General features: G+C 43.7%; 10 protein-coding genes across 21 annotated transcripts; 3 read left to right on the top strand and 7 right to left on the bottom strand.

Annotated features, from left to right (window-relative positions):
• The first annotated feature begins 4449 nt into the window (after positions 1–4449).
• On the top strand, positions 4450–14503 carry LOC109910193 (potassium channel subfamily K member 2-like). Of its 2 annotated transcripts, XM_031797414.1 has the most exons (8): positions 4450–5088; positions 6413–6492; positions 10188–10463; positions 11632–11749; positions 11954–12114; positions 12505–12691; positions 12920–13056; positions 13276–14503. In XM_031797414.1, the coding sequence occupies exons 3-8, from the start codon at positions 10275–10277 to the stop codon at positions 14236–14238; spliced, it is 1755 nt and encodes a 584-aa protein (XP_031653274.1). In that variant the 5' UTR covers positions 4450–5088; positions 6413–6492; positions 10188–10274; the 3' UTR covers positions 14239–14503. The 2 variants fall into 2 exon arrangements, with proteins under 2 accessions (XP_031653274.1, XP_020364918.1); XM_020509329.2 differs by lacking the exon at positions 4450–5088 and having other exon boundaries at positions 5438–6492.
• Positions 14504–16911: 2408 nt separating this feature from the next.
• tgfb5 (transforming growth factor, beta 5) lies at positions 16912–23669 on the bottom strand. Its single transcript, XM_020509510.2, has 7 exons — positions 22349–23669; positions 21225–21388; positions 20185–20317; positions 19869–19979; positions 19456–19633; positions 19019–19172; positions 16912–17399 (listed from the first exon to the last, which is right to left on the bottom strand). The coding sequence occupies exons 1-7, from the start codon at positions 22740–22742 to the stop codon at positions 17241–17243; spliced, it is 1293 nt and encodes a 430-aa protein (XP_020365099.1). The 5' UTR covers positions 22743–23669; the 3' UTR covers positions 16912–17240.
• Positions 23670–27783: 4114 nt separating this feature from the next.
• Positions 27784–29439, bottom strand: trmt112 (tRNA methyltransferase activator subunit 11-2). Its single transcript, XM_020509362.2, has 4 exons — positions 29187–29439; positions 28967–29068; positions 28644–28736; positions 27784–28391 (listed from the first exon to the last, which is right to left on the bottom strand). The coding sequence occupies exons 1-4, from the start codon at positions 29259–29261 to the stop codon at positions 28290–28292; spliced, it is 372 nt and encodes a 123-aa protein (XP_020364951.1). The 5' UTR covers positions 29262–29439; the 3' UTR covers positions 27784–28289.
• Positions 29440–31483: 2044 nt separating this feature from the next.
• On the bottom strand, positions 31484–57569 carry atg2a (autophagy related 2A). Its single transcript, XM_031797407.1, has 39 exons — positions 57044–57569; positions 56462–56624; positions 56009–56158; positions 55614–55716; positions 55199–55337; positions 54600–54878; positions 54372–54471; positions 53999–54169; positions 53563–53745; positions 53239–53482; positions 52920–53061; positions 52701–52799; positions 52409–52567; positions 50775–51048; positions 50607–50679; positions 50269–50437; positions 49969–50105; positions 49737–49861; positions 49357–49514; positions 48997–49147; positions 48622–48806; positions 48415–48495; positions 48191–48297; positions 47933–48096; positions 47537–47613; positions 47268–47438; positions 44746–44872; positions 44162–44388; positions 43802–44031; positions 39170–39305; positions 38699–38929; positions 34633–34819; positions 33307–33472; positions 33160–33229; positions 32971–33053; positions 32764–32885; positions 32417–32571; positions 31922–32077; positions 31484–31825 (listed from the first exon to the last, which is right to left on the bottom strand). The coding sequence occupies exons 1-39, from the start codon at positions 57212–57214 to the stop codon at positions 31589–31591; spliced, it is 6102 nt and encodes a 2033-aa protein (XP_031653267.1). The 5' UTR covers positions 57215–57569; the 3' UTR covers positions 31484–31588.
• Positions 57570–57872: 303 nt separating this feature from the next.
• LOC109864984 (nuclear RNA export factor 1) lies at positions 57873–78535 on the bottom strand. 6 transcript variants are annotated; one of them, XM_031797410.1, is made up of 21 exons: positions 78123–78535; positions 77293–77349; positions 76296–76527; positions 76023–76167; positions 75853–75936; positions 75300–75404; positions 74193–74273; positions 74022–74091; positions 73844–73932; positions 73645–73752; positions 73329–73438; positions 73083–73119; positions 72929–72997; positions 72774–72829; positions 68136–68240; positions 67993–68051; positions 67766–67881; positions 67541–67656; positions 67142–67324; positions 58312–58372; positions 57873–58201 (listed from the first exon to the last, which is right to left on the bottom strand). In XM_031797410.1, the coding sequence occupies exons 1-21, from the start codon at positions 78181–78183 to the stop codon at positions 58163–58165; spliced, it is 1983 nt and encodes a 660-aa protein (XP_031653270.1). In that variant the 5' UTR covers positions 78184–78535; the 3' UTR covers positions 57873–58162. The 6 variants fall into 6 exon arrangements, with proteins under 6 accessions (XP_031653270.1, XP_031653272.1, XP_031653268.1 ...); XM_031797412.1 differs by lacking the exon at positions 78123–78535 and adding an exon at positions 77414–77698; XM_031797408.1 differs by having other exon boundaries at positions 67993–68240.
• A 350-nt stretch (positions 78536–78885) lies between these two features.
• On the bottom strand, positions 78886–84067 carry LOC109864352 (inositol-trisphosphate 3-kinase B). Of its 2 annotated transcripts, XM_020452084.2 has the most exons (7): positions 83756–84059; positions 82406–83472; positions 81395–81922; positions 80880–81084; positions 79742–79843; positions 79545–79616; positions 78886–79437 (listed from the first exon to the last, which is right to left on the bottom strand). In XM_020452084.2, exons 3-7 carry the CDS (start codon positions 81616–81618, stop codon positions 79051–79053), a joined length of 990 nt encoding a protein of 329 aa, XP_020307673.1. In that variant the 5' UTR covers positions 81619–81922; positions 82406–83472; positions 83756–84059; the 3' UTR covers positions 78886–79050. The 2 variants fall into 2 exon arrangements, with proteins under 2 accessions (XP_020307673.1, XP_020307672.1); XM_020452083.2 differs by lacking the exons at positions 78886–79437; positions 79545–79616; positions 79742–79843; positions 80880–81084 and having other exon boundaries at positions 81625–81922; positions 83756–84067.
• Positions 84068–87067: 3000 nt separating this feature from the next.
• Positions 87068–93956, bottom strand: LOC109864986 (seipin). Of its 2 annotated transcripts, XM_020453090.2 has the most exons (10): positions 93481–93956; positions 92505–92826; positions 90434–90515; positions 90154–90297; positions 89909–89938; positions 89263–89397; positions 89091–89188; positions 88240–88369; positions 87946–88039; positions 87068–87850 (listed from the first exon to the last, which is right to left on the bottom strand). In XM_020453090.2, the coding sequence occupies exons 2-10, from the start codon at positions 92756–92758 to the stop codon at positions 87564–87566; spliced, it is 1254 nt and encodes a 417-aa protein (XP_020308679.1). In that variant the 5' UTR covers positions 92759–92826; positions 93481–93956; the 3' UTR covers positions 87068–87563. The 2 variants fall into 2 exon arrangements, with proteins under 2 accessions (XP_020308679.1, XP_020308680.1); XM_020453091.2 differs by lacking the exon at positions 89909–89938.
• A 271-nt stretch (positions 93957–94227) lies between these two features.
• LOC109864985 (cathepsin F-like) lies at positions 94228–106205 on the top strand. 3 transcript variants are annotated; one of them, XM_020453089.2, is made up of 14 exons: positions 94228–94465; positions 96172–96414; positions 98253–98363; positions 99784–99865; positions 99987–100054; positions 100166–100247; positions 100367–100480; positions 100786–100934; positions 102797–102893; positions 103002–103202; positions 103360–103424; positions 104934–105024; positions 105119–105177; positions 105359–106205. In XM_020453089.2, the coding sequence occupies exons 2-14, from the start codon at positions 96181–96183 to the stop codon at positions 105431–105433; spliced, it is 1428 nt and encodes a 475-aa protein (XP_020308678.1). In that variant the 5' UTR covers positions 94228–94465; positions 96172–96180; the 3' UTR covers positions 105434–106205. The 3 variants fall into 3 exon arrangements, with proteins under 3 accessions (XP_020308678.1, XP_031653084.1, XP_031653085.1); XM_031797224.1 differs by having other exon boundaries at positions 94237–94469; XM_031797225.1 differs by lacking the exon at positions 96172–96414 and having other exon boundaries at positions 94239–94465.
• A 98-nt stretch (positions 106206–106303) lies between these two features.
• On the top strand, positions 106304–113650 carry eif1ad (eukaryotic translation initiation factor 1A domain containing). 2 transcript variants are annotated; one of them, XM_020453093.2, is made up of 5 exons: positions 106304–106528; positions 108887–108992; positions 109276–109384; positions 110901–111009; positions 112938–113650. In XM_020453093.2, exons 1-5 carry the CDS (start codon positions 106458–106460, stop codon positions 113176–113178), a joined length of 636 nt encoding a protein of 211 aa, XP_020308682.1. In that variant the 5' UTR covers positions 106304–106457; the 3' UTR covers positions 113179–113650. The 2 variants fall into 2 exon arrangements, with proteins under 2 accessions (XP_020308682.1, XP_020308684.1); XM_020453095.2 differs by having other exon boundaries at positions 106326–106439; positions 112938–113540.
• A 95-nt stretch (positions 113651–113745) lies between these two features.
• On the bottom strand, positions 113746–118075 carry LOC109864987 (N-acetyllactosaminide beta-1,3-N-acetylglucosaminyltransferase 2-like). The gene is made up of 2 exons (XM_020453092.2): positions 117827–118075; positions 113746–116062 (listed from the first exon to the last, which is right to left on the bottom strand). Exon 2 carries the CDS (start codon positions 116056–116058, stop codon positions 114565–114567), a length of 1494 nt encoding a protein of 497 aa, XP_020308681.2. The 5' UTR covers positions 116059–116062; positions 117827–118075; the 3' UTR covers positions 113746–114564.
• Between the last annotated feature and the right edge of the window lie 5495 nt (positions 118076–123570).

Here is a 123570-nt window from a genome sequence, read left to right as displayed (position 1 = left end):
ATGTGTGTGTGTGTGTGTGTATATGAATAGAAAAGGTGTGTACAGCAGTAGTTATATAGGATGAGCCTTGACTAGAATACAGTATGTAAACAAAGTGACCCGTATTAAATGACTATGTACAGTACATAGGGCAGCAGTGTAAGGTTCAGAGCGCTGTACTGAATTACCAGGCTAGTGGTAATTGTTTAACAGTCCGATAGCCTGGAGATGGAAGCTGTTTATCAGTCTCGGTCCCAGCTTTGATGCACCTGTACTGTCTCCACCTTCTAGCGGGGTGAACAGGCTGTGGCTTGGGTGGCGGAGGTCTTTGATATTTTTGGCCTTCCTGTGACACCGGGTGCTTTAGATGTTCTGAAGGGCAGGCATTGTGCCCCCGGTGATGCGTTGGGCTGACCGCACCACCCTCTGGAGAGCCCTGCGGTTGCCGTACCATGAGGTAATACAGCCCGACAGAATGCTCTCGAGGGTGTATCTGTAGAAGTACGGGAGGGTCTTAGGGGCCAAGCCAAATTTCTTCAGCTTCCTGAAGTTGAAGAGGTGCTGTCAGTGTGAAGGGACCTTTTCAGGTCCCGTGATGTTACACACTGAGGAACTTGAAGAGTTTGACCCTCTCCACTACAGCTCCGTCACCACCTCCCTGTAGGCTCTCATCGCTGTTGGTAATCAGGCCTACCAATGTTGATTGAGTTGGAGACGTGTTTAGCCATGCAGTTATGGATGAACAGGGAGTACAGGAGGGCGCTGAGCACGCAAACCCATGCAAGTGTCTTCACTGACATTTTAAACCTCTCCCTGTCCTAGTCTGTGCCCAAGAACACCAAGGTAACCTGCCTAAATGACTACCGACATGTAACACTCACGTCAGTAGCCATGAAATGCTTTGAAAGACTGGCCATGGCTCACATCAACACCATTATCCCAGAAACCCTAGACCCACTCCAATTTGCATACCGCCCCAACAGATCCACAGATGATGCCATCTCTATTACACTCCACACTGCCCTTTCCCACCTGGACAAAAGGAACACCTATGTGAGAATGCTATTCATTGACTACAGTTCAGCACCATAGTGCCCTCAAAGCTCATCACTAAGCTAAGGACCCTGGGACTAAACACCTCCCTCTGCAACTGGATCTTGGACTTCCTGACGGGCCGCCCCCAGGTGGTAAGGATAGGGAACAACACATCTGCCACGCTGATCCTCAATACTGGGTCCCCTCAGGGATGCGTGCTCAGTCCCCTCCTGTACCCCCTGTTCCCTCATGACTGCACGCCCAGACACGACTCCAACACCATTAAGTTTGTCGATGACACAACAGTGGTGTAGGCCTGATCAACGACGAGAGAGCCCATAGGGAGGAGGTCAAAGACCTGGCCGTGTGTTGCCAGGACAACAACCTCTCCCTCACCGTGATCAAGACAAAGGAGAGGATTGTGGACTACAGGAAAAGGAGGGCCGAGCACACCCCCATTCTCATCGACAGGGCTGTAATGGGCCGGTTGAGAGCTTCAAGCTCCTTGGTGTCCACATCACCAACAAACTATCATGGTCCAAACACACCAAGAAAGTCGTGAAGATGGCACGACAACGCCTATTCCTCCTCAGGAGACTGAAAGGATTTGGCATGGGTCCTCAAAACGTTCTACAGCTGCACCATTGAGAGCATCACTGGTTGCATCACCGCCTGGTATGGAAACTGTTCGGCCTCCAAACTATTTGCATTGACCCCCCTCCTTTTTACGCTGCTGCTACTCGCTGTTTATCATCTATGCATAGTCACTTTACCGCTATCTACATATTACCTCAATTACCTTGACTAACCTGTACCCCTGCACATTGACTCGGGGCCGAGCATGCCCGCATTCTCATCGACGGGGCTGTAGTGGAGCAGGTTGAGAGCTTCAAGTTCCTTGGTGTCCACATCAACAAACTAACATGGTCCAAGCACACCAAGACAGTCGTGAAGAGGGCACGACAAAACCTATTCCCCCTCAGGAGACTAAAAAGATTTGGCATGGGTCCTCAGATACTCAAAAGGTTCTACAGATGCACCATTGAGAGCATCCTGACTGGTTGCATCACTGCCTGGTATGGCAAATGCTCAGCCTCTGACCGCAAGGCACTACAGAGGGTAGTGTGTACGGCCGAGTACATTACTGGGGCCAAGCTTTCTGCCATCCAGGACCTCTGTACCAGGCTGTGTCAGAGGAAGGCCCTAAAAATGGTTAAAGACTCGAGCCACCCTAGTCATAGACTGTTCTCTCTGCTACCGCACGGCAAGAGGTACCGGAGCGCCAAGTCTAGGTCCAAGAGGCTTCTAAACAGTTCTACCTCCAAGCCTTAAGACTCCTGAACATCTAATCAAATTGCTACCCAGACTATTTGCATTGCCCCCACCCCCTATTTTACACCGCTGCTACTCTGTTATCTATGCATTATCACTTTAACTCTACCTACATGTACATATTACCTCTATTACCTTGACTAACCGGTGACCCCGCACATTGACTTTACCAGTACCCCCTGTATATAGTCTCGCTATTGTTATTTTTACTGCTGCTCTTTAATTACTTGTTCCTTTTATTTCTTATTTGTATTTTTTAAACTGTATTGTTGGTTAGGGGCTTGTAAGTAAGCATTTCACTGTAAGGTCTACACCTGTTGTATTCGGTGCATGTGACTAATACAATTTGATTTGTGTTGAGGATCAGCACGTCGGAAATGTTGTCTTCCAAGATACTGGATATAATGATGAGATGCTTGTCTCCACCCTAACAATGCATTTCGTTGTCCACAGAGTGGAACGGCGGGCTGTCAACCTCCCACCTATGTATCTCTTTCGATTGGTGGATACATCTTGTTATCTGAACACATTTCAATATTCGATGAGGGGTGTTGATGTCAACCACCTGTATTCAATGGAGAGTGAGATGCTATGCTGGCTCATGAATATGCATAGACCGGCTCAAATATCAACAGGGACAACTCCGATTTAGTGTTTTTTTTCTTTCAGGAAGTCAGCATCACACTTATCAGTACACACGTAGCCGATATGCATTACGAAACTTCTATTCGATCAAATAAGCCGCATGTATCAAAATAGCCATACTTTTTTATCTTGACTAAATTCGACACTATTTGCCCCCCTACACAAAAACTCCTCACCTGCTTAATACACTGAACAAAAATATAAACACAACATCTAAAGTGTTGGTCCCATGTTTCATCGGCTGAAATAAAAGATCCCAGAAATGTTCCATACTCACAAAAAAAACTATTAATCTCAGCTTTTGTGCACAAATTTGTTTACATCTCTGTTAGTGAGTATTCTCCTTTCCAAGATAATTCATCCCCCAGTCAGGGATGGCATATCAAGAAGCTGATTAAACAGCATGATCATTACACAGGTGCACCTTATGCTTCGGACAATAAAAGACCTCTCTAACATGTGCAGTTTGTCACACAACACAATGCGGCAAATGTCTCAGGAATGTCCATCAGAGCGGTTGCCAGATAATTGGACGTTAATTTCTCTGCCATAAGCCGCTTGCATCGTCATTTTAGAGAATTTGGCAGTACGTTCAACTGGGCCTCAACCGCAGACCACGCATATGGCGTTGTGTGGGGGAGCGGTTTGCTGATGTCAACGTTGTGAACAGAGTACCTCGTGGTGGGGTTAGGGTTTGGGTAGGCATAAGCTACGCACAACAAACACAATTGCATTTTATCGATGGCAATTTGAATGCACAGAAATAATGCGACAAGATCGAGGCCCATTTTTAAAAAATGTATCTGTGACCAACAGATGCATATCTGTTTCCTCAGTCGTGAAATCTATAGATTAGGGCCTAATGAATTTATTTCAATTGATTGATTTCCTCATATGAACTGTAATCCTTGAAATTGTTGCGTTTGTGGGCCTCTTGAGTGCTAGCTGTGCCACGAGAGATTCTGGGTTCGAGTCCAGGCTCTGTCGCAGCCAGCCGCACCGGGAGACCCATGGGGCAGCGCACAATTGGCCCAGCGTTGTGCGGGTTAAGAGAGGGTTTGGCCGGCAGGGATGTCCTTGTCTCATCGCGCACAAGCGACTCTTGTGGCGGGCCGGGTGCAGTGCATGCTGACATTGTTGCCAGGTGCACGGTGTTTCCTCCGACACATTGATTCGGCTGGCTTCAGGGTTAAGTGGGCATTGTGTCAATAAGCAGTGCGGCTTGGTTGGGTTGTGTTTCGGAGGACACACGGCGCTCGACCTTCGTCTCACCCGAGTCCGTACGGGAGTTGCAGCGATGAGACAAGACTGGGCCTACCACTTGGATACACCGAAAATGGGCTAAAAAAAATATAATAAATAAATAAATAGAAATGGTTGCGTTTATATTTTTGTTCAGTATAAATAATGATATACTAATAACGTGGACATATTTTGGGTGACGAAAACCCTCTCACTTCGCCTTTTCCTAAACCAGGGGTGGTGTAATTCTGCATATCTTAATCCCACAAACCCTGTATTTAGCAGGGAATAATATTTGCTCAATATCAGCTCAAGCTGAGCAAATTGAGGTGTAGAATTACTGATCTACAAATTATATTCCCTGCTAAATAATAGGTTTTGTGCGATTTAAGATTTGCTGAACTTCACCTCCCCTGGTTTTGGCAATCCCTCTGCCAAACACATACGCACAACCAGACATTGATTGATTGATGGATTGGAGAAAGCATGTGTCAATTACAGAACATTTCCTAGAGTTTCCTACCTGCAGCAACACCAGTGGACAGTGCTGGAATTACTGGAAAAAAGCAGTGTCTTAACTCCTGGCCCTATGAGAGACAAAAACACACACACACACACACACTTCCTAGAATCCCTCTTCTCCTCCATCACAGTGATGTAGAGTCCTGAGCATGGGGAAACACCTTTCCCACTGCCAGGAACACACACACACTTAGTGGACACACACTTCTCCTCTGTGAGCTTTTGGACATACACACATCTACTCACAGAGCGTTTGATGGTGAGAAGAGCCTGGACACCAAGAAGCACATACCATACTGGTTCTTCAGACTTCATTGTTTCTCCTGAACTCAGGTAGGATTTAAAGTCAGTTGCTTTGTTCAGATTGGTTTATTTTCTCACCTATTAGTAATATACAGTATTTGTTGTCTGAGAAGACATTTATGTACTTGTTTGTGGTGTATGGATTGCAAGGGGCGAACTAACCGGCATCATCGTATGTATAACGTGTTTCTGTGTTCAAGTGTAGGCTTTGGTTCTGGTGGGGTCATCAGTTTTTTTTATAGACAATATTTTAGCACATCATTTTATTTAACTAGGCGAGTCAGTTAAGAACAAATGATTATTTACAATGACTGCCTAGGAGGAGAGAGAACTCTCATCATCAGTTAACTGCCTTGTTCAGGGGCAGAACGACAGATTTTTTACCTTGTCAGCTCAGGGATTTGATCTAGCAACCTTTCGGTTACTGGCCTAACGCTCTAACCAATAGGCTACCTGCCGCCCTCAAATGTATCTGGGGACATTATCTGTTTTTGACATTTCATTGAATGATTTACTTACTTGCATGACTGTCAATTGTTTTTCTCCTCAAAAACAGTTTCATAGCTTTCAGTCAGTGATTTGGGTAACAAAACTGTCCTTCCAAAGAACATTGGCCATATCAAATGCCGAGGGAAATGTTGGAAACATTCTTTATGATGTATCTTTAAGCTCTCAATATAAATGACTGATACAATAAAATGTAATGCTATGACAAATGTACCCTAAAATATGAATCATTAGACAAATAACCTGCTGTTTTACATCCATCTCATGAGCTAGGTGGAGACTGGCGCCAAAGCCTCTTCCCTCCTTGGCAGTTCTGCACTCCTTTTTGTTTTTAACTGCAATACATTGGAAACATGATGATTTATCACAATTTATGCCACGCTGTTTGAGCTGGGATATTTCACAACACATCAAACACACATATCTTACAAAGATCTAAAAATATGCCAGGATAGGTCTAGACAACGATAACAAATAATACATTTTCAGCCAATGCATAGACGTCCATACAAACCAATGCGTTCCATTAGATCAGAATGCTAACAGAACTCCGGGAAATATCAGAAAGTTGACGCAGTTCTTTGAAACACCATGGCCATCTTCTGGTTCTGGAGGTGAATATCATTTAAAGAAAACAAACTGTTTAAACTAGATAAAGATAAGCATCCTGAACATACTTAGATTAACAGCGAGATGTATGTTTAGCAGGTTGGCAGAGGCTAATCGTTTAAAAATGTTGGCCAGTTGATATCCGGGACAGTCTGGTGAGTGTCAGTGTGTGTTGTTATGACAGGGGCACTAACGTAGACGCTGGTCTGAACCCTCCTACTATTATTCCCCCTTTCAGCCCTGGGCCTAGTAGAGAGGAGAGAGAGAGGAGAGAGAACTCTCATCACCAGATCTTCAGGATGGATAAAACGTGGACAAGTGAGTTATTTAGAGCGGGATGTCTTAACGGTAGTAAAGTCACACTTTCCTCTTTGGGTAAATCCAGTTGAATTCAATCACTTTTTGACAGCACCACTTTTGATTTGAATGAAATCATATATACATATTTGCCTAAAGTGACTTTTGGACATGAATGCCGAATCATTCAAGAGATGGCACTTATTTGGTACTCCTTGTGTATATGTCCTTATTGTTATTTTATTGTTACTATTTCCTTTTAAACTCTGCGTTGTTGGGAAATGTCTCGTAAGTAAGTGTTTCACAGTAATGTCTACACCGGTTGCATGTGAGATAAAATTGTATTTTATTTAAAATTTGACCTTTTTGCATACCCCACCATACCTATTTTATAATAAATTTAAAAAAGTAAAGTAATTTCCAACATTCACTCAATGCGTTCTGGGTTTTTACGAAGTGCAGGACAAGCTATTCCATCAGAACGTGTTATCGGACAGCTAGATGATACCTACTTATATTTTGGAAGTTAATATATTCCATTTAGATAAAATATAAGGCATAATAACCGTCATCAGAAGATACTATTAACACATAAATATTATTTGCCACATAAATAATAGCAGAAGAATAATGCTCTCATTGAAAACTGTACACCCGATGTTGTCTTCTCACACTATTCAAACTCCACAATCGAATAAATAGCCTTTGAAGCTCTCTTAGCCAATAGATCACATATTGAAAACAAATCATCTGAACTGAACTAGAAACATATTTTGGAATTTCTGTGCCTCCTTGACAAACACAAATCAATATCCAAAAACAGCATGTATATTTTTTTCCGCGAACCTGTGTAACCGGAGTGAAATGGTTAGCGGGGTGCGCGCTAATAGCGTTTTAGTCGGTGACGTCACTCGCTCTGAGACCTTGAAGTAGTTGTTCAACTTGCCCTGCAAAGGCCGCGTCTTTTGTGGGGCTATAACGATGCTTCGAGGGTGTCAGTTGTTGTGTGCCGAGGGTCCCTAGTTCGAGCCCAGGGTGGGGCAAGGAGAGGGACGGAAGCAAAATTGTTACACCTGCACATCATCATCTCCTCTCATTTGTAGCAACAATGTGAAGGTTTATGGCAGGTGGAAACGGTGTTGCAGTAGTCTAGTGTGAGGGGTTATGGCAGGGGAAACGGTGTTTCAGTAGTCTAGTGTGAGGGGTTATGGCAGGGGAAACGGTGTTGCAGTAGTCTAGTGTGAGGGTTTATGGCAGGGGAAACAGTGTTTCAGTAGTCTAGAGTGAGGGGTTATGGCAGGGGAAACGGTGTTGCAGTAGTCTAGTGTGAGGGTTTATGGCTGGGGAAACGGTGTTGCAGTAGTCTAGTGTGAGGGGTTATGGCAGGGGAAACGGTGTTGCAGTAGTCTAGTGTGTGGGTTTATGGCAGGGGAAACGGTGTTGCAGTAGTCTAGTGTGAGGGGTTATAGCAGGGGAAACGGTGTTGCAGTAGTCTAGTGTGTGGGTTTATGGCAGGGGAAACGGTGTTGCAGTAGTCTAGTGTGTGGGTTTATGACAGGGGAAACGGTGTTGCAGTAGTCTAGTGTGAGGGTTTATGGCAGGGGAAACGGTGTTGCAGTAGTCTAGTGTGTGGGTTTATGACAGGGGAAACGGTGTTGCAGTAGTCTAGTGTGAGGGGTTATGGCAGGGGAAACGGTGTTGCAGTAGTCTAGTGTGTGGGTTTATGACAGGGGAAACGGTGTTGCAGTAGTCTAGTGTGTGGGTTTATGACAGGGGAAACGGTGTTGCAGTAGTCTAGTGTGTGGGTTTATGGCAGGGGAAACGGTGTTGCAGTAGTCTAGTGTGAGGGGTTATAGCAGGGGAAACGGTGTTGCAGTAGTCTAGTGTGTGGGTTTATGGCAGGGGAAACGGTGTTGCAGTAGTCTAGTGTGTGGGTTTATGACAGGGGAAACGGTGTTGCAGTAGTCTAGTGTGAGGGTTTATGGCAGGGGAAACGGTGTTGCAGTAGTCTAGTGTGTGGGTTTATGACAGGGGAAACGGTGTTGCAGTAGTCTAGTGTGAGGGGTTATGGCAGGGGAAACGGTGTTGCAGTAGTCTAGTGTGTGGGTTTATGACAGGGGAAACGGTGTTGCAGTAGTCTAGTGTGTGGGTTTATGACAGGGGAAACGGTGTTGCAGTAGTCTAGTGTGTGGGTTTATGGCAGGGGAAACGGTGTTGCAGTAGTCTGTGCGGGAATAATGACAAGTGAACCTGGGGAGCTGTGTGTTCACATTGCCGGAACCGGACTCCAATCACCTCTGGAGATGCTTTCAGTTCGGTTCGCTTCTGAGGCTCTTTTGAGAAGTCTGAGTTTCTTTGGAGTGTTCACACTGCAAAAAAAAATTAAGCGAACCGCACTCAATTCACAAAGAATGTCTGAAAGGTACCACGTGTGAAAACACCCATAGATCCTATTTTACAACATCAGACGTTTTTGTGTTGTACCCCGTTGAGACAAAACATGCTCTTGAATACAGGGTTGTTGTCATGTTTTGGCTGTTAATTGTACTTAAACGGCAATTAAATTGAAATGTCAACTTTCAAATGCTACCACAAAGATGGTAGAGAATGTTGACTTGAATGGGAATATCTTTTGTTTTAAATTATACTGTCAATCCTCCATAGGAAACTTATTGAAATTATAGAAATCTAGACAATGGAATGGACATGACCATTTAATTTGACATTCAACACAGGTGGACCGGCGGCCATCTTTGTGGTATTAATTAGAAGTAAACATTTCAATGGTGTTCCAGTTCATTTACAGTGGTCTGAATCGTTAGGTCCATTCTATTAATTAGATTTCTATGATAGAAATGACACCCACCCTGTATCCAGGAGCATGCTGTGTCTCAACCAATGGTGGGCACAACACAAAAACCTCAGATAATGTAAAGTTGGTTAAAGTAAGTTAAAACATATGCTAATATGAAAAAATTCATAGTTTAGGCATTTTTAGGTAATTGATGTTGAAGGTTAAATTACATTTTTATTTAATTTCTTTAAAAAAGTTGATCAAGTAGTTTCACAACCCTGTTTGTAAGCATTTAAAATATTTTTTTCCAGTGGGGAAGATATGTATGTCTCATGGTGTGCCGGGTTCTGCAAAACGGGTTAACTTTGAGCACCATTTATCTCCTGAATGTTCTGGCATTCAGGTCCAAAAAGTCACTTTCTGACCACTTCTTCCACGGGAAAACATGTTGGAGAATGTTGTTTCAATCAGAAGGGACGATGTCAAAAAGTTAATGAATTCAAATGGATTTAAACTTCATATCTTGTCTCACACTTTCATGTTCTGAAAATGACCAGAGAACCACCCTGCTCTGTGTTGTTTTTTCCTTGATATAGCTCCTCAAATAATCCCCATTATCAAGTTGTTCCTGATCTTATATTTCCAGAAAGAGATCATCATCATCATTGAACACACACACTCAAAATCCTATTTTCCCTAACCCTTAACCTAACCTAAACCCCTAACTATAAATGTAACCCTAATCTTAATCCTAGTTGTAAACCTAACCCCTAAACCTAAAATGGCCTTTTTTCCCTTGTGGGGGCCAACAATTTTTTCCCCTTGTTTTACTATCCTTGTGGAAAACAGAGGACTTCTGTTTCCCACAAGGATAGTAAAACCAAACTAAAAATGGTGTGTGTGTTTGTGTGTGTGCATGCAGCTGTGCCACCGTGTGTATCGTGGAAGAGGCCGTAGAACAGACCCTGGCGAAACCTGACTCCTGTGGTGGGGGGGTGTGCTCGGGGCGATGCGGTGCCCCACCCTGCTGGCCCTGCTGGCAGGGGTCATGCTATACCTGGTGATAGGGGCGCTGGTGTTCCGGACCCTGGAAAGCCCCCAGGAGAGCAAGGAGCACGAGAAGCTGCTCCGTACCACACGTGACTTCCTCCAAAACCACTCCTGTGTCACCGCACAGAACCTCAGCGATCTCATCATGGTACACATACACCAGAGCACACACATTTGAGCTGAGAAATAGACACACACACCAGAGCACACACATTTGAGCAGAGAAATAGACACACACACCAGAGCACACACATTTGAGCAGAGAAATAGACACACACACCAGAGCACACACATTTGAGCAGAGAAATAGACACACACACCATAGAGCACACACATTTGAGCAGAGAGATAGACACACACACACACCAGAGCACACACATTTGAGCAGAGAAATAGACACACACACCATAGAGCACACACATTTGAGCAGAGAGATAGACACACACACCATAGAGCACACACATTTGAGCAGAGAGATAGACACACACACACACCAGAGCACACACATTTGAGCAGAGAAATAGACACACACACCATAGAGCACACACATTTGAGCAGAGAGATAGACACACACACACCAGAGCACACACATTTGAGCAGAGAAATAGACACACACACCATAGAGCACACACATTTGAGCAGAGAGATAGACACACACACCATAGAGCACACACATTTGAGCAGAGAGATAGACACACACACCATAGAGCACACACATTTGAGCAGAGAGATAGACACACACACCATAGAGCACACACATTTGAGCAGAGAGATAGACACACACACCATAGAGCACACACATTTGAGCAGAGAGATAGACACGCTCACACCAGAGCAAGCAGACATAAACACACATAATATACACCTTGGCAGGAATAACTTCAGAGAGTGAAAGCATACACTTGAACAGACAGACGAGTTAAAACACATCTGAGAAGAACCTCACCTAAACAAAGTCCCATGTAGAACCCCCACTGAGAAGGTGTAGCCCAGGGGTAGGCAACTACATTCAGCCATGGGATGATTTATGTCAGTGTGGATGGTCGGTCGGGGGGCCGGAACATAATTAGAATAATTTATAAATGAATCACAACTAGGCACCAAAAGGGCTTTGAAATGAAAATGACATTGAGACATGATCACGTCTTTTATTGATTTATTATATATACTTGGAAACAGATTTCCTAAATTAAACACATTTTTAGCTGAATTCCTGGTAATTTTATATTTATTTATTTACTAAAACCTAAAATCCTAAAAAGAACACAGACCCCAGATGTAGCCCTAGTCTGTCTGTTCTGTCTCTGTACTGTCAGAGTGTGGTGAAGGCAGTGGAGGCGGGCCTGGATGTCAAACACAGCTCCACCAACTTCACTAGCAGGTGGGACCTGGCCAGCGCCTTCTTCTTCTGCGGTACCATCATCACCACCATCGGTGAGCCTTTGTTCATTTTTCCCTCCTGCAAACCATTTGGTAATAACTTAGTCAGCCAGATGTGTATTTTGAATTTGACAGAAAATGAATGATCCAATCTCAGAAATACAATGAACCTCAATAGACATGCTGGTGAATTGAATCATTTTTAAATGATATAGATTAACATATAGGTGAATGTATATGGTCTCCCTCTGTCCGCAGGGTTTGGCAACCTGTCTCCCAGGACCAAATGGGGCCAGCTGTTCTGCGTGTGTTATGCCCTGGTAGGGATCCCTATGTTTGGTTTCCTGCTGGCTGGTGTCGGGGACCACATGGGGACGGGGCTGAGGAAGGCCGTGTGGAAGATGGAGACACTCTTCCTGGTTAGACTGTCTTGTCTCAGTGGCTGCTTCATTTACAGGATGTCATCTCATTGTTCTCGCCTGTCTCAGGGGCTGCTTAAGTGATGTCACTGTGCTGTAAACAGAAGAGGCCATCTTGGAGTCTCTAGCACTTGAAACATGTTACACACAAGTAGAACAGAAGCCGGCTTAAACATTCAGTCAGTCATTAGATACTTCCCAATGTAACTTTGCAGTACTAAAAAAAACAAAAAATGATTGTTTCTGTTTATCAAAGAAAAGGCACATTATTTGATCATCTTGAGGATGATCTTACCCTCTCCATCCTTTTTCCCTCATCTCTCCATCTTTTAATTCTTCAGTCTTTCCCTTCTTATTTTGTGTCCCCTTCTCTCTCTGCCCCTCTCTCAGAAGCGGCGGGTCAGTCCCACTTATGTGCGGGTCATGTCTGCTGTTCTGTCCATCCTGATTGGCTGTCTGATCTTCCTCGCCGTGCCAACGCTGGTGTTTAAGGAAGTGGAGGACTGGTCCTTTCTGGAGGCGCTCTACTTTGTGGTCATCACCCTGACCACGGTCGGCTTCGGAGACTATGTAGCAGGTACGAAGTGAACACTTGTTACATGAAAGACACTGTACACACTTTGGACAGTACAGACTCTGGAGAGTACACACACTACACATTTCTATCAGTATACACACTGTGAAAGATACACTTGATATTTCATAGGGATATGGACCTGTCTAAGCCCTTTTGTTTGTGTGTATGTGCATGCTTGTGCTCCTTCGAGTCCATGCGATTCCAATGCGTCAATGTCCTTGTGCGTAGGTGCTAACCGGCGGGACGGAGATCTGTTTAAGCCCCTGGTGTGGCTCTGGATAGTGTTTGGCCTGGCTTACTTTGCTTCCATACTCACCATGATCGGGAACTGGCTGCGGGTTCTGTCCAAGAAAACACGTGCTGAGGTGAGTGGTAGTGAGTGGGACACAAACCAAGTGATTGGAAGGGCTGGTGAAAGGGTCCATATGACAAGATCTGGACAAAGATTTTACTGAAAGGCAATTTGGATTTGTACTGTCAATATTTACTTATCCTCTGTCTCTCTGGCTTTCTCTGGGTCTCTGGGACACCTCTCTCTTTCTTTCTCTGACTCTTTCCCTCTCCCTCCCCTTTCTCTCTCTCAGATGGAGGAGTTGAGGGCCCATGCTACAGACTGGACACAGAACATCCAGAACATGTCCATGGACTTCCGGATCCCCAACCCTCTGGAACTCAACGACCCCTTCCTGCTGCAGCGGCGCCGCTGGAGACGCAGCACCCGGCAACGGGTCCGCAGGGGGGCGCTGGGGCACCGTGGCAGGCAGGGCGCCACAGGGGAGAACGGATATCTGCCCAATAGGTGGGTCACACGCTCCATGACCCGTCTGGAGGTCGTGAGGTTAGGGGGGGGTGAGGTTAGGACTGAAGGGGTGAGGTTAGGACCAGGGATGGGGCTAGGGGTAGGTTTGAGGGCAGATTGCAGGGTCAATGCGAGGTCAGAGGGGCGGACGGTTGCGAGGTCACTGTCAATGCCTTCGGCGCGCTCCGTGATGGAGTTAGACTATGACCCTGATCCTGTTGCGATAATGATGATGCCATGGGAGTCGGGCTCTGTGTCCGAGTCTCCAGAGTCTGACTCCAGATCAGTTGTCTCCTCCTCTGACTCTCACACCTCTGACATGTGTATGCCAGTGCGGAGGATGCCTTTTGCTAGTTTTGACCCCAGTGGGTCTCTCTGTACTGAACAGAGGGGACGCCATGGAGGATCCAGGCTGGTATATTTCAGGGAGGACGTCCGGTTCCCTGTGCCTCTCCATCAACTCCCCAAGTCACCCAACTCCACCATGCCGCTCCCCATGCCGCTCCCCATGCCCCCTTTGCCCACCCCGCCAGGCTGCAAGATGCTAGATTTCTTCGGGGAGAACTTGGCCTACATCGACGAGTCGTCGGACACGCTAAGTGACCGGAACCAGACGGTTGAGGGAGGTGTCAGTCCTCGTACCCGGATACACCGCATGAGGAGGCAGCTGAAGGAGAGGAGGGACAGCGACATGCAGCCCCCCTCTAACCCGCCGACTCCTCCCCCTCTTTCCCATCTCAGAGACTGACACCGTGACATGCAGTCCCCTCCTCTAACCCCCCCACCCCTCCCCCATCTCAGAGACTGACACCGTGACATGCAGTCCCCTCCTTTAACCCCCCCACCCCTCCCCCATCTCAGAGACTGACACCGTGACATGCAGTCCCCTCCACTAACCCCCCACCCCTCCCCCATCTCAGAGGCTGACACCGTGACATGCAGTCCCCTCCACTGACACCCCACCCCTCCCCCATCTCAGAGACTGACACCGTGACATGCAGTCCCCTCCACTAACCCCCCACCCCTCCCCCATCTCAGAGACTGACACCGTGACATGCAGTCCCCTCCACTAACCCCCCCACCCCTCCCCCATCTCAGAGACTGACACCGTGACATGCAGTCCCTTCCACTAACCCCCCCACCCCTCCCCCATCTCAGAGACTGACACAGTGACATGCAGTCCCCTCCACTAACCCCCCACCCCTCCCCCATCTCAGAGACTGACACCGTGACATGCAGTCCCCTCCACTAACCCCCCACCCCTCCCCCATCTCAGAGACTGACACCGTGACATGCAGTCCCCTCCACTAACCCCCCACCCCTCCCCCATCTCAGAGACTGAACAAACTGACAGACACAGGTCCTGAAGGGGGATACTAAGGCTGGTCTTTATTACTAGTGTTCAAAGGAGAAGCAGACCTTAAAGCTCAATGTGGGATCAATGGATCAAAGGGATCAATGTGGACCAGGCCAACAATTTATTAGATCTCACTGACTGAGGACCACAGTCACCATTGAGAAATATTTGTATGAAAACCAATGAATGTATTCAGCAGCACAGGTATAGAATATATAAACTGTCTCAGCTCAGTGAAGTCAGACTCACTGGGTTGAGAAATAGTACCAAGTGTAGTACAACAGCTCCTCTGCATAGGTGTAGAGGCTGCTGTCCTGCTACTGGAGCTCAGCCCAAACCTCAGACACCGTTTTTAAATGACACTAAAGTGGATGGACTTTTTTTAATAACCATTTAGATCTGGTGTCAGAGATCCATGTCCCTGTATATCCAGTGTCCTTCAGCATGTGGGATATTCAATACTCTGCTTGTATAACTTGTTTGTTTTGACGCTGTTCTGTTGCCCTGAATGTGTATGTGCAAAACTGGTATTTCAAATAGAATTGTGCTTTTCTAAATAAAGAAAAGTCCTATACAAACCTACAATACTGTATGTTTGATAGACTGATGAGATAACAACATGATATACTGTGTAGAGAGGCCTTGGGGAGGGGTGTGGGTGGGGCTAGAAGGGATGTCAGATTGTATGTGCACATACTACACACACAAGCACGCACACACACAAGCACCGTCTCAAAGTCACTCACCCAGACACACACACTCAGACACCCAGAGGAGTGTTACTTTGGGATAAGTGCAGGTTGAATATAGTAAGGGGTGGTTAGGTGGAAAGGACTAACAGATGCTGGGCTGGTTTACAGCCGGGGACGGAGGGGTGGGACCTCACCACACCTCCATCCTGCAGCCTGCCAGCCACTCAGGGGTCTACCCCCCTCATGTCCTCTCACCCCTCCTTCCCCTTTACAGAGAGGCCAAACCTCCTTTTCCCAGAGAGGCTGGACAGGGACGGGCGGGGCCCCAGAAAGGCTCACAGGGACTGGGGGAGGAGGAGAGGGTTAATGGGGGTACAGTCTGGTTACTATGTCCGACTCTCTAGGCACTATCTATTTTTCATCACCTTTCTGTGTTTGGCGCATAAAGCAGACCGACTTGGCAGCCGAACAGACCCCACTCTGTTTCTCTCTAGGTTCAGTGTCAACCACAGCAGTACACAGAGCCTAGAGATAAACATACAGAACACTGCAGTCTCTCTCTCAAACCACTGAAATACCAGAAGGCCTAAATATAATTTGAGTTCCAGGGTGGATGTATTTTGAGTTTTTATGCATCTTATCAAAAGTGGTTAACGTGGCCAAACTTTGATTTGTGTGACTGGATCAATGTTATCAATATGACCATAACATTTTATACAAACAGCAATCAAGTAAGAAGTAAATGACAAATAAATAAAAAGTGTGGTTATAGCTGTGCAAAGCCCTACCATGCCAGACCTAATAGTTACAAATTTGCTAAGGCTACAAAATGGCTACCACCGTCCAATGTGGATGTGTTCCAAATTGGGCCTATCAGCCCATGTCTCTCCTTTGAAAACCTCCTTTCTGTTTCATTCCTCCTCTCCTCTCACCACAAACCCTGAACGGGTTTAAATCTGGCATTCCGTGAGTGGTCGCTCTGGAAATCTTTCACATCCTGTTTACGCCAGCAGATTTCAGCCCTTACCGCAGAGAGCTGGCTAGAGGCCTCTACTGCCTGGACACACAACCTCACTCTATCCTTTATTTTGCTTCCCGTCTCATATTTCTCGCTCTTTCTCCTTCTCTGTCCTCTGCTCACTCCCCTCTCTCGCGCTGTCATTTTCTCTTCTCTCTCTCAGCCTCTTTCTCTTCTATCCTCTCTCAGCCTCTTTCTCTCTCCATCTCCTTCTCTCCCTCTAGCAGCCCAAAGGAAAACTAGCTCACATCAACAGTTCACATCCAAATCGTCTCCCTTTAGGAAATGCACACAGATCTCTGCCTAAAGCTACTTGGTGGAGTTCACATAATCTTATGCAACAAGCACACATTGTATTTCCAACCAAAACACTTTAATATCAGATTTTGAAAATGTGAAATAAAGTTTAATAAAGCTATTTCAATTAATAAGATATTTACAGTATTTTTGACCTTATGAAAGTGGGGAAAAGACCCACAATTGAAGACAATTTCTCAGTTTCATACTTGTGAGATTTGGAAAAAAACAGCCTGTGCCAGACTCCGACTGTGTAAGTGAAATGAAGGGTTGAATATATAGACAGAGAGGGTCAGTCTGTCCTTTTTGCTTGAGGAGCACAAGTAGTCGTTGTTTTGTCAAGCTCTTTTCCTCCTCCTTCCCCCTCCCGTCGCTGGGCTCCTGCGTCAGCGGCACTTGCAGGACCTGACCACCATGTTGGAGAGCTGCTCTACCTTGGGCGTTCGGCCCATGAAGTACACGATGGTCAGAGGCTCCAGGTCCTGAGGTACGCAGCACGGAGATGCCGACGCCTCAGGGTTCAGCTTGTTATACAGTGGCAGGATCTGTGTGTGTGTGAGAGAGAGAACATGAAATATCCCAAAAACACTACTTAAAGAGAGAGTTCAACCAAATTACAAAATGACACATTGGTGTCCTTACATTGAACAGGTATGAAAGTGATCCATGCTTTGGTTTAGTTTCCCTGGCACTGTTTCCTTTTGTGGCACATATTCCATTCAAGTCATGGGACCGATATTATAATTTTTTGCACGTCATATCCAAACCATCCGAAAGTATCTAAAATTGACTGACTGTGAAGTTCAACAAAGTCACTTATAGATGATTTGAACGTTATGAGTGAAAAATTTTAACGGTTGCGTGACTTGAATGGGATTTGTGCCACAAATGCTAAAACGTTAGCATGTGGAAACAGTAGCAGGGAAACTAAACCAAAGCATTGATTGCTTTCATAACTTGTCCATATTTGTATTTGGTATTTGTCTTTATTATGGATCCCCATGCAGCTCCTCTTCCTGGGGTTTATTATGGATCCCCATTAGCTGTTGCCAAGGCAGCAGCTCCTCTTCCTGGGGTTTATTATGGATCCCCATTAGCTGTTGCCAAGGCAGCAGCTAAACAATACATCATATAACTCTGTCACACCACCACATATCCACGACTGCTTACAGGGAAGGAAACTAATTGGAGTCGGTTTGGGCGCACTAACCCTTTAAGTACTTCCATCTAACCTTACTACTGTGTTGAACAATATGGTTCTTTAGGAGCACTGGGATGTGTAACCAACGGACTGTGCAGGGTGCTGAGATGACAGGACATTTCAGCTACTTGTATAGCCATGCTGTAAAAGTGAGTGTATGGTAATAAAGCCATAAGACCTGACTGTGACTGAGGTGATAGAACATTTATGCCACTGTAGTGGTTGGGGGTTAACTAACCATGTTGTGGTGGTTGGGGGTTAACTAACCATGTTGTAGTGGTTGGGGGTTAACTAACCATGTTGAAGTGGTTGGGGGTTAACTAACCATGTTGTAGTGGTTGGGGGTTAACTAACCATGTTGAAGTGGTTGGGGGTTAACTAACCATGTTGTAGTGGTTGGGGGTTAACTAACCATGTTGTAGTGGTTGGGGGTTAACTAACCATGTTGTAGTGGTTGGGGGTTAACTAACCATGTTGTAGTGGTTGGGGGTTAACTAACCATGTTGTGGTGGTTGGGGGTTAACTAACCATGTTGTGGTGGTTGGGGGTTAACTAACCATGTTGTAGTGGTTGGGGGTTAACTAACCATGTTGTAGTGGTTGGGGGTTAACTAACCATGTTGTGGTGGTTGGGGGTTAACTAACCATGTTGTGGTGGTTGGGGGTTAACTAACCATGTTGTAGTGGTTGGGGGTTAACTAACCATGTTGTGGTGGTTGGGGGTTAACTAACCATGTTGTGGTGGTTGGGGGTTAACTAACCATGTTGAGGTGGTTGGGGGTTAACTAACCATGTTGAAGTGGTTGGGGGTTAACTAACCTTGTTGTAGTGGTTGGGGGTTAACTAACCATGTTGTAGTGGTTGGGGGTTAACTAACCATGTTGTAGTGGTTGGGGGTTAACTAACCATGTTGTAGTGGTTGGGGGTTAACTAACCATGTTGAAGTGGTTGGGGGTTAACTAACCATGTTGTAGTGGTTGTCAGCGCTCCAGAGGTATGGGCAGCTGCCAGAGCAGAAATTGGCCTTGTAGCCCTTCGGCTCGTGGATCCACTTCCAGTTCAGGTCCCGGCGGAAGTCGATGTAGAGAGATCGCAGACAGCAGCCCGCGCCTGAATTCCTACAACAGGTAGGAGAGATGGACAGAAAACACTCTTTCATTCTGATCCACACAGAATATATGCTACTTAATAAGTTTCAGGACAGCAAGCCTAGCAGACTCCCTATTAGCCTCCAATAGATTCATAACAACAATAAAACAATCATCAATAATGTGTCTATGAACAAATATGCAGTGATTCTGTATATCAAAGACCAAAATAAAGAGATAGCGCTGATAAGTATATTCTATGGTTGTAGATAACAATGTAGGTTTTTGGCTTCTGGATCAGTGTTTCCCCTACCTGGAGCAGGTGGTGGTGTCTGCAGCAGCCCTCCTCTTGCGGGTCTTTTTGCCCGGGTTGTCTACCCTGTCACTGGGCAGCAGGGTGAGGATGAGGTGGGGGGTCTTAGTACTAAACTCTACCTGGCCCTTAGCCCCCGGCTTCCGCACCTGCTGCTGAAGCAGCTCATCATCCAGACCTTGGGAAGAGGAGGAGGAAGAGAGGGGGAGGGAGAGGAAAATGAGGGAGAGGGGTGAAGGAGGAGCGAGAGAAAGGGTTGGTGTGGAGTGATCTCATGGAGACATACTGTAATGGGAACATTTGTCAGCCAGAATGCTGTGTGTAAGTGAATTGAGAAGCTCAATCATTAAAAAAAGAGCCATGTGTTACGTGTCTATGTTACTTAACATAAACAAGTTCTACAACAAGCAGACCTGCGAAGCGTGTCTCCAGCTCCTCACTCTTATTGAACACAATGCTGTTGGTGGAGGGAACGAAGGTGCAGCATGGACAGTGAACACCCAGCTTCAAACCCAGGTTCCTCTCTGAAAGAGTGATATGGAGGATGAGAGGATAAAGTACAGGTAGAGAGATGGTAAGAGGAGAAAACAGATATATACCTCTAAATGCGTGTGCAATAACCACTAACTTAACAACATTCAAGGTGTCAAGGAACATTTTACGTGACACCTTGAATGTTGTTAAGTAGATAAAGGAGTATAGAGCCATGTGATATGCTTGTCAACGTACCCTTATGAGCCAGCCAGTCCTTCACAGTGTCAGTGACATCCACAGAGAGCCACGCCCCCTTGGTCCGTGGGCGAACAGTTCTGGAATCGATGTATCTCTGCGAGGGTCCTGTTGGCTCTTCTGGCTCTATCACCTGACAGAGACATAGAGGGAGAAACAAAGAGAACCAGAGGATAGCGTGTAACCCTCTGTAGATGTGCTCTTGAACATCAGTCCACAGCTGGCACAAGGGAGCGTTTACAATGAAAGTGACTCCAAAATGACACTACATTATTTACCATTCATTTCTATTGGGCACAAAATCATCTGAAACACAACCAAACTGAACTGCAAATGTATCCAACACGTTTGTAGAGTCACAAACTAGGAATAAGGGATCAAATACTAAACGTTTGACTACTTTATTTATAAGAATCTGAGTGGTGTCAATGATTTCAACCCCTACCTTTCTGAGAGAAACAAATGATTACTTGTTAAACAAAATCTCTTTCTCTGAGCAATAGTATTATTATAAAATAATATAATTTCCCAAAACATTTTTGCATACAATATAGCTCTGTATTATTAATTTTATACAATCGTTATTGCTCATTTTTATGAAGGGTGTCAATCATTTCAGACTCCACTGTATTGCAGTTGCAGTTCTAGGATATTGTGACACCTGGAGTGGGTATATGGTATTGTGACACCTGGAGTGGGTATATGGTATTGTGACACCTGGAGTGGGTATATGGTATTGTGACACCTGGAGTGGGTATATGGTATTGTGACACCTGGAGTGGGTATATGGTATTGTGACACCTGGAGTGGGTATATGGTATTGTGACACCTGGAGTGGGTATATGGTATTGTGACACCTGGAGTGGGTATATGGTATTGTGACACCTGGAGTGGGTATATGGTATTGTGACACCTGGAGTGGGTATATGGTATTGTGACACCTGGAGTGGGTATATGGTATTGTGACACCTGGAGTGGGTATATGGTATTGTGATGGGTCTACCTGGTGCGGGTAAGTGATGGTGTAATGTTGTCAGTACCTGATAGATCTCTACTCTCTGCTCTGAGGTGCGGGCCTGGGGGTTGGGTGCTCTGTAGATTCTGAACTCAGCTTTGACCAGGGTGCTGGAGTTCCTGTCCACACCACTCACATCGAATCCCACCACTCTGTAATATGGGCTGGGGACTGGAGGGTTCACTGCATCTATGGGAGTGGTAAGAGATATTGGACTTATTGGAAATACTAATACCTGGACATCAATTCATTAATAAATATGCAATCTTCACCTCAACCTGTATGCACAAATTACCTCGACTACCAAGTACCACCTGTATTATAGCCTCGTTATTGTTATTTTATTGGTACTTGTTATTCTTTTTTTACTTTAGTTTATTTGGTAAATATTTGGTAAACTCTTCTTGAACTGCACTGTTGGTTAAGGGCTTGTAAGTAAGCATTTCACGGTAAGGTCTACACTTGTTGTATTCGGTGCATGTGACAAATAAAGTTTGATTTGAATCTACAATATAAGCTAAATATTGTATAGCCTATCCGAGCGTCTCACACACATATCCTAAATCATCGAGGTATCTGACAAATGGTTGACAACTTGGCAAGGGTGGTAGGAAGGGTTGAGTTGGGTACTTTCTAAACGTAATCGGTTACAGTTACAACCTGTCCAAAATTGTAATTAGCAACGTAATTTTTGGATTACCCTAACTCAGTAACACAATCGGATTACTTGGTTACTTTTGGATTACTTTCCCGTTACGAGGCATTAGAAGAAGACAAAAAGGATCCATCAAAAGCGTTTGGTGTGTCATCATGGTGGTCTCTGACCTGTGGTCAGACACTCAGGTGGAACGCATTTTTTCAGTGCTGAATTGAATGTCATTGATAAAACAAAAATATGTCATCATGTATTTTTTTCCGCGAACATCCTTTCTGAATGTAAAAGTAATCCAATAAGTAATCACGTAGTTTTTCAAAAGTATCTGTAAAAAATATATTTTTTGTAATCAGATTGGTGGTTGGAAATCATTACGCATATGCGTTATAGTGCTGTACAAAGTTTTTTTATATATATAAATCACTTACATAAAAAGGGACCACGATTGATTTGCGACATATATTGAAAATATAATTGTGGAAAGCGCCACTCACTGATGTCTGTGCGCTGCGGAAGCATGTCTATGCGCTGAACCTCTTTTGCATAATAATCCTCCTCGCTGCTCTCCCGGTCGCACGCGGACTCGGCCTGGCGCGCACGCTCCTTCAGCAGCTCCCGAGTGCTGTTGTAGAGCAGCATCACCTCAGCGGGCACAGTCTCGGGCTGAGGGCTCGGTGCGGGGGGCTCCGGTGGGCTCCGGTAGCGGAGCTTGCTGAGGATCTGACCACGAACGGCCTCGATGCGCTTGGACTTCTGATCATCCAGGCTGAATGACTGGCAGGTGGAGAGCCCCTCCGCGGACACCGCCAGCCGGAGCAGCAGCAAGGCGAGGTGGGTCAGCCACATAGTCCGGTGGTCAGATTGGTGAACGGACTCACTCGGCTCCATATGAAATCTTCAGGAATCTTTCAGTCTGTGTCTGTCCGGTGCAGTCCAATGCGCACTGAGGACCTGTGTGGAATCCAATGCGCACTGGCGAATGTTTTAGCAACTCCCAGAGTGTAAACTTTATTAACAGGGAATTTACGTTTGAAAAACTTCTAACACGTAAAAACCCCGAAAACAATCTGCCAAATAAGTGAAAAAAGAATTCTTACAATTTAAGAATGCTAAATGACAAACATGTAATGTAAATTTAAGAGTTCAGCCCATGTCTTACATTGCAAAGTTCTATCAAATAATTTGGAAAGTGTATGTTTGTTCATGTTCCTCTCTGACAGCCTCTGAGCAAATGAAAGAAAAAATCACTATTATTTGTATTTTTTATTATCGGAACTGAATGCTATGGATTCCTGCTATAAGGGTGACTTCACTGATTAAATAAATTATAGTCATGGGCTATGAATTTACAAACATTTTGAGAAAATGTTGATGTAAACCAATCAGCATGGTTGGCTCGTCAAATTATTTCACACTACATACAAGTTAGAATATGATTAAATCCTCCATGGAAGAAATATTTGTACTCCCGAAAAAAAAAACTCCTCCAGAAAAATTTAAATACATTATAGAGCTTAGGGTAAGCGTTGGTACAGTCCCATCCTTAGAAAATTAAGAACAATCTAACCCTCTTGATTCTTCTGATGTGGATATCAGAGGGGGAAAAACGATCCACTACAGCAAAAAGGTCTGATGCCACTCTTTCATTTCTTGGCAAGAAAAATAAATCATCCAGAGCTGTGGGACAGTAACTTCAGTGTGCAATGCAAGGTGTGTGTGAAAGAGAGAGACAGACAGACAAAGCAACAGACAGAACGAGAGACAGAGAAACACAGTGGGTGATGGGTATGTGTCATTATGTAGGTATCTCCCTCTCATCAATTCAGAGCACACACACACACACACACACACACACACACACACACACACACACACACACACACACACACACACACACACACACACACACACACACACACACACAAATTGCAGATATATTTTTGGAAAATCTCCACACCACAAAAAGGGTTTGCACAGGCCTCCCTTCTATCCTCAGGTAAGTATCTTGTTGAAACATGTCAAAACCACCACTTGATAAGTAGCCAGGCCTAAAATCTGTCCATGATTTGTCCATGTTACCCAGTCTCCATTGCAAAGCAAAAAAGTTATAGATGGAGTTTGCTAATTCCTTGGCTTGTCATATTTGACTGATCATGGTCTCATTCGTCTTCCCTCTAGTTATTTCCATAACTGTGACATGTCTCCTAAGTGTGTCCTACATAAATGTAGGCCACTTGTCCCATATCTAGTATTTATTTCAATCTTTTAATTTTCAGTTATAATAAATGAGTAGCCCAGTTATTCAGTCCCACCCTGTCTCTTTCTTTCTCTCTCTCTCCCCCTCCTTCCCTCTCTCTTACTCTTCTTCCCAGTCTCATTGTTAATTACAGTTCAGAAGCCCGGGACTGTTAATCTGTCAAAGGAGGCTTTTATTGCAGCTCTCTCCCCATCCCATTATACTGTTATTATAGTTTCGGCTCCAAGGCTGTAATTGCAGTAAGTAGAAGGGGTAGGTACTACAAAGAGAAAGAGAGTAAGAGACGTAAGCAGCCCAAAGGCTTGTGGCAGGCTTTTTTCTCTCCTTGCAAGGTTTCTAAAAATGATAACACTACAGGGGAAGTTTGGGAACAAACACATTCTTGTTTCAACATGCTGTGCCCCAGAGCCTCAGACGGTGCACCCCCATGGCTGCTCAGAGCAAATTTAGCCTACGTGGATCTAGGGATGTTTGGCAACAGCCAGTGTTACTGTCGGACCTGGGGTTAATGGATCAAAGGGGCCTAGTGGTTAGTTGTAGAATTGCAATGTGTGGGTATAAAAATACTTCCTCAAAAACAACTTATCCCTGGCTGGAGCTTTTTCGCTTTTCCTCAGTCCAAATATAGTCATGACTCGCCACGTCATCTATCCCCTAGCTGTTCTCCTGCCTGCGACAACAAACTCAAGGATATGGTTCTCTCTCTCTCTCTCTCGCTCGCTCGCTCGCACACACAAACACTGCTGTCCCATGTTATAGAGACATTGAACCACTGGTCACTCCCGTTTCACACTGTGTATTTAAATACTGTATCCCGACATAGCTCATTCTAATATTTCTACTACTGTACATTGTATTTTAGTTACAGTGTTTATACACACCACATTTGTATTTATATACTGGATACTTGACATAGCTCACTCTAATATACAGTACATGACCAAAACTATGTGGACACCTGCTAGTCGAACATCTAATTCCAAAATTGTGGGCATTAATATGGAGTTGGTCCCCTGTTTGGAGGCTGTTAGAGCAGCACTCTTCTGGGAAGGCTTTCCACTAGATGGTGGAACATTGCTGCGTGGACTTGCTTCCATTCAGCCACAAGAGCATTAGTGAGATTGGGTGCTGATGTTGGGCGATTATCTAGAATCATATAGAATGTCATTATAAGCTGTAGCGTTACAATTTTCCCTCTCTGGAACTAAGGGGCCACGCCAGAACCATGAACAACAGCCCCAGACCATTATTACTCCTCCACCAAACTTTACAGTTGGCACTATGCATTCGGGCAGGTAGCGGTCTCCGCACATCTGCCACACCCAGATTCGTCCGTTGGACTGCCAGATGGTGAAGTGTGATTCATCACACCAGAGAACATATTTCCACTTCTCCAGAATCCAATGGCGTCAAGCTTTACACCACTCCAGCTGACACTTGGCGATCTTAGGCTTGTGTGTGGCCGCTCAGCCATGAAAACCCATTTCATGAAGCTCCAGACGAACAGTTCTTGTGCTGACGTTGCTTCCAGAGGCAGTTTGTAACTCACTAGTGAGTGTTGCAACCGAGAACAGACGATTTTTATGTGCTACGAGCTTCAGCACTCGGCTATCCCGTTCTGTGAGCTTGTTTGGCATACCACTTTGCAGCTGAGCCATTGTTGCTCCTAGACGTTTCCACTTCACAATAACAGCACTTTCAGTTGACTGGGGCAGCTCTAGCAAGGGAGACATTTGACAAACTGACTTGTTGGAATGGTTGCATCGTATGATAGTGCCACGTTGGTTCCAATGTTTGTCTATGGAGATTGCATGGCGGTGTGCTCGATTTTATATACCTGTCAGCAACAGGTGTGGCTGAAATAACCAAATCAACTAATTTGAATGTGTGGCCACATACTTTTATATATAGTTTATCTACTGCTGTACATATCATTCTTAGTCTAGGTTGTGTAAATTCCCCCGGTGTACATATGTAGATTGCATTTTGATACTGCTAGAGTGCTATTTGGGTTGTTAATTGGATTCGTTGTTAATTGGATTAATTGGATTCGTCCCGCCATCCTTAATTTCTTTCCTTTCTTTTTTTGTGTATTTTTCTGCATATTTTAGCTGTTTGACATTTGACTGCATTGTTAGGAGCTAGTAACATAAGCATTTTGCTGCACCGCTATAACACAGGCTAAACCGTGTACGTGACCAATACACTTTGATTTAATGATTTACAGTTGAAGTCGGAAGTTTACATACACCTTAGCCAAATTCATTTCAACTCAGTTTTCCACAATTTCTGACATTTAATCCTAGATAAAATCCCATTTTAGGTCAGTTAGGATCACCACTTCATTTTAAGAATGTGACATAGTTGAGAGAATGATTTATTTCAGCCTTTATTTATTTTATCACATTCCCATTTGTTCAGAACTTTACAAACACTCAATTAGAATTTGGTAGCATTGCCTTTAAATTGTTTAACTTGGGTGAAACATTTTGGGTCGCCTTCCACAAGCTTCTCACAATTAGTTGGGTGAATTTTGGCCCATTCCTCCTGACAGAGCTGGTGTGAGTCAGGTTTGTAGGCCTCCTTGCTCGCACATGCTTTTTCAGTTCTGCCAACAAATTGTCTATGGGATTGAGGTCAGGGCTTTGTGATGGCCACTCCAATACCTTGACTTTGTTGTCCTTAAGCCATCTTGCCACAACTTTGGAAGTATGATTGGGGCCATTATACATTTGGAAGACCCATTTGCGACCTAGCTTTAACTTCATGACTGATGTCTTGAGATGTTGCTTCAATATATCCACATCATTTTCTTTCCTCATGATGCCATCTATTTTGTGAAGTGCACCAGTCCCTCCTGTAGCAAACACCCCCACAACATGATGCTGCCACCCCCGTGCTTCATGGTTGGGATGGTGTTCTTCGGCTTGCAAGCATCCCTTTTTCCTCCAAACATAACGATGGTCATTATGGCCAAACAGTTCTATATTTGTTTAATCAGACCAGAGGACAGTTCTCCAAAAAGTATGATCTTTGTCCCCATGTAGTCTGGCTTTTTAATGGCGGTTTTGGAGCAGTGGCTTCTTCCTTGCTGAGCGGCCTTTCAGGTCATGTCGATATAGATACTTTTGTACCTGTTTCTTCCACCATCTTCACAAGGTCCTTTGCTGTGGTTCAGGGATTGATTTGCACCAAAGTATGTTCATCTTCAGGAGACAGAACTCGTCTCCTTCCTGAGCGGTATGACGGCTGCGTGGTCCCAGTGGTGTTTATAGTTGCATACTATTGTTTGTACAGATGAACGAGGTACCTTCAGGTGTTTGGAAATTGCTCCCGGCGATGAACCAGACTTGTGGAGATCTACATTTTTTTTTGTGATGTCTTAGCTGATTTCTTTTGATTTTCTCATGTCAAGCAAAGAGGCACTGAGTTTGAAGGTACACCTCCAATTTACTCAAATGATGTCAATTAGCCTATCAGAAGCTTCTAAAGCCATGACATTTGGAATTTTCCAAGCTGTTTAAAGGCACAGTCAACTTGTGTATGTAAATGTAATGTATGTAAACCAAATTGTGATAGATTATTTCACTTATAATTCACTGTCTGTAAACAATTGTTGGAAAAATGTCTCGTGTCATGCAAAACTATAATTTGTTAACAAGAAATTTGTGGAGTGGTTGAAAAACGAGTTTTAATGGCTCCAACCTAATTGTATGTAAACCGCCGACTTTAACTATCACAGTTTAACATACTTTACCTTTCAAGCATGACTAAATATAGTATTGATATGTTGTTGTTTTTTTACATTATGTAGTTGATGTGTACCAGTATTTATTTATCTGTGTAAATTAATTACAAGGGAAAGCAGGGTACCAAGGAAACCAAGGAGTTGTACTTCTACGGCAAAAAATCCACCGAAACATTTCTATAAAAATAAATAAAACAAAATCAGCTCACAGATATTGGACAGCATTCAGATCCGTTCTGTGGTTTTCTTGGGGCAGCAGTGTGTTCACATTTCATTGCCCAAGGTACTATACTATATAACCAATTCAACAGTGTGGTATTTCTTCCTATCCACTCAAACAAGAGTCCAGTTTTCCCCTCACTTCTAATGCCAGCAGTCCCATACAATGAACGGTTGGGGTGGAGGGTGGGTTAGCGTATAACCCCCTCCTCTATGCCTCGTCCTCATTCAGCAGCATGTTGGGGACCCCCCGAGAGATGGGGAACTCACGGCCAGACTCTGGGCACTGCAGACACCCTTCCAGCACCTCCACCTGGACAGAGACAGATAAACGTCACATGACCTGTAGTTACTCTGCGTGTGTGTGAAAATAGGGTTAAACCTACAATCACGTTTTATCAAGCAGAATGAAAGTGCCAAGAGGGAACATGACGGAGACTCTACCTAACCACTAGATGTCCTCATATTCCCATAATAAATGTATTATGCTTCTTTCTATTGACCAAAATAGTCGTTGATAGAACTAAGTAATGAACAACAACAGGTTATTTATGGTGAACCTCACCTCCAGCAGAACCCGGTGTACTTTACGCAGGAAGTCTTCATTATTCTCATAGTCCGTGACGAGCTCTGCAGGTAAATCTTGGAGATGACCCAGCTGGAGAAAAGACCACAGTTAGGAATTAGGATATGCAGGAAGACAGTGATATTGCCATACAACCACAATCACTTTAACAATATTTTAGGTAAAGCCTTTCTGTATCAGACCCAAGTATAGTTAGTGTACATGTCATCTAGCTGTTGGCCTAGCTAACTATTCTACCTCTGTTGGATACAGTAGCTTGAAATGACTTTGTACAAGTGTGTTAGTCAGACAGACGGACTAACCCCATCAGCCGCCTGAACCAGGGCGCTCCACTCCAATTTGGGGATCATTCGACTCACGAAATTGGGATTAAACTCCACCTCACTCACTTTCACCTCCGTCGCCTGGGATCCGCACAAACGGGATGAAAATAAACACATATTAGCTAGCTAAATACGTGGTGCATTTAACACATTGCAAGTTGCCGCAACACTACAAGTAGTTTTGAGCAGACTTCCTTACCTTGATGAGGAGAGGGTATCCTTTGGTTACCCCTTTCACGTGAGAGGTCAACATGTTGTGTGTCAGTAGTTTCATGCTTACAGTCTATGAATGTCGCTTATATAATCAAAGAAAGTGGGAGAACCAGTAACTTTGTCAATATATATTATATCTACAGTAACTATAATACTCTACCGTGCAAACTAAAAACAATGAGTTTACATGTGGACCGGAAATGTCGAAATTGCAACAGTGAACAGTTTCCCCCAAACACAGACCATCCTAAAAACAGGTTCCTAGCAGTACAAACGGTTTCCGGAAAACATAATTTATATTGTATATAATTTATATTATATATTTTTAACTAGGCAAGTCAGTTAAGAACAAATTCTTATTTGGTCGTCCTGCGGGGACAGGAGTTGAGATTAAAGATAAAAAAATATAGGACAAAACACACATGATAAGAGAGACACCACAACACTACATAAAGAGAGACCCAAGGCAACATAGCATGGCACAATCTTTTATTTTGTCAACTGTAAAAAAAAATATATATATAAAAAAATTAAAAAGCACAAAACCATGTTAAGTTTTTTATATTCATGTTTTATTTTTTGTATTAATATGTGTACTCATTGTCTTGATATTATACAAGTCATTCTTACAGATATGATATAGTAAATACACAAGAGGTTAGCAGGCAGGTCCAAACCGCTTGTTTACAGCTGCACTAGGGTCGGACAGCATTCCTCTGTAAATTAGGACAACGCGGTGCCGGCGGGAGATATGGCTCGGAATACGCACCTCAATGCAGGGATGAGAAATGAGTTCTACTCCAAATTGTCCCATTATCCCTACTGTTACACCAAGAAGATTGAACGACTTCTTAGGATAATGGGACAATTTGTAGTACCAAAACATTTCTCATCCCTGGATTGAGGCATGTTTTCCTAGCCATATCTTGCCCCTGGCTCCACGATGTCTTAATATACAAAGGTATGCTGTCAGGCCCTAGTGCAGCTGTAAGCAAGCGGGTTGGATCTGCCCGCTAACACAGAGGTGTGACCAATATAACCAAAGGGTCACCCTCACAAGAAACCACTAACCCACCCACACACACACACAAACTCCATTTTATGCACAGACATACCTAAACATATATCCCTTAAAAGTATTGAACAAAAGATAAAAATGTAAAACGATTGACCACAAACCCCCTTTCCCCCCCATGTCTTAACCCCTCAGACATCCCACCAACACTGTTATTTTGAAAATGAATATGCTAATTAATACTAGTGTTTTAACATAATTAGAAAAATACAAATAAAAAAACGCAGGAAGGCAACTAACGAGACAAACAAGACAATTTTCTGTTGAGAGGAAGGAACCAGACTTGTGATAAGGTTCAATGCCCTGAGGGGGACATCTTGCTCTGACAGAAACAAAACAGTTAACAAAGTACAAAGTACAAATTGGATGACCAAACGCTGGCAAGCATTAAAAGCAAGGAAAGCCATTTGACATAGAGAGGAAAGGACATATCCCTAGTTTGTTCAGTTCATCATCCATATTCTCCCATGACTGCATTTAGTTAATACAACCAGGCCATTGTGTCCATTGGTCAAGTATGAACAAGTAAGGTTCAGGAAGGCAATAAAAGTAGACATTGATTTAAAACCAAAAGGGGGAGAGGCCAGGGAACTCAGCATTGAAAAAGCTTATGGCACAAACACTGGGGTGGGGATGTGTACAGGCTAGGATAGAATAATCACAGAGTTGCATTTTGAGTTGAGGAACTATGACATTCCTAACCTTGGTAAGGATCTCAGCAAAGGCCACTATAATAGTTTCTTCAGTCTCCTCCATCCATATCTCAAAGGAATAGAGGATGTTACCCTCCAATAGAATGAGTTCCCGGACTCAGATTAAGCCTAATCCTAAAATGCATGCTCAATTAAGGATCGCCATTCAAGGTGCTTTTCAGTCAAGGAATAGGTTTAATCTCAATCTGGGAAACCGGCCCATAGTCTGATCAACAGAAGACTGGGAGAGCTACTGATTAACACATTTAATCCCACCTACTACAGACCTTATACTAGAATAGAGCCCTGTATGCCCGTTGACAGCTAAACAAGAAGTCAACCCAGAATGACAGTGATATGTTTACGTACTAATATAAGGTAGAGTATCTGCATCATGTACATACTGCTGCAAGAAGAGTGAACTGAACTCTATTTGATTGCGTTGAAGAAAACAAAAAATGTATCTCGATCCATCTGGAGCCACATCAAATACTGGGTGTCAATCACTCCGCAGTAGTTTTTTTGCATTAAAAACTCTCACACATTCACTCCCTTCATCGGTTCAGCCACATAACTTCACCACCATATTCTTAACCTTTAACCCAGCCACCACCAGAATCATCACTCTTGGCCTTCGTCGGAGCGCCATTTTAAGAAGTCCTCCTTCCGTGCATCTGGCTTGATCTGGTTCCGCATGCCCCCCAGTAGGTTGGACGTTGCCTCGGATGCCACTATTAAAGGACGGACGACGGTGGGCGGGATCTGCCGCAGGACTCCGCCCACAGCACCAGGCAGACCTTTCTGCTCATGCCCGCGAGACGCCACGTCACATAGCGTTTGAGCTGTGTCCATCATACCCTGGGAAACAGACAGAAAACAGAGTGTTAGTGAGAGTGCTAGGCCTTTTATTGTCATTCTAAAATGGTTGATTAAAATACATTTATTTATCAGTACCTCTCTGACAGTGTCATAGGCCTTAGCCACGCCCTCTCTGAGGTCGGCAGGCTGGTGGGGTCGGCGGGGCTGGTTGGAAGGCGGTCGGCCCTCTGTGATGTAACGGTTCAGGGGGGGCGTTGGGGACAGGATGTCATACACAGTCTCCGCTGTGGCCTTGAGGAGAAAGAGCAGGATTATTACAACTCTGTAAGAGAGTGAAGCACATCAAAGCAATGGAGGAATCTGTATTACTGGTCCCAGTGGCTTCCACCTGTATGGTTGCTTCTAGTCTTTCAGTTCTTCCTACATGGTTTAGGTATGCGAACCCTTTAGCCACAATCTATGATACATGACTGTAAGAATAGTGTTATTAACATGTATGGTGTGTAGTACATGGGATGCATTGTTTCAACCTATATGTCTATGTGAGCTGCACGTATGATTGGTATTCTACCGCTGTGTGGCCTGTTGCCTGCTAATAGTCTGTGGTTAGAGGTCAGAGGTCAGTAGTACCTGTATGGCCTGCACCAGTCTGTTGCTGAGCTCCAGAGCAGCAGAGGCAGTGGAGGTACCGAAGGACGCTGCCCCCCGCTGGAGACCCCGGATAATGCGGCCGTCCCGCCTGTACTGCTCTATGGGCATCCAGAACAAGTCCCTGACTCCATGGACTAGAGAGAGAGAAAGTCACACACAAAAAACCTATTGAGACCAACACTAAATGAGGTTGTGAAAGTAGGCTAACTATAACCACACTGCAAGAGAACAATTCTATTACTATGGTTATAACTCAGGGACCACTAAAGGGACAACGGCAAAGAAACAAAGAACACCATACACGTGACGTCACTTCCCGTACTTACACAGCTGAACTACAGAGTGCATGGGGCCTACACCTCCCAGAATGCCCGGCAGCTGGTTCTTTCGGATGTCTGTCAGCCACTCAGTGACAGCGTACTGAATCACCTTATCTACACCTAGAAGTCTGGGAGGAAGAGATAGAGAAAAGTGTTATGAAAAAGACACTTGCTTCAGACGCCACAGAAACCCCACAGTTAGTGTTGTTGTACCCGTGTCGGCAGCAAAGTCTCTTCAGCTTCAGTTCAGAGCAATTCAGCTGGGCCAAACCAATAAGAATCCCTGCAAACGTTCCCTAGGGAAAAAATCACAGTGCAAAGGTCAAGTGTGTGACATAACATAACCACAGAGATGAGTTCACTGACAAAGCATCACAGTTAAAATGTCCTTTGTCCTTTCACCTGCTCAATGACCACATGCTTGCCCTGGTAGTCCAGCCAGATGGGGACTTCAGAGGTGAAACGGAACTCCCTTAGAAAGGAAAGACAATGAATAAATAATTGACGCATTGGAAATAGACTTTTTGGGAGGATTAAGTTAGTAATTACCGGAAGTAGATTGGCTGATCAGTGGAAGAGGTGGAGCCAGAGGACGAGGAGCTCTGCTCACTATAGGTGGTTTCTACAGAAGCAGTGAGGTCAGGACCCAGACCAGAAGTGGTCTCCGTGCCAATGACCCCATCTTCAGTGGGCTTCTGAGAAGGGTCTGTCTTCACTGTGAGAGGACAGAGAGAAAATGAAGAAAATAGGAGAAAGTATTGAGTGGTTGAGGAGGACATATACACTGGGAACGTACCCCAGGCTGTAGTGATGCCGCAACACTGTGTTGCAGTGCTTTAGACCGCTGCGCCACTCAGGAAGCTCGACAAACCATTTCTGTATGGACCTCACTTTGTGCCCAGGGACATTAACATGCTGAAACAGGAAAGGGCCTCACAAATTTGTGCCAACAGTTTGGGAAAGCACAGAATTGTCTAGAATGTCATTGTATGCTGTAGAGTTAAGTTTTCCCTTCACTGGAAATAAGGGGCCTAGACCGAACCATGAAAAACAGCCCGAGACCATTATTCCTCCTCTACCAAACTTTACAGTTGGCGCTGCATTTGGGCAGGTCGAATTCTTCATGGCATCTGCCAAACCCAGATTTGTCCGTTGGACTGCCAGATGATGAAACGCGATTCATCACTTCAGAGAACGCGTTTCCACTGCTCCAGGAGTCTAATAGCATTAAGCTTTACACCACTCTAGCCGATGCTTGGCATTGCACATGGTGATCTTAGGCTTGTATGCGGCTGCTTGACCATGGAAACCCATTTAATAAAGCTCCCAACTAACATTTATTGTGCTGGTGTTGCTTCCAGAGGCATTTTGGAACTTGTTAGTGAGTGTTGCAACCAAGGACAGATGATTTTTACATGCTATACCCTACAGCACTTGGCAGTAACGTTCTGTGAGCCTGTGTGGTCTACCACTTCGTGGCTGAGCCGTTGTCGCTCCTAGATGTTTCCACTTCACAATAACAGCACCTAGTTGACTGGGGCAGCTCTAGCAGGGCAGAAATAAGACGAACTGACTTGTTGGAAAGGTGGCATCCTATGACAGTGCCACGTTGAATGTCACTGAGCCATTTTACTAAGACTGTCTATGGAGATTGCATGGCTGTGTGCTCGATTTTATACACCTGTCAGCAACGGGTATGGCTGAAATAACCTAATCCACTAATTTGAAGGGGTGTTCACATACTTTTGTATATATAGTGTATGATACAGAGCACCACAAATGAATGCTATGTATGACTGTTTTCCTGATCCATGTGACCTGAGCAGTCAAAAAGCTTTTTTGTAGAGTACAAAAAAACACAGTGATGGTGCTCACCCTCAGCTGCAGGATCCATAGGCAGGTAGGGGTTAACTCCAGCAGCCAGACTACTGAAGAAATCCTTCAGGAAAAACAAGGCATCCTGGTCGATGTTGAGTCGGAGGGGGAGGAGGCTGATTCTTAAACAACACTCTGGACCACCTACACCTGAGTCTGGACACACCTGCAGGGCCTTCACTGTTAACTGGGACACACAAACATAGAAGACTTAATTTTTTTTAAATGTCACCTTTATTTAACCAGGTAGACCAGTTGAGAGCAAGTTCTCATTTACAACTGCGACCTGGCCAACATAAAGCAAAGCAGTGCGACAAAAAACAACAGTTACACATAGGCCAAACAAAAGTACAATCAATAACACAATAGAAAAATCTATATACAGTGTGTGCAAATGGAGTGAGGAGGTAAGGCAATAAATAGGCCAATAGTAGCAAAGTAATTACAATTTAGAAAATTAACACAGGAGTGATAGATGTGCAGATGATGACGTGCAAGTAGAAATACTGGTGTGCAAAAGAGCAAAAAACAATATGGGGGATGAGGTAGGTAGTTGGGTGGGCTATTTACAGATGGGCTGTGTACAGCTGCAGCAATCGGTAAGCTGCTCAGATAGCTGATGCTGAAAGTTAGTGAGGGAGATATAGGTCTCCAACTTCAGCAATTTTTGCAATTAGTTCCAGTCATTGGCAGCAGAGAACTGGAAGGAAAGGCGGCCAAAGTGGGTGTTAGCTTTGGGGATGACCAGTGAGATATACCTGCTGGAGCACATGCTACGGGTGGGTGTTGTTATGGTGAACAGTGAGCTGAGATAAGGCGGAGCTTTACCTAGCAAAGACTTATACAGTATATCACAAAAGTGAGTACACCCCTCCCATTTTTGTAAATATTTGAGTATATCTTTTCATGTGACAACACTGAAGAAATGACACTTTGCTACAATGTAAAGTAGTGAGTGTACAGCTTGTATAACAGTGTAGATTTGCTGTCCTTTCAAAATAACTCAACACACAGCCATTCATGTCTAAACCGCTGGCAACAAAAGTGAGTACACCCCTAAGTGAAAATGTCCAAATTGGGCCCAATTAGCCATTTCCCTCCCCGGTGTCATGTGACTCATTAGTGTTACAAGGTCTCAGGTGTGAATGGGGAGCAGGTGTTTGAAATTTGGTGTCATCGCTCTCACACTCCCTCATACTGACTGGTCATTGGAAGTTCAACATGGCACCTCATGGCAAAGAACTCTCTGAGGATCTGAAAAAAATAATTGTTGCTCTACATAAAGATGGCCTGGGCAATAAGAAGATTGCCAAGACCCTGAAACTGAGCTGCAGCACGGTGGCCAAGACCATACAGCGGTTTAACTGGACAGGTTCCACTCAGAACAGGCCTCGCCATGGTCGACCAAAGAAGTTGAGTGCACATGCTCAGCGTCATATCCAGAGGTTGTCTTTGAGAAATAGACGTATGAGTGCTGCCAGCATGGCTGCAGAGGTTGAAGGTGTGGGGGGTCAGCCTGTCAGTGCTCAGACCATACGCCGTACACTGCATCAAATTGGTCTGCATGGCTGTCGTCCCAGAAGGAAGCCTCTTCTAAAGATGATGCACAAGAAAGCCCACAAACAGTTTGCTGAAGACAAGCAGACTAAGGACATGGATTACTGGAACCATGTCCTGTGGTCTGATGAGACCAAGATAAACTTATTTGGTTCAGATGGTGTCAAGCGTGTGTGGCGGCAATGAGGTGAGGAGTACAAAGACAAGCATGGTGGTGGGAGTGTCATGGTCTGGGGCTGCATGAGTGCTGCCGGCACTGGGGAGCTACAGTTCATTGAGGGAACCATGAATGCCAACATGTACTGTGACATACTGAAGTAGAGCATGATCCCCTCCCTTCGGAGACTGGGCCACAGGGCAGTATTCCAACATGATAACGACCCCAAACACACCTCCAAGATGACCACTGCCTTGCTAAAGAAGCTGAGGGTAAAGGTGATGGACTGGCAAAGCATGTCTCCAGACCTAAACCCTATTGAGCATCTGTGGGGCATCCTCAAACAGAAGGTGGAGGAGTGCAAGGTCTCTAACATCCACCAGCTCTGTGATGTTGTCATGGAGGAGTGGAAGAGGACTCCAATGGCAACCTGTGAAGCTCTGGTGAACTCCATGCCCAAGAGGGTTAAGGCAGTGCTGGAAAATTATGGTGGCCACACAAAATATTGACACTTTGGGCCCAATTTGGACATTTTCACCTAGGGGTGTACTCACTTTTGTTGCCAGCGGTTTAGACATTAATGGCTGTGTGTTGAGTTATTTTGAAAGGACAGCAAATGTACACTCACCACTTTACATTGTAGCAAAGTGTCATTTCTTCAGTGTTGTCACAAAGATATACTCATATTTACAAAAATGTGAGGGGTGTACTCACTTTTGTGATATACTGTAGATGACCTGGAGCCGGTGCGTCTGACAACGAATATGTAGCGAGGGCCAGCCGACGAGAGCATACAGGTCGCAGTGGTGGGTGGTATATGGGGCTTTGGTTACAAAATGGATGGCACTGTGATAGACTGCATCCAGTTTGCTGAGCAGAGTGTTGGAGGCTATTTTGTAAATGACATCGCCAAAAGTCGAGGATCGTTAGGATAGTATGTTTGGCAGCGTGAGTGAAGGAGGCTTTGTTGTGAAATAGGCAGCCGATTCTAGATTTAATTTTGGATTGGAGATGCATAATATGGAGTCTGGAAGGAGAGTTTACAGTCTAGCCAGACACCTATGTATTTGTAGTTGTCCACATTTTCTAAGTCAGAACCGTCAAGAGTAGTGATGCTAGTTGGGCGGGTAGCGATCGGTTGAAGAGCATGCATTTAGTTTTACTAGTATTTAAGAGCAGTTGAAGGCCACGGAAGGAGTGTTGTACGGCATTGAAGCTCGTTTGGAGGTTTGTTAACACAGTGTCCAAAGAAGGGCCAGATGTATACAGAACGGTGTCGTCTGCGTAGAGTTGGATCAAGGAATCACCCGCAACAAGAGCGACATCATTGATGTATACAGAGAAAATAGTCGGCCCGCGAATAGAACCCTGTGGCACCCCCATAGAGACTGCCAGAGGTCCGGACAACAGATTTGACACACTGAACTCTGTCTGAGAAGTAGTTGGTGAACCAGATGAGGCAGTCATTTGAGAAACCAAGGCTGTTGAGTCTGCTGATAAGAATACGGTGATTGACAGAGTCAAAAGTCTTGGCCAGGTCGATGAAGATGGCTGCACAGTACCGTCTTTTATCAATGGTGGTTATGATATCGTTAAGTACCTTGAGCGTGGCTGAGGTGCACCCATGACCAGCTCAGAAACCAGATAGCACAGCGGAGAAGGTACGGTGGGATTCGAAATGGTCAGTGATCTGTTTGTTAACTTGGCTTTCGAAGACTTTAGAAAGGCAGGGCAGGATGGATATAGGTCTGTAACAGTTTGGGTCTAGAGTGTCTCCCCCTTTGAAGAGGGGGATGACCGAAGCAGCTTTCCAACCTTTAGGAATCTCGGAGGATACGAAAGAGGTTGAACAGACTAGTAATAGTGGTTGCAACAATGGCGGCAGATAATTTTAGAAAGAGAGGGTCCAGATTGTCTAGCCCAGCTGATTTGTACGGGTCCAGGTTTTGCAGCTCTTTCAGAACATATGCTATCTGGATTTGGGTGAAGGAGAAGCTGGGGAGGCTTGGGCAAGTAGCTGTGGGGGGTGCGGAGCTGCTGGCCGGGGTTGGGGTAGCCAGGAGGAAAGCATGGCCAGCCGTAGAGAAATGCTTATTGAAATTCTAGATTATCGTGGATTTATCGGTGGTGACAGTGTTTCCTAGCCTCAGTGCAGTAGGCAGCTGGGAGGAGGTGCTCTTATTCTCCATGGACTTTAGTGTCCCAGAACTTTTTGGAGTTAGAACTACAGGATGCAAATTTCTGTTTGAAAAAGCTTATAATTCCACTGTAAATTAAAATCATAGTTATAAACCGATTTTCACAACAAAAAGTAAATAATGATAAATGGCTATAAAAAGCCTCTTCTCTCACCATGTTGGAGTGTGCTCTGCGGGGCATGCTCTCGCTTGTGTACAGGTAGAGGAACTTGTTGAGCTGGGACGAGGCCAGGCGGTCGCGTATCTCCAGCTCCTGAACGATGAACACCTGGCGGGACAGAGGCTGCTCGCCCACCGCGCCAACCCCCACCCCAGGCATCCTTCCCTCCTGACACGGCCCAGCCGCAGACACCACCACCGGATACGACTCGTGCTGGAAGCTCACCTGGAATAGGAATGGCACATTTAACTAATAGTACCAGTTGTAGCTTTTTGCTGTCTCCACGTTAACAAAAGCATCGGTTGACATTTATACTACACTCCAACTGAACATATCCTTACGATGGGGGAAAAAATTAATTAACTTTCCATTTTGTACAGAGAAAAAAAATCTAAAGGCAAACAATATCTTTAGAGTACTGTATGGACACACCTTGTGCACACACAGTACATACAGTCTCACTACCTTGGTGAGCTGGATCTCCATGAGCAGGTTGTGTTGTCGTCCACCACCTCCAGCCCAACGCCAAGAATTCTGTGGCCGTGACGGAGCAGCGGAGCGGGACGGGGACCCACGCATCCCAGAGGGGGCAGAGCGACCCCTAGAGAGAGAGGGGGGAAGGAGGTAGAAAGGAGCTTGATGATCATTAAGAGAGAAATCTTACAAATTCAAGTGCCTGTTGCTGGGTTGTGTGTGCAAAGAATACAAATTTAAGAAAAGATTAACTTAATAAATTAGAATTTAAAAAATCTAATCAAAAAGTAACATAACAATAACGACTCTATATACAGCGTGTACTGGTACAGAGTCAATGTGAGGGGGTACAGGTTAGTCGAGGTAATTTATAAAGTGACTATGCATAGATAATAAACAGCGAGTAGCAGCAGTGTAAAGACAGAGTGGGTTGGGGGAATTTGATTAATTGTTCAGCAGTCTTATGGCTTCGGGGTAGAAGCTGTTAAGGAGCCTCTTGGTCCTAGACTTGGTGCTCCGGCACCGCTTGCCATGCGGTAGCAGAGAGAAGAGTCTATGACTTGCGTGACAGGAGTCTCACAATTTTTTGGGCCTTCCTCTGACACCGCCTAGTATATAGGTCCTGGATGGCAGGAAGCTTGGCCCCAATGTACTGGTGTACTGGGCCGTACGCACTACCCTCTGTAGCACCTTACGGTCAGATGCCGAGCAGTTGCCATACCAGGCGGTGATGCAACCGGTCAGGATGCTCTCGACGGTGCAGCTGTAAAACCTTATGAAGATCTGAGGACCCATGCCAAATCTATTCAGTCTGAGGGGGGAAAGGTGTTGTCATGCCCTCTTCACATCTGTCTTGGTGTGTTTGGACCATGATAGTTTGTTGGTGATGTGGACACCAAGGAACTTGAAACTCTCGACCCGCTCCACTTCAGCCCCACCGATGTTAAATGGGGGCCTGTTCGACCCTCCTTATCCTATAGTCCACGATCAGCTCCTTTATCTTGCTCACATTGAGGGAGAGGTTGTTGTCCTGGCACCACACTGCCAGGTCTCTGACCTCCTCCCTATAGGCTTGTCATCGTTGTCGGTGATCAGGCCTACACAGATGTTGTCGTCAGCAAACTTAATGATGGTGTTTGGCCTTGCAGTCGTGGGTGAACAGAGAGTACAGGAGGAGACTAAGCACACACACCTGAGGGGCCCCAGTGTTGAGGATCAGCGTGGCAGATGTGTTGTTGCCTACCCTTACCACCTGGGGGTGGCCCGTCAGGAAGTCCAGGATCCAGTTGCAGAGGGAGGTGTTTAGTCCCAGGGTCCTTAGCTTAGTAATGAGCTTTGTTGGCAATATGGTGTTGAACGCTGAGCTATAGTCGATGAACAGCATTCTCACATAGGTGTTCCTTTTGTCCAGATGGGAAAGGGCAGTGTGGAGTGCGATAGAGATTGCGTCATCTGTGGTTTGTTTGGGCGGTATGCGAATTGGAGTGGGTCTAGGGTTTCCATCATGATAGTGTTGATGTGCGCCATGACCAGCCTTGCAAAGTACTTCATGGCTACCGACGTGAGTGCTACGGGTCGGTAAACTTTTTGTCAGGTTACCTTTGCTTTCTTGGGCACAGAGACTATGGTGGTCTGTTTGAAACATGTAGGTATTACAGACTTGGTCAGGGAGAGGTTGAAAATGTCTGAAGACACTTGCCAATTGGTCCGTGCATGCTTTGAGTACACGTCCTGGTAATCCGTCTGGCCCCGTGGCTTTGTGAATGTTGACCTGTTTAAAAGGTCTTGCTCACATTGGCTATGGAGAGCGAGATCACACAGTCGCCCAGAACAGCTGGTGCGCTCATGCATGCTTCAGTGTTTCTTGCCTCAAAGTGAGCATAAAAAAGGCATGTAGCTCGTCTGGTAGGCTCACATCACGGCAGATCGCGGCTGAGATTCCCTTTGTAGTATGTAATATTTTTCGAGCCCTGCCACATGTTTATTAGCATTCAATCTTAGTCCTGTATTGACGCTTTGCCTGTTTGATGGTTGGTCGGAGGGTATATCGGGATTTCTTATAAACGTACGGATTAGTGTCCTGCTCCTTGAAAGCGGCAGCTCTAGCCTTTAGGTCGGTGCGAATGTTGCCTGTAATCCATAGCGTATGGTTGGGAAATCGATGCACTTATTGATGAAGCCGGTGACTGAGGTGGTATACTCCTCAATGCCATCGGATGAATCCCGGAACATATTCCAGTCTGTACTAGCAAAACAGTCCTGTAGTTTAGCATCCGCTTCATCCGACCACTTCCGTATTGAGCGAGTCACTGGTACAGGAGGATAGAATTATGGTCAGATTTGCCAAATGGAGGGCGAGGGAGAGCTTTGTATGAGTCTCTGTGTGCGGAGTAAAGGTGGTCTAGAGCTTTTTCCTCTGGTTGCACATGTGACATGCTTGTAGAAATGAGGTAAAACAGATTTAAGTTCGTCTGCATTAAAATCCACGGCAACTAGGAGCGCCGCTTCTGGATGAGCATTTTCTTGTTTGCTTATGGCCTTACACCGGTCGTTGAGTGCGGTCTTCGTGTCGGCATCGGTTTGTGGTGGTAAATAGACGGCTACGAATAATATAGATGTGAACTCTCTCGGTAGATAGTGTGCTCTACAGCTTATAATGAGGTATTCTACCTCAGGCGAGTAATACCTCAAGACTTCTTTAATATTAAACATTGTGCACCAGCAGTTGACAAATAGACACACAACCCGTTGGTAGGATAGTCTTAATTGTAGATCGTCCAGTTTGTTTCCCAATTATTGGCCAACGTACAATCATATGGAGGGTAGTGGTGGTTTCCCTACTTGTCTCCGAATTCTTACAAGGCACCCCGCCCTCCTCTCCATTTTCTTCACGCTGTTAACAGAGATTTGGGCCCTGTCTTGACAAAGTAGTATATCCTTCACGTCGGACTCATTAAAGAAAAAAATTATCTTTGTTCAGTTCGAGGTGCGTAATCACTGTTCTGATGTCCAGAAGATATAAGAGATGGTAGTAGCAACACTATGTACAAATTGTACAAAATGAGTGTTGTGTCTGTGACTATCATTACATGTGAAGACTTATTTTATCAAATCAATTCTCTAGGTTTAATTATTACGTGATTAAACTAATCATGTAAACATGAATTAACTAGGAAGTTGGGTCACCAAGGAAAATGTTGATTGAAGTTATAATTTTTTGAATATAACTAGATATTTTAATATCTGATCAATTATTAATCTATTAATGAATTATTAATTTTCATTAGTCTCATTCCAAACGTCTTAAAATTCTTGGTTATCTGCACGAACCCTAGTTTCCATAATGAATCAGCAATATATAAATTGGCTAAATGATTTATTTACTAACTAACTAATCACAGAAATACATCAAACAAACAGTAGATATTGGTTACTAACAATGATGGAAAATCCCTAGTGGGCTAAGTTGATAGACGGCTTGGTAGACAAAGGAAATGGGTGGGGCCTGAGAGAGCGGGAAAGACTAAATGGATTCACAACACACAGTCTATAATTATATTATTTGAAATGCTAATCCTTTGCACATGAATGGCCACTCATTCTGAAAGAAATTGCAATGTACATATTTACACTTAGACGTCGTTGCTGTCTCTCCTGTTGAGTTCATCAGAGTCTCTGGTTAACTTTCCCAGAAGTCACAATCTTTTGTGGTTGTCGGTGTTTAGAATGGATACTTCAGAGTACCATTCGGAAAGGTTGTCATAGATAGATGCTTCGGCGGTTGTTGGTATTCTCGTTCTAGACTTACGTCATTTCTAGCTGCAGACTAGTAATTATACGTCTAAGATTTGCTCCTATTCTGTAGTGATCTATAGTCTGAGTTTAACCACTTCCAGCCGTGTAGCCAAACTACAGCTGTATGGTCTCTGATGGCCTATAGAATTGTAGCCATTCCAACGTGGGAACTCCGTCCCGGTGTTCTCTGACTTCTTAACCATTCGAGACGTCCTGCTTATGGTGGGTTTCTTTGGCATGAAATGTACATTTGGTCACGGGTGGTTTTATACACTTCAGAGAAAAGGGCTGTCCATGACACCTAATGTGATGTCTGGGTTCATGGGGGTGTGGCCACTGACTAGTTAATCTTTACATGAAAATCCATACTCTCATTTAGAAGGTTAACATCACATTACATCTTTTCACAAATAGTTTCATGTTTAATCACATATGTTTCACAATATTTAGATTTAAAACTGACATCTGGGAAATGTACACTTTAAGAGATACAGTTGTGTGTTTCCTGTCCTTCACGAGATCACAAAATGAAACGCACTTGTCATAACTGTCCCTTAAGCCAGTCCAACATTCTCAAAAATATAGAAATATTGTTTATTTCTGCCATTTTGGGGATTAGGAATTTTGAACAAAATAAGTTATTTGTTCTGGTAGACTCTCTCAATACTGCATGGCAGTTTCTACCAGGTATTTATAACCTGTCGTAAAGTCATAAATATATGTAGAGTGAGAGAATTGGGGGAGGGCTAAAAAAACTAAATATCACTGTTGGTTAGGAGCCCGTAAAATGTGCACTGTGCATTTGTCTGTATACGTGTGTATGGGCACCTGTTTCCATGCTGCGTGTGTGTAGACAAGGCCTTGCCCCCGAAATCTCTCCCGCCGTACAGATGCCAGACAACAGACACCTCTCGTAGCACCACCCTGCTCTGGGGGACAGGGAAGTGGCTGGGGGCCCGCAGCAGGTCAGAGCTGCCCCGCGGTCGGGAGAAGTGGCCCTCCCTCACCCTGATAGGACCCTCAGTTAGCACCGTCACCATGGGCTCCCCGTCTCTGGGCTGAGGGTGAATTGACGAACATGGACACCAGAATAGGTTTAGTACTTCATGTCGCATAATTAAATTCCCTGTGAACTACGAATAAGTAGTATGGCTAGATGAGGGGGATGAAGATGAAATAGAGACGCACAGGTATACCCATCCCAGGAGCCTCTAGGATGCAGAAGTCCTCGTTGTCCTCTGAACACTCAGAGCCCTCCTCTGACATCATATCTGCCTGCACCTCAGTGGCTGTCGCCACCAGTCCGTCAAGCTCTGACTCCTCCCCATCAATGATAACAGGTGGGGGGAGCTTGGGAGCCTCCCCGGGGAACAGGTAGACAGAGACAGGTGAGCCCCGCGGGACTGTGGGAGAACCTGGAAACACACAAGGAAATATTCCACATACCCAGGAGTGATCACCATCCTCTATTTAATATCTATTATATGTATATAGAGGACTGTAAGCCGCTCTGGGTAAGAGCATCCGCTAAATCAGTGTTTCCCAACTACAGTCCCCCCAACAGAAGCCGTTTTTTATGTAGACCCAGACAAACTCGAGGGCTCGATGATTAGTTGATTCAGGTGTGCTTGTCCGGGGCTACATAAAACATGTGCTCTGGTTTGGGTATTGGAGAACCTGAGTTGGGAAACACTGATCTAAATGACGAAAACGTAAAATGTTATATCTAGAGAGATGCTGAACTACACTGTCACTTAAAAAGCCCGTTTTACCCGAGTCCATATCCTCATCTGGATGGCTCCTCTCGGTGTCAATCAAAGCATCAAGGAGATCGCACTGGTTGATCTCAGCAGTCTCAGCTGGAGGGCAGGGTGGCAAGGAGGCGGGACTTTCTGACAACTAACACGACACGTAAACACAGACAACAGATCAGGGATGGACAACTCCAGTCCTCAGGGGTTGAGATTCAAATAACTGCATTCTGAAACTGAAGATCACGATTAGTTGATAATTGGAGTCTGGTGTGTTAGCTGGGGCAAAAGTGTGACACCAATCAGGCCCTTGAGGACTGAAGTTGCTCGTCCCTGCAATAGAAAGTTTACGCTAGTGGAGTCAGTCTCCTATTCTGCCGCTCCAGAAGTTTCAATCTCTTCAGTTGTAGTATATACTTGTCTAATGTATATTAACAGTACAGGAATGAAACCATCAACATGTATTGATCACATCTTTACTAATGCTGCAGAAATGTGCTTTAAAGCAGTATCCAGATCCATAGGATGCAGTGATCACAATATAGTAGCCATATCTAGGAAAACCAAAGTTCCAAAGGCTGAGCCTAATATACTGTACAAGAGGTCATTCAATAGGTTTTGTAGTGATTCCTATTTTGTTGTTGTAAAGAATATTTGTTGGTCCGTGGTGTGTAATGAGGAGCAAGCAGACATTGCTTATCCCAGTTACTAATAAGCATGCACCCATTATAAAAATGACTGTAAAAACTGTTAAATCTCTGTGGAATTGTATGGTTGAGAGGGATGAGGAAAAAGGAATGGCATATAAGTCTGGCTACACAACCAATTGGCAAACATACTGCAAATTGAGAAATCATGTGAATATATGGAATTAAAAGAAGAAACTACACTATGAAACAAAGAAAAATTACAAAGAATGACAGTAAAAAGCTTCAGAGAGCCTTCAATTATATTTATGGGAAAAAAGAAAACTCAGCTCCGTCATTCATTGAATCAGATGTGGCTCATTCATCACAAAACTGACTGTTATTGCTAACTACTTTAATGTTTTTTTTCATTGGCACGATTAGCAAACTTAGGCATGACAGCAACAAACGCTGACACTACACATCCAAGTATATCTGACCAAATTATGAAAGACAAGAATTGTAATTTTGAAACCCATAAAGTGAGTGTGGAAGAGGTGAAAAAATGATTGTTGTCTATCAACAATGACAAGCCACCGGGGTCTGACAACTTGGATGGAGAATTACTGAGGATAATAGCGAACGATATTGCCACTCCTATTTGCCATATCTTTAATCTAAGCCTACTAGAGAGCGTGTGACCTCAGGCCAGGAGGGAAGCAAGTCATTCCGCTACCCAAGAACAGTAAACAAATTGACAACATACTTTCAACACGCTTATAGGGAAGGACATTAAACAAACACAGCACTTACACAAATGACTGATGATTGGCTGAGAGAAATTGATGATCAAGAAATTGTGGGGGCTGTTTTGTTAGACTTCAGCGCGGCTTTAAACATTATCGGTCATAGTCTGCAGCTGGAAAAAGTAAAGCCAGTGTGTGTATTTATGTGGATGACTCAACACTATACACATCAGCTAATACAGCTCCTGAAATGACTAACACTTAAAGTGCTACAATTAGTTTCAGAATGGGTGGCAAGGAATAAGTTAGTCCTAAATATTTCAAAATACTAAAAGCATTGATTTGTCCAAAATATATTCACTAAACCCTAAACCCCTGAAATAAATATTGTAATGAATAATGTGGAAATTGAGCAAGTTGAGGAGACTAAACTGCTTGGAGTAACCCTGGGTTGTAAACTATCATGGTTAAAACAGATTGATACAACAGTAGCTAGGATGGGGAGAAGTCTGTCCATAATAAAGTGATGCTCTGCATTAACAACACTATCAACAAGGCAGGTCCTACAGGGCCTAGTTTTGTCTAGTTTTGTCTCTAACATTAATAATATGCATGTCAATCTCTCCTGGCTCAAAGTAGATTAGAGATTGACTTCATCACTACTTGTGTTTGTGAGAGGTATTGGCATGTTGAATGCACTGAGCTGTCTGTCTAAACTACTGGCACACAGCTCAGACACCCATGCCCCACAAGACATGCCACCAGAGATCTCTTCACAGTCCCAAAGTCCAGAACAGACTATGGGAGGCACACAGTGCTACATGGAACTCTATTCCACATCAGGTAACAGATGCAAGAAGTAGAATCAGATTTAAAAAGCAGGTAAAAATACACCTTCTGGAACAGTGAGGACTGTGAAGACACAACAAACATAGGCACAGACACATGCATACACACACACACGATAACATACACACTATACACACACGTATAGATGGATTTTGTGTTGTAAATATGTGGTAGTGGAGTAGGGGCCTGAGAGCACACAGTGTGTTACGAAATCTGTCATGAATTCATTGTAATGTTTTAAAACTGTAAAACTGCCTTCATTTTGCCAGATCCAAGGAAGAGTAATGGGGATCCATAATAAATACTGGTCTGTCTGTCTTACCGGCAGTTTCTGTCCCGCAATCTCAGTGGGTGATGTTTGTCGGGGGGGCGGGTGCAGGTCTCCCTGGGAAACCAGGTACTGCAGCATGTTGACCAGGGCAGCACAGGAGTCAGCACAGGTGTGGAGGTGGACTACGTTGTTGGAGCAACGCAGTTCAAACAGAGGCTGGGACTGGGAGAGAGAGGAGGGGATTGGAGCAGAGGAGAAAGGAAAGGAAGAATTTGAGAAAGATATATAAATCACACAAAATTGGCAGGCTAAGAACTTACCAGTTTCCCTTTATCACTGCCTTTCCATGTGGTAATGGCCAGCTCCAGCAGATCAATGTCCAGAACACACACATAGTCTGAGGGGGGGAGAGAGAGAGAGACAGAGAGAGAGAGACAGAGACAGAGAGACAGAGAGAGAGAGACAGAGAGAGAGAGACAGAGAGAGAGAGCGTGGGGGGGGGGAGAGAGACAGAGACAGAGAGAGAGAGAGCGCGTGGGGGGGGGGAGAGACAGAGCGTGGGGGGGGGGGGAGAGACCGAGACAGAGAGCGGGGGGGGGGGGGGGGGGAGAGACCGAGACAGAGAGCGGGGGGGGAAGAGACAGAGAAGGCGTTAGAATTTAACACACACTCAGATGCAGATGTACACACGCCGTACAGATAATCGTGTGGCATACCTCGCCTCAGGTCCACAACATCACTTTCACATTTATCAGAGAGATACAGTGCAGAGTCATCCAGGATAAACCTGAGGTGAAAGGTGGCCGTGTCTACGATGATGTTACTCGACAGAGAGAAGGATTCTGCTGTGAACAACACCCTCAATGGAAGATACAAGGGCCTGAGAGACAGAGACACGAGAGAAGTGAAAAATCATTATTATGTTCATTTATTATCTGCCTTTGTCCACATATGTAGATCTGGTGTGTGTGTACCTGTAGTCCACGGCACAGGTGGCCAGGTGTGTGTGTAGGACGGTAATAACTGCAGGAGATGTATAGCCCAGGATCGGGTCATCAATGACATCCAGAAAATCAACCAGCTGTCATGAAGAAACACAGCCTCACTAACCAAACACACCCCACGCAGTCAAATCATCATATGTGCCTGAAGCTTCTCTGCTTTGGTATGTATTAGGATCCCCCCATTTCCCCCATACCTGTTCGTGCCAGCTGTGATTGGTCTGTGCCATCTGATGTCGCATAGTGGCGCCATGGAGACGAAGGGCAACCAGGAACTCCTGTGAAACACACACAAACACAGAATTAAGTAAGTGATATTTCTCTCCACATCACAAGCACAGATAACTTACAAGCGCAATCAAACGGTGATATTCAAAAAATACATGAGAAGATATGAATGTTACCTTGACGTTCCTCTGAGGGTCCAGGGTTATTTTGAAAGCTGTGGATAACATGTGGACCTCAGTCTCCCTGCCACTCACACTGCTCACCCCCACCTCTGTGGGGTAAATGGTAGGGTCCAGATGCCCTGGGGGAGTGAAGCTGGGCATTTCTAACCGTCTGGGGACGGGGGAGTCTTTCACTACAGCTGCGAGGGGGAGGAAAAGGGTGAGTGACCAGAAAGGAAAGAGGTAAGGGCTGTCAGTCATTTAGAAGAGATTAGCTCATGGCTAAAAACAATCTACATGAAAACACATAGATTGTCACACTACTACATGTGATTAGGAAGGTACTATCAGAGCTAGCAAACCCTGATATCACAGAGCCATTCCACTCACCTTTGTGGTAAAGCTCCACCCTCCTGCTCTCCAAGCACAGGAAGCTGAGATGGGGGTTGTTCTGATGCTGCGCCACACTGAACATCTTTCCCCCTTCCAGGTCCAACATGAGCTCTCCGTGACACCGGTCCTCCTGACTTCCTGTCTCTCCCTGAAGGAGGCGAAACAGGAAACAGAAAACGATTTATTTATGCGTCTTCCTTAGAAGAATCATAGTACACACATACATTCAATTTGTGTAATAATATCGTTCCTTCAGGCTGTAAGGTCCAGTCAGGATTTGAACCAGGAACCAAAATCTCTCCAGTCTATATACCTAGCTAACCATTGTAAGATGTAGCTGGTTCATTATTTGCTCACCTTGCTGTCCGTCATAGCTTGGAGGCGGCCCTTCCCTATGACGACGGTGAGGGAGAGCAAGCTGAGGTTGTGGTTAGGGCGGGGCTCCGACTGCCCGCATCTGGCTGATACACTGGCTGTGTAGAACTGAGCATCTTCCTCCTCCTCCTCCTCAGAGTCTGAGGGACCAGAAACGTCACAGTTATAGAACTGCTGAGCAACAACACATTGGTCTACAGGGGTGCTGACTAAAGAGTTGCTCAACACATACCACTTGGCAAGCCAGTTTAAAATCAGAGCTTTAAATAGACTAAAGACATTAACAAGTTGCTACACAGAGATGACCCAATTCTGTCTGACCAGTTTGAAGTGGTTTACAAGTCTCAGTATGGGGGTCTCACCTAGTTTGAAGGCAGACTTGCAAAGATGGAAATAGTCATTGTCTTGGCGACGGTGTTGGGGGCTGTGGTCGCTCTTAGGGTCTGAGGGGGGAGAGGCTTCCCACATCAACAGGTCATTATTGATCCTACAGGGATGGAAAGGGAGAGAGGAGGACAAAGGGAAAGAACAGAAAGAAAGCGATGTAAAATGGTGTCAACAAATAAACAACCGAGCAGAAAAAGAGAGACACACCTGTTGTAGACACTCTGGAAGGCCTGTTTGCTGGGCAGGAAGATGTAGGCCAGGGGCAGAGAGACTTCTACTACACACTGAGACACACACTGAGACTGGAACTGTTGCATCTCCTCTGGGTCTGCTGGGATCACCATCTGAGAGGAGGAGAGAGGGGCAATGAGGAAAGGTTAGACTGAAACGGAAGTGATTGTGTGAGAGAAACTGAAAACTGGTCCAGAGAGGGACGGCCGGGGGCGAGAGAGGGACGGCCGGGGGTGAGAGAGGAGTCTAGGTGTTTGTGATGGGATGGTGTGGTACCTCCTCAGTCTCGAACATGGTGCGGTTGGAGGAGAAGGGAGAGCTGGTCTTCTCTCGGAGTTCACAGGGGTTCTCAAACGACATGGATCCCAGGTCCCTCATCAGACCCACCCCTACCCCCCCTAACCCTGACCCCAGACCCTCTCCTCCACTCACACGCACTGACAGCCTGGAGAGAGGGAGGGAGAGATAGATAGATAGAAGAAAGAGACAGATGTAAACTATACAGTAGGTTGATGTGCAACGTTGACTTCTGAAACACATTAAATCTACACAGCCAAGTGACACAGCAAGTGAAACAAACTCCCCTAAAATACATGTTCCGGAAACACACTCACTTGGCCATGGAGTCTTGACTCTTCTTGACTCTGATACAGGGGAAGGAACCTCCCTCCCAGCCCTCGTACGTTCCTGAGAGACAATGAACAAACAATTGCTCAAAATGTGAGTGTTACTTTTGTTGTTGTTTGTGTGTATATTTGACTGTGTGTGTGTTTGTTCCTCACCGTGCATGTCACTGAAGCTGGCCTCCAGTAGCTGTGTGAGGGAGCCATGGGAGGGGCCAGGGGGTGCATGGGGATCCGGCTGTAGGTCAGGGCCCTCCTGGGAGCGGATATCCAGGTCACACAGCTCTAGCACCAGGTTCTCTTGCCGCACGGACCTCTGGGAAGGCGGGCGTCGGAGGGGGTACGGCCGGAGGTCCGGGATGGGGAAGCGGAGCTTGAGGATGGCGTGGGGCGAGAGGAGGGAGAGAGAGGAGTGCAGCTCACTGCTCTGGGTCTGAGAGACGGAGAGGAGAATGTTCAAAGATAAACAATCGTAAACATAAAGCAAACCTGAAATTTGACTTCAACTGTGAGGCAGGCATATCAAAAACCTTATCAAATGGCGCCTCTTAGTGGCTGGTGGCTTGCTAAGTGTTTACCCGTGTGTGGACGGGTCCTCTTAGTGGCTGGCTAAGTGTTTACCCGTGTGTGGACGGGTCCTCTTAGTGGCTGGTGGCTTGCTAAGTGTTTACCCATGTGTGGACGGGTCCTCTTAGTGGCTGGTGGCTTGCTAAGTGTTTACCCGTGTGTGGACAGGTCCTCTTAGTGGCTGGCTAAGTGTTTACCCGTGTGTGGACGGGTCCTCTTAGTGGCTTGCTAAGTGTTTACCCGTGTGTGGACGGGTCCTCTTAGTGGCCGATGGCTTGCTAAGTGTTTACCCGTGTGTGGACAGGTCCTCTTACTGGCTGGTGGCTTGCTAAGTGTTTACCCGTGTGTGGACGGGTCCTCTTAGTGGCTGATGGCTTGCTAAGTGTTTACCCGTGTGTGGACGGGTCCTCTTAGTGGCCGATGGCTTGCTAAGTGTTTACCCGTGTGTGGACGGGTCCTCTTAGTGGCCGATGGCTTGCTAAGTGTTTACCCGTGTGTGGACGGGTCCTCTTAGTGGCCGATGGCTTGCTAAGTGTTTACCCGTGTGTGGACGGGTCCTCTTAGTGACCGGTGGCTGGCTAAGTGTTTACCCGTGTGTGGACGGGTCCTCTTAGTGGCTGGTGGCCTGCTAAGTGTTTACCTGTGTGTGGACGGATCCTCTTAGTGGCTGGTGGCTTGCTAAGTGTTTACCCGTGTGTGGACGGGTCCTCTTAGTGGCTGGTGGCTTGCTAAGTGTTTACCCGTGTGTGGACGGGTCCTCTTAGTGGCTTGCTAAGTGTTTACCCGTGTGTGGACGGGTCCTCTTAGTGGCCGATGGCTTGCCAAGTGTTTACCCATGTGTGGACGGGTCCTCTTAGTGGCTGATGGCTTGCTAAGTGTTTACCCGTGTGTGGACTGGTCCTCTTAGTGGCTTGCTAAGTGTTTACCCGTGTGTGGACGGGTCCTCTTAGTGGCCGATGGCTTGGTAAGTGTTTACCCGTGTGTGGACGGGTCCTCTTAGTGGCTGGTGGCTTGCTAAGTGTTTACCCGTGTGTGGACGGGTCCTCTTAGTGGCTGGTGGCTTGCTAAGTGTTTACCTGTGTGTGGACGGGTCCTCTTAGTGGCTGGTGGCTTGCTAAGTGTTTACCTGTGTGTGGACGGGTCCTCTTAGTGGCTGGTGGCTTGCTAAGTGTTTACCTGTGTGTGGACGGGTCCTCTTAGTGGCTGGTGGCCTGCTAAGTGTTTACCTGTGTGTGGACGGGTCCTCCTCCGGTCTGTGTGGGACAGTGGCTGCAGGCTCTGCTCAGAGACTCCAGTCGACTTAGTATGTCCAGGTCCAACTCAGCACTCAGCTCTCCCAACTCTACCCTCACTACACTGTCTCTACGCAGAACACGCTGCCTCCCCTGCAATACAGTCATTGACATGTCAGGAGGAGGGGGTAGCAGGTTAACAGAGGCGACCAAAACAGACTGAAACAATTACATATTAGCTTTTGAACATGTTCAACTGACACAAACACACACTGTCCTGGTTTACCTTGCGCAGGTGTTTCTCTGTGAGACTGTAGTGTAGCTGTGCACAGGGTCTGGCTGTAGCTCCCACTGTGAACATTCCAGCACGCTGGAAGTGGAGCAACTAGAGAAGGTGGGAAGAGTTATATCATGGGCAATGCTAGCCCATGCTGCAGCACACTGTATCATGTGGAATGTTGTGTTGAAGCCCTCAGATCATCTCAAATAACAGCCCCTTTCCTACCTCAGTGTATTGGGGCTTTCCTGGCTCCCAGAGACACTCAAGCAACTCTAGCCTACTGAAGGACAGGTCAGAGGTCACAGCACGAGAGTGGCGACCTGCACTGCGCATCTCACACGCCACCTGTACCGCTGCTCCAGTCATCCTGAGAGGAGAGAGAGAAAAGGGGACAGAGATGGAGAGCGAGAAAAGGGGACAGAGATGGAGAGTGAGATATGAGAGAGAGAGCAAAATAAGGATTATTTATTGATATGTAGGGCAGATCTGTTGATTTATCTGAGGAGTGATGGCCAATGTTGAAGAGGCTATTGTGTGTTTGTACCTGAGGTGTGAGTGGGGGCAGGCTTTAGCGAAGCTAGCCCTGAGGTGGTGGAAGTCTCTCTCGCTGAACATGCTGTCTTTGAAGAAGGCCAGCTCCCGGAAGAAAACCTGAGACACCTGGGCCAATGAGGAAGCTGCGTCCGGCCCGGGGGGCGGGTCCTGCTCCAGTAGGGTTAGGGTGAGCCCGCCAAGCGAGAGGCGGAGCAACACCTCTGGCTTCAGTGGCTCTGATTGGCTACTTCGCCCTGGAGGAGGAGGGGTTAATAAGATAAGTTGTATAGTTTTTGTTATCTGTAAAATGTGTACAAGACAGTGTGAGTGTTACCTGGTATTCTGCTACACTGTGGCAGGCTGGATAGTGATCCTGGTACAGGATAATGCCTGGGACCCTGTGGTAGGCCCTGGGCGTAGCTAGCCTGGCTGTGTGTAGACGACGCCATGCTGTCGGAGAGAGAGCGCGCGGACGTCACACTGCTAGTCATACCAGGACCCATGGAGAAGAACATATCTGAGAGAGAGAATGAGAGAGGGAGGAGAAAGAGAGCAAGAGACCGAGACAGCAAGTGAGTAAACAGAGAGAAGGAGCACTATGCTTCACATGTCAAGTTCAACCAAGCTCTCACAGAACATGATGCAGCAGCAGACTACTGTACACGTGTCCTGCAGAATGTGGGTCACCACAAAGCTAATACAACCCCTGTCACCGCAACCTTCACTAGCCTCCATATTGCATTCCAACTCTTTAGCTACCCTACACGTACCCCCGTTCTCCAGACCGGTGAGGTAAGGCTCCATGTCAGGCTCTTCGTCCCAGTCCAGATCTCCGTCTCCGGGGCTGGAGCTCAACTGTTTGCTCAAGTCCTCCTCTATCAGACGCAGGTCCTCAGAGTCCAGGGGACGGCTGTGAACCCCAGCACCACTGGGCTTAGGCTCTGGTAGGATAGACAGGGAGGAATTCATACAGGGTCAGCAGTACACAGTGTGGATGAAGATGTGCATGGTTAAAAGACACTGAAATGTGGATCCAAACAAAGTGTGTTCAGTTAAGAGTTTTGTTCTACTGTCAATGACATGAGGAACTAAGACATGTGGAATGCAGGTGGGGAGAAACAGGTAACCAGTTTCCTTACTCACCTGTGCCGATGCAGAGGGCAGACAGAAGGTCGGTCAGGTGAGTGATCTGGTCTGGGGAGAGCAGCAGGTGGAGGCAACCCACCTTCCCATCCAGCTCCAACTGAAAGATAAGGAGAGACAAGTGGCTGTAAAAACAGTGACAGAACAAAAGGACCAAAGCAAAACAGAGGTTCTTAAAAACTTAAGTAAACACAGGAAGGAACTGAACAAATCCACAAACACACACACCTTAGGTCCAGGCAACATCTCGTTCTGTTTGATCTTGACCGTGGTCTCCATGAAGCCAGAGCAGCTGCCGATGAGGAGGGGCTGCTGGACGGCTGGAGGGTCATCTTCCTCCTCCTCCTCAACACCCTCCTCCTCCTCCTCCTCAACACCCTCCTCCTCCTCCTCCTCAACACCCTCCTCCTCCTCCTCCTCAACACCCTCCTCCTCCTCCTCCTCAACACCCTCCTCCTCCTCCTCGCTGGCTGAGGCTGAGCCAGTGGTGTCCGCTCTGAAAGGACCCTGTGAGGGAGAGGATGATTACCATAGTTAACCGCTTAAAGGACCCTGTGAAGGAGAGGATTATTACCATAGTTAACCGCTTAAAGGACCCTGTGAAGGAGAGGAACATTACCAGCACTACTGGTTGGTAGTCTGTCAGCTAGCCACTAGGGGGAGTGTGAGAGGAAATATGAGTTTATGTGAGTATCTATAAGTGGATATTTCATTTCTAAAAGATGTGTGTGTTATATTGGGATCAAACTTGAGTATATGCAGGTGAGAGTGTGTGTACATGAGTGGGTTTATAAGTGCCGTGGTCAATTTAAAACTGTGCGTGTTACCTGGGGCCCTCCGGTGGTCTCGTACAGCAGTTGAACAGAGCTGAGCTGGAGGATCTTGTGCAGGAAGGCAGGCGGCTGGTGGATGTCTACAGGCACCGTCTGGCTGGGGTCCCTCACCGCCTCGTCACAGTACTCCAGCCTGCAGCGCAGCACACCACACAGCCACCGGGGGCAGAGCACTCAGCACAATAACACTATATTACCTTCAACTTCAGCCAAAACACCCACCACACACACAAGCTCTACTGAAGATAGTGAAGCTTCTCCGAGATTCAGATGTTCTCTTTAGATCTACAGACAAATCGTGAGACAGAAGTGTTTCCTCATCGCCTGTCCTTCCTGACTTCTAAACTGGTCAGGTGGACAGACCAACACAGGCAGTGTAAGAATGTCAGTGTGGTGAGAACCAACATACCGTTTGATGTGCACCTCTAAGGCAATGCCCGTCTCCATGTCCAGGGGCTGGTGCTCGATTCGGACGATGGTGTCCAGGAGGGTGACTTTGATCCGACGCAGGACTGCAACATAACACAAACAAGGACATCCGTTATCACTAAGCATATTGGTCACAAAGAAACCAGAAGGGACACCAGTGATATGATATCAGTCCTTATCTCACAAGTTTGGAATTGACAGTACATTACTTTGACTGCACAGTTTGAAAATTACAAGAAAAGTTGTTATCTTCAGAAGAAGGCACTAACCAACCACTGGGAACTGGGTACAGGAACAATAATGATAACTTTAAAATAGTCTCTGCCCCCCCCCCCCACACACACACACACAAACAAGGCCTACCCAGTGACTCACCTGTCTCAATAGTTTGTGCAAACATCTCCAGGCCCTCCAGTGGAGCGGGCGGCTCCTCTGACGCCTCAGGGGGGTCCTTTAGACACTCCTGGGCCAGCTGCATGCTGGAGGTCATGCATGTGGACCAGCCCTGGGAGTCCAACCCCCCACCTACAATTAAACAAAAACAAGGCATGATTCAGCTGGCTCTGAGAAATGTTGAGCATGGGATAGTGTAAGATGTCTTCTCTTGAGCTCAGGCATTTACAACAAATGGTTAGCTAGTACTAGACATTACTATATTTGTCTTTGTTGACAATTCCATTCTAAAAGGTTGCTAATCAATGGTTACCACAACTTCCTTCCTGAACCTGACAGGCCTGCGGCAGTGACAGGAACACTAGCTGATACAATAACATGGTAATAACAAAGATCTCATTAGTCAGGTAGACTGGCTGTCAGGCTGAGACTTACTGCTCCTGTACTTGGGTCTGCATGTTATCTGAAGGCCTGAGATGATGAGGGTGCAGTGGTCGGTGACAAGAGCTGACCAGGGAATTGTCACCTCTATGCTGCTCACAAACCCATCCACAATCTCAAATGGAGCCCCAAGAGACTCCAAGTGTTCGTTGACCGCCTGGGGGAGAGGGAAGGAGGTGTGATGAGAAATTAAGAGATGACTGGAAGATGTTGGAAAAAGAAACGTGTCCTACAATAAACAGCTGGTGGAAATGGCTTAGGGCAATGGGTTTGTCTGTTCTGCTGATTGAAAGTGAGTGCGTTTGCAAGACCTAAGTATAACTTGGTCATATATATTTCAACTGAACTGCAGCGACACTGGATGAGGTGAGTTATTTTCCAATTAGATGCTGACAAAAATATCTCGGAACGGCTGTTCCTTGAACTCACGAGAAGCGAGGATATGACGTTGATTGTTGTTATGTTCAGGTCTTGAAATTGCGAAATAAGTTAGTTGAGGGCCAGGGTGCATGGGAACACACAAAAGCAACCAGTTGTTCCGACAGTTAAACGACCGTACTACTTTCACTAACTTACCCAAACGTCGATGTTGATTTCTTTGACGACACCACTACCATTGTACAGGTCCAAACTTAACTGTTCCAAACTCAGTCGTTCTTGCAAGAAGTGACCGAGGTAATGCTGTAAGAGGTACCGACAGGCCCGCTTCTTGATTGAGCCTGACCAGGGGAAAAGCCAGCGAGACATAGGGCCAGCAAGTTCAGGGTGAGGGAGCGAAGAGATGGAGGAAAACGAATGCGAAAACAGTCCTCTGGCAACTGCATAACAAAGAAAGCAAAGTGTACTAACGAAGAACGAGCTACATGGCTAGCTAGAAGGGGCTAAGGGAAAGCCGTCTCTCGGAAATCCTTTGTGTCAGGACCGATGAGTCCAACGTCGTTTTACAGAATGTTCAACTCGTCTATGGTTGTTCCAGTTAATCTTTTAGCTGTATTTCTGTCGAAACTGGACGACAGATCTTCTTGCATATCTCCCGTTTCTCAGGGTTGTTTATTGTTTTCATACTTGAACTGAATGTATGGTGGGGACGGCGCTGCGTCATTGCGTCATCAGTCGCAAAAGCCGTAAAGTAGATTGATGTACGCCATCTTTGGAAGGTCAAAACAAAACGGTGTGCGCGTTCCTATTGTATACCTCTACCCAGGCGTTGCTGATACATGCCAGATCTTACATCTGAATAGTTATTTTACGTATTAGCTGACTACACAGCAATTGGTTGATGCATGCAACGTTTGAGCGGCTGAACGCGACCGGTATCTGTCATCCAGTGATAATCATACAATTTATTTTCAGAGTATGTGTGAATTTGATAGCCAATTTTATAACAAACAATCTTGAAAACAGGTTGAACACAAATTCAAAACCAATTGCTTTTTATTTCACTGTATTACAATGAAAACATGACTTTAAACTAAGGTTAAAATAACCAAGATTTTATCATAACATCAGTCATCAAGTCAAACAACCTTGACACTGTTACTAAAACAATGGAGCAGAAAGTCAACGTTGTGGACATTATCTTTCTACTTCAGTAAAAGGATAAAACCAAAACCCATAAAATATATACAATTCTATTCTAGTTATTCATAACAGAAAATCTCATATTCAGTATCAACAGCATGTATTCTTCCAACTTCACTTTATAAAAGCGACATCTGGAATCTTGCCTTCAATCTGAGGGAGACGTTGGGGAGAAAAACAACATTTAGTTGGACAAAGTGAAACTCAGAATATGCATGTATTTAATCAAACTTTTATTAGACAGTTGATTCATGATACTTTACTTTTAATTGTGTGAAGATCTGTGCAGCTTTGTTGAAATCCCACTCATTGTCCTGAAGACACCTGACACAGAGAGAAGGAGAGAAGGTCACAGTGAATGTTTCTGCACCAAACATCGACCTTTAGAATTTGACCTTTAACATTGACCCTCTGTCAAACAAGTACACACAAGGTGTGTTCGAGCAGTAATAACGCTAACGCAGCCGACTGTAGAGGAAAGTCGACGAGTGACGATGGGGGAGGTGCATTTATGACAGCCGAATGTCGGACACTGTTGTGGTTTACCTACAGCAAGGCTCCATGCAACATGTTGCCATTTTTTACAAAAGTTTATCTTTGTAATGTCAAAATAAACATGTCTCCAACCTTTCAATTTTCAAGCCGTGATACAATTGAGACATGGATTGTGTATGTGTGCCATTCAGAGGGTGAAGGGGCAAGACAAAATACTGAAGTGCCTTTGAGGTATGGTAGTAAGTGCCAGGCGTGTGTCAAGAACTACAACGCTGCTGGGTTTTTCACTCAACATTTTCCCGTATGTATCAATAAATGGTCCACCACCCAAAGAACATCCAGCCAACTTGATACAACTGTGGGAAGCATTGGAGTCAACATGGGCCAGCACCCGTAGAATGCTTGACACCTTGTAGAGTCCATGCCGCAATGAATTGAGGCTGTTGAGGGTAAAAGGGGGTGCAACTCAATACTAGGAGGGTGTTCCTAATGAATCGTACACTCCGTGTATTCATGGGTTGCACCTCCGTCGCATCATGCCATTGTTATGAATGTTCTCAAGCCGCCCTCTATCGGCGGCGCCATAGTGGTGCCCTAAAGTGGTGATAAGCCCAGTCATTCTGGACGGAGGCTAACTACTGTTGTCCAAATTACACTATAGTGCCTGGAAATACAATAACATTGCTAAAGTTGTGAAATATTTGGTAGGAAACAACTTTGCCAGGATTATAATGTCATCAAATTTACTTTAGACAGATGGCAATGTTGTCATTAGCTAGCAAAATTTGTCAAAAATAGCTAGCAGTGCTAACGCTAGCTAGCTAAAATCCAGTGGCCTCCCCTCAATCTTAGCTAACGTTATACCACAGATAGAACAATGAGACATATTTCACTGGATGTATAAATGTGAAGCATCCACTTGGCGTTTCCACTCACTACCAAATATGGTAGAGGAAGCCCACTGGCGGGCTGTGGGAGAAGATGGAACGAGGTAGATTTTGGCTGACATTCGGCATATTTTCTCATGTATGAAACATTTGATCTCAATACAGTTTTCTGTTCCCCAAAGTTGAATCTGTTATGAACAGAGTGGACTAAAGTTTGTAGACTTGACCCTTTGCAAAACATTTTTTTTTTTCAATCGCATTGTTTAGGAGTGCAAAGGCGAATTGTGTTACTGCACAAGCACACTTCAGAGTAGGCGTTCCCTAATGAAAATATGCAGATGATGCTAGAATGCGCCAATAGGATCTCACTAGCTCGTGCCTGGCCCTGCCCCCTCCTTGCTTGTTCTGCCCACTATGGCTCATTTGTTCTCATTGGAAACAGACTGTGGTTTATCTTGGATTAGTTATAAAAATCTTTGGTTATAGTGCATCTAAAGTCAATCTGGTGAAATCAAAATCATGACAAAAGGTTTTCCTACCAATTGTTTGCCTCCTTTCGAATGTCATTGTATTTCCAAGCCACTGAAATGCACTTTTGATAATCTTCATCAGCGCTCATTGATGATGCTCAGTCAGGCATCAGTTCAAAACAAACATTCAAAACAATAGTGACAGCATGCAACCCATGAATATGGAGTAGAAAATACAATGGCAGAAGTACAAGTTAATTGAGGTAGGGGTCAAGTGACTAGGCAACAGGACAGACAAGACAGTAACAGAAGCGTATGTGTGTGTGTGGCGTCAGTTTGCATGGGTGTGGGCGTATGTAGTGTGTATGTTGGAGTGTCAGTCTATGTATATAAGAGCGTGTGAGCAGAGTCCAGTGTGTGTGCATAGAGTCAGTTCAAGAGAGGGTAAATGCAGGTAGTCCGAGTAGACATTTGATTAGCTAATTAGCGGTCTTGTTTTGAAGTTTCATGGCTTGGGGGTAAAAGGTGCTTAGGGTTGTTCACCGCTTGCTGTGTGGTAGCAGAGAGAACAGTCTGTGGCTGGAGTCAGATGTTTTGGGGGCTTTCCTGACACCGCCTGGTATAGAGGTCCTGGAGCAGCAGGGAGCTCGGCCTCAGTGATGTACTGGGCCGTACGCACTACCCACTGTAACTCTGTAGATGCTAAGAGGCTGACTACACCGCAAATCAATTTAGAAATCTATGTTATTCAATTATTGCACCCACACTGCTTGCGTGCACCAACGAGCATCTGCGTTGCCAAGGGCTAAAATAGAAGTCAGTTCTATTTCTGACGCAGATCGCACTGCAAGTCCTGCCTCTCCCATTTCCTCATTGGTTTATAGAAGCAGGTACCCACTTGCCATCTCCTCATTGGTTATACCCACGTGGGTGACTGAAAGACAAACAAGGTCAGTGACGGTAATGCACCTAATTTATGAAAGTTGCCAATCGCAATATAAAGTCAAGAGAAGAAAAAGCCTAGGAGAGATGACTAGAAACGATTCGGGTTGACCGTTTTATGTGTGTATTAATTGTCGGAATAGAGGACCTTGTGCATTTCAGGTGAAATAACAACTCAATGTTTATATCCCAGGACAAATTAGCTAGCAACAGCAAGCTAGCTAAATAGGACAAATTAACTAGCAAGTGCAAGATAGCTGTGGTGAATCACCAAGTGGTGATTGAGCCAGTCAAGATGCTCTCAATGTTGCAGCTGTATACCTTTGAGGATCCGAGGGCCCAGGCCAAATCTTTTCAGCCTCCTGAGGGAGAAGAGGCATTGTTGTGCCCTCTAAGATGACTGTTGGTGTGTTTGGACTAGGGATGCACAATACATCGGTGAACATATCGGCTGATATTAGCTACAAATGCCAACATCAGTATCAGCCGATGTCTAGTTTAACGCACAATGTGCAAAACTGATGTCAAAGCTGACGTGCATACTGATATAACAAAGGTACATGACGTGATGACGCCACATAAAATGTTGCGCTATACGTGCAACACAGCATTCCTAAACTAGCCCACAATGTCTGCTGTGTGGATCGAGCAGTCAACAAGTCAAGCAGTCATTTGAAAGAGTAACAACATGTCAGCGAGACAAGCCAAGCCAAGATGATGGAATTCATTGTCCTTGACAATCAACCATTCTCTGTCCTGGTGATGTTGGCTTTCGCCGACTGGTTGAGCACCGGTTAACACTACCAAGTGCACTATTTTTCCGATGTTGCCCTACTGGAGTTACACAGTAATAGCTTCACGACATGCATACTATGGAATGCCGTTTGGGTCTTTGCGTGTCAAAAAATAAACAGTAGCACTGTCAAATCTGTACAAAAAAGTCAGCAAGCAAGCAAACACCAGCCACGAACGATGCGTTTACAATACCGCGTTGGTAATAAAGCATCATTTGTCCCCCCGTAACTCTGGGGTAGCTAGCTTTAGCTTGGTACCTAGCTAGCACCAATACAACCAGCCTGAAAACAATGACCAGTAAAAACTGAGGTCATTTTCATTATTCTTTGCAATGATTACAGAATCCTTGTGAGTAAGTATTAGCTAGGCTGCCAATTGTTGTTAGACTATTGAAATTGAACTTCAGCTCATAAATATAAATAGCTACCCAGCTACTTAACCCTGTTGCCCAAAGCGAACGTTATAAGCAGCTGGCAAGTGAGGTTCGACCGGACCGGGTTATGTGTAAGGATTAGGCACAATAGTGGATTTTGCGTATGTCATTGACAGTGACGCAAAAGAATACAAATAGTAGAATTATGCCATACTTTTATTTTAAAGGCTAACCGCAAAGTCCACTATTGAGGCTAATCCTTATTGTGGCTAGTTTCACATAGATGAGTCCGACCACGATTAATCAAACAAGAACTGTCTTATAAAATCAGGGTTATTTTAGATGATGACACCTGGCTATATAGTTAATTAGCTAACTATATAGCTACTGAAACAGATGTCGTTTTGCTATGTTTTTGGTGAAGAACATTGCTTGCATCCATGAGCTAGCTAGCTTTTTTTATGACCAGTACTGTAGGAGCGCAAGACAACTTTACCAGCATCATAGCATATGCATCGATGAATCGTTGTGACATATGAAATATGAGTGAGTGTAATAACTACGTAAAAAATGTATGAACACGTTAAATTATTATGTGACGTGCAGTCATATTCATGTCCTGATTGGTCAACAAGCTTATTTGACACGTCAAATAGTGTTAAATAGTATATTTTTTGACATGCAAAGACCCAAACGGCGTTCTATAGAAATCCTGGTTAAGAATGAAACTGAACAAATTAAAACGAAACAGCACAGCAAGTAAGTGAAAGAAATAAGTTTGATTATGTTTTACTGGTAATGGGGACATACGTAAATGCCAACAAAATAACTTTTTGGTCAGTGTGGTGTGTGTGTGTAACCTTTATTTAACAAGGCAAGTCAGTTAAGAACAAATTACTTTTTACAATGACGGCCTACCCCCTTCCAAACCCGGACTATGCTGGGCCAGTTGTGCACCGCCCTATGAGACGTTGAATCATGGCCGGATGTGATACAGCCTGGATTCGAACCAGGGACTGTAGTACGGCGATGCAGTACCTTAGACCGCTGCGTCCGTGTGTGTGTTAACTATTTAGCTATACTAGAATACTTAAAGTGCCGCTAAAATGTTTAATATTGGTTATCGGTATCCTTTTTTGGGGCAAGTAGAATATTGGATATCGGTCACAAATGTCATATCAATGCATCACTAATTTGGACCATGATAGATCTTTAGTGATGTGGACACAGAGGAACTTGAAGCACTCAAACCACTCCACTACAGCCCCGTCACGTGCTCGACCCTCCGCATCCTGTAGTCTGCGATCAGCTCCTTTGTTTTACTGCCGTTGTTGTCCTGCCACCACACTGCCAGGTCACTGACCTCTTCCCTATAAGCTGTCTCATCATCGTCGCTGATCAGGCCTTAATGATGTTGTTGGAGTCGTGCGTGGGTGAATAGAGTACAGGAGGGGACAAAGCACGCACCCCTGAGGGGCCCCCGTGTTGTGGGTCAGCGTGGCGGATGTGTTGCTGCCTATGTGTTGCTGCCTCACCACCTTGTGGCGGCCTGTCAGGAAGTCCAGGATCCAGTTGCAGAGGAAGTGTTTAGAACCAGGAACCTTAGCTTAGTGATGAGCATTGAGGGCACTATGGTGTTGAACACTGAGCTGTAGTCAATGAACAGCATTCTCACGAAGGTGTTCCTTTTGTCCAGGTGGGAGAGGGCAGTGTGGAATGTAGTAGAGATTGTGTTATCTGTGGATCTGTTAGGACGGTATGCAAATTGGAGAGGTTCCAGGGGGTCTGGGATGATGGTGTTGATGTGAGCCATAACCAGCCTTTCAAAGTATTTCATGGCTAGATATTTGAGTGCTACGGGGTGATAGTCATTTGACAGGTTACCGTGGCGTTCTTGGGCACAGAGACTATGGTGGACTGCTTGAAACATGAACAGTGCCTTCAAAGTATTCATACCCCTTGACTTATTCCACATTTTGTTGTGTTACAGCCTGAATTCAAAATGGATTAAAAAATATATATATTCTCACCCATCTACACACAAGACCCCATAATGACAGTGAAATTGTTTTTAGAAATGTTTGCAAATGTATTAAATTCAAAAATCTAATTTACATAAGTATTCACACCCAAATCAATACTTGTAGAAGAACCTTTGGCAGCGATTACAGCTGCGAGTCTTTTTGGGTAAGTCTCTAAGAGCTTTGCACAACTGGATTGTACAATATTTGCCCATTATTCTTAAAAAATATTCAAGCTCTGTCAAGTTGATTATTGCTAGACAGCCATTTTAAAAAGGCTTGCCCTATTTTAAGACAATTTAAGTCAAAACTAACTAGACAACTCAAGAAGATTCAGTGTTGTCTTAGAAAGCAACTCCAGTGTATATTTGGCCCTGTGTTTTAGGTTATTGTCCTGCTAAAAGGTGAATGTCTCCCAGTCTGTTGGAAAACAGGCTGAACCAGGTTTTCCTCTAGGATTTTGCTTTTGCTTATAGCTGTATTCCATTTATTTTTATCCTAAAAAACTCCCTAGTCCTTGCAGATGGCATACCTATAACACGATGCAGCCACCATCATACTTGAAAATATAAAGAGAGTGATACTCAGTGATGCATTCTGTTGGATTTGCCCCAAACATAACGCTTTGTGTTCAGGACAAAAAGTTCATTTCTTTGCCACATATTTTTGCAGTATTACTTAAGTGCTTTGTTGCAAACAGGATGCATGTTTTGGAATATTTTTTATTCGGTGCAGGCTTCTTTATTTTCACTCTGTCATTTAGGTTAGTATTGTGGAGTAACTACAATGTTGTTGATCCATCCTCAGTTATCATATCACAACCATTAAACTCTGTTTTAAAATCCCCAGTGGCCTCATGGTGAAATCCCTGAGGAGTTTCCGTCTTCTCTGGCAACTGAGTTATGAAGACGCCTGTATCTTTGTAGTGACTGGGTGTATTGATACGCCATCCAATTTTGTATTTTTACCCATCTACCAATAGGTGCCCTTCTTTGCGAGACATTGGAAAACCGCTCTGGTCTTTGTGGTTGAATCTGTGTTTGAAATTGAAAAGTTGAAAATTGAAGTGAATTTCTAAATAAAAATGTACAACCCTGTTAGTGAATATTTCTACTTTGCCAAGATAATCCATCCACCTGACAGGTGTGGCAAATCAAGCAGCATGATCATTACACAGGTGAACCTTGTGCTGGAGACAATAAAAGGCCACTAAAATGTGCAGTTGTCATCACACAACACAAAGTCTCATGTTTCCGGGAGCATGCAATTGGCATGCTGACTGCAGGAATGTCCACCAGAGCTGTTGCCAGATAAATAAATGTTAATTTCTCTACCATAAGCCGCCTAAAACACATTTTTCTGAGAGAGAGAATTTGGCAATATGTCCAACCGGCCTCACAACCGCAGACCACGTGTATGGATAATGTGGATGAGCGGTTTTCTGATAAACCTTGTGAACAGAGTGGTATAGGTATGGGCAGGCATTAGCTACGAACACAATTGCATTTTATCAATGGCAATTTGCATGCACAGAGATTCCGTAACGAGATCCTCATTGTGTCATTCATCCGCCGCCTACCCTTCATGTTTCAGCATGATAATGCATGGTCCCACGTCGCAAGGATCTGTACACAATTCCTGGAAGCTGAAAATGGCCCAGTTCATTCATGGCCTGCATACTCACCAGACATGTCACCCATTGAGCATGTTTGAGATACTCTGGATTGACGTGTAAGACAGTGTGTTCCAGTTCCCACCAATATCCAGCAACTTTGCACAGCCATTGAAGAAGAGTGGGACAACATTCCACAGGCCACAATCAACAGCCTGATCAACTCTATGAGAAGGAGATGTGTCGCGCTGCATGAGAAAAATGGTGGTCACCCCAGATACTGACTGGTTTTCTGATCCATGAACCTACTGTTTTTAAGGTAACTCTGACCAACAGATGCATATCTGTATTCCCAGTCATGTGAAATCCCTAGTTTAGGGCCTAATGAATTATATTTCAATTGACTGATTTCCTTATATGAACTGTAACTCAGTAAAATCTTTGAAAATGTTGCATGTTACTGCACTGTTGGTTAAAGGCTTGTAAAGTAAGCATTTCACGATAAGGTCTACACTTGCTGTATTCGGCACATATGACAAATAAAGTTGGATTTGATGTTGCATTTATATTTTTGTATAGTATATTTAGGCTTGCCATAAAAGGGGTTGAATACTTATTGACTCAAGGCAGTTCAGCTTTTCATTTAGAATTCATTTTTAAAAATGTCCAAAAACATAACTATACTTTAACATTATGGGGTATTGTGTGTAGGCCAGTGACAAAAAAAAACTATATTTAATCCATTTTAAATTCACAACACAACAAAATGTTGAAAAAGTCAAGTGGTGCGAATACTTTCTGAAGGCACTAGGGACGATGTCGTCGATGCACTTATTAATGAAGCCAGTGACTGATGTGGTAAACTCCTCAATGACATCGGATGAATCACGGAACATATTCTAGTCTATGCTAGCAAAACAGTCCTGTAGCTTAGCATCCGCTTCATTGGACCATTTCAGAATTGAGCGTGTCACTGATACTTCCTGTTTTTGCTTGTAAGAAGGAATCAGGAGGATCATTTGTCAGATTTGCCAAATGGAGGGGGAGGGAGCGCTTTGTATGAGTCTGTGTGTTGAGTAAAGGTGATCTAGATTTAATTTACTCTCCTCCGTAGTTTCATCAGGAGAGCGCCTCAAAATATCACAATCTGTACATAATAACGTTTGAATTGTGGAAAAGTTGGTTCCTGTTTCCGTCACATCTCGGGTATTGTTCGCATGGGTCAAACAAAAACACCCTAATGATTGGTTGACAAATAGTACCTCCCAGTCGCCAGGCGATGGCTGCATGGTGCAATCGGTCAGAAGCAACTGCAGCGACTTGAAGGCGACTTTATAAAAAAACTGCATGACCTTTGATCACGTTTTTTATAAAGGTCATGTAGTCGACATGTAGACACAAGTCGGACAATTTTTATCCCCATAATGCAACACACTTTGAAAGGCGGTGACCAATGACTTAGCAAAATTGATCCGCTTGAACATGCCCACAAACTTACTTCTGCGACCACTCAAGGTTCATGCCAGACTTGAGGGAGAAGGCGGAGAGCATCTCCTGCTGGGGGGCGGTGAGGGTGGGCACTGGACTGCTGGAGGGAGTGGGGGCGGTAGCAGCGAACGCATGCTGGATCTCCTCCGTTGTAGCGATGCGCACAAATAGCTCATCATTCACTATGCATAGACTGGAGAAGGAGAAATGGAAGACAAATAGTTTGAAACTGTCTTTCAATTAACCCCCCCCCCCACCCGATTTCTTTAATATAGGACCATTTATTAATATTCGTTGACCATTGTTTTCGTATATCATATAAGATATCATTTTAGCATTCTTCAGCACAGACAGTCTTATAAGAGATTTTTAAAACCAAGATCAGGTGAACGAGGAACCTCAGAATTACCCAGAAATTCCTGCAGGAACTGCGATGAAGACCCGAGAGAAGGCCCTAACCGCGTCTTGAGATTTACCATCAACTTCTTTGAACATGCCGCTGACCGTAAAGGACAGTAACGTGGTCTAAAAAAAGAGAAAATTCAAGGTTTTGATAAATAAAACCACCATGAACAGAAGAACTGATGATAGTATTGAGAATGCTACACTAACTATCAATCAGATATTGCCTAACCGTGTAAGTGTTGACGTCTACATTGAAGGAGGCAGAGTCATGCTGAGTTTTAGGCAGCTCGTTGAGCAACGCCACCACGTTTAGCCGTGTGTGCTTCAGTAGGCGGAACCGTGTTGCTGTGGGGAGCAGATTCCAGAGGGAAGATGCCACATATTATTACAGAAATACAACAGACAAATCTGTTGATGACATACTTGTTAATTGTCTTAAATATTTGGAAGACTCACATGGATCTTTGAGTCGCTTTATGTTACGGCTGTCTTTATGGTACTCTCTCAAACTACACCTATGATGAAAAATATACAAATAAATATGTAATTCCGAACTCCCACGAGCCAGACATTCAGATGGAGAAATGTGTGTGTGAGACCTGTTTGGGTTTTGACTGGAGGGCAAGCTGAGTGAGAAGGAGGCACCATCATGGTAGGCATCTAGAAGAGGCTGTCTGTTCCCAGAGTCATATACACTGTAGTACCTGTAATAGAAAAGTTATAACACTGTAGTACCTGTAATAGAAAAGTTATAACACTAATATCTGCCATAGAGGTCATAACACTATAATAGCTGCAGAGGTCATACACACTGGGTGTTTCTCAATATGCATACTACCGTGCTCCACACACTCATGCATTCGAGTGCATTCTCCAACCACGTTCTCTTGAGTACGTTCTTATGAGGACGAGTGTGGTGAATGCATAAAACATTACATTTGAGAAGAACTCGCACTCCCCCTACTGTATTACCTCCCGCGTCACCTCCCCATTCACTGAACAGGATAATGGCAACAAGAGACGAAACAAGATATACACAAAGCAAACGTTTTACTTCAGAATGATCAGCTAGATATGAATCTTAACAATCTAGCTAGCCAGCTAGTTTGTATTTATTTGAATTTATGTATGTAGTTATACATTTAAATATTACAATATATTCATAACAGATTTCACAACATATTAAGTGTGTGGCCTTACACGGAACTCAAACCGGCTGCGTACGTGTGTGCCATCGTGCATAAATGTATTTTGTCCCCCCACACCAAACGCGATCACGACACGCAAGTTAAAATATCAAAACAGAATTAAAATAGAAGTCAGTTCTATTTGTGACACATGCATACAAACACACGATAACATACGCACTATACACATGGATGTTGTCTTATAGATATGTGGTGGTAGAGTAGAGGTGTAGTCAGCCTGTTAGACCTCTACTCTGAACCAATTAATTAATTTGGGGACAGGTCGAAAAGCATTAAACATGTATGGCAATTTAGCTAGCTAGCTTGCACTTGCTAGCTAATTTGTCCTATTTAGCTAGCTTGCTGTTGCTAGCTAATTTGTCCTGGGATATAAACATTGAGTTGTTATTTCACCTGAAATGCACAAGGTCCTCTACTGCGACAATTAATACACACATAAAACGGTCAAACGAATCGTTTCTAGTCATCTCTCCTCCTTCTAGGCCTTTTCTTCTCGACTTTATATTGTGAATGGCAACTTTCATAAATTAGGTGCATTACCGCCACTGACCTCGTTCGTCTTTCAGTCACCCATGTGAGTATAACCAATGAGGAGATGGCACGTGGGTACCTGCTTCTATAAACCAATGAGGAGATGGGAGAGGCAGGACATCACAAATAGAACTGACTTCTATTTTAGCCCTTGGCAACGCAGATGCTCGTTGGCGCATGCGAGCAGTGTGGGTGCAATGATTGAATAATATAGATTTCTAAATGTATTTTGCAACGCTCGCGGTGTAGTCAGCCTGTTAGGCCTCTACTCTACCACCACATATCTATAAGACAACATCCATGTGTACATGTGTGTATAGTGCGTATGTTATCGTGTGTTTGTATGCATGTGTCTATGTTTGTGTTGCTTCACAGTCCCCACTGTTCCATAAGGTTTATTTCTGTTTTTATATCAAATTTTACTGCTTGCATGAGTTACTTGATGTGGAATAGAGTTCCATGTAGTCGTGGCTCTATGTAGTACTTTGCGCCTCCCATAGTCTGTTCTGGACTTGGGGACTGTGAAGAGATCTCTGGTGGCATGTCTTGTGGGGTATGCATGAGTTTCCGAGCTGTGTTCCAGTAGTTCAAACAGACAGCTCGGTGCATTCAACATGTCAATACCTCTCACAAATACAAGTAGTGATGAAATCAATCTACTTTGAGCCAGGAGAGATTGACATGCATATTATTAATGTTAGCTCTCTTTGTATATCCAAGGGCCAGCCGAGCTGCCCTGTTCTGAGCCAATTGCAATTTTCCTGAGTCCCTCTTTGTGGCACCTGACCATACGACTGAACAGTAGTCCAGGTGCGACAAAACTAGGGCCTGTAGGACCTGCCTTATTGATAGTGCTGTTAAGAATGCAGAGCAGCGCTTATTATAGAGAGAGACTTCTCCCCATCCTAGCTACTGTTGAATCAATATGTTTTAACCATGACAGTTTACAACCCAGGGTTACTCCAAGCAGTTTAGTCTCCACATTATCCACATTATTCAATTTCCACATTATTCATTACAATATTTATTTCAGGGGTTCAGGGGTTTATGCTTTTATTTTTTGAAATATTTAGGACTAACTTATTCCTTGCCACCCATTCTGAAACTAACTGCAGCTCTTTGTTAAGTGTTGCTGTCATTTCAGTTGCTGACATGTAGTGTTGAGTCATCCGCATACATAGACACGCTGGCTTTACTCAAAGCCAGTGGCATGTCGTTAGTCAAGATTGAAAAAAGTAAAAGGGGCCTAGACAGCTGTCCTGGGGAATTCCTCAATCCACCTGGATTTTGTTGGAGAGGCTTCCATTAAAGAACACCCTCTGTGTTCTATTAGACAGAACTCTTTATCCACAATATAGCAGGGGGTGTAAAGCCATAATGTATACGTTTTCCAGCAACAGACTATGATCGATAATGTCAAAAGCCGCACTGAATTTGAACAAAACAGCCCCCAAATTTATTTTGAGCATTTTCTCTCAGCCAATCAGTCATTTGTGTAAGTGCTGTTCTTGCTGAATGTCCTTCCCTATAAGTGTGCTGAAAAATAGCATTGTATCTGGTCAAACACAATTTTTTCCAAAAGTTTACTAAGGGTTGGTAACAGGCTGATTGGTAGGCTATTTGAGCCATTAAAGGGGCTTTACTATTTTAGGTAGGGGAATGACTTTTGTTTCCCTCCAGGCCTGAGGACACACACTTCTAGTAGTCTTAAATTGAAGATATGGTAAATAGCAGTGGCAATATTGTCCTCTATTATCCTCAGTAATTTTCCATCCAAGTTGTCAGACCCCGGTTACTTGTCATTGTTGATAGACAACAATAGATTGTTCACTTCTTCCACACTCACTTTACGGAATTCAAAATTACAATGCTTGTCTTTCATAATTTGGTCAGATATACATGTCATGCCTAAATTTGCTAATCTTGCCATTGAAAAAAACATCAAAGTAGTTTGCAATATCAGTGGGTTTTGTGACGAATGAGCCATCTGAATGATGGAGCAGAGTTTGCCTTTTTGCTCAAGATTTCATTTAAGGTGCTCCAAAGCTTTTTACTATTTTCATCTTTGTTTCATGGTGTAGATTCTTCTTTTTTTAATTCAGTTTAGCCACATGATTTTTCAATTTGCAGTACGTTTGCCAAATTGGTTGTACAGACCTATTTGCCACCTCTTTTGCCTCCTTCCTCTCAACCATACATTTCTTTAATTCCTCGTCAATCCACGGGGATTTAACAGTTTTTACAGTCATTTTCTTAATGGGTGCGTGCTTATCAGTAACTGGGATAAGCAATTTCATAAATATGTCAAGTGCAGCGTCTGGTTGCTCGTCGTTACACACCATGGACCAACAAATTCTTCACATCAACATAGGAATCACTACAAAACTTATTGTATGACCTCTTATACACAATATTAGGCCCAGCCTTTGGAACTGTGGTTTTCCTAGATATGGCTTCTATATTGTGATCACTATATCCGAGGTATTTGGATACTGCTTTCAAACAAATTTCTGCAGCATACGTAAAGATATGATCAATACATGTTGATGATTTCATTCCTATACTGTTTTTAACTAGCCTGGTAGGTTGATTGATAACCTGAACCAGGTTGCACGCACAAGTTACAGTTTGAAGCTTTCTCTTGAGTGGGCAGCCTGATGACAGCCAGTCAATATTTAAAGCAATTAGATAAAAAAATGTGTTAAACAGGCAAAAATTATTTGAAACTAATGTTATACGTGGTAGTGGTACATTTTTCTTGGGTAGCTACCAATTCTGTGTGGCTAGTTGGCTAGCCATATTGACTTACTATGGACTTACCCATTCACTGAACCGTCTTCCAGCCATGACAATGGCAATAAAGACGAAACAACACATACACAAAGCAACCATTTTACTTCTTAACTATCAGCTAGCTATATGTGAATTGTAATAATGTATCTAACTAGATAGTTTAACAAGCAAAATGACCTCAAACAAATATTATGCAAGATAGATGTCAATTCTTCGTGGCTAGCTAACAGTAGTAGCTAGCCAGTTAGCCCTATTGACTTATTATGGGCTTGCGATCTATGGTACGTAGGCAGGTAAACATGCCGAAATGAAACACCATGTATTTATTAACGTATCAAGATCAAATATTGTAGTCAGGCAACATGTGATTTGTGAATAGGCAACATTTTCTCTCGCTTCTGCTCAAATAATGGTTGCCATTGATTTCAATAAATTTTGCGCACTTTTTTGAGATGATCAGGTCATTTCTTTGCATAATTTCCGTTAAAGCTTGCGTCGATGCATGCTTCAAAATATGCACGTATGGAGTACACCTTCGAGATGTGCCCTCCATGCTTCGTTTCGCATACTTTGATTTGGACTGCTTTGCTCGGAATTATGCATTTTGACAAGCACCCACTGTGTTACCTGTCTTAGAGGTGACAAATATATCCTTTCTGAAGGAATATACTTGAATCTTGACAAAAGATATGTGAATACACTTACTGTTGCAGGAAATGCATGATGAGGACCTTGATTTCTTCTGAACCGAAGTAGCTACCCTGGATTGGTCAAAGAAAAGAGCATGTCAGAATCAACCAAGCGAATAAAATGAATCAAGTGCACCTTTTTGTTATTTTGTGAACGAAAACGGACCAGACCTTGCAGGGGGGGGTAGTGGTGGGTGATACCACTTCAAACACTATCGGCGGGGGGAGGTCATGACCATCCTACAGAACAACAACAGGAAATAAACAAGCAAATCAAATGCAGTCAAAGATGGAGAGGATCAGAGAAGAAAAGAGAACATCTTACCAGTTTGAGTAGCCGGGGAAACCTCTCCCTGATAGCACTGGTGGCCATGTTCACAATGGAGAGGGAACAAGAACAGAGAAGTCACATCCCACCTCACACACCCACTCAACGTAATGGAGTCAACAGGGTCACGACATCCACTGGACTGCGGCATCTACCGGACTATGTCAGTGCTCCCATCTACCTACTAAATAACACACACAGCCTAACCCCCACACAGCCTATCACCCAGGCTCAGAGACTGACCTGATGTAGGTGAGCTGGTCCTTGAACTGGTCACACAGTGGGTTACGGTCCAACCACAGCTCAACCAGCTTCAAGCCCTTCAACCTATCCAGCTCCTTCTCTGACTTCAACTGGGAGGAAGATGGAGAAAGAAAAAAGAGGATTGAGTGGGAAAAGGTTAAGTGAGTGAGCAGATTTAGGAGCAAATCCTAATTTGTAATCTCCCATTGATATTAATGCATGACGTAGTAAACATGTGATGTGAAAGTTAGGATTCGCCCCCAAAATGAATAGACAAGGTTAGAGATTAGGGTTAAGGGTCAGTCTCTTCTCTCACCTCATTGTGGGAGAGGTTGAGGATCTTCAGGTGTGGGGCCTTGCTTATCAGATCTGCCACATCTTCCAGTTTATACAGCTTGTTATTGCTCAAGTTCAGACACACCAGCTGAGATAAAAGAAGAGGACAAGAGAGCTACACATTTTAGCACCACACACTGAAACTGTATGGGTATAGATTGGTATTATTATACTATTACCTCAGGGATGTTTTCCTCAATGATCTTGACCACAGCATCCATAAAGGTCTTTCTGCTCAAGATCGCCCTGATGTTCTGAGACACCAAGTCTGTAACAGAGGTACATACATTTTAGACCAGGACAGAGGAAGATAGAAACAGTGGTTAGTTTGAATCTCCAGGTAGTATGGGGTGCTACCTGGGTCAGTACGGATGTTGTTCAGGTCCAGTGCTCGCTGGGACCCATCAAAACGCTTGGCCATGCATTGCTGAGAGAGATATTACAGAAGTTACTCATATTCATCTGTAAATATCCATCCTTATTATTTTCCAACTTTCTCCATCGCTGCCCCCTCCCTCCATCTCTCACCTTTAAGTGCTCTATGTCTTCAGGCTTCAGTTGGGTGTTGAGGATAGCGGGAGGAGGACAGGGGTTCATCAGCACTATCACCTAGAGAGGAGGAGGGGGGGGGGGGGGTGTAGAGGAAGCATAAACATTATTATAAGTAGTAACGTCAAAGAAAATCTACTGTACAAAAATCTTTACGCAACATGCAACAATTTTAATGAGTGTCAGTTCATATCAATCAATAGAAATTAATAAATGAATTAGGCCCAAATCTATGGGTTTCACATGACTGGGCAGGGGCACAGCCATGGGGGGGTCTGGGAGGGCATAGGCCTACCCACTTGGGAGCCAGGCCCACCCACTGGGGAGCCAGGGCCCAGTCAATCAGAATGAGTTTCTCCACAAAAGGGCTTTATTACAGACAAAAATACTCCTCAGCACCCCCCCCTCAGACGATCCCGCAGGTGAAGAAGCCGGATGTGGAGGTCCTGGGCTGGCGTGGTTACACGTGGTCTGCAGTTGAGGCCGGTTGGACGTACTCCCTAATTCTCTAAAATTACATTGGAGGCGACTTATGGTAGAGAAATTAACATCCAATTATCTGGCAACAGCTCTGGTGGACATTCCTGCAGTTAGCATACCAATTGCATGCTCCCTCAAAACTTGAGACATACAGTATGTAGCATTGTGTCGTGTGACAAAACTGCACATTTTAGAGTGGCCTTTTATTGTCTCCAGCACAAGGTGCACCTGTGTAAAGATCATGCTGTTTAATCAGCTTCTAGATATGCCATACCTGTCAGGTGGACGGATTATCCTGGCAAAGGAGAAATGCTCACTAACAGGGATGTAAACAAATTTGTGCACAACATTTGAGGGAAATAAGCTTTTTGTGTGGGTATGGAACATTTCTGGGATATTTTATTTCAGCTCATGAAACATGGGACCAACACTTGGTCCCAACACTTACATGTTACGTTTATATTTTTGTTCAGTGTATATTAACATTCAATCTGCAGCTCTTATCAAATAACATTAAATTGGGAGATCATGGTTTGAGGAATAGAAGGGATACACTACACTTATAGCCAGGAGTATAGCCAACGGTTAGTGAGAAGGCTGCTGTACCTTGTAGCCCTCAGTGTCTGTGATTTGGCGAGAGACTCTGCACAGTGCGTTGGCTGTGCAGGCATCCTCGAGGTAGAACTGGGCTTTATGGCCTTCAATCTGGTACTGAAAGGGATGGATGTGTGTGTGTGGGGGGGGGGGGGGGGGGGGGGGGGGGGCAAGAGAGAGAGAAACAATACTAATACTTAAATGCACTTGTAAATATCCTGAACATTTACTTCTATATATATATATTTTTTTTACCTTTATTTAACTGGGCAAGTCAGTTAAGAAAAAATCTAGGCCTAGGAACAGTGGGTTAACTGCCTTGTTCAGGGGCAGAACAACATATTTTTACCTTGTCAGCTCGGGGATTCGATCTTGCAACCTTTCGGTTACAAGTCCAATGCTCTAACCACTAGGCAACCTGCCGCCCCGGTTTAATAGACAGACATACATGTACTTGTATTGGTTTCAAAGCATTAGACTCCTCTATCCCAGTGATCAGAAAAACAACATTTAACCCATCAGTCAAGTCCTATGATAATGGCTGGGCTGTCTGCCAGCAACTTACCTGAACAGGTGTGAAGGGTACAGAGCACAGGTTCTGTAAAGCCGTCAGCAGCCATTTCTTGTCATATTTCCTCCCATAGGGAATCTGCCAGAGAGAGCAATTAGTTGACTATAAAATAGTTTACCATAATGAAATAGATACTTGTCATGCTCTTCGTTAAAGATACTCACAATCATCTTGTACCAACTGCTCTTGTCTTTTCCTCCTCCGCCTCCTTCTCTTCCTCCTCCACCTTCTCCTCTGTAGCCCCCAGCTCCTCTTCTGTCTCGGTCAAATTGTCCATCGCCTCTCCGATTCGGCCACCTGTACGGGTTGCTAAGGGGGTCAGAGTGCACAGTGTTACCTGACAAAGAATCATCTCACAAAACATATGTTTATTTATAGACAGTAACAGAAAATCTTATCGCTGCCATGTAACAGTTGTAGTATGCAATCTCACTCACAATCTGCGGTGAGAGCTGCCATCCTGTGGGCTCCCGCTGTTCATAGTTACATCTACATAGTTATCTTCGAACCGGACCCGAGGTCCCGGTCCAGGGCCCCTGAACCCACCCATTTGGCCCCCTCGAGGCCTCTGCTGCCTGGCCGGACCGTCGTAGTAGATTGGTCCCCTAAAGGGGCCCCGACTCATACGCCCCCCCCGGAACTGAGGGCCCGCGACTCTGTTGTCATGCTCTGGGGGAGGGAGAGAGAGGATGGATCATCATAAACAACCTCGTACGGGCAATCTTCTGGTATGAATATCTATTTATGCATATACATTATCATGTTGTAGACACAGTTGTAGATGATTCATCACATAACTGCATATTTAAAAAGGTGACTAAAGTAGCTCCAAATATTTTGTGATAAATGGCACAAATACTTCTGAATCTGCATTTAAAATATTGAGCATGCCTCAGTCTGGTCAACTGACCAACGGTCACCAGTGTTGCAAAATTTGTCCCTATATTTAGCAAGTTTTCAGACCCCTACAGATACTTTTATTTGTAAAGGCTAGCAACAAATTCAGCAACTATTCAGACTGCCTTTGGTGAATTTTGACACTAATGATTTCTATGGTTTTCATAGCATTTAGCGAATTTTCTGACTTAATTTAGCACCAAACGAGATTGGTTCAAGTTGTCTGTGCAACAGCAGTCACAGCAATGGTGCACACACAGGCAGAGAAGCTCAAAGGGGGGGGGGGGGGGTGAAGAAATGTCTTGCTGCAGCAAGGCAGGGGGCAAAACATAATCTACTGACAACTCAGGGAGCCAATCGCGATTCTCATTAAAAAATAATTGCCAACACTGTATTGGTAGCCAGGTGTGCTTGGGATTGTTCCTGAATCGGGATGTGGCCTAAAATTCCTGTGTCACACTTCGGTCACAGAAAACGTAAACGACTGTCCTGTCCCCATATGCGCCTCACTTATTTGTTTACACTTCGGCGTTTTACCTCCTAGTAGCTTGCCTTTGCGCGTGACATCTCTCTGGACGACAACTCCCTCCTGATCTAGGCAGAGGAGGAAAACAACTGTTTAGAAGCAGATTTTAAGCTTTGTTCCAGGGTAACTTACCACTGTAGAACCGGCCACCGTCCGCCATACTCCACTGTCAGTGTCAGATACAAAACACAACCCCGGGTGACAGACAGTACATCACAAGCGCTGCGACTATAGGCTACTTCTGACGAACATAAATCAAAACGAGTGAAAAATAGATATTTAAAAATATAGAACTCTGTTCCAAAACGTGAAGGTAATGTGGTTATAAATGGTCTCCCAGTGCATTACTCTATGGAAATCTAGCTACTGTTCTGCACTTTAACAGAGACGTAAACACTGCGGTTTAGAACTACATATACCATGGTCACTAGCTTCCGGGACGCGCGCAATTGCCAGCGCAGAGCCCACCGCAGTGGTACGAGTGTCATGGCTAGAAGGGATCCCGATTTTGTCAAATTAACGTCAAATGTACAACAACAACAAAAAAGCATTTGACCGAACTATAATCATAGCCCTTCTCTTATCTGCAGCGTAAATTATCCTAACCTGCTACGAAACGTCAAATAAGACGTCACTAGTAATTTGACAACAGCGGAATCCCATGACCTGGTACGAGTGGAATCCATTTGAAGGGAGCTGTTTTCAACTTAACAGTTCAGGCAAACGTAATAAACATTTATTTAAATACCCATTACATTGGTTGACTAAACTATTAAACAAAGAAGTTGCCTTAAAAATACTTGCTAGTGAAAGCTAACGTTAGCTAGCTAATTAGCCATACCTTGGTCAAATCGGACACGTGCGACCACAGCCAGGTTGGGGTACCATTTTCGAAAGGTCATCTTGAGTCTCGTAGTTACCGAGTACTGTCACCAAATTATCTGAACAAATGCAATTTATTTTATAGACATGGGTTGCTGGTTTACTTCACTTGTGCAGTTTAAAAGTTCGCTAGCTAACAAATTGGAGAAACGTCAACGTTTCTCTGGTGATGCCTCATTTTGCAGTGCAAATCTAATTGACCACATCTAAACAATGCTTGATCAAAACTAAATATTAGTCAAAGTGTTTAGTTTTAGCAATATAAGTTGTGACGATGAAAATAAATGGCGACTACAATATCAAATTTGCGATAGGGACTAAATTGATAGTGCCCTGTCCGCAGACGGACCCTCCTAATAACTTTAAACAATGCCCCCTTGTGAGTGGTTTGAGCATGCGCGCTACCTTCAAGGTAAGATAACTCAGGGACATCCACTGAGCAGTAAAGACAATTCCTGGCATGCGAAACAGATGTAATGCTGCAAACGTGTAATTAAATGAAAGACCCTGTTTTTGTTGGCTGCCTCTGTTGATGTTGGGTGCTAGCCTCCCTCACCTGTCCTGCAGTGATGGTTCAGGAGATAACCACCACCACAAAGCCTGAAGTATCGACTGTGGCTATTCAAATTAAAATTCCTCAATGGCACATTCAAATGAGACGAACCAGACATTTGAGTTAGAACACATTGATAACTGTCAATATGATGTCTATAGATGAGGCATTTGTACAATAGGTCGTTTTTATTGTAAAAAATGAAAAAATATTGTCCATAAACACCTTATTCAACTCAACTCACCCTGTATTCTGTCTAAACAGTTGAGACTTCTGTCCATTAATACTGTCTATTGCAATGCCGCAAATCATCCACAAACATAATCCATGTAAATTAGAGAACACATTCCTGTGAGTATTGTCCTGATGTGGTCTCTCTTGTTCCATCAGAAGTACCTTCATTCTGTGCTGCCTCGCCCTGACCACCCTGACTTTTAGTCTGTGTGTGTTCCTGTTCCTGCAGGGTGTGTGTGACACTGCCCATCTCCTCTCCATGGTTCTCTTCCTTTCTGCAGGCTGCCTGGCTGATGGCCTGACCCACGAAAGAGGTGAGGGCGGCCAGCCCGATCAGGTACCCGTCCTCCCGATTCCCCTCTGCCCAAGGGACGTCGTGCCTCAGCTGCACACTGCTGGGCGATGGGGTGGTCTTCCCAAAGTCTATCATCCAGATGCTTGCCTGACTGGTCCGGTCGTGGACAAAGAGGAGCGAGCTGCCAATCACCTGTCAGGTGAACCCAAAACATTACTGTATGACCAGTTCTGAGACTAAATATTTTATTATTAAGTAGAGGGAGAGTTGACATGTTTAAGTGGTAAATATGAGCTGACCTCGTGGGCTTTGAAAAATGGGGATTCCTTCAGTGCTTCATCCAGAGCCTGAAGTCTGGAATGGTAGGCCTTCTACGGGTGAGAAACCGGAAGGGAGAGTGCAGGGGGAAAAGGATGAATATTTTAGCTATATTATTAGAGGTATGTGAAACCTTATTTGTACATAACATAGGTGATGTTGATGGCAAATGACTGACCAGGATGTGTAGCTGACTCTTGGTGAAGGAGAGGAGGGCCTCGGTGACCTGAGCTGGGGTTAGCATCTTCTTAAAGTCCCGCTGTACGCTGCCATTCTCCATCTAACATGGACACACAGGGACAAACACAGACTTAGGCCTAGATTCAATCAGATAAAGTATTAACAAGCGATAGTCGACACCCGCATTGCTGATGTTTTGGCGGTATCGGCGGTGGAACTGCATTGGAGCTGTTGGAGATATTAAATCGGTGAGCAGCTGCTCTTGTGATCATTATCACAAAGCCTAACCCGCCCACTCGCGTTAGAAGTTAAGAATGAGAAAGTGTACGCCAGGGTGGTTTTATTTGGTCCACCAAGTTTAATGAGAGAAAAAACAAGTTTGCTGTACATAATAGAGTGTAAAAACACCAGGAAATCAGCTTAAAGTGATTTTAATATAAGACATGTATTACCAAGTATTCCCACACTTAATAAAGAGACATGTGATCGTATAGAAATATAAGCAAGGCTTGAAATTATTATGTTTTGGTCAAACATATCTGTTTGGACTTCTTGTGGTCAATTTGCAGTCTATGTTCCGGGCCCGCAGCTGAAAATAGTTGATGATTCCTGGTGTAGGCTATATAGAAATAATGACGCTCAAATTGAAAATAATTTAACTAAATAGTGAGGATTTCTTACATTCTAGTGTTTTAACTTAAACAAAGCTGCATGGGATTTCTCTTAATGCGACTCCATGCAGCCAATGGCAATGCTTAAGGTGTAATCCGGGAGTTGCTTGTGAATTTGACAGCTCTAAAGCAGTTTCACCTCTGACTATACAAATATACGGATGTTGGCTAAAGCGGATGTAATTGAATTGGGCTCTAAAACCCTGGCACTATTGTAGACCACCAACAGTATACATAACCCCAGTATACATAATCCAGGGAAGTTAGTAGACCCTACCCTGAGAGACAGAGAGGTCGAGAACAGTCAGGACTTTTGAAACATCAATGATAAAGTCAATAAATGAAGACTTTGGCACAAAATAATATTTTTTATCTTGATCTTGATTGTGATGTTTATTTCCTTCTGTTATAATTTAGCCAATCAGCGGACAGCAGAGGTTTGGGTGTCAGAGCTGTGTCTCTTACCATGATGCACTCGATCCTGAAGCCTAATGTGGCAGTTGAGCTGGTGTTATCCCTCCACTGCAGGTAGCGCCACTTTGTCACACCTCGCTGCTCATGTTCCTCCACTGTGGGAGCCGTCGGATCAACTTTTACCATCTTCTGGTACATATCAGTCCGCAGGGTGGGTTTAGTGTGTGCTTTGGTTAACTCCTCCTCCTGGTATGTCCTAAGAGCAACAGTAGCTTAATTACAGACACACGCACGCACATACACACACACACACACACACACACACACACACACACACACACACACACACACACACACACACACACCAGTGGTGGCTGGTGGCACTTTTAATAGGGAGAACGGGCTCATAGTAGTGGCTGTAACAGATTAAATGAAATGTCTGGAATCAAATGCATCAAACTCCTGGTTTTCCATCTTTGATTCCATTCCATTCCATTCATTCCTTTCCATCCATTATAATGAGCCATCCTCCCCTCACCAGCCTCCTCTGACACACACACACGTACCTCACGCCCATCTTGCAGTCCATGATGACAGGGTTCTTCAGGCCACTCAGTAAGTCCTTCAGGCGGATGTAACTCTCGCCCCCCTTGGTGACCGAGCCATGATACTGCGGTACAAATGGACGCAGGGGGTCGGCCATGAGGGCCTGAAGACACACAGCCTCCACCTCACTGAAACGCTTCAGCACCTCACCCCCCTCACTCAGCTGGAAGTTACCTAGCAACATATAGGCAGGGGCAAGGGGAGTGTGGGTGTAGTCAATATTTAACTTTAACTTTAACTACACCAATGTATCTGCAGTTTCCTCAATGCTCACATTGTAACAGAATGAGTGAATGATTTGGAGAGCTGATGTGTGAGTAAATGGTGAGATGTGATACAGTGAGTTATACAGTACATATAAAGTGCTATATTGATGTGTTTGTGTTGTTAAATGGACACATGCCTTGATGTCCTGCTAGCTGGACCCATGAGCTCTGCCGACGCACTGACCACTGCATCACGGTTAGGAAGGTCCTCCAGGAGCGACACTGGAGTAAAGAAAATGTCCATTGTCATATGCACTTAAAATAGCCTACTTTCTATTTCAATTATCTCTCTCTTTAGCATCATAATGGGAAATGTGGAATAACTTGAGTCAAAATACTGTAGGCCCACACTAAGGGGAGTGGGAAAGCACTGGTGGAACACCCATCACCCTCCTCTCCGGTCTCCCCTATCTCCATCAGTAGGACCCATGCAAATCCTATTCAAATTTGCCCGTGTCAAGGCTCAAGGCTCGCTTTCAAACTCATGCAAATCGCAGACAGCAGTTAGACAGAGAGGAGTTGAGAAGGGGATGGAAATTACAGACACTCTGTCATGGAGAATAAAGGCATCAACAGAAACAGCCTACAGGGGATATAAAACCAGTGACTTATTGTTGTTGTCTATTTGAAATATGATCTCCTAAAGTATGGTGTATCTAGTAGCTCTACACTCTCTCTCTTTTCACGTTCAGTTCTCAATCTCACCCTCCTCATGGTGCTCCTTTTGCTGGCTGCGTCCTCTCCTTCGCTGAAGACATCATCGCTTTCCGCTGAGGAGCAGTTGAAGGAGGAAGAGGAGGATGAGACGGAGGAGTGCATGTGCATCCTGGAGAAGATGGGATGGGGGGAAGGAGACCAGCTCCCTTCAGAGCTCAGGCTGCTGGCACCCTCCTTCTCTCTATCCCTGACACTCTCTCCTTCCATCTTTCTGTCCCCTGCACTTCCTACTTCCATCTCGCTATCCCCTGTGCCGTCTCTGTCTATCTCTCTATCCCCTATCCTCTCTGTCTCTTTATCACCTATCTCCTCTGCGCTCTTCCTCTCCTCGCTCCTCTCATTCAGCACACCTCCATCTTGCATCCCCTCTTCCTCTTCCATTTTTCTCATCCTCCTTGACTCACTCCATCTCTCTCTTTTCTCCATCTTTTCCCATCCCTCTGTCTTTACTGCTGGCATGCTCCCTCCCAACCTCTCCCTCTTCCTCAGTCTCCATCTCTCCTTCGCACTCCTTCTGTTAATCCTTGAATCCTTTACTCTCTCACTCTCTGACCACTCCTTCTCTTCTACATGTACTTTTCCCCTCTCTTCTCCCCTCTCCCACACTCCACTGTCACATCTTTGAATATCAACCAAAAGGCCCTGAGTCACATGCATGTCAGAGGCTGGTTCTGTATCTTCCAGATGCCTTGGTCTCTCTTCTGGTCCTCTTTTATGGCCTTGTAGTTCCAGACTGTTAGAGGGTGAGTCCGGGCTAGAGAGAAGTTTGGTTTGTGGTTTCACCGTACCAAACACACTGGGTGGATGTTGGTCCATATCATTCAGGGGTCCAAGAAATCCATCATCATTGTCATCGTCATGTTCTCCATTCTCCAACTCTCCTTCTACCGTCTCCTTTTCTTTCTCAACATCCTTCATTTCCTCCAGAGCTGGGGGTGTTGTGTTGTCCATCATTCCCAGGTGAAAGGGTGATATTCCAGGGGATGTAGTTATCCTGATAACTTCACTCCAATGTTAGTAGGCCTAATCCTCTTTGTGAGTGAAAGATGAGTCTCCTGAGTAGAGATTATATGTTCCAATGTTAATTTTTTTTTTTTTTTATCATATAAAGCACAAAACACACAAGCAAATTAAGGTATTTGAATATGTAGTTAAGGATAAAATAGGAATGAAACAAAGTGTAAATTCATTCACTAACAAGAGACACAAGAATAAGCTATAGCTACAACACATTTTTTTAAACAGGTAATGGTCTGACAATGAAATTACAAAGTCTATTTAGGTGTTGCAATAAGGATGCTAAAATACTGATAATAAAAGTTGTTAGCAGTAGCCTACCTTGTGCATTGAACAGCCTCCCCTTGATAAATCTATGTAACACTTTATGGACCCTAGGGGTTAATTTAGTCCGTAGAAATGACACCTGTACAGTCGGTGGACTGCAGTAGGATAGGATAGACTCTAGCTCTGTCTCCCTGCGTTATCCCTGATGTGGCATTATTTTGCATGCTGTGACGCAACAAAGTTTCCAAACATTCTGGTGAGTGAGTGACTGTAACTGACAGCATGGCATTGAACTGCAGGTTGACAGGAGTCTCTCTTGTTTGTGTGTTATCTAGGAAATACATCTGCGTCATCTGCATCAATGTCACATGAATAGGCCATAGGGTACTCTGTCAGAGGAGGCTGGTGGGAGGAGCTATAGGAGGAAGGGCTCATTGTAATAGCTGGAATGGAATTTTTGTAACGGTATCAAACATATGGAAAATATATATTGGACTCTGTTAAATTCGTTCCATTCTGGCCATTACAATGAGCCCGTCCTCCCATATATCCTCCCACTAGCCTCCTCTGTTCCCGGTCTAGTATCCAAATAGAGGTGTCATAATACCCATAAAACCTGGCGGTCAAACAGGGAAATGGTTCCAATCATTTTTAGAATAACTTAAAATAAGGGCTGTGTTTTGTGTAGGCTTACCCTGGCTTGACATTTTGATAACCATGTAAAACTCTCTCGGACAAGGTGACTTTTATTAATATATTTTACTCTCATATTCGAAAATGCTAATTAGCATCAAAGTAGACATCATGCAAGACTACAAATCCCTGCAAGCTCCTGCACGGCATCTCTAGCTGAAACTTTTACTAAGCAGTTATTGTGTCAATTTAAAACATTCACAATACAGTTTTTTTAATTAATTTTTTTACCTTTATTTAACTAGGCAAGTCAGTTAAGAACAAATATTTATTTTCAATGACGGCCTAGGAACGGTGGGTTAACTGCCTGTTCAGGGGCAGAACGACAGATTTTGTACCTTGTCACCTTCCGGTTACTAGTCCAACACTCTAACCACTAGGCTACCCTGCCTAGTTCACAGAATTGTCAATTTAAAGCAATTTTGCCAATTTACTCATTACTACATTTAGTTAACATTATATAGTTAATCCAGAGATTCTTACTTTTGCCTCGATTAGGCAGTCTCGTCCAGATCACCAATGGTATTTGTTGGTCTTTATGATAATCACAATAGCAGCTAATTAGCATTTCATTTTTTTACAGGTAAATACAGGCAAATATATTGATGAAAGTCACCATGTCCTAGAGAAATTTACATGGTTATGAAAATGTCACGCCAGGGCAAGCCTACATGAAACACAGCCCTTGTTTTAAGTGTTTCTATAATCTCCTATGGGAAAATTGTATGGTAGAAAAAATTATTGGAACGTTTCCCTGTTTGACATCTAGGTTTTATGGGTATTATGACACATGTGGTACTCTATACAGAATGTTTTACTAACGGGCCTAACTACTATATGATATTTAAAAAGAATCTTAGGTGACTTGATTAATGTCACAAATAAATAAATAAGAATACACTGCTTTTTGGGGGGGACAGATTGTGCTGTGAACATGTTTTTGGACAGAATGTGAAATGTAGGATGTAAATGCATAAATGCTATACAAACACCAGTAAAATAATGTATAATATTTGTTAAATGAAAATGCTGAGGGGAACATGGGAGACATAACAATGTTTGTTACTAGCTAGGTTTAGATCGCATTGGGGACAGATTTTCATGCCAATATTCTAAAATATTAAAATAAATAATAAATAATAAATAATATGTGCATTTTCCCACCATTTATATGTTTCCATTAAATTTACTTCATTGTTGCAGGTAAAAGGCTGTGCACACGTTACACATAAATATACATTTTGCGGTTAAATTCCCATGTTCCGAATAGAAAATACAAGCTAAATGGGTTTCCGTCGCATTTTTAACTCCACTGATGGTTGTATCACAAAATCATTTTGGGTTATACAGGGTATTGGCACATGCGCTCTATCTAACATAACGATCTGCTCGCTGTTGGCTAGTGCACGTATTGCCTATATGACGAGGTCATTATTATGGACAAATTAGCGAGATACTTTTTATTTGTCAAATGGCAGCCAAACAGTCATTATCATGTCACCAGAATAAGACCCTCAATATTTATTGGAAAGCAGCATCAAGCTCATTTACTTGCACTTTCACCACCCTATAGCCTATAGTAAACTTCATGCCATCGCGTTTCCACTGACATCTCTCGCATAATTAATTTTACTGACACAAAACGATCCCACCTTGTCAAAATACCTTGAGTATTTTGTTGTCTCAACATTTGAAAAGTTTACAGAAAAAGTTATGTTTCTGTATCGACATTTACGATACTTTACTTGCTTGCATAAAAAGGTTGGATATAATTCTGGTTACTAATCACTTTTCCATCCACCGTTTTTATGCAAGCAAAGTCATGCCTTGTAAAAAAAATGACAGCTGTGAAGTTTAGGTACAATTTTATGAATGCCAACGGATCATTTGTTCGTTCGACATGGTGGGATCTTTTTGTTTCGGTAAAAATAACTATGTGAGAAATTGCGGTGTAAACGCCTTTATGCGCAAATATTGACATAACTATCATATCGAAGTAAACTTGGGAGTCAGTAATAACTATCATATCGAAGCGATGATATGGTGTGTGGTTCTCCCACTACCACTCGGGAAGTCATACAGTTTATTAGGCGACAGATGATGTAAATTATGAACTTCACACGGTGATGAGGTTGATGCTAATTTCGATGAATATCGAGGGGTCTTATTCTGGTCACATGATGATCGATGCTTGTCTGCCGTTTGACAAAAAAAAATGATATACTCGCTCTTATCCATAATAATCTCATCATGTAAACTAGTCTAGCTACACAGCCTGGTCTTCACTAGTTACCACATTTACAAAGTCGTAAACCCCGCCCATTTCTACAATTTATCCTAAAATGTGATTTTAAACCGAACCTTAACCCTAACATTAACCACACTGCTAACCTTATGCAAACCCCTAACCTTAAATTAAGACCAAACAGCAAATATTTGTTTTCATGAAGTTTTACAATAAAGCCAATTTTGACTTCGTGGCTGTGGTAACTAGTGGTAACCGCACAGCCTATCCTCACTTTATATGCGAGCTATTGGCTGGAGAGCATGTGAGGAGACCAGAGTAGGCACATTTGCTATTTAACGCAACAGTTTGTGACAAAACTATCTGTTCGGCAGGCCTACATGAAAACTTACATTTTGTGTGCACTACATCATCACGCAACAAGTACGTTTGTTGGAAACCATTTGTGGAAAAATGTTCATATTTTTTTAATGTGGATTTTAGAATATTCACATGAACATTTGTTGCCAATTGGATGGAAAACTATCTGGTAACATGCAAACATATTAAAATGAGGAAGGCACTTTGTGTTGTCATCCACCCTGAATGTTTCATAATACTGAGGTCATCTGATATAACCCTTACTCCATTTGTGCAATACTGTAGGCTACAGTAAAATGGTAACCTTAGCTGGAGGCCTATGGTCAAATATTTCAACATTGTCTGGTTTTTGCATGAATCATCACACAACTTCAAATAAACTAAATAAAAGAGGACACAAAAATTTATATATTCACACAGCTTTAAACATATAAGGTTTTTAAACTTAACAAATCTTCAAATTGTTTTACAGTAACAAAGTACAAGAGGGCCCCCTTTAAAGATAATACTTTGGCGCCCAACTATTTGGTCATTGAGCCACTGTGCATCCATTGGAGCTCTCCATCAGGATATCACACAGGTTGAGGTTCCAGTCAGTCTGCTGGGGATGCTGTCTGGCTGCTTTTCTGTCTCAAATGACCCTTCCAACTCTGGGTCAAGAGACATGCCCATATTCTCCCCCTCTTCCTCAGCAATGATCTCTTCTTCGTCTATCTCACTCTGAAACCTTCCATGTCTGATGTCCATCTCCCCCCCATCTGCTTTGAGAATGGACTCTTCCTTCTGGTTCAGATGGGTTGCTGTAATCTGATGTGCCTCCAGTAGTGCATCCGATGAAGAATTCTTGATTCCTGAGTGAAAAGCACACCCAACATAACATCTTGATATAGGAAACAAACAACACATGATACATCTCACACAGGTGTGTGTACAAGTGTGTACTTACCTGTAGTGTCATCCTGGTAATCTTGTAGGTGTTCAGTGTCCTCGCTCTCGTCGCTCCCGGCTAGCCTCTGATGAAGATTAAGCCTATCTCTCACCTCATACACACACGCCCAGACACACACACATACATGAACACATGCAGAATATACTAGAACGTACTGGGACTACTGTCTCTGAAGAAATGTTTTGGACAGGTACGAGAACAGTATACACAGGTTATAAAAAGATCCACTACACCGTCTCACTATGTGAATCATACCATGTTCTCCTGTTCTAGGGGAGATTCCACTCTCACCTTTTGGGGGTTGATAAATCGGCCCCAGATGAGCCTCAGGTAGCTGAAGAGGAGGAGGACACTGAGGAAGGACAAGTTACTGGCCACACCCATTACTGCTGACAGTGTCGGGAAGTTGTACAGGAAGTACCTGATGAGGGGAGAGAGGAGCAGTGGTGTAAAGTACTTCAGTAAAAATACTTTAACATACTAATTAAGTAGATATTTGACAACTGTTACTTTTTCTTCACAAAATTCCTAAAGAAAATAATGTACTTTTTTACATTAATTGGAAATGTACACTTTTACTTTTGATACTTACACTACCGGTCAAAAGTTTTAGAACACCTACTCATTTAAGGGTATTTCTTTATTTTTACTATTTTCTACATTGTGGAATAATAGTGAAGACATCATAACTATGAAATAACACATATGGAATCACGTAGTAAGTAACCAAAAAAGTGTTAAACAAATCAAAATATATTTTATATTTGAGATTCTTCAAATAGCTACCCTTTGCCTTGATGACAGCTTTGCACACGCATTTGCATTCTCTCAACCATAAAATAGTAAAAATAAATAAAAACCCTTGAATGAGTAGGTGTTCTAAAACTTTTGACTGGTAGTGTAAGTATATTTAAAACCAAATACCCAAGTAGTATTTTACTGGGTGACTTTCACCTCTACTTAAGTCATTTTCTATTAAGGTATCTTTACTTTTACTCAAGTATGACATTCGGTACTTTTTTCACCACTGGAGAGGAGGTGGGGGGGGGGGGGGTTAGGTCATACTTTCAAGTAAATGTGTTACTTTAAGTAAATCAAAATGTTTCATACTTGTTAAAGATTTAATATGAGGTAAAGCTAACCTTATGCCAGTGAAGTGAGCGTGAATGTAGAGATTTGCTGAGTAGATCTGCACCCTTTGAGACTGGATTTCAATGATGGCTCCTATAGAGGGGGCATACTATATAGAGAGAGAGGGGTTAGCCCTGTACATACACACACACATACACACACACTGGGCGGCAAGATACTCACAGAATCCTCTCTGTATTCGGAGAAGAGCTCCACCTCTACCAACTGTTTCTGGTCAGCCGTTCCAGACAGGAAGAACGGGATGAGAAACAGTGTTCCCAGAGTCTGGAGCAGGCCGGAGCGATACCGCAGCATTGTCTAATAGAAACAGGACATGGAGCAGGACACCCTATGGCCAATGTATACAGTTTCTAATGCATATTTTAGTTTATTGTCCATTGCCACATTCCTCTGACATACTGTACCTCTGTCATAAAGCTTATTACATTGTAAAAAACACTACATAAGAGATATCATAAGCAGTTCTATAGTTATATTTAACTATATAAGAGATGCCATAAGCAGTTCTATAGTTATATTTAACTATATAAGAGATGCCATAAGCAGTTCTATAGTTATATTTAACTATATAAGAGATGCCATAAGCAGTTCTATAGTTATATTTAACTATATAAGAGATGTCATAAGCAGTTCTATACTTATGTTTAACTATATAAGAGATGTCATAAGCAGTAATATACTTATGTTAACTATATAAGAGATGTCATAAGCAGTTCTATATTTAACTATATAAGAGATGTCATAAGCAGTCATAGTATGCGGTATGACAGCTGCGTGGGAGGTCAGTGTGGGGCAGCGGCGTACTCACAAAGCGAGAGCTGGAGCTGAGCTGCCTTACCTGAGACAGCGAGGCAGACCAACATGGTGTTCAATTTACCAATACAGGACAATCAGAATATTTAAATGTGCAGCTGATTTGTTCAGATTCAGAAGATATAGATTGTTCCCCATTGCTGGTCAATTTGGTTGCAGCAATATACAAAATACACCACACCAATACAGATCAAAACAGATTAACACAATACTTGGTATTGCCAACACTGGTCAACTCACAGATCGTGCTGAAGAGGTCACAGTTTGCCCCTGTCTGGAGTAACAGAACATCTTGACCATGAACATTCCTAACTCCTGATTGGCTGGTGACTCGGGCATCTCCAGCTCCAGAGAGATCCGATAGGGCTGGCCGTATGTCATCACCTTCAGAGGGAGGGTTCAAATGAGTTCAAACATCATAGTGAAAACCTCCCAATTAATTCTGTGAATTTGGAAAACGTTTCAAATCGTTACATAGGCTAATAAAGGTGGATGGATAAACAGTGTATATAAGGATCACCTGGTTCTTGCCATTCCTCAGGAGAGATACGTTGGCGGTGGGGAAGGAGCAGAGAAGAGAAGCTGAGGAGTCACAGTCCGTCCTGCAGAAGGAAAGGGAGTCAAAAACGTAATGAATTCCAATTATTGTAAAAGTATGTATGCACACACACACACACACAGAGAGACAGAGACAGAGACAGAGAGAGAGAGGGAGAGAGAGGACCTGCACCAAACCTACACCTAGACCACAGCATCACCAGCCACACCCCAACCAGCTAAGATCACCGCAAGCAAACCCTGGCCACACCCTATATAGGCCCTCCCATATCAGACCTATGCCCCTTCTGCCCCCTATGCCCCCCGCCCCTAAGGCAAGGACCTCAACATGTGATGTGATCTGAGTGGGCATTCTATGTTGGATGTCTAGTTTGTCTGTTTCTGTGTTTGGCCTGATATGGTTCTCAATCAGAGGCAGGTGTTAGTCATTGTCTCTGATTGGGAGCCATAGTTAGGTAGCCTGTTTTGTCATTTTGGGTTGTGGGTGATTGTCTATGTTTGTTGCTTGTGTCAGCACAGTTCTCACTATAGCTTCACGGTCGTTATTCGTTTATTGTTTTGTATTCAGTGTTTTAATTAAAAACTGAATCATGAACACATACCACGCTGCATTTTGGTCTGTTCCTTGCAATGATTATGATACCCCTAGACACAACTACGACAACAACCAAAATGGGTCACAACTCCTGAAGCTCTGTCGGATGCTGGGTATGTACATAGTCAATGGTAGGCTTAGAGGGGACTCCTTTGGTAGGTACACCTATAGCTCATCTCTTGGCAGTAGTACTGTAGACTACTTTATCACTGACCTCAACCCAGAGTCTCTTAGAGCGTTCACAGCAGTCCATTGACACCCCTATCAGATCACAGCAAAATCACACTCTACTTGAACAGAGCTATGCTCAATCGTAAGGCATCAAAGCCAAAGGAACTGAATAATATTTAGAAATGCTATAGATGGAAGGAAAGTAGTGTGGAAATCTAACAAAAAAAACAATTAGATGACAAATTCAATCCCTTCTAGAGAATTTCCTGGACAAAATGTTTAAGTTTTACAAACAATTTGACATTTTGACATTTGATAGCTTCCCTATCAAATCTAAAAATGTCAACCTAAGAAAATTAACAATGACAAATGGTTTGATGAAGAATGCAAAAACCAAGGAAAGAAATTGAGAAACCTGTCCAACCAAAAACAGAGACCCAGAAAACCTGATACTATGGTGAATCACTAAAATAATACATAAATACACTACGGAAAAAGAAGGAACAGCAAGTCAGTAATCAGCTTCAACGTTATTGAATAATCCATAGTTTCACGTTTACTCCCGCTCCCACTCGCTCGACGTCGCCAGTTTACTCACTATTACGCAAACCTGCCACCATCGTTACGCGCACCTGCGCCTCATGACACACTCCTGCATTCCATCACCTTCCTGACTACCTCTCCTATATCTTACACTTCTCTTGGGTCTTTCCTCAGGCGTTATTGTTTCTGTTTCATGTCTGTACGCTACTCTTGTTTTGTTCCATCTTCATTTATTTATTAAATTCACTCCCTGTACTTGCTGTCCGATTATTAGCGTACACGTTACACATAGAATCTAACCACTTCGGGGAAATTGTAAAAATCTATACAAACAACGACACGAAGAGTCATCTATCCAAAACGGAGATGAATGGATAAACCACTTCTCCAATTTGTTTGTCTCTATAACAACGAACAAACAGTAAAAACATAGACATGATCAAATACAGATCTTAGAATAAACTATTAAAGACTACTAGAACCTACTGGATTCTCCAATTACAGTGAATGAACTACAGGACAAAATACAAACCCTCCAACCCAAAAGGGCCTGTGGGGTTTGAAAGAGAGACAGACAACATATGAGAGAGAGAGAGAGACAGTGTGTGAGAGTGAGTGAGACTGTGTGTGTGTATGAGAGAGCGAGAGACAGAGGGAGAGACAGCGCGCGTGTGTGTGTGTGTGAGAGAGTGAGTGAGTGTGTCTGTATGTGTGTAAAACACACCTGTAGTAGTAGTGGACAGGTGTACTGTAGGTAGCTAGGGGCATGTAGGAGTAGTAGAAGCTCCCGTAGAGGAAGATGGCGGTCCATAGTAACAGTCCCAGAGCACACAGTAACAACGCTCCCTGTAACACCCTCTGACGCGCCTGCAGTGTTACCGTGGTAACAGTGTCCTGGAGCCAGAGCAGCGCCGGTCCAACTGGATCACCTGACCCATGATGACCTCCGGTGCCCATAGGTTCAGTTCCTGTGTCCATCTCTGGAGTGTGGATGATTTATTCTGATGCTTGATAGAACTTCTCTGTTTAAGCTATCCGGTCAGGTTCTCATAAAAAAATATATATATATTTTATTATCACATAAACGGGATAGGTGCAGTGAAATGTGTTGTTTTACAGGGTCAGCCATAGTAGTACAACACCCCTGTAGCAAAGTAGGGTTGCTCACAGGCACATCAACAGATTTTTCACCTTGTCGGCTTGGGTATTTGACCAGCAACCTTTCAGTTTCTGGCCCAATGCTCTAACTTCTAGCGTTTGATCTATTATATGAACAGAGCGAAAGACAGACCTATATCTGAGGGCTAATGAGAAGAGACTATTGAGGCCTGTGTGCCACAGGACAGAGGGTTGAAGGCACAGACAGTGATCGCAGTGATGATTTTGAGTGGTATGAAACCACTGGGTCTAATTTCACAAGTCACAAGTGTAACCAAACTACATCAGATGACTAGATGAGATGAGTGAAGTTTGTCAAGATCGAAAGGGTAGCTATTGAAGAATACAGAATATTCCTAAAAAATTATTTATAAAGGAACTAACAATGGACACTCAATTTACCTAAATATACCAGCAGTAACAATTAATACACGTTTAATCTTGTCCTCCAATGATAAAACTGTGGGAAAAGATATAGTCCCATATTAATAAACTCTCTGTTACTGACACAGAGAGCACACTGCCAAAGTATTAAAACTCACCTCCAAATGTCTCAATGACCTCGGATATTGGTGCCGAGATAAAATAAAATGGTGTTATTGTTTCAATAACTTATTTGATAACGAGCAGTGAAAGTTGTCCCCCTTCTCCCAACTTCTTCTCTAAGAGCATGTATTGCAGCACAGACAAAAATATATAAAAACATGCTCTCACTGCCTTTATAGACAAGCTCTCCAATAGGCTACTGAGATAGAAAAATAAAAACACTGGATTGGTCGCGTCGCTCACGTAGGGTTACAATAACCAAAACAAGAAGACAGGGAGTTATTTTGCAAACAGAACATTCAACTGATATCAGTATCACCCATACCAGCACAAGTCATTTCTCATTTATTTGCATAAGGAATTGCTCTTCACAGACTTCAGATGTGTTGTTGAGTCATATTTTGGATGTTGAAATATCCCAATATTTGGTACCAAGTCGGATCCAGTTTCTTCACGATAGGATATTAAACAATTTCCTGTCTCTGGAATGGATATGAATTCAAATATAACAATATTTTATATATATGTTATTATTATGCATTATTATTATGCATATTTTCTCTATTAGCTTGCAGTGAAGTGCATGCATTACTTAGCCTACAACAAACTTGAACAACTTGAGATCAAGAATGCAGCGCCAAGGCTTGTTGAACAAAACCCGAAACTAAAGTACAGTCCCTGTAGCTCCGCCCACGGTCCGCCCACGGTTCGCCCACGGTTCCATCGTTGTTTCTGGCAACATTGTATCCATTGTGTAACTATTTGGGGCCTTCTGCTGCAGTGTTGCCGTGTTCGTAGTTTTCCAGCAAATCAAGCTACTTTGAAAACGTTGTCGCGGCTGAAAATGTATTGGTCGCGGGTTGCGGGTTTTTGGGTTATGTCTATGTTGCACCGCGGCCGCCAAGGCATACTGCTCATAAAAATATATATTTCACTGTGACCTGCTCCTGACTGTCATGCAGTGAGAAAGGCTGTTGCTGGGTGGGTGAGTGAGTGAGCAGTTGTGAGTGTGTGTGTGTGTGTGTTGAGATCACTACAGTTATTGGCTGAGACAACTTTTTGGGTAGATATGTAGGCTATTTACATTGTCATTATGGAGAAACCTTTTTCCATAAAACATATTAATACTCTAGAACTGATGCACATCAATAAATAATGGTGACAAAGCACTGGAGAAATACTTTGGGCGCACTAGAGTGCATTACATAAATCCGCTCGGAGGTATTTGAAACCGTATTCAAATTATAACTTTTAAATAAAACGGTATTAAACGAAGTGCTTTAAGCGTGCTCAGTTCTTTGGTCTCTGGGGCAGCCGGAGTGGACATTTAAAATGGAAGTTATGGAACTCCCTCGCATGATTCTTTTTATGGGGAAAAATCCTCAATGAAACGGACACGAGGCTAAATGTATATAATTAAAAATGTGCCTCTGTTGGCCATCAAGTAGCCTATTAATGTATATGCCATTGTAGGCTACCATTTGATACAATAAATATGTTGAAATTACGATATCATTGGAGTCACTGCAAATCAATGTCTGCCACTTGTGAAGCCTACCGGGAGCTGGCAAAACTATTTAATAAATCGCCTACAACTTCAGTTTATTGTTGTTGTAGACTTGTGTTATTATGAACACATTAGATTGACTGTAACAGTAGTCATATTATGCTACAGGTAAAACAAATTTAAAAAAAGAAACACTGGCAGCTGTTGACAAGCATATTCAGTTCATATACATATGATTAATATTTAATTCAGTGATTGAAAGCATGACCTCATCCTCAGTAGCCTATTCCAGCAGGCTATTGGGGGAAAAAAGCACTTATTGCGAAATGTCCTCGCTATTCATGTTGAATAAATTAGTCTGTTAATTTGAACTAAGCAAGCTGCTAAATCGTTGTCTATGCTACTGTAAACTATCTGAAATGAGATGTAGACCTATCGGGTGCTATAGGCTATCTGTCTTTATCTAAGCAAACTATGGCTAAACGTAATTAGAATCATAAACCCAGATTTGTGTCTGTAGTCTATGCCTATTGAAATGACAAGTCATTCTCGCAAACGGGCCATTTATAACGACTTAGTCTTAACTTAGTCTTAACATCTGGAACATAATAACAGCACAATTGCCAGAAAATAGCCTAACATTAGTTTATAATAGCACCCCAGGGTGCCTTAAACTGTATCCAGGCACTCTGCGTTGCATCTGCTTAAGAATAGCCCGTAGCCGTGCTATATTGGCCATATACCATACCCCGTGTGTCTTATTGCTTAATAATAGCAGTCAAGTGAGTTAATAAGGGCGAATTATCTTTTCTCTTGTCACATATTAACATTCCTTTATTATGTCATAGATTGATTTGATTTTGAAATACCCGATCTTTTTCTTCTAACGTCATTACAAGTTACTATGATATTCCTTCTTAATTGTGTCGATAACATTATGGAAAGTGGGTTTATTGTATAGATATGGCAACTCCTCTTGCTGTCAATTTGTGTGTGTGTGCTAGATTTCAGGCCTTTTGGCGGGTTTTGAGTGGTCATTTACTAGAAATTCTCGCTTTACCTGGCAACCCTGGTCTGCTGATTTCTTGTCGCATTGTCGGATGACAGTTAACTGGGAAAACAAACATCCAGTTTTATAATCTTACCGTCCACTGTCCCTTTGACTTTTTCTGCTCTACAGACAGACAGGATGGATTTCGGATTTCGCTGCCCCGTTATCCTTTGCCTAACCCTGGCGGTTTTGGCCTCGGTTCTGGCCGATTTGGATGACACTTTAATGGGGGCACCCGGGTCTTCTGTCCGTTTGTCGGAAAACGACCCAGGTTTGAAGAAGGCACTGAAGTTTGCAGAGGACCGCTATAACATGGGGTCCAATACGATGCACGTTCGTAGAGTTAGCAAGATCCTCTCTGCCAGTAAACAGGTAGACTATACCAGTGTTGTGAAAATGTTATTTGTTTATATATATAGAATTTTTTTAAATCTCATAATAGCCTAAAATCAAGTTACTGTCCATTGTGGTTGTAGGTCATAATACTGTATCGTGGGCTGTTCGAGGGTGCTCTCGAGCGGCTACTCTAGATGTTCTTTACCATCCAGCCATCATATTTGCCACCAATGCCCCTTATTAGACACATCACTGCACTCTATACTACTCTGTAAACTGGTTATCTACCCGTCGCAAGATCCACTGGTTGATGCTTTTTTATAAAACCCTCTTAGGTCTCATTCCCCCCTATCTGATATACCTACTGTAGCCCTCATCCTCCACATACAACAACCGTTCTCACAGTCACTGCTCCCGAGTGGCACAGCAGTCCAAGGCACTGCATCTCATTGCAGTCGCTAACGTTATATAGCTGCAGCGAACTGAAAAGAGGAGCAACCCACGGATGCGTGTGCTTTGGGGACCTTTAACAGAATTAACTACAGTCCCTGGTTTGAATCCAGGCGGTGACAGTCCCTGGTTTGAATCCAGGCTGTGATTGGGAGTCCCATGGGTGGCGCACAATTGGCCCAGCGTCGTTAGTGGTTTGGCCGGGGTAAGCGGTCATTGTAAATAAGAATTTGTTCTTAACTGACTTTCCACAGTTAAACAAAGGTTAACAAAACATTCTAATTCTGTTAAAGGTCCCCAAAGCACACGCATCCCTGGGTTGCTCCTATTTTTAGTTCGCTGCAGCTATATAACGTTAGCGACTGGAATGAGCTGCAAAAAACACAAAAACTGGACCATTTTATCTCCATCTCTTCATTCAAAGACTCAATCAAAGACTCAATCTGTTTCGCGTGATGCATTGTCTATATTTTCATGCCCTTTGTGCTGTTGTCTGTGCTCAATAATGTTTATACCGTGTTGTGTTGCTGCCATGTTGTGTTGCTACCATGTTGTTGTCATCTTGTGTTGCCACCATGCTGTGTTTTCATGTGCTACGGTACTGGATCTCTGAATTTCTACTGTCTTTCTTTCTCTACTGGAGCAGTTGTGTTCGGCTCTGCACGGGCCCTTCAGGACAAGTCCGTCCAAATTAAACATACCTGAGACCCGTGACAATCATATCAGATCTGACCCAGTTAATGACTTCTTCTTTTTGTGCCATGTAGCGGTGTAGCTTACTACAGGAACTACATACTACTTTTTTTTAGCTAAAATAAAATATGGGTGAAGTAGGCAAGAATCTCCTTCTCAGTGTCTGACCTGCCTAATTCTTACTTGAAACATAGTTATTGTGTTTAATAGGCTAAATTACACATTCTGTTAACATATGAACCCAAAGTCATCTGTCTTGCAATTTGTACCCTGACATTTCAGATTTACAAGTAGTTTGGATGTAGTGAACTACTTTTTCAGATTAACTTTAGTGAAGTCAACTATATGTTTCTTAATGGTAGCTTTAGTGTAGATTAACTTCTTCCAGTGTGAAGTAATTGGTAGCTTGGTAAACTATCTTTTTAGAATAGCTTCCCCAACACTGCCCTTAAAAAACCCATTGTCTCAGCTAGACTAGCCAGTTAGTGCTCTGCTGAATAACATACCTGTAATTTCCAGCATAATCAGCCCCTTTAGCTAGGCCTATAAATGCCATATATTGGTCTTGAAAGTGACGTTAGAGCTAAATTGTAAGCTGGATGGCAAAACAAGAACCGCAGAGTTGATTTTGTTTATTTTTCATAGAGGCTGACCTTCACTGTGCATTGACTCTGTGTGTTGTCTCTGTGTGTTGTCTCTGTGTGTTGTCTCTGCGTGTGTCTGTCTTGTAGCTGGTGAAGGGAATCCGATACAACATCATGGTGGAGCTAAGTAACACCCAGTGTAAGAAGGCTGCCAGACTGATGACCTGTGACTTCTACCCAGAGGAACACAACCTGAAGGTGAGGCCTGTGTGTGTTTGTTTTTCTGTCTTGGGATGATAACAGTGTGGGTTGTTGGAGGGAGATAGTGTTACAGGGAAGGTACAGCAAAACTAATGTCAGTCCTCCTCATCAAATCAAAAACCCTACGTTTTACAATATTGAATATTGGCAAAACCTAAACCACAAATGTAAATAAACTGTCAACACAGAAGTGGCCAGTATCAAGGCCATTGTGCGTATCTGGGTCTATTTTAGGTTATTATTCTATCTGTCTGTTCTACCTTCCCCTAGTCATGTGACCAGGACCTTGTGATAAATAACTTGTCATGAATTTTACACACTGTTATCCCCTGCTGCAGCTATGTGCACAAGCAGTCAGCTACCCCTTATTTGTTCCGCCTGCTGTATTTGTTTTCATGACATAGCAGAAACTGTCTCCAAGGTCAAGGAAACAAAGTGTTCATAGTGTTCACCCCTCTACTTAACTTCTGTATCGGTTCAGAAATAGACTGTTGTTGGATGTTTACATTAGGTCGCATACAAAGGATATGTATGTGCTTTACCATTGTGATTTTCTGGATTTTTTTTCTCATTTTGTCTGTCATAGTTGAAGTGTACCTATGATGAAAATTACAGTCCTCTCTCATCTTTTTTAAGTGGGAGAACTTGCACAATTGGTGGCTGACTAAATACATTTTTTGCCCCACTGTACATAAATGGACGAGCGATGTCAGAGCGACATGGACTAAGATACAGTAGAATAGTATAGAAGACAGTATATACTGTACATATGAGATGAGTAATGCAAGATATGTAAACATGATCAAAGTGACTAGTGTTCCATTACTTAAAGTGGCCAGTGATTTCTTGTCTATCTATAGGCAGCAGCCTCTAATGTGCTAGTGGTGGCTGTTTAACAGTCTGATGGCCTTGAGATAGAAGCTGTTTTTCAGTGTCTCGGTCCCAGCTTTGATGCACATGTACTGACCTTGCCTTCGGGATGATAGCGGGGTGAACAGGCAGTAGCTCGGGTGGTTGATGTCCATAATGATCTTTTTGGCCTTCTTGTGACAGTAGGTGCTGTAGGTGTCCTGGGGGACGGGGTAGTTTGTCCCCGGTAATGTGTTTGGCAGACCGCACCACCCTCTGGAGAGCCTTGCGGTTGCGGGCAGTGCAGTTGCCATACGAGGCAGTGATACAGCTCGACAGGATGCTCTCAATTGTGCATCTGTAAAAGTTTGTGAGGGTTTTAGGTGCCAAGTCAAATTTCTTCAGCCTCCTGATGTTGAAGAGACTCTGTTGCACCTTATTCACCACACTGTCTGTGTGGGTGGTCCATTACACTGTTTATATACAAGTCATGAACACAGAAGCCCAATAAAATAAACACAGATTATCTCACTAACCATGTTTTCTCCACTGACATGTTCTCTGTCAGACGGAGGTGTGTGTGTTTGAGGTCTGGGACATTCCCTGGGAGAGGAAGTCCACCCTGCTCAAACAGAAATGTCAGCCAGCAGGTTTGTGTCAAAGGTTTAACTTTGGGAACTAAATGTACCTTTCTGCTTTTATTTGTTTAGGATTGTTTCTATAAATACTCATAGCTACATCTAATTGTTTTTCATTATGCTTGCATTTCAGTTGATCCCAAACCAGTTGAGACCAACAAAGTAGAATTTCTGTCCCTCTCCACCAGCAAACCAGTTGAGGTAATAGAAAACGTAGCGCTTGTTGTATGTGTGTTTGAGCATGTTTTCTCGTTTATTCTGGATGCGTATATTTAATTTACTTGTCAATAATTAACTTATATTTTGTGACAGGAGACAGAGTATTTAGTGGAGCTTCTGGGTCAGTTCAAAGAGTTCATGGTCAGATACAATAGGACTTACAGCAGCAAAAAGGGTGAGAGATAAATGTCAATCCATAATTTTACACAACATCGTCCATCCACCTCCACAGATGATAAGGTAAAACATCTTACCATAACATTTTTGTCTGATCTCTGACCTTTGCTGCTACAGACACTGAGCGGCGGCTGCGTATCTTCCATGAGAACCTGAAGACCGCTGAGAAGCTCCAGTCTCTGGATCTGGGCACAGCCGAGTACGGGGTCACCAAGTTCAGCGACCTCACAGGTGTGTGTGTGTGTGCATGTGTGGGAATGCAGATTAATAAGCCCGATGCAGTTCCAGAACATCCACTGACCGTGCCGAAGAGTTCACCGTCTGCTCTTCTGTGGAGCAACAGGACATACTATGTGTGTGTGTGATTCTGTGACTGTTTGAAACATGTTCCCTTGCAGAGTTAGTTAACCTGTTGAGTAATTCCACTTCTACATAGCTAATTCCAAAAGGCTACAGTACAACTCCTCAGCTGTACACTGTGAAAAATCCTAATATTCTTCCTCTCCTCCCTCTACCCACTCCCTCTCACCATCCAGAGGAGGAGTTTAGGACTCTGTACCTAAACCCCCTGCTGAGCCAGCAGAAATTTCAGCGGTCCATGAAGCCTGCAGCCATGACCCACGGCCCCGCCCCGCCTAGCTGGGACTGGAGAGAGCATGGAGCTGTCAGCCCTGTCAAGAACCAGGTAGGACAGGGTTTAGAGATGGTCTTACAGACTGGCGATGACTACAGGTATGACTGTAAATGTGTATATATTATTGTACACTGCTCAAAAAAATAAAGGGAACACTTAAACAACACAATGTAACTCCAAGTCAATCACACTTCTGTGAAATCAAACTGTCCACTTAGGAAGCAAAACTGATTGACAATAAATTTCACATGCTGTTGTGCAAATGGAATAGACAACAGGTGGAAATTATAGGCAATTAGCAAGACACCCCCAATAAAGGAGTGGTTCTGCAGGTGGTGACCACAGACCACTTCTTAGTTCCTATGCTTCTTGGCTGATGTTTTGGTCACTTTTGAATGTTGGCGGTGCTTTCACTCTAGTGGTAGCATGAGACGGAGTCTACAACCCACACAAGTGGCTCAGGTAGTGCAGCTCATCCAGGATGGCACATCAATGCGAGCTGTGGCAAGAATGTTTGCTGTGTCTGTCAACGTAGTGTCCAGAGCATGGAGGCGCTACCAGGAAACAGGCCAGTACATCAGGAGACATGGAGGAGGCCGCAGGAGGGCAACAACCCAGCAGCAGGACCGCTACCTCCGCCTTTGTGCAAGGAGGAGCAGGAGGAGCACTGCAAAATGACTTCCAGCAGGCCACAAATGTGCAAGTGTCTGCTCAAACGGTCAGAAACAGACTCCATGAGGGTGGTATGAGGGCCCGACGTCCACAGGTGGGGGTTGTGCTACAGCCCAACACCGTGCAGAACGTTTGGCATTTGCCAGAGAACACCAAGATTGGCAAATTCGCCACTGGCGCCCTGTGCTCTTCACAGATGAAAGCAGGTTCACACTGAGCACATGTGACAGACGTGACAGAGTCTGGAGACGCCGTGGAGAACGTTCTGCTGCCTGCAACATCCTCCAGCATGACCGGTTTGGCGGTGGGTCAGTCATGGTGTGGGGTGGCATTTCTTTGGGGGGCCGCACAGCCCTCCATGTGCTCGCCAGAGGTAGCCTGACTGCCATTAGGTACCGAGATGAGATCCTCAGACCCCTTGTGAGACCATGTGCTGGTGCGGTTGGCCCTGGGTTCCTCCTAATGCAAGTCAATGCTAGACCTCATGTGGCTGGAATGTCAGCAGTTCCTGCAAGAGGAAGGCATTGATGCAGTGGACTGGCCCGCCCGTTCCCCAGACCTGAATCCAATTGAGCACATCTGGGACATCATGTCTCGCTCCATCCATCAATGCCACGTTGCACCACAGACTGTCCAGGAGTTGGCGGATGCTTTAGTCCAGGTCTGGGAGGAGATCCCTCAGGAGACCATCCGCCACCTCATCAGGAGCATGCCCAGGCGTTGTAGGGAGGTCACGTGGAGGCCACACACACTACTGAGCCTCATTTTGACTTGTTTTAAGGACATTACATCAAAGTTGGATCAGCCTGTAGTGTGGTTTTCCACTTTAATTTTGAGTGTGACTCCAAATCCAAACCTCCATGGGTTGATAAATTTGATTTCCATTGATCATTTTTGTGTGATTTTGTTGTCAGCACATTCAACTATGTAAAGAAAAAAGTATTTAATAAGAATATTTCATTCATTCAGATCTAGGATGTGTTATTTTAGTGTTCCCTTTATTTTTTTGAGCAGTGTCTTTATGGATTTCTTTATCGGACAAATAACAACTTAAAAATACTTTATATAGCATTCAAAGTATTCATGACTCTTCTTTGATGCTTCACTAAACATAAGTTTAAGTAAGCAAAAGTCATACTTTCATTCATACTGTAGATATGACACAATTCATGGAAAAGGTGGAGGTAGGTAATGCCTGTGTGTGTGTGTGGCTGATTATGTGACTTGTGTTTGTATTGCAGGGCATGTGTGGTTCTTGCTGGGCATTCTCAGTGACAGGAAACATTGAGGGCCAGTGGTTTGTGAAAACGGGTAAACTAGTGTCTCTCTCTGAGCAAGGTAAGCACAAGCATTGTAGGTATCATACACTTACCTGTACAACAGCACAGTTTCCATTTTCTCCATAACAGTTTTGAATTGATTGGTTCAATGTCCTATCACCCACAGAGCTGGTGGACTGTGATACTGTGGACCAGGCCTGTGGGGGCGGGCTTCCATCAAATGCATATGAAGCCATCGAGAAGCTGGGTGGTCTGGAGACAGAGACTGACTACAGCTACACCGGCAAGAAGCAGAGCTGTGACTTCACCACCGACAAAGTCACTGCCTACATCAACAGCTCCGTGGAGCTGTCCAAGGACGAGAACGGTGAGTGGGAGGAGAGGTGAAAGAGAGAGGGTAGGGTAGACAGATATAAAGACACGGATGATAGGTTGAAGGATTGGATGAAGATTGAACGATGCAGTACATATGGAGGAGGGTTGGCCATGTGTTAATCTTGGTTTCCTTCCCTTTTTATGTTTAGAAATTGCTGCTTGGCTGGCTGAGAATGGACCAGTATCTGTGGCCCTGAACGCCTTCGCAATGCAGGTAACCAGGGGTTGAATGGGTTCATGGAACAGAAACGGAACCTGGAATGAAAGTGATCCATACTGTTCCAGAACATAACCACTAATTTAAAAGCATGGGAGCGGTTAATAACGTTATTTTACGTTCCAGGCATTTTTTTCTAGTCCCACAACAAAACGCAACAAAGCGCCTATGCAAAGCCCTCACTCTGTCACTCAGAAACGTATTCCAGTGTCTGCCTGCAAGCTGAAAATCTTCACCTGTGTGCGTTTAGGCTACCTGTCCCTTTCCTCTTTTTGAAGCATAGGCTACTGTACTGACGTTACAGGCTTGATTCAGAAGATAGGGAGGGAGAGAGATTTTTAATTAGCTAGAGAAGAATGGATTTCATTTTTTCAATGCTAGTTAAGGATTCTATAGGCCTAGTGATCACGTTGGACTTATTAACTACAAAAAGGTATTTTTAATTCTCTGCACATACAAGCTTGTTAGCTAGCTAAATCAAGTTTGTTTTCTAGCTGGCTCAAAAGACGTTCAAAGTTCCTACATAGAAGCCACTTCTCCTAGGTATAATTCTGTGGACCTAATTCATGCAATGTATGTCATAACAAGATACTCAGCGCTTCAAGCCTCCTCAAACCTATCTCGCTCTCTCCCCAACTGCAAAGTTTCAGTCGCATCTTGTGCCATAGGCTACATTTGTCTGTCCATCACACATGTAAACAACTAGCTTGCCTGCTCTTTCCACACTGATTGGTGAAGTAATTTAATGAGTTAAATGTAAAAAAAAAAGAGGGAATAAAAGGAACAGAAAGGAACAATATAAACCAGTACTTTTTTAGGGTTTGAACCGGTTCAGAACTGTATTTTGCTGGTCGTAACAGTGGAACGAAAACAAAAAAAAGTGGTTCTGTCCAGAATGAAACGATTGGAAAATAATTTTGGTTCCAACCCCTGCAGGTAACACCACTGCCATATCTTTCTTCTTTTATTTTTTTACTTTTTGTGATATCCAATTAGGATCTTATCTCATCGCTGCAACTCCCCAACAGGTTCAAGAGAGACGAAGGTCAAGTCATGCGTCTTCCGAAACATGACCCACCTAACCACACTTCTTTACACCCGCCCGCTTAACACGGAAGCCAGCTGCACCAATGTGTTGCAGGAAACACAGTTCAACTGACGACCGAAGTCAGCCTGCAGGCACCCCGCCAGCCACAAGTAGTTGCTAGAGCGCAATGAGCTAAGTAAAGCCGCCCTGGCCAAACCCTCCCCTAACCCGGTCGATGCTGAGCCAATTGTGCGCCAGCCTAAGGGACTCCCGGTCACGTCCATTTGTGACATAGCCTGGGATCGAACCTGGGTCTCTAGTGGTGCCTCAAGTACAGCGACCGCTGCGTCACTCGGGAGGCCTGTCATATCTATCTTAATGCAACTGAAATTAGCATCACTAAAACACAACTGAACAATGAAGTGACTAGTATCTATCTTTCTAATCCCACCTGCTTTTCTCTCGTTGTTTGTCCTCAGTTTTACAGGAAGGGCGTGTCCCACCCTCTGAAGATCTTCTGCAACCCCTGGATGATTGACCATGCAGTGCTGCTCGTGGGCTACGGAGAACGTGAGACTGACTCTTAACTACTCATTTATCTTACATTAACCTAGCGTAATAACAACACTGTGATGAGTGTGTGTCTGGTTGTTTCTGTGTACAGGTCAAGGCAAACCTTTCTGGGCCATCAAAAACAGCTGGGGAGAGGACTATGGAGAACAGGTAACAGAAAGCTGTCACACTGAACCTCTATGACAAGGCATTATGCGTGCATTTGTGAAACAGTGTATTTGTTTACAATGCATGCATAATACCTAGTCATGCCTGAACTCTTGGAACATTTGACATGTGTATTCGTGTATTAATTGCCTGACATGTCCTGTTGTGTGTTCCTTCCCTCCAGGGTTACTACTACCTGTACAGAGGATCCAGGCTCTGTGGAATCAACAAGATGTGCTCATCTGCTATTGTGAACTAGGCGATATGACACACACACACGTGATCTGAATAATATTTTATTTCAATCTTCACCTGGGATAAAAAACAAACAAATCCTACACCCCCCCCCCCCAAACATATACACACACACTACCTACAAACTGACAGAACTGCAACGTTACTCATCCCCTACCCCCCCTAATTGTGTAGTCAGAACACTGCACAATGCACTGGAAGACCTGCTGACAGCTTACTTAAATAGGGGAAGCAGCATTTGTTCATACCCCATTCTTCTCTTTCAAAACAAACCAGCTCCGATGAAGCTATAGTTCTAAGGTAACACTGATCTTTTGTTGTGATTTTACTACTAGCCTTTAAGGATATTTTAATTGAATTGCTGTGTTTTAGGCAGAGGTCATTTCGGTCATCTCTTTACAATAACAGAGTCTAAATGATAAAGGGGATGTCATATATTTAGACTTCAGTCATGCTGTTTAGTGTCCGTTATGTTCCTCTGCATCTGACTACTCTGTGCGGATGCTCTAGTGTAGAATTAATGCTTGTGCATTTTTGCTAGACTTTTTGTCTGTTGTAACATGTTCTGTGCAATGCCACATAACGTCAATCTCTCCCCTCAGTTTAAAATTTACAACTTCACTGTGCAAGTACTTATAATGAATGGGTTTGCATGTTTTTATTTTATTTTAAAAGGATCATACATTGACTGATGTGTAGCCTATTAACTGTTAAATATTGCAGTGCTGTGTAACTAGACAAACTAAGGTTTAATAAAAAAAAGATCATATCCATTATTCATTGTAGAATGTAATTTCTGAAGTCAATATCCACCGTATGTTGGATGATTGATTGGAGAAACTATATCGTCACAAAAGCATGCGGTTCTTGAATACAGCCAAGCCCCGTACATGAAAACGACTAAAACTCCCAGAATGCAACTGGAGTAGAATCCCTACTTCACCAGTGCCTAAAAGGAAAGGAAGCACATGCGTTTACTGGCTGTTGGAAACTAATATTTGATATAACAGGTATTTTTCAAAGTTCACATGCCATCTGACAATCCAGAGTCTTTGACCTACAGTAAAGATACACATTTTTTGCAGTTCAGATTTACAAGGTATGTAGCAAGTGGCTCATTTTAAGTGTATGTGCGTGTTAACTCTAGTGAAAACTGCTCGTTAGCTAGCTAGCTACCAATGCTTATAATTACTACGTTAATAATATATTGTCTAATCTTCTATAATTTCACAATTTAACAGCAAGCATAATTCTGACAATTAGCCATTTGTGTTTGTACGATACCGGCATTTCTGCTTGACATAGCTAACGTTAGCTAGCTAACGTGGGACAGCTTGCCACTTACTTTGCCCAAACAAAACATACATTTGATGGAAACGTTAGCTAGCTAGCTGTCACACTAACGTCGTTAAGGGTTGACCTTTTGAAATGCTATGCTGTTGTCAGTGGGGATTTTAACATGTAAATCTTTGTGGGGCAAAAAAAAATGGGATGCATGCCAGCAAAACCACAACACTAAACCATACATAAATTACACTATGCCACTGCTACACCTGGCTATCAGCGGAAACCTCATTTAGTGCCCTTTGGCTGATTTTCTGTAACACATTTGGTTTCTACTGACAATTGAGATGTACAAACTAGGGTATAAGGAGACGACAAGCAGATAAGAGGCAATCATAGCCAGTATGGGGCAGCAGGTAGCCTAGTGGTTAGAGCGTTGAGCCAGTAACTGAAAGGTTGCTGGATGAAATCCCCGGGCTGACAAGGTACAAATCTGTCGTTCTGTCCCTGAACAGGCAGTTAACCCACTGTTCCTAGGCGTCATTGAAAACAAGGATTTGTTCTTAAACTGACTTGCCTAGTTAAATAAATGTAAATAAAAATGTCACAATAGACAGTCTGCTTAAACTAGTAAAACACAAACAATTGTACATTTTCATGTCTTTATTGAACACACCGTGTAAACATTCACAGTGCAGGGTGGAACAAGTATGGGAACCCTTGGATTTAATAACTGGTTGACCCTCCTTTGGCAGCAATAACACCAACCAAATGTTTTCTGTGGTTGTGGATCAGACCTGCAGAATGGTCAGAAGGAATTTTGGACCATTCCTCTTTACAAAACTGTTTCAGTTCAGCAATATATTCTTGGAATGTCTGGTGTGAACTGCTCTCTTGAGGTCATGCCACAGCATCTCAATTGGGTTGAGATCAGGACTCTGACTGGGCCACTCCAGAGGGTGTATTTTCTTCTCTTGAAGCCATTCTGTTGTGCTCCCTCCACCATACTTTACAGTTGATGAGGTTTCGATGTTGGTGTGCTGCGCCTATTTTTCTCCACACAGTGTTGTGTTCCTTCCAAACAACTTATCTGTAGTTTCATCTTTCCACAATATTTTTCCAGTAGCGCTGTGGAACATCCAGGTGCACTTTTGCAAACTTCAGAGGTGCAGCAATGTTGTGGCTTCAGCAGCAATGCAGTGGCTTCTCCTTTGGCCATGAACACCATTCTTATTTAGTGTTATGTATCGTATACTCGTCAGAGATGTTAGCATGTTCCAGAGGTTTCTGTAAGTCTTTAGCTGACACTAGGATTCTTCTTAACCTCATTGAGCATTCTGCACTGTGCTCTCTCTAGGGAGAGTACCAACAGTGCTGAACTTTCTCCATTTATAGACAATCTGTCTAACTGTACTGATGAACATCAAGGCTTTTAGATACTTTTGTAATCCTTTCCAGCTTTATGCAAGTCAACAATTCTTAATCTTGGGTCTACTGAGATCTCTTTTGTTCGAGGCATGGTTCACATCAGGCAATGCTTCTTGTGAATAGCAAACTCAAATTGTGAGTTTTTTTTATAGGGCAAGGCAGCTTTAACCAACATCTCCAATTTCTTCTCATTGATTGGACTCCAGGTTAGCTGACTCCAATTAGCTTTTGGAGAAGTCGTTAGCCTGGGGGTTCACAGACTTTCCCCAACCTACACTGTGAATGTTTAAATTATGTATTCAATATGGACAAGAAAATACAATTTGTGTTATTAGTTTAAGCACACGGTCTATTGTTGTAACTTAGATGAAGATCCGGTCAAATTTGATGACCAATTTATGCAGAAATCCAGGTAATTCCAAAAGGTTCACATACTTTTTCTTGCCACTGTACATTTTTTTTAATACATTGTTTGCAAACTGATATGTGACATGTATTAATGCCAAATAACATGCAAAATAGGCAAGCCCCCTCCACAATTTATTTATTTATTTTTGCTTAAAATATGGGGGTCAAAACAGGTGGGGTTGCCACTGCTCTGAATGATCGGTCACCACTGCCTGTTATGCATTAAGCAGCCTGTACTTCTCATTAGACGTTTGCTATCTAACTTATTCTGTCCCCCTGACATTCATAAAGAACAGTTGACTAACAACAGTGGTGATGAAAACTGATCTTTCCACAGCTGGCAAACTTCAACGATGTCACAGGCTACTAAACGCAAGCATGTTGTCAAGGAGCAGACACTCGACGACTACGTCACACCTACAGAGAACCAACAGATTGTGCGGGTTAGTATCTGTGCTGTCAGACATGACAGATGTTTTACTGAACACACACAACAAAGACTAGCCTAGATGTCTGCCATCCTGATTCGGACTCATTCAGCGACTACCAAACAGATAGGGTCAGTGGATGAAGCAAGAGGATGGGAACTTTTAAGTCTTTCTTCATGTAAGCTGACTGACACACACATCTCTGCTGCACCTGTAGTTAATTACCTGTTTTTGCATGCACGTTCTACCAGTTTCTTTGTCATACTAATCCCCTCTCTCTGTACCTGTCTCCGTGCAGGTTCTTGGTAGTCGTGGCAACAACCTGCACGAGGCTGTCACGGCCCAGGGGGAGAACTTCCTGATCAGCATGCCCCCAAAATTCCGCAAGAACCTCTGGATTAAGAGAGGTAACATGTCCCCTTATACTAGAGTGCATCCCAAATGGCACCATAATGCTGTTTTGCTTTTAAATATCTTATTTTAAAATATATAGGCCCATTATCTTTTCAATATACTTTGTGGTTTTAAATGTTTAAAGTCAAATAGAATTGTGAATTATAGATCACATTGAAACCAGGTCTCAGAACAGATCTACTGCTTCGATGTGCCCTATTTCTATGCTTCCCACTATTAAAGGTGCAATATGCGTAAATCGCTCAGCCACTTCCTGGCTAAAATTCTGAGATTTTGCCTAATTTCAGTTTGTGACAAAATGAGCACTAAGTGTAGATAATCATTGTACCATCTAACCGCTGTGAAATATCTTTCCAATAACCAAAAATATTAGATTTTCAGCTGTTTGAACCTGGTGTACAAAACCTAAAGTAAAAGATGCAAAAACTAAACAACAGTTTAAGTGACTGCTTTTTTTGCGTCTTTTACATTCGGTTTTGTTCAACAGCTTCAAACAAGCTGAGAATACAATATTTTTTTCTTATGGAAAATATATTTTTACAGCAGTTTTAGATGGTACAATGATTCTTCACACAATGGCTGCTTGTTTGTAGCATAAACTGAAATTAGGCGAACTTGTAAAAAAAATGTACAACTAGGAAATGGTGGAGCTACTTCTGAATATTGCACCTTTAAGTTTACAATGAGAATGTTTTTTTTGGTACCATTTGGACCATAGACATTAAAACCAGTAGATAGTGATAGCGCTGACGTCATCCATGTATTCCTATCGAAAACTTCTAATGAAACTGGAAGCATTTGAATCACGCTATATTAAGAATCATGCTGAAAATGGCCATAACTATGGTCGATGAAGTCATTTTCATTCTTCCTGAGCGCATCAACCCAACGCTGCTATTGACTTCGGCATCTATAACAGATACCACATGAATTCCGTGTGCATGAGGATGCGAGCCTCCTCGTAGCCTGCCAGTCTGTGATTGGTCTGTCAGCACGTGGTCCTGTGTGACGATAAATGTAGTCGTCAGAATGGATCACTATTTAATTAAATGCCTCGATTTGTAGTGAACTTGAAAATAATTTGCTGTGGCGATAGAACTAAAACACCTTTTAGAGCTGTAAACGGCTGTAATTTACGTTGGTTTTCTAGGACAGACCAGGGCTTTTGGCACTGCTAGTTCGTTATGCAGTAGCCGACCAGCAGAGATTGTGACTTTACGCCCCAGACCAGATACTGGGGGGCTTTGTTTGGAAATAGGCAGCCCGGAGTACCAGTGGCAGTCAAACACTAAAGCCGGCTGATTGTCCTGAATTTGAGTGGCTAGTTTGCATATGTTTTCTGCATACCTGTATGTCAGTGTGCTTTCTTTTGTGGTTCAACCACCTCAATGTCATAATGACAGAAACACTCTGGATTAGTTTCTACTGAACACAATGAAGGTCTTTGTGTTCCTCTCAGTATTGGTTTGTTATTGTAAACATGGCATTGCTCTCCCTCCCCCCTCCCAGGTGACTATGTGATTGTAGACCCTATAGAGGAGGGAGAGAAGGTGAGGGGAGAGATCAGCTTCATACTCTACAGAGACCACATTCAGCACCTGCAGAAACTCACACTCTGGTGAGTGCTCCTTGGACCCATAGTTCAGTATATACAGTTGAAGTTGGAAGTTTACATACACTTAGGTTTTTTTTTACCACTCCACAAATTTCTTGTTAACAAACTATAGTTTTGGCACATCAGTTAGGACATCTACTTTGTGCATATCACAAGTCATTTTTCCAACAATTGTTTAGACAGATTATTTCACTTATAATTCACTGTATCACAATTCCAGTGGGTCAGAAGTTTACATACACTAAGTTGACTGCCTTTAAACAGTTTGGAAAATACCAGAAAATTATGTCATGGCTTTAGCTTATCAGAAGCTTCTAATTGACATCATTTGAGTAAATTGGAGGTGTACCTGTGGATGTATTTCAGGGCCTACCTTCAAACTCAGTGCCTCTGTGCTTGACATCAAAATAAATCCAAGACTTCAGACCTACCTACACAAGTCTGGTTCATCCTTGGGAGCAATTTCCAAACGCCAGAAGGTACCACGTTCATCTGTACAAACAATAGTACGCAAGTATAAACACCATGGAACCACGCAGCCATCATACCGCTTAGGATGGAGATGCGTTCTGTCTTCTAGAGATGCATGTACTTTGGTGCAAAAAGTGAAAATCAATCCCAGAACAACAGCAAAGGACCTTGTGAAGATGCTGGAGGAAACGGGTACAAAAGTATCTATATCCAAAGTAAAACGAGTCCTATATCGACATAACCTGAAAGGCCGCTCAGCAAGGAAGAAGCCACTTCTCCAAAACCGCCATTAAAAAAAACAGACTACGGTTTGCAACTGCACATGGGGACGAAGATTGTACTTTTTGGAGAAATGTCCTTTGGTCTGATGAAACAAAATTAGAACCGTTTGGCCATAGTGACCATTGTTATGTTTGGAGGAAAAAGGGGCAGGCTTGCAAGCCGAAGAACACCATCCCACCCCAACCATGAAGCACGCGGGTGGCAGCATCAGGTTGTGGGGGTGCTTTGCTGCAGGAGGGTGGCATCATGAGGAAGGAAAATTATGTAGATGTATATATTGAAGCAACATCTCAAAACATCAGGAAGTTAAAGCTTGGTCACAAATGAGTCTTACAAGTGGACAATGACCCCGAACATACTTCCAAAGTTGTGGCAAAATGGCTTAAGGACAACAAAGTCTAGGTATTGGAGTGGCCATCACAAAGCCCTGACCTCAATCCTATAGAACATTTGTGAGCAGAACTGAAAAAGCGTGTGCGAGCAAGGAGACCTACAAACCTGACTCAGTTACACCAGCTCTGTCAGGAGGAATGGGACAAAATTCACCCAACTTATTGTGGGAAGCTTGTGGAAAGCTACCGAAACGTTTGACTCAAAGTAAACATTTAAAAGGCAATGCTACCAAACACTCAATTAGTATATGTAAACTTCTGACCCACTTGGAATGTAATGAGAAAGAAATAAAAGCTGAAATCATTCTCTGCTATTATTCTGACATTTCACACTCTTAAAATAGTGGTGATCCTAACTGACCTTACAGGGAACTTTTACTATGATTAAATGTCAGGAATTGTGAAAAACTGAGTTTAAATGTATTTGGCTAAGGTGTATGTAAACTTCCGACTTCAACTTTACATCCACGTATAGAAATAACATGCAGAAACGCATGTAGCCAGTAAACCCCATTTTAGTCAGCACTTCTATTACCTTGCCATAGTAACTACAAGGCCACCACATCCGACAAACATTTTTTTGCTGCTCTTGTGAAAATATGAAGAAATTATTTCAAATGATCTTAATCCCAACAGGATGTGGTAGGATGTTTTTTCTGACACACACACACAGAGACTCATATGTCACCTGTGAATGAGATGACAATTAAACAAAGGATCAATTATAACTGAATCAAGTGAGTTCTGCTGGCACTATTTTTCATCTTTTTGTGTGTCTTCTGTTAGGCCTGAGGCCTTCACAGACGAGCCCCCATCGGAAGAGAGAACAGATGCACCACAGCCCAGGGAGGGGAGAAGGGAGGAGAAGGTAGAGGATTGTGGGAGTGATCACAGTACTGACTCAGAGGATGACGAGAGCGATCTCTTTGTCAACACCAACCGCTGTAACGTCCACTACAGTGAGAGTGAGGAAGACAGTGAGGATGAGAAGGATGAAGAGGAGGATAAAGTGCAGAGCAGCTTTTAGTGGGGAAATCTTTACAAGAGACAGTACACTGCTGTGGACCATGTTTACACACTGCTGCTGAAGAATGAGTTGTGGATTATACTCTCCAGTCCCACCCCCATGAATCCAATCAAACAGAAAATCCTGCTATTTCACCATTTATTTGGTGGTTGAACTTAGCATCCCATGGACATAATAGGTTAGGTATATCATACTTCTACCACTTGTCCTAGAGAGGAACATTAGCATGCTTTGCTAAACTGCTAAAAAAAGAGGTTAATTGTGGAATTACTGAACTGGTCCATGACATTCCTGACTGAAGAGGTTGTCATAATTTATGTACATAATGATTGTGTAATAAAATCTTTGGTCTTTCATCAGAATTTTTTTAATAGTTTAATTAAACATTTGTCTGATTCAAAATTATATAATCAAAGATCAAAGTTTTGTTTAATGTTCAGAAAAACATTAAAGTGTCAGAGGGTTATCTGCACATTTATTTACTCATTAACCTGTTTCTAATACCCAAACCTCAGATAAATTGGCAATTATGCGCTGGCAGTGGTTAAATCAGTAAAATTGATTTATCTAAAAATGTTTGTTGCACCTCATAAATCTGACTTAAGCCCTTAATATATATATATTTTTTTCTCATAACTAGCCTCCGAGCCCAGAAACTGAGCATGAGAATTGATGCCCACAGCAAGGAACCAAAACCTGTTCAATAGGAGGCAGTTGAGCTATGTATGCAATGCACATGTATGTCCTTCAGTGACATTCATCACAGATGACTGTACCAATTAAGTCATTCTGGTTTATACTTCAATAAATACTTGTCGGCATTCAGTATTTCTCTCAAACCTAGGTCCACCTTTCTCACATTGTGGGGCCTTATTACAGGGCCATTCTCAGCTGGTAGCATACCTTTCTCCATCTATCATTTGAGTCGGTTTTAAAACAGCGAGTCTACTATTTCTCAAACGTAGCCTCGTTTTTTAATAAAAAAACACATTTGTTGGGTTTAAAGTAATAATTGGTACTGTTCGCCATTGTCAAGTGGCAGCACACCTTCTCGATAGTCAATCACCATATGTATGTTTTCTATAATAGGAAAGCCAGTCTGAATGCCTCACTATGAGAGGACGTTTCCTGGTGTACCCTGTTGTTCTCCCAGAAGGCCCTGCATCTTCCCCATTCTAAAATGGCAGCATACCTTCTCGACAGTCAATCACCTTCAGTTTAATAACAACTAGTCAGTGGTTACCTCAGTGTGGCGTGGAAGTTTCTGGCATACCCCAAGGGTATTTCAGAAGGTCCTGCAGGCTCTTCCCTATTCTCAAGTGGTAGCATTCCTTCTCCATCACCATCCATCCGTTGTCAGTTTTAAATCAGTCAGTGATTACCTCACTATAGAGCTGAATTTCCAGAACTATCCCATGGATCCGTCAGAAGTTCCTGTCCCTCGTTGTCTTTCACACTAAATGGATCTATCAGAAGTGTATTCTTTTTCTCCTTCTCCATTCTCAGGATGGTGTTGCTGCACTCTGTCTGGTTCGTCATTATCTCCGACCACAGCTTCATCACCTGAGCAGGGCTACGTTTGTGTACCAGTAAGATAGTGTGGTACGCACACTGCTCTACCCCCTCTTTCTTTTGGAAGTCGAAGGTGAGGAAGGCGGGGTGGTGGATGGGGTGGACCCCAAGCCTGTGGAGGCACATGCCCACGTAGACATCATCAATGGGGTACAGGTGAACTCTCCGGGAGATACGGTTGAGCCGCAGGGCCAGCTCCCCTGAGTACACCACCCCTCCCCCACCCCCGTACGGAGGGTACAGCCCCTTATAGAAACTTTCAGGAATAAAGTACTTAGTAGAGTTGACTCTGTTGGGGACAGCCGCTCGTATCACATCCCCTACCATGAATCCCTTCATACCCTCTGACCCGGGCCCCCCTGACTGGATCGTCTGCTCCCGGAGGTAGTCTAAGAGAGCAGGGGTCCGCAACAGGACGTCGTCGTCCCCTTTAAAGACGAAGCGTGCCAGGGGGAAGTGGGTGGAGAGCCAGTCCCACAGCAGTACGTCCTTCAGGGTGAGGTTAAAGAAGGAGTCGTGGAAGTCCCACTGGAGGATGTCCCCGTAGTGGCGGTTCTCCAGCTGCAGCAACTCACTGATGTCCACATGGGGTTCTACATGGTTCTTCCCCAGGAGGAAGACCCTCCGCACCACCCCGCCTTTCCCCGTCGCCCCTGCCACCCACCCTGCCCAGCCCCATGTCTGCCGGATGGCCTGGCGATTCTCAAAGTTCAGGCCCTGGGTCTTGATGGCCAGCAGTAGGAGAGGGCCCTGCCCCTTCTTTAACCCACGTCCACACAGTTTAGCAGGCTCAATGAGGACAGGGTAGTCCCTGAAGTGCATGGAGTACACAAACATCTGCATCTGCAGGGGCAGCTCCTGAAAATCATCCATTTGAGATGTCAAGTTCCCGATCTCAGAGAACCCTGCACTCAAGGTGGGAAGGGAAAGCCGCAAATAGTTTGCATTATTATTATTGGTATCAAGATGGTCATTGTGCTCTTTGCTGGATTTGGGATTCAGGATGGGATTGTAATGGTGGTCAATGGGTAGCTGGAGCCGGTTCCAGAGGGCCCCTCCGTGGGGCTTGGGGTCCCAGAAGGAGTTGGTGGGGTGTGGGGCCAGGTAGTCATTTCTGGTAAGCCCTGGTGCAATGAAGCTCTCTGGTAGAATTTGTAGGATAGGGGCAGAGCTGCTCAGGCCTGTACTGGTGGTCATACCATAACACACAGCCAGGGTGATGTACACACAGAGAGACCCTACCAGGACACAGGGAGCACAGCACAGGCACAGGAGCACCCGTCGCCACCGGCAATGGCATTGCGCCATTTAACTAGAAAAAAGGAAAGAGAGAGAGGTGGCAAGATACATTTGGAGAAGAGTGAAGAAGAAATGGGTAAGAGTTGTGAGGAGAGAGAGGGATGAATGATAAGGGGAGTGAGAGAGGATGGGAGGGGAGAGGTGGAGGATTTTATTGCAGTCTTTTGTCACTTAAGTCAATACAGCTGTATGACTAACTAAGAATAATTACTTCTGATTTTAAGTCATTTAGTATGGTTTTAAGTATGTAAAAACATGAAGTGTGATGTGTAGGCTTATTTAAATATAAAGTGGAAAACAAGGCAACAGTAAACATGTCTTCTCCCAAGAATGATGCAGCTGATTGCATTTAGGAATGTTAGCAGTGACTGGGCTTATTAGAAGACATCAGCTGTGTGATGAGTTGTGTGCTCCCGATTTCTTTTTCTTGCCAGGTCAAAATTCAGCTGATAAATAAACGACATAGCTCATGAACAGCTTCTGGAATCAATCTGTTTAAAAAAAAACTATATAGCACAGGCCTTGACTACAGAATAGCATTATTACAATATTCATTTTGTATTTAGCCAACAAGTGATTTAATAGTCATAAATACGATTTAATAGTCGTAAATAATAGTAATTTCTTGACAAGCAAGCAGCTCTACAGTGTAGGTCTATGTAAACATTTCTTTGCTAACAATGACATCACTGTGATATGAAAAAAGACGGAAAAGCTGGTGGAACACTTTTGAATGCGTGAGTTGATGAATTTATGAGCTTCCTGCTTCCGCTGAGACGGGTCTTGGTGAGAGTTCCCAGGATGTAGTCTAATCAGACGGGGCTCACTTCAAGTAAGGCAGAGGGAATGTTTTCGTATTTTTTTTGCTTAGAAACCGAATGCTGGTTGATATTAAGTGTGAAACGTCAGACGTCGTCAATGTTTTATATATATTTTTTCTGGTTTTGGAGTTTGATCATTTAGGCCTACTGGCCATATGACAGCTTGATTAACTGTCCCCGCGTTCTAGACAGATGTTGCCGGGACAGCGGGCAGCCCTGAACGTCGAGCTCTGCAGTCTCTTTAGCTAATCCACGCCCTGTGCTCCATGTCACCTGCCAAAGAAAAAACGCCACTTGATGATTATGGGCCTAGTTTTCCCTCTCGCTTCGCGTCTTCCTCTCTGGTGTGACTCACACATTTCAGTTAATTACAATAGCTTCTGCCTTGGCCAATTAATACTGTAATGAAACAGGCAGGGAGCAGGTCTCGAACCCCCTACTCCCTCCTTTCAAAGAGCGCGTCCTCGCTCACCAGCCAAGCACACGCACTGTCGTGGATGCGAGGTCCGATCACTTCTGACACCAATGTAATGAAACAGGCAGGGAGCAGGTCTCGAGCCCGAGGTCCGGCGCGCTATCGCGAAGCATGCTCGTGCGGCGATTTCCGCGCTTATAAACCCAGGGTCGTTACAATACAATTTTGAGTTTGGACATAATAAAGTTTGTAGGTGAAAACGACCTCAGTTGTTGATCCACATGCGCAGATCAAATACACAGTTGGAACGCCGATTAGGGTGTGTACACGTCCTAATAATTGGACAAATGACTCAGAAAACCATGTGTTTTAATCGGGGTGTGCTTACTTCGATGTTGACCTTACGCTGATTAAGATAAACATAGTAAAGTGTTTACATGACTATTGCATAATCTGCCTACTGTTATAATCAGTTAAAAATCCTAATTATTAGTGTACATGTAAACATACTCAAGTATTTGTAAATTACACCATAACCTACCTCGATTTATTATTTTGAAACGAACGTTTTCCCATATGGCTTTAAGCGTTCCTTTTCATATGCCCAATGTATCCATCGCGTGTGCCAATTGATATAAAAGTCGACCAAAACACAAATTATATAATCAAATAATACAAAAAAAATGAAAGGATATTTTCTTTGGTCTTCTCAGACGACCCTGAGACCTAATGGTCCCCTGAAGTGGCCTCCACCTTCACAAACGTTTGTTCGACAGCATGGCCGAAAATCAAGAACTTACCTATGCAGCAAAAAAGTTGCAGGTATATATATATATATATACGAAGGGCACACCCCCTCGACTCGTCAGAAATTAGAACAAGAGAGATGCCATACGTTTGTTACTGATGTTTATTAGTATAAAGTACCACTCCATTTCTTATATTTCCAGTTGAAAAACGATATTGGAAGTATAAATACACTTAAGGGTAAAACGATTATGTTTTCAGCAAAACTTTTTGTTTTAGATACAATGGCGAAATTCAAGGGTTTTGTAATTCAAGGAGTTGGTCTGATGGTGCACTCTGATGTCATCCTTGCAACAGAGGAGCAATGAAGGACAAAAGAGGAAAGGCCCAAGCCCCCACTTGTGCCATGTCAGAGGACACCTGGACCACCCATTGAGATGTGATAAATTAGGTTCTAGGGAGACAGGGGTGGATCTTTAAAATCTTTAAACAAATATTGTATTTCAATTTTGTATCTATTCCCTTCATTGTTGATACTAAACCTACCACAACTGACAGAAATGACAAAATAAAACGTTTCTACTATCTTCCAGAGATAACAATACTAATATTGTTAATACTATTTTAGAGGAAATGATAGTCTGAATAGTCACTGGCATGGCCACGTGAAGATGTTTTGGGGTGGGGGTGCTGTTGAGGATTTTTTTTGTCCCGCTCTGTTGACAAGGATTTTTCACCGCTGATATAGGAGTAATAAAGTGCACTAATTTGATTATTATTTTTATATATTTTTAAATATTAATAATAAAATAATAATATTAATTTAACAAAAAACAATTGCTTTTTTCAGGGGGTGGTGCAGCACTTCTCGCGGCTATGCTCACTGGCCACAATATAGCTAAATATACAGTTAATATCAGTTGAAAAGGCCATTGCCAGTTGTTAATTAAAGAAAAGGAGGACCGAGCCACGCCCCCATTCTCATCGACGGGGCTGTAGTGGAACAGGTTGAGAGCTTCAAGTTCCTTGGTGTCCACATCAACAACAAACTAAAATGGTCCAAACACACCAAGACAGTCCTGAAGAGGGCACGAGAAAGCCTATTCCCCCTCAGGAAACTAAAAAGATTTGGCTTGGGTCCAGAGATCCTCAAAAGATTCTACAGCTGCAACATTGAGACTGGTTGCATCACTGCCTGGTACGGCAATTGCTCGGCCTCTGACCGCAAGGCACTACAGAGGGTACTGCGTATGGCCCAGTACATCACTAGGGCTAAGCTGCCTGCCATCCAGGACATCTACACCAGGCGGTGTCAGAGGAAGGCCCTAAAAATTGTCAAAGACCCCAGCCACCCCAGTCATAGACTGTTCTCTCTACTACTGCATGGCAAGCAGTACCGGAGTGCCAAGTCTAGGACAAAAAGGCTTCTCAACAGTTTTCACCCCCAAGCCATAAGACTCTTGAACAGGTAATCAAATGGCTACCTGACTATTTGCATTGTGTGCCCCTCCCAAACCCTATTTTTACACTGCTGCTACTCTCTGTTTATCAAATATGCATAGTCACTTTAACTATACATTCATGTACATACTACCTCAATTGGGCCGACCAACCAGTGCTCCTGCACATTGGCTAACCGGGCTATCGGCATTGTGTCTCGCCACCCGCCACCTGCCACCCACCACCTTTTACGCTAATACTTTTATAGCCTCGCTACTGTATATGGCCTGTCTTTTTACTGTTGTTTTATTTCTTTACTTACATATTGTTCACCTAACACATTTTTTGCACTATTGGTTAGAGCCTGTAAGTAAGGAGTTCACGGTAAGGTCTACACCTGTTGTATTTGGCACATGTGACAAATCAACTTTGATTTGATTTGCAAACCACACACTTTGAACTGGGTAATACTTCTACGGTAGCCCACCCCAGACAAACACCAAGCTGGAAGAGAATACTATAAAAAGTAAATGTAAAAAAATATATATATACAGTGCCTTGCGAAAGTATTCGGCCCCCTTGAACTTTGCGACCTTTTGCCACATTTCAGGCTTCAAACATAAAGATATAGTATCTCGGACCTGCCTGGTGTGTTCCTTGTTCTTCATGATGCTCTCTGCGCTTTTAACGGACCTCTGAGACTATCACAGTGCAGGTGCATTTATACGGAGACTTGATTACACATAGGTGGATTGTATTTATCATCATTAGTCATTTAGGTCAACATTGGATCATTCAGAGATCCTCACTGAACTTCTGGAGAGTGTTTGCTGCACTGAAAGTAAAGGGGCTGAATAATTTTGCACGCCCATTTTTTCAGTTTTTGATTTGTTAAAAAAGTTTGAAATATCCAATAAATGTCGTTCCACTTCATGATTGTGTCCCACTTGTTGTTGATTCTTCACAAAAAAATACAGTTTTATATCTTTATGTTTGAAGCCTGAAATGTGGCAAAAGGTCGCAAAGTTCAAGGGGGCCGAATACTTTCGCAAGGCACTGTATATATTTTCCCAGTTTCACCTTGATCTAACACTAATCAATGACTCACTAATCAATGGTTTGTTATCAGCATTGTATCAGTGCTTTATCTGTGGAACATTGTGTTGTACATAGACAATCTTCCCAGGCATTTATTTTTAACTGTCTCTGACTGTTGAGGGTTTCAATGCCTGTCAGGTAGAACTGGAGTTACGAGATGTGCAAACACCTGCTCAACTGCATGCCCAAATCACTGCAATGTATGGAATGTTAAGCATTATGTCAAAGTGTGTGTTGCAACAACAAGGGCAGAAACAACCTTGACTAAACAGATTCCAGTTAGGGGGAGTGATGAGCTCTACAGCAGAGTCTCACAACTCAATCGCTGGTTGAAAACTGTTTTCTGCCCCTTACAAAAGTTAGAATTTGTAGATAATTGGCCCTCTTTCTGGGACTCACCCACAAACAGGACCAAGCCTGACCTGCTGAGGAGTGACGGACTCCATCCTAGCTGGAGGGGTGCTCTCATCTTATCTACCAACATAGACAGGGCTCTAACTCCTCTAACTCCACAATGAAATAGGGTGCAGGCCAGGCAGCAGGCTGTTAGCCAGCCTGCCAGCATAGTGGAGTCTGCCATTAGCACAGTCAGTGTAGTCAGCTCAGCTATCACCATTGAGACCGTGTCTGTGCCTCGACCTAGGTTGGGCAAAACTAAACATGGCGGTGTTCGCCTTAGCAATCTCACTAGGATAAAGACCACCTCCATTCCTGTCATTACTGAAAGAGATCATGATACCTCACATCTCAAAATAGGGCTACTTAATGTTAGATCCCTTACTTCAAAGGCAATTATAGTCAATGAACTAATCACTGATCATAATCTTGATGTGATTGGCCTGACTGAAACATGGCTTAAGCCTGATGAATTTACTGTTTTAAATGAGGCCTCACCTCCTGGCTACACTAGTGACCATATCCCCCGTGCATCCCGCAAAGGCGGAGGTGTTGCTAACATTTACGATAGCAAATTTCAATTTACAAAAAAAAATGACATTTTCGTCTTTTGAGCTTCTAGTCATGAAATCTATGCAGCCTACTCAATCACTTTTTATAGCTACTGTTTACAGGCCTCCTGGGCCATATACAGCGTTTCTCACTGAGTTCCCTGAATTCCTATCGGACCTTGTAGTCATAGCAGATAATATTCTAATCTTTGGTGACTTTAATATTCACATGGAAAAGTCCACAGACCCACTCCAAAAGGCTTTCGGAGCCATCATCGACTCAGTGGGTTTTGTCCAACATGTCTCTGGACCCACTCACTGTCACAGTCATACTCTGGACCTAGTTTTGTCCCATGGAATAAATGTGGTGGATCTTAATGTTTTTCCTCATAATCCTGGACTATCGGACCACCATTTTATTACGTTTGCAATTGCAACAAATAATCTGCTTAGACCCCAACCAAGGAACATCAAAAGTCGTGCTATAAATTCACAGACAACACAAAGATTCCTTGATGCCCTTCCAGACTCCCTCTGCCTACCCAAGGACGCCAGAGGACAAAAATCAGTTAACCACCTAACTGAGGATCTCAATTTAACCTTGCGCAATACCCTAGATGCAGTTGCACCCCTAAAAACTAAAAAAAATGTCTCATAAGAAACTAGCTCCCTGGTACACAGAAAATACCCGAGCTCTGAAGCAAGCTTCCAGAAAATTGGAACGGAAATGGCGCCACACCAAACTGGAAGTCTTCCGACTAGCTTGGAAGGACGGTACCGTGCAGTACCGTAGAGCCCTTACTGCTGCTCGATCATCCTATTTTTCTAACTTAATTGAGGAAAATAAGAACAATCCGAAATTCCTTTTTAATACTGTCGCAAAGCTAACTAAAAAGCAGCATTCCCCAAGAGAGGATGACTTTCACTTTAGCAGTGATAAATTCATGAACTTCTTTGAGGAAAAGATTATGATTATTAGAAAGCAAATTACGGACTCCTCTTTAAACCTGCGTATTCCTCCAAACCTCAGTTGTCCTGAGTCTGCACAACTCTGCCAGGACCTAGGATCAAGAGAGACGCTCAAGTGTTTTAGTACTATATCTCTTGACACAATGATGAAAATAATCATGGCCTCTAAACCTTCAAGCTGCATACTGGACCCTATTCCAACTAAACTACTGAAAGAGCTGCTTCCTGTGCTTGGCCCTCTTATGTTGAACATAATAAACGGCTCTCTATCCACTGGATGTGTACCAAACTCACTAAAAGTGGCAGTAATAAAGCCTCTCTTGAAAAAGCCAAACCTTGACCCAGAAAATATAAAAAACTATCGGCCTATATCGAATCTTCCATTCCTCTCAAAAATTTTAGAGAAGGCTGTTGCGCAGCAACTCACTGCCTTCCTGAAGACAAACAATGTATACGAAATGCTTCAGTCTGGTTTTAGACCCCATCATAGCACTGAGACGGCACTTGTGAAGGTGGTAAATGACATTTTAATGGCATCGGACCGAGGCTCTGCATCTGTCCTCGTGCTCCTAGACCTTAGTGCTGCTTTTGATACCATCGATCACCACATTCTTTTGGAGAGATTGGAAACCCAAATTGGTCTACACGGACATGTTCTGGCCTGGTTTAGATCTTATCTGTCGGAAAGATATCAGTTTGTCTCTGTGAATGGTTTGTCCTCTGACAAATCAACTGTAAATTTCGGTGTTCCTCAAGGTTCCGTTTTAGGACCACTATTGTTTTCACTATATATTTTACCTCTTGGGGATGTTATTCGAAAACATAATGTAAACTTTCACTGCTATGCGGATGACACACAGCTGTACATTTCAATGAAACATGGTGAAGCCCCAAAATTGCCCTCGCTAGAAGCATGTGTTTCAGACATAAGGAAGTGGATGGCTGCAAACTTTCTACTATTAAACTCGGACAAAACAGAGATGCTTGTTCTAGGTCCCAAGAAACAAAGAGATCTTCTGTTGAATCTGACAATTAATCTTAATGGTTGTACAGTCGTCTCAAATAAAACTGTGAAGGACCTCTG

Source organism: Oncorhynchus kisutch, linkage group LG19 (assembly GCF_002021735.2).
Source record: "Oncorhynchus kisutch isolate 150728-3 linkage group LG19, Okis_V2, whole genome shotgun sequence".
NCBI classification, from domain to species: Eukaryota; Metazoa; Chordata; class Actinopteri; order Salmoniformes; family Salmonidae; genus Oncorhynchus; species Oncorhynchus kisutch.
The sequence above is the reverse complement of the archived record's forward strand: the minus strand, read 5'-3'. Positions and strand labels throughout refer to the sequence as shown.

What these genes read in the sequence shown, in the direction of transcription:
- LOC109910193 (XM_031797414.1), top strand. Translation starts at nt 10,275, where the DNA reads ATGCGGTGCCCCACCCTGCTGGCCCTGCTGGCAGGGGTCATGCTATAC. An exon ending in TACCATCATCACCACCATCG is followed by an intron (nt 11,750 to 11,953) that starts GTGAGCCTTTGT and finishes CTCTGTCCGCAG; the next exon opens with GGTTTGGCAACCTGTCTCCC. An exon ending in CTTCGGAGACTATGTAGCAG is followed by an intron (nt 12,692 to 12,919) that starts GTACGAAGTGAA and finishes CCTTGTGCGTAG; the next exon opens with GTGCTAACCGGCGGGACGGA.
- LOC109864986 (XM_020453090.2), bottom strand. Translation starts at nt 92,758, where the DNA reads ATGGACACAGGAACTGAACCTATGGGCACCGGAGGTCATCATGGGTCA. An exon ending in CCTGTCCACTACTACTACAG is followed by an intron (nt 90,516 to 92,504) that starts GTGTGTTTTACA and finishes TTCCTTCTGCAG; the next exon opens with GACGGACTGTGACTCCTCAG. An exon ending in GATTTATCAACCCCCAAAAG is followed by an intron (nt 88,040 to 88,239) that starts GTGAGAGTGGAA and finishes TGTGTGTATGAG; the next exon opens with GTGAGAGATAGGCTTAATCT.
- LOC109864987 (XM_020453092.2), bottom strand. Translation starts at nt 116,058, where the DNA reads ATGGCGCAATGCCATTGCCGGTGGCGACGGGTGCTCCTGTGCCTGTGC.
- trmt112 (XM_020509362.2), bottom strand. Translation starts at nt 29,261, where the DNA reads ATGAAACTACTGACACACAACATGTTGACCTCTCACGTGAAAGGGGTA. An exon ending in TGGTTCAGGCGGCTGATGGG is followed by an intron (nt 28,737 to 28,966) that starts GTTAGTCCGTCT and finishes TCTTTTCTCCAG; the next exon opens with CTGGGTCATCTCCAAGATTT. An exon ending in TACACCGGGTTCTGCTGGAG is followed by an intron (nt 28,392 to 28,643) that starts GTGAGGTTCACC and finishes GTCTCTGTCCAG; the next exon opens with GTGGAGGTGCTGGAAGGGTG.
- LOC109864352 (XM_020452083.2), bottom strand. Translation starts at nt 83,371, where the DNA reads ATGATGGACAACACAACACCCCCAGCTCTGGAGGAAATGAAGGATGTT. An exon ending in AAAGGAGCACCATGAGGAGG is followed by an intron (nt 81,923 to 82,405) that starts GTGAGATTGAGA and finishes TCTTTACTCCAG; the next exon opens with TGTCGCTCCTGGAGGACCTT.
- LOC109864984 (XM_031797408.1), bottom strand. Translation starts at nt 78,183, where the DNA reads ATGACCTTTCGAAAATGGTACCCCAACCTGGCTGTGGTCGCACGTGTC. An exon ending in TTGAGGAAAACATCCCTGAG is followed by an intron (nt 73,753 to 73,843) that starts GTAATAGTATAA and finishes CTTTTATCTCAG; the next exon opens with CTGGTGTGTCTGAACTTGAG. An exon ending in TTCCCCGGCTACTCAAACTG is followed by an intron (nt 72,998 to 73,082) that starts GTAAGATGTTCT and finishes GTTGTTCTGTAG; the next exon opens with GATGGTCATGACCTCCCCCC.
- eif1ad (XM_020453093.2), top strand. Translation starts at nt 106,458, where the DNA reads ATGCCATCTGACAATCCAGAGTCTTTGACCTACAGTAAAGATACACAT. An exon ending in AGAACCAACAGATTGTGCGG is followed by an intron (nt 108,993 to 109,275) that starts GTTAGTATCTGT and finishes GTCTCCGTGCAG; the next exon opens with GTTCTTGGTAGTCGTGGCAA. An exon ending in GAACCTCTGGATTAAGAGAG is followed by an intron (nt 109,385 to 110,900) that starts GTAACATGTCCC and finishes CCCCCCTCCCAG; the next exon opens with GTGACTATGTGATTGTAGAC.
- atg2a (XM_031797407.1), bottom strand. Translation starts at nt 57,214, where the DNA reads ATGTCTCGCTGGCTTTTCCCCTGGTCAGGCTCAATCAAGAAGCGGGCC. An exon ending in GAGGACCCGTCCACACACAG is followed by an intron (nt 51,049 to 52,408) that starts GTAAACACTTAG and finishes TCCGTCTCTCAG; the next exon opens with ACCCAGAGCAGTGAGCTGCA. An exon ending in GCAGTGATAAAGGGAAACTG is followed by an intron (nt 47,439 to 47,536) that starts GTAAGTTCTTAG and finishes TCTCTCTCCCAG; the next exon opens with TCCCAGCCTCTGTTTGAACT.
- LOC109864985 (XM_020453089.2), top strand. Translation starts at nt 96,181, where the DNA reads ATGGATTTCGGATTTCGCTGCCCCGTTATCCTTTGCCTAACCCTGGCG. An exon ending in TCAGCCCTGTCAAGAACCAG is followed by an intron (nt 100,935 to 102,796) that starts GTAGGACAGGGT and finishes TTTGTATTGCAG; the next exon opens with GGCATGTGTGGTTCTTGCTG. An exon ending in GCTCGTGGGCTACGGAGAAC is followed by an intron (nt 105,025 to 105,118) that starts GTGAGACTGACT and finishes TTCTGTGTACAG; the next exon opens with GTCAAGGCAAACCTTTCTGG.
- tgfb5 (XM_020509510.2), bottom strand. Translation starts at nt 22,742, where the DNA reads ATGGAGCCGAGTGAGTCCGTTCACCAATCTGACCACCGGACTATGTGG. An exon ending in GCTGGAGACACGCTTCGCAG is followed by an intron (nt 19,634 to 19,868) that starts GTCTGCTTGTTG and finishes CCTCTTCCCAAG; the next exon opens with GTCTGGATGATGAGCTGCTT. An exon ending in CTGACAACCACTACAACATG is followed by an intron (nt 17,400 to 19,018) that starts GTTAGTTAACCC and finishes ACACACACACAG; the next exon opens with ATCCTGCCACTGTATAACAA.